Source organism: Podarcis raffonei, chromosome 12, assembly GCF_027172205.1.
Source record: "Podarcis raffonei isolate rPodRaf1 chromosome 12, rPodRaf1.pri, whole genome shotgun sequence".
Classification (NCBI taxonomy): Eukaryota; Metazoa; Chordata; class Lepidosauria; order Squamata; family Lacertidae; genus Podarcis; species Podarcis raffonei.
Genome location: NC_070613.1, coordinates 32,222,946 through 32,367,124, shown reverse-complemented (window position 1 = coordinate 32,367,124; position 144,179 = coordinate 32,222,946). Strand labels below are relative to the sequence as shown.

General features: G+C 41.6%; 1 protein-coding gene across 1 annotated transcript; it reads left to right on the top strand.

The window, feature by feature from the left end:
• Positions 1-53,345: 53,345 nt before the first annotated feature.
• Positions 53,346-124,432, top strand: MEOX2 (mesenchyme homeobox 2). The gene is made up of 3 exons (XM_053410044.1): positions 53,346-54,350; positions 111,402-111,574; positions 122,628-124,432. Exons 1-3 carry the CDS (start codon positions 53,798-53,800, stop codon positions 122,850-122,852), a joined length of 951 nt encoding a protein of 316 aa, XP_053266019.1. The 5' UTR covers positions 53,346-53,797; the 3' UTR covers positions 122,853-124,432.
• Positions 124,433-144,179: the final 19,747 nt, after the last annotated feature.

The window sequence follows — 144,179 nt, the reverse complement described above, 5'->3', positions numbered from 1 at the left end:
AAATTCTCCGTAATAGCAGGAAACAACGCTACCTTTTATAGTTTTTGATCCGTGTTATAAATGTGGTCGTGACAAAGGGATACTCTGGCTTTAACTCGCTGGCAAGAACATTAGCTGTTTTCTAGCACTGGAAAAAAAATATATTTCCAGCTCCTCCTAAGCCAACCAAAGGCCATTCTTTTTTACTTGCAAATAAAAGTTAAAGGAAACAAAAAATAATGTTAGTATATGAAGCCAGAAATGAATTTTCTTGAAGATTTCAGAGGAAATGGGCATACAAGCCTAAAAAAATAATAATACTATGCTCATAACAAGAGACTCTAAACAATGTGTGGGATTTAATTTGAGGAAAGTAAATTTGTTTCTTGAATTGCTGGTGTCCCAGCCATTATCTGTCTCAGAGGTTTCTAAGAACCCATCAGCAGATCATGGGAAATGCATTGCCATATTAAAATCAACGGGTGTTGCTGGGATCAATACATCACAAAGGATGAAGTTTTACTTCCAGCCAAAGCTGAAATCAACAGCGAAGCCTCGAGTAGTGGTAAAATTAGATCAACTGCTTACTTTCATTTGAGGGTGATGAAGATCCAAGGTTGCTCTCATCCGTTCATTTCTCCCATGAATTTCCATCCTCTTCTCAGTATAATGAAATGCTGAGATTTAACATTGACAAGGCTGTGCAAATGGGAAATGTTTTAGGACTGGCATCAGATACGCAATCTGTAATGGGCAAATGCTCCCCGCCCCTACCAATTGTAGTTTACAGCACTGAACCATGTGAGCAATCGCTAGCATGATGGCAGGGGTTGTTGTGATTTGTAGTCCTAAACATCTGGTGGCCAACAGGTTGTGGAAGGCTGGCAGACATCTAGTAGTGTGGGCTCCGAATATTCGGTTGTTTACAGTCGTCATCACTGTTTTTTCGTTGTGTGCAATGCACACAACATCATAAAAATGAAACACCACACCTTATTAATGACAATTTCTTAGATGCAAAAGGGCTGTGCACAAGCTAAAAGGCTCTTCCATTTAACAGTTCCTGCTGTCTCCTCCCATATAAATCTCCTTTACAGGGAGGTTTGTCATTTGTTGTTAACAGATTTCAATATATTCCCCATGGATATTTTTGTGTTTTACCTCCTGGGGTTTCCTACTTCTTGGAGTTTGGGGTTGTTTTTGCTTTTTTGGAGATTTCCTATTTTTGGTTATTTTGGGTTTGGAAATTTCTTACTACTGCTTCTTGTTGGTGGTGCAAGATATGTCCCCCATTAATGGAAAGGTTCTCGTGGGCCAAAAAGGAGCAAAGCTCTTTCCCCCTGCCTTAGTTACATGAGTGCCTTTCTTCTTAGCTTTCAGCTGGCAAGAGGGTTTATGGGAACAAAAGAGAAATCCAAAACAGAACATACGAACAAAATGCAGAGCAAAAACAGTAGGGCTGAAAGGAAGGAACGTTGCAGGCACATTTTTTCCCCCTTTTTGCATGTATCCCTAGGGAACTGCTTCCCATACACATGTTTTTAGGTGTTTCTTGGTGTCAGATCTTCAATCAAGGTCTGCATCGGCTGTGCCTCCCCGTGGCAAGCTCTGATTGCTGTCAAAGACCTTCGAATGATGGGAGACTCACACCTACATCATCATTTCTTCTCTTTGGGCCTTTAACTATTGAAGAAACAAAGGAAATTAAATGATAAAAACTGAATTAAAATAACCCCGAGATTTCCACTGTGAAACTTCCCTCATTTTGCCTAAGTAGTAATGCAGCCCATATGGCATTTCACTCAACCTAGCACAAGAATCCCAGCCTCTTTATAATGCTTGGCAATAGCCTCAACCTGGAGCTGCCTTACGATATGAATTTAGGTTCATTATAGCATCTCTTTCGGGGCAACCCACTCCTTTGAATTAGGCCGGACGGGATCACTCCAAAATTCCCCTGAACCAGAGGAGCACAAAAGGAACATGAAGAGCTGCCTCATACCAAGCCAATTAGCTGAAGGCGTATCCAGACTGGTACCCGCTAGATGCTACTATAATTGATTTGATTAATTGTATTTCTGTGCTGATTTTCATTCAATCGGATCTCATAGCAGCTTACAATCAATTAGCATTACAAATACCGCACGAATCATATAAAATAATTAACAAATCGTCAATAAAGCAATTGCAATTGATAAAACACTATTAACAAAACAGCAACTAAAAAATAAGCTAAGCATCACAATTATAGCAGAAGTCCTATTATATGAGAAACAAATCAATAAGGCATTTAGAATCTATAAAACAATTATTAACAACATTAAGAAAAGAGCAGCTTTAAAAAAATATTCTGAGCACTCTCCATGCCTCCGTCACTGATCATCTTTCACTTTATTCAGTTCATTAAAATAAACATAGAATACACATGATGCCCATTGTTAAGCCAGCTCATGGCAATTGACTGGGGTGATGGGAGCCGAAGTCGAGAGAGCACCACCAACAAAAACAGAAAAAGAAGCAGAAATTGCAGCAGTTTGCTGGTTCGTCTGTGGTGAGGAATGGAAATCAGCAAAGCACGTACAATCAATATTCATTTACATCATTTTTTTTTAAGCTTGCCAACAATATGCAATTACTTTTTTACATTGCTTTGGCATTTCCTTTGCATTTAAATTAAGGTAAGTTATGTAAATAATTATATAACGTATGTTACATTGTGGACAGTGAGACATGCAACATAGCAGTTGGCAGAAACCTAATTGCAGCAGACTGGAAACAGCACTGATTGTGATGAACGCAGGTCAGAATGGAAATTACTGCCTTTTAAAATCCCTATCCTTAATCTAGTTCATTACTGTCTATGCTGACTGGCTGCAGCTCTCCAGGGTCTCAGATAAGAGTTCCCCCCAGCTCTCCCTGAAGATCCCAGGGGCTGAATCCAGGATCTTTTGCATACATTCCATGTGTTTTACTACTTAAGTACTGTACCATTTTTCCACTATAACATTTTTGCCAGGCAGTTTCTCTGGTATAATTATGCTGGTACACAACCACTCTAAAGGGAGGTGTGGGATGGGGTATATTTGGGAAGGAACAGTGCTTAATCAGACTCCAATGCTTGCTCAGAAGTTGACCCCACTCCCAATGCTGGCAGAATTAAAACTCTCCAACTGGAGTCAGTGGATATGGTGACATGACTTTCCTCCCTTGCCTTTTCCCCCTTCGTGACTGTAGCCCTTCCAGATGCAGGATGGGCATCAGGACTGCATTGCTGCCCCTGACATTATGCAGCACCTCAGCCCTAACTCCCACATGTTGCATGTTGAAGTCTGACTAGAGGAAACTTGTCTGCGCATTTGTCAGGGATTGGACTCGAGAGGGTGAGATGGAGGGGCCTTGTTTTCTCTGCTCTTGCTGCAGAGGAATAGCTTTCCTGCAGCCTTGATAGCATTGCTGTTTGCCCCTCGGGTTCCATGTCATCTCAAAATCTCTGTGGGATTGGGTTTCCAATACTGTGTGGAAACACTGTGTGCACCAGAGAGCCATGCAACGTGGGGGACACAGGGAGCCATCTTTGCATACCTTTGGGAAAAGTTAACTCCAGAGCACATCACCAGCATTAAATAAAACCCGAATCAGGGACTTTTCCGCACGTCAACATTTTCAGTTCTGTCGGCAAGAAAATATTAAACATAAAGGCCCTCAAATTTGCAGTAACATGACTTCAGAATGTGTTGTTCACCTATTTTCCATATGTTCTGTCTTCCACTCACACATAAACTGTATAGGCATATTTGCACTTAAAAATAACTTTGTTGCATAGACAAATGTGGTTTCCACATGGATGAAGAAACGATCTCCAACTTCCAAACATTAATGCCACATGTAATGTAGTGCAGAACACACCAATGGGGAGAAAGTCCTTGTGGACTGAGACCTGCTTAACATCTTGTACCCCTTTACTAAACGAGGTCAATATCCTTCCATTTTTATAGAAAGGAAATCCATGCCAAGTGATACTGAGTAATTTGTCCAAGACCACACAGGGATTCAAGAACATACAGAGGCCAGGATGCAATCGCTTCATCTATTTTCAGTACCATCGAGAAAAGAAAGCCTATCGATTCAGACTGTCAGTTAACAGGAAGGATAGGTTATCAAAGCAGAGTACAAATGTGTTGCTTGAATCCTCAAAATTAAAGGCACTATGTAGAGAAAATACAAAGTACTCTATATATTCTTTTAGTGCAGTAACCTAAGAACTCTTTAGTAAATGGATTTCAGCTGGAGTAATGAGCATGGCTCAGCAAAAACAAGCTTCCCTCTGGCATTTTCAGGAGTGCAAAAAAACAAAAAACAAAAACCACACACATGACTCCTTTGGGCCATTTTTGGTCCACTCCTGAAAATGTTGACTTGTTCCTTTACACGGCATTTAGTTGACCTCAGTTCTGCACCACATTGCCAAGCCACTCTGTCTATATACTAGATAGCTGTGGTGGGGAACCTCCAGTTCAATGGCTGAATCAGGTCCACCAGGCCTCCCCATTGGGCCTACAAGGCCATTTCAGCCAAGCTACGCACACCTGTCCTGCAAGGCAGGCAAAGACCTGTCTCAGATGAAAGGGCACTTGCAGACACTGTCAATCAGCTGATTGATGGCCTCTGCAACTCCGATTGTTCAGCTCCAGTTATTGGAGCTTGCAAAGCCAGGTGCAAGATTCTCCACAGGTCCTAGGGATCAGCTGATTTTTGATGCTTTGCAGACTGTGAATTTGTCTGCACATTTTGGCTTCAAATTGTGTGGGCAAAAACCTGTGAGGTGAGAAGATTGATAGGTGGGTGCCCCACGCACCTGCCAAACCTGGTCCACAGGGTGTGGAGGAGATAATGATCTGTCTGTTGCTGTTGTTGCTATTTACTGAATTTGTTAGTTCCTTTATCATGCCCAAGGCAACCCAAAGCCAATAAATAGGATCCAGTTGGCCAGAGCCAGTTCTCAACCCCTACTATATAACATTGTGATATAATCCTATTCACTCTGTGATCCCTGATTAGCTAGGCTGGATTTATCTGGTACTAAGACTGCAATCCTGTGTGCAGTAATTTAGGAGTAAAACTCGTTGAGTTATTTGAGACTAACTTCCAAGTAAACATGCATAGGCACGCTCTGTAACATAATAGATTGTGGTTGTGCTAAAGTAATGAATCATTATGGTGTTTTTTGATAAGGTTCCCCCCGCCTTCTGCAAACTGACAGATGCCAAGAGGGTGCTGAAATAATTAACACTATCACCTTTCGCTTTCTTTTTTTTCACCAGCTCGGGTGTGAGGGTGCTTCCAGATTGTCAACATTTTCAGGTGGGATTCAGTCACAACCCAGCACATTCAGGCTGCATAATTAAAACTAAAATGGAGCTTTTGTGAAACAAATGCATTTTCTAAAGGTTTGTTTTTTGAGATAATATAAGAAATGAACAGAATGCTGTGATTTAACACTTGCTTGATGGAACATTGTCTATTCCCCCAACAAACAAATCAGGATGAATGCTTATTAAATAGCTGACATTATCTGATCTTTCTGCAACCAGCTGCAGCTGGGTCCTTATTAAAAGTTCATCTGGAAAACCCACATCTCTGTCTCTCTGTCTCTCTCTCCCTCTGTCTCTCTCTGTGTGTATGTGTGTATACACAATACCCATGACTTCTGGACAAGGCTGTCCCTGAATTCTTGGGGAGGCTGCAATTAACCCCCTGTCGAGGATTACTGGATTAGATTCCTCACTGGTCTGATAGAGTACAGAAGTTCCTCAGGTGTTTTGCCCATAAAGGTCTTTTGCCAGATGAAACCCCCACTTCGGTATATATAGGCTGTTCAAATTGCTCTCTGTTCTGGATTCTTTCCAAGTGTTGCATTGTGTCTGGAATTGCAGCCTATAGACAGTCCACTGTCTAATGATCTTTCTTTCTTTTTTCTTAAAAAAATGTTCCCATTTTGCTATGACATGGTGCTAACACGACGTGCCGCGGATAGACAAAAATATCAAAGAGTGCCCAGAATCTTTCCTTGTTTAAAAACTTTTGAAGCCCAGTCTAAACTCAGCTGATAGCTGAAAGCTTCCCTCCCTTTCCCCTTGTGTGTGATTGTTGGAGCAGATAGTTAAAAAAAAAAAACCCAACCAAACTATTTATCCTAATCAGCAGTTGGAGAAGAAGAATGTTAAATAAACTATTTGATTCAGATTCCCTTTTTTTCTGGATGTTTACCCGGCTGTTGACAAAAGCCAGAGAATGTTTAATGACTTGGGGGGGGGGGGGGGACGACGACTTTCTGATGCTCTGCATTTGCTTTTCTTAAAGGGAAAACAGCAACGATGACAGGCCTCCTCTTGATACCCAGTTTGATTAACAAAATTTATCATGTTCCTTGTCCTGTGTCCAAGTCTCCCATGTTCAAATGTATAAACATCTCTAACAGAGCGAGATAAGACTCAGATGTCTCTCAGAGAATTTGGCCCCCATCTGCACAATGCATTTAAAGCAGTACCATATAATTTTGAACAGCCATGACTTCCCCCCCAAAAATCTTGGGAACTGTAGTTTGCTAAGTGCCCTGAGAGTGGTTAGGAAACTCACAGAACTCTGTTTCCCAAAGTTCCCTGGGAAGAGGGAACCCTAGGAATGAAAGTGCCCTAGGAATTGTACCTAAGTGAGGGGAATGGAGTATCCTAACAACTCAATTCATTAGTGAAAATGACATAAAGAATCCATTATACTGGAGAAAATTGCTTGCAAAAATGTGTAGTTAAACTGCAGGCAAAAATATGCAGATTAGGAGAAATTCACAGTAAAATGCTGTTGATTGTTGTTCTGCTGTGACTTGAAATGCAGCCGCTAGAAACAACCTTGCTACATTTTAAGCTGCTAATGTGCACATAGACTACGTTACACTCATGCAGGGTTTGTTTTCCCCAGGGGGAACTCACTGGAACTTAGTTCCGATACCGCTCAGGTGGGTTCTGGAACCTTTCTGGTGAGTTCCAGGTGCCACTGCCATTCTATGAGAACCTTTTTCTAGAAGTCCATTTGCCCCTTCTTGGGTTGGGAGTTTTGCAGGTGGGCCCTGGGTCAAGGGTGTAGGAAGGGGGGTGCGGGCCGCCCCAGGTGTCATCCCTGAGGAGTGACGCAGTGGCTGGGGGTCCCGCAATGCTCGAAACGGCAGCATGGGGCTTGCTTCTGCCAGGCAGACTCCATCGCTGTGGCACCCCCTGGGCAGATCACTGTGGCATCCCCCGCCTTGGGTGGAGTGCGGATTGCCGCGGCACCCCCGTGGACAGCTCACCCCACCCCTGCCCTGGGCCTCCCTGTGAGCTGGTAAATGGCAGGTCAGATAGTCTCCCTGCCACCAAATTGGAGGGCATTCACCTGGGCAAGGGACCAACTGCCCAATGGCAGTGCTTGGCCCCGCAATGCTCAGAGCCGGCATAAATGGCAGGCCTGCCTGGTCTTTGGCCTCTTTTTTCACAGTTCCGAGTCTATACTCATGTTAGTCTTAGCGTCAGACCTGCCAGTATAACAAGACCAGCCTGCCCAAGAGATGAATTAGGAGCCATCAGTAAATAAATAGAAACAAGTTAAAAGGATAAAGAGATGAAGGGAAACAATATGTAAGGCTGAATTGCAGGCTTTGGTTTTTCAGATATGATCATGAAATTTCAGATTATTTTCTAATACAGGAAAATGAAGGACTAATTAAGATGGCACAACAAAGCTTTCCAAGTGTTATGCATTAGAATATTCCTTGCATTCTAGTCATAATAAACAATGTACACACAAAGGTGATAAACCTGGAGGGGTTTCTAAAATGAGGCTTTGCCACTTGTTTGATCAGTCATTAAGTTGGGTGTTGCTCCAAAGGTTTCCTAATTTGCCCCTCCAAGTATGATTCAGGATTATTCTTTTGTGGATTATTTAAATCATCCTTGCTTTACTGGAGAATGAAATATGCTTTAATTGAAGCCGTGTGTGTGTGTGGTCTGGACTTGGGTTTGGTAGAACAAAGACTTTTAGAATTGTGCCAAACTTCGTAGCATTTTTGGTGGTCTGATAATATGGGTTGCTTCTATTTTCTAGTCTCATAACAACTGCTTTCCTTTAGCATTTCAAACCTGGCAGTTATTACTGTTTACAATTGAACTGCCGAAGAAACAAGATTGATCAACACATTTGGCACGCATGATGCGCCAGAGTGAATTAATAATGTTAATAACATGAATGGAATTTATTTGTCCGGAAGAGAAAACCCTTTCTGTCTCACTAGTCAGGGGTCCTCAAAATTGCATGTACTTCTCAATCATCACCACAAGCCTCAAAGTCGATTCTGTGGACAGCCTGTTTCCCTTAAATGCTATGTTAGGCTTGATTTCATGTGTCTTTCATAGCTCGTGCCATTTGTGCAGTGGAGCCAACTGCTTGACAGCAGCTCTTCTGAAGAAATTAATACGATAATATGCCTGGGGGTAATGATGCAAGAGGCATGACTTTTCTGGTTCCATATAATGGTTCATTTTCTAGATGTTTACCTACCCTGAAGTAAAGGAAGCACAACGCTCATGTGCCTAATGATCTCTTCAATTCTTGACATTGTTCTCATAACTACTCCAACTAGTGCTTTGAAAAAGTGTTCTGGGAAGATTTTGGTTCATAACAGGGGCTGCATCATACATTACTGACCCCGCTAGAAGTGTTTCTATGTGCCTAGTGTCCCTTGGGTGACCAGACTGTGGTTCTGGCAATGGCAGGGAACATATTTATGCCAGCACTAGTTACTGCTACCACGGATCTGCAGGTCTGTTACAGAGAAGCCATGTAACTTGGGCTGCCTCACATACTAAGCCCAGCACAGATGTTTTGTCCTGCCGTGTGAAGTGCTGTCATTCAGAAAAAACTACTTGGCTGATTCCATATGAGTGCCGCCATAACATACAAATTGTCACCAAGGGCGTTTCCCCAACATCTGTTCTGTTGACTAGATTCCAAATTCCATGTCTTCAGAATACCAGCTAGACGTTGTTGAAAACAGAGTCTCACTAGATTGGCACTTACACTGGTATGATTTAATTGTCTTCAGTGCAATTACTGGGTATCCTTAAGAGGTATATATGCACTCTATAGCATTTTGTTACACACAAACCCAATGTATATATTGCATGTATATATTTCAGAATCAGGTATCATATTTAGCTTTTCTTGGGCGCTACGGTCAAGGTTGTGTTGCTAGTATGAAGCCACACAAATTTATGGGAAAAGTCCATGCAAGACGGCAACTTCTGACACATTAGAAACAACTCATATTTGTTTATCTTTTTGCCTGAGAGTGATCAAAATGAACTCCATATTGTTCTGTTGCCAATAAACATGAAAGAATGAAATAATATACAGGAAGGACATCTTGAGAAGCAGGACCTTTTCCAAAATAGAGATCTTTCATCAAGGCAGTTAGTGTTCCAGGTAGGAGGTTGAGGTGGCAGCTGAGGATACGAATTTGCATTTAAATATGCATATGCAAATTTATTTGCATAGCTGCGACTTTATAAGTAATTAATATAATTTAAACAGAAGTGCAGCATTTCTCAGACTAGTGGAAAAAACTGTAACAAGTTGATCTGTTGGCTCAGTCTGTTGTCGTCATGTGCTAAGCCAACTTTGGATGGGCAACATCAAAGCTTGCTTTTCCTTCTTAAGGTTCTGCATCTTTAAACTGGACAGCCCTGCATACAGAGGACTCCTTCAGATGGAGAACTGGCTTCTGTAAAGTTGGACACATGGTCACCCAGCTGAGGTATTTCTAAGTAATTCCTGACTATCCAAGAGAGTGGTGCAAGGATACCCCATATTGTTTTGGAATTCCGTAAACAGAAAGTGGGATGGTGTCCTGAGACTGGGAAGAAGCATAAGAACTAGTTATTTTCTGGGGGTGAAACACTAGCAATCATATTTTGTTATGCCTGGAAAGGGCAGACAGATAGTGTCCATGTCTTGTTAGGTGTCTCTGCAGTCTTACAAAAGGTCACTTTCCCAGCATCCCTGTTTCTCACTGGCTGAGAAATGCTTTCTCTATTTAAAAATACAGTCCTTCATCTACTCAGTTGTTTATTTCTGCTTTCTTGCAACCAATAATTAATAGATTATTAGGCAAGAAGTAGTTTCCACTCTCAGTCTCTTTAGTTCAGTTTGAAATATTCTGGCATGCTAAGTGAATCCTAGTGATCTGGCAATGGGTCTGGGTTCTCCTTACTTCCTCTAATAAGATTGGTGAGCCAGGAAAATATGATGCATTTTCTTTCCTCCTGCTGGTCTTCAGAGATTTCTCTCTCTTCCACTACAGTCATTCAAATATTGCATTTGTGTGCATTTTTAAGAATGATCTGTACTTCTTAACTTCCTGTCTGACTAAAGGGTCCATCACCTCCTCCCCACTTTATGTGGCCAGAAGGTCATGAAGAGGTTGTTGACTAACACACTTTCTTCCATTAATCCTCTTTATTTCCATTTGAAACCATCTAAGTCCATAGTGGATTTCTTTTATTTTCAGTTGACTAGCTTTATTTTGGACATATCTGTTTCCATTTCCTTCTCTGCCTTTTTTTTTTTTGAATATGCAAAAACAGATGCCCCAATATTTTTATTGAAACTAGATCAGTACCATGAAAACATTATACAAAAGGCAACTTTTTACAAAATAGTAGGTTTTCTCATTCAGGGTGTGTATGTTTAATTAAAGGGGGAAAGGCAATTTCCCAAAGTTACATAGTATACCTAAAAAAAAACACAAGGCCAATATGGCGTAGTGGTAGGAATGTTGGCCAGACCATCTCTACCATTAGGCAGCTGATTTTGGGTGTCACCAAAGTTAAGCAAACGGTCAGTTATTTAATTCATTACCATTGCATTTTTACTGCCAAGGATAGGCGGAGGAGCTGGAGAGACTTGCTATTGTGCCTCAGGCAGCAAAATATCTTGGGTTAGCCCTGAATGTTGGATCAGAGAAACATGGGTTGAAATTCCCACTCAACCATGAATCTTACACAGTGTTCCAAGCCCAGTTACTACCTTTCAGCAAATACCACATCCGAGAGAGAGAGAGAGAGAGAGAGAGAGAGGGGGGGGGGGAGAGGGAGAGAGAATAAAATGGGATAACCATGTGAATGCCATGGTGAGCTCATTGGATGGAGGGTGAGATAATAATATGATTATCCTTGAAAATACACTGCAATATGTTACAGTGTTTGTGTCCCATTAAACAAATGCTTCTGTTCAATGCTCCAGCCAGCCTGAAACAGGAATCCTGTATTCAAACCTCTCAGGGTGGAGGAGACAAGAAGAAGGTGAGAAAGAAGATTTCCTCCGTCCCTCCCTCCCCTGGTACCTTCCTCTACTGCAACAGAGGCCTTGGGCATGAGATTGACTGCCGGGCTGCCAAAATCTTAGCAATTTATTACTATGGAAGGTTGGTGGTGGTGGTTCTAAATAAATGGAAAGGGGAAAGGGGTGCTTTTTCCTTTCCTTCCTCCTGAATGGTGCAGGGAAAGGAGTTTGTTAACCTCACAACATGAATTCAACCTCCCACCCCTAATGAGCCCCATCCAGGATGCTTATTATGGGCTGCTAGTGGCTTTAGTAAGCCAATTTGCTCTCTTGGCCTGCCTTTCATTCTTGTCTCCTTTCTCTTTCTCAACGGATACCCTAACACATAACCCACCCCCAACATTCCTGGGACCAAAGTCAGGATGCTCCTATTTTGGTCCTGAGCTCTTGCACTTGCGTAAGAGCACAAGACCCAAAGACGCTTTTTTCTTGGTCCCACAAGACCAAAAACCGAGCAGCTTTTGTTCTGGTGTGACCCAGATGACTCATGCCAGAGTGAGCATCTTTTGGGCCGGCGTCTCGTGCCAGAACACAGAACCAAAACAGAACATTCTAGGATCCAATCAGAAGCCAGGATTGCCATCTGTGATTCCAGGATGCCCTGCTTAAAACGGAACAGTTGAGGAGTACGCTAACATTCTCTGTTTCAACTGCTGTCGACCATAGACATATGCTAATCTCACAGAATCGGCCCAACTTCTGGTTCCCTTAAATTGCTTTTTTTTTCCTTTCCAGGACAGAAATTAAAACCATCCATGTGAAATAATATCAGAATCTGGGGTTTTAAAACAGCTGTGATTGGACAGCAGCAGTCCCACCAACAAAGCAAGAAGCAAGAACAGGAGTTGTTGTTTTTGTCAATGGTCGGGGTGAAGCAGGACATTCTATCTCCAGACAATGGTGTGAGTTACTTTAATATTTCCTGAACATGTTAGAGACTCAACAGTCATGAACGTTCTGTAAAACCTTGAAGCTCATAAATCCTTAAAAAAAAAAAATCTATAGTTTTATTATAGATACATGTAAAGATGAACATTTAATGCTATGGAGGGGAGGGGAATTGGACCAAATGCACAATGAAATCAAACAAAACAACAAACAAACAAACAAAGATACCCCATCATCCCCGATCATTGGTCATGTGTGGAATGATGGGAGTTGTAGTCCTACAATATCTGGAAAGTGCCTCATTGACTACCCCTGACCAAGGGCATAGGGGTATAGCTGAAAAGGGGGTGGGGGCAGGTAGTGGGAAACTCTCAAATCAGCAAGATATAATGTGCCAGCATTTCAATAAAGCATGAATCGCTCAACAACACTTTATGTCTCCCAGGCTTTTCAACTTATGAAGCTGATTATATAAATTTGACTTACTCTAGAGCTGGGCTGAAGGAGGCGTCCTTTCCCATGTACACATGTGTGTGACTATTTGTGCCGTATGAAAGTGAGGGGATTGTTGGTGACATGTGGAGGAGTAAATTCTAATAATTTTGGTGGCGGGGGCTTACCATTAAGGATGAAGTGGCTGAAGGCTCCCCCCTCAAAACAAAGCTATTGTAATAAACAAACAAACAAAACTTGGTCAATGCGGGAACAATACTCCATCATGAAGTATTTCTGGCATCAGTAGGTAACAGTCGTGAGTCAATCTGCCTGTAAAGAGTTGTGGTATAGCTGGACTTTTCTTTGCCATTCCCAATATATGTAAATGTCACTCTTTATTTATAGTGAGTTTTAAAAAAAAAAGCACCAACACAGTTACAGAAATGTAGTTATTCAAATGCATGCTTTTATTTTTTTAAAAAAAGTTCTTAAGGGTTTGGACTGAAAACATGAAACCAAGACAATGAAAAATGTTCTTGGCCATGAAGTTTATGAGGATATTGACATTGGACGAGGGAGACACCTGGACAGAGATGTATTGTACCACATGGTTTACTCACTGAAGTTATGAGGTGTTAGGGACTATGTGGAGCACATCGATGACACTGTGCTCTGGGCTTCCTCTTCGGACCTTGTGATCTAATTTCTTTGCTTTTCACTACCTTCCAACACGGTTGTCTCTGGCAGGCTACAAATATATAGCTACTGCAGGGGCCCTGAGCTGGGATTTGGGACAGTCTTGTGTGATGGAAAATAGGAAGGAGAGAGCACTGTTCTGAATATGTTTGAGTCGCACGAGAGGTGGAAGAGAAATTTGGTTTATTTAGGGTTTTAAAGTGAGCCTGCCTAATTCACAGTTGCTGAAACAAGTTGTGAAGCAAAGCACTTCACTGAATTTTGCAATGCATAAAAGCACAAATATTAGTAAAAGTAACATAAAAATGTGTTGTGTTAAGGGAAATTGTTTGCAGAAATGTGACTACCAGGCAAATTGTAAACAAATTATATTTCAGAAGAAATTTGCACTAAATTCATGATGAATTTTCATTCAGACTCTATATACAAGCAACAAGGAATTGAGGAAAAACTGGAATTGACAGTTTTGTCCCAGCCTAATTGATGTCTCAACTGAGAGTCAAAGCCTCTCACACAATGATGTCATGTCAGATAGCAGCAATGATAACCAGTTTCGGCCATTTCACCATGTTTCTCGTTATTAGGGATTTTCTTAAAATTACCATTGCGGAAGTCATGAGAATCTCACCTTTATTTGGCTCTCTCTTCTGTAAACAAACAAACAAACAAACAAACAAACAAACAAACCCTTGCTTCTTACCCTTGCAGGAATGTTGTGTATGTGTGAAGGGCGAGCTCCTTTTTAAAATGCAACCACAACACTCTGCAAATTCTTATGTATAAAAAGGCATATCACAGACTGGCATATTATTTTTTCCAGTTCATAAATCAAGGCTATGCTTTTATGTGGCCGGACTTAAAACCTTCTTCATATTTTTGCCTCTAAACAGGCCAGTTTATTTTAATTTTGTGATATAGTTGAATTTAGACCCTGTTGTCATTGGGGAAGGTTTATGAACAATGCAGGTACTTTTGTAAACCAAGAAAATCTTTAATAAAAATATTTTTTTAAAAAGAACTGAACTTAAAATGGCCCTCTTGACTCCATACAAGACAACATCTCTCCCCACCTCTGCCTCTGTGATATGAGGTTTATGTTCCAGAGAATGTGGGTTTGGATAGTTTGCAACAGCTAACCATCTTGACCTTTTATGTTTTTGTATGGCACTTGAAGCCACAAAGCCATTTCACTTGTTGGCTGCCATTTTGTTCTAAATTAACATTGATATTCATTTAGATTGGCATTTAATGGTTTTGCTAATTTCCCCCCAAAAAAGTCAATATTGGTGTGCACAGAGCAATTGAGCCCATCACATATTTGTGGCATATAAGTGGAGGTTCTCAAAGTAATTATTCTGTGTACATACATGTAAGGTACAGGATCACATGTATGTCTGTGTGGACACATGAATAGATCTGGCGGCATGTGACTGTTATCATCTTGAAGCTTGTTTATTGGTTCACATCCCAAATGAGTCAAACCTTGCTGCTCCCACGAGGGCCTGGGAACTTTATTAAGTTCCACTTCCTTTTTCTCTTTCCTCTGGGGCCTTCTATTAAGGTCCATGACTTTGTTGGGCACACTCAAAGTGGGGAGTGTCATTTTAAACTGCATTGGATGACGACGGTTGGGTAACTTGGGATTGTAGCTCAATTCTTTCAATAGTCCCAAATAATTTTCCCTATATATGCAGGTTCGAGCTATGCTCAGGAGTTGACTTGGCTATTACAGCACATGTTTAATCTGACATATTTGTAGGCACCAGTTATTGCGCTTAAGACAGGAGTTTGAAGTTGACTTAATATACATGATATGAAACAGAAACACAACCAGACATGTCAGATAGAATCCCAAGTACAACAAATGGTCTTCTGCACACGAAACAAGGCTTTCCAATTTCTTCTCTCCTCCTGCAACCCATCTGCACTCTCCAAAAAGGGTTGAGGAACCTTCCAGAATGGCATAGACTGTAGAGGACTGCAGCATGAAAGGGGAATTTGGCTAAAACTGAGGGCCCTTGCCACCCTCTGTGCATGTCAACACCTTTGACTTTCTGTACGGCGTCTATTTTTCTTTTATCCTAAAGTGGAATTGCAATGTCAATATTACACCACCCACGGAAACGACATATTCCACCATGTCGTGTCAGCTCTCCAAAGCAGTAATACTTGTGGTCATCAGATGTGTTATCCTAACAGGCTTTAATTCCCAAACTCAGCTTCTGGAAGCTGCTGCCTGAGATTTATGATGCCCTCTCCCCTGATTTCAACAAAGATAATTGGAAAGGCACATGTACCAACTTCCAGTGTGTTTTTGAAATCCCCTGAGCGCCTCCAATTAGAAAACAACTTTTTGACTTAATATCCTTCAATTGTTAAAAACTTGCGTCACTGAGAGATTGCACTGAAATGTGGAGGTCCCAGCACATTGGCGTTTGATTGTGAGGGGATGTGATTGTTCCACATTTAGACTGGAAAGGGTTAGGAACTCCACTTCCCAATGTGCTTAATGAATAAAAAGAAAATTGGACCCTGGAGTCAGAGTCAATGATCTAACTGAGTGAAAAATGTTTGCAGGTTAACAAGGGCAACGGTTCCTTGCTGTAATTCCCACTGGGGATGAATGACAAAAAAGGCCAATAAACCTCAGACAATATTATTTATTAACCTGTTTTCTTCCTAGAAAATAGATGTTACATTAGATCTTGGAAGACTTTCTTTTTTTCTTTTCTTTTTTTCAAAATAAGATCTCTGGCAAAGGGAAGAGCCATTAACACATAAACTCACCCTGTTTGTGAAGCTGCCAAAATTAACCCTTTGCTAGGACTACTTCAGCATCAGATAGCAGTTGCTACCTGTCCGTGTCACAGAGGTGGCTGGAGCCCATTGGGACTGGTAGGGTGGAAGACCAGAAGACCAGCAGTAAATAAAGCTGGGCAAATAACTTCCGTTTTATCTGTAGCCTCCACCCTCCTGAGCTCTGTACGGACCACAGTGAGACTTTGGAAGAGAAAGCAGACAGCCATTGACACACCTGGACAATAGTAAGTAAGAAGACAAGCTGGTGGGGAGCTAGCTGAGTGGAGACTGAGCTTGGTGAGGCAGTGCCCCATTTGTCCTAGAAGAAGAAGAAGAGTTTGGATTTGATATCCCACTTTATCACTACCCGAAGGAGTCTCAAAGCGGCTAACATTCTCCTTTCCCCTCCACCCCCACAACAAACACTCTGTGAGGTGAGTGAGGCTGAGAAACTTCACAGAAGTGTGACTGGCCCAAGGTCACCCAGCAGCTGCATGTGGAAGAGTGGAGACGTGAACCCTGTTCCCCAGATTACGAGTCTATCGCTCTTAACCACTACACCACACTGGTCACCCAGCACCCTCCATTAGGATTTCATCCACATCTGGAAAATTTGTTTTATCATATTATATTTAGACCTTTGTGTGCCCCCGTTCCACAACCTGGTTCACAAGCTTCACTAAATCAAACCATGGTTTAGCATGAATGCAAGAGTGTGCAGGCTCCTTGAAAGTTTTGCTTTTCCCAGTTGTACTGCTGCCATGCTCTGCTGAACTAAGTTGTTGTTGGGCTTAGTGTGTCATCTGTCATGGTTTGGCTCTTCCCAACAAACCATGAGTTGTAAACCATAGGACAAACCTTAGATACAACTCATAGAAGCTGAGTCTTTTTATTTCTTATTGGAATAATAAAGTCTAAGCTGCAATAAATCCATACACCTTACATGGTGAAAAAGAAGTTTCAACACCAACTTTCAATTCTATGGAATTAATAATAGCATTTTCACATAAACGGAATGTATATTCACTGTACACGTACAACATAAAGTGTAACTATTATGTTTAAGGTAATATGTGAACAATTTGAACAGTATCAAGCTATCCCTTTCTCTGTATGCTACTATGTTAACTATCTGAAAATTTATTTCAGAGGATTTACTTTGTGTTTTCTTAATTTATTACTGCGCTTAAAAATATTTTTAAAAAACAAATACAATTTTATATCCATGTTTATAAGCAAAGTATGTGATCTCCCACTTTAGTTAGACTCTTCCCCAGAACTGCCCTCCCCCACCCCCACATGATTAAACGGCATCCCATAAATAGAGCTCAAAGGAGATATAAATCACTAGTAACAAAGTATAAGAGTTGATTTACTGGAAAACAGCAAACTCACCACATTTCATATTTGAATCAGCTCTTAATCGGAAAACTGAATTCAAAAACAACAATATCCCACCCCCCTGCCCCCAGCCATAGAATAGACATGAATCTCACACAAGAGGTTCTTTGTGCTGGATGTCTCTTTGATCTCTATATTTCACATTGTGCAAGTTTGAATATTGAACTGTAACATAAAACATATTTGTTAACTAGTCCTAGCTTTCTTTACAAATCCGTGCCAGAATTCCTATCACCATGGGTTGTGATCTTGTATCATAAATTAAAGGCAGGGCTGGACCTTGTCAAGTTTTGGGTAGAACTCCAAGGAAAATACAGATGCTGTATAAATTAAGCACAAAGACCACCTACTGAGATTTCTGGTTTTGACTTAAGATGCATGCTGTTAAGACAAGTGCCAGTCTAATTTGGGTTTTAAAATCAGCATCCTGATCACAACTGGCTGTTAATAAACGTAGGTAGCTTTTGGCAAACCAACAAAAGTAAGCCAAGATTATTTCACAGAACGTGCCTTTAAGGCAGTTACATCCCACACACCCTAAACCTGTCTTAATTCATGGGAGAAAGTGAACAAATATTGTGCTTTTCAGCTGTTTTTATCTGACTATGCTTCATGTCCACTTGTAGTACACAAATCTGTGATCAGATGCTGACAGGATTGAAATGCTTTGAAATGGATCTGAAATTTTGCTTGTTGTTTGTTTGTTTGTGTATTGCTTTTTTAAATTGATGTTTGTGTTGTTAATCGCTTCAGGATGTTTCATGGGAAGCCATTAGACAAACAAGCAAATAAATAATACTATTTATTCAAGAGATTTGTGTATCCTGCTTTTTGATGGGGGTTACCAAAGAGACTCAAAACACTTCCATAAAAAAGAAAAATACACCTTACACCAGGCATAGGCAAACTCGGCCCTCCAGATGTTTTGGAACTATCATTCACATCATCCCTGACCACTGATCCTGTTAGCTAGGGATGATGGGAGTTGTAGTCCCAAAACATCTAGAGAGCCGAGTTTGCCTATGCCTGCCTTACACCATATGACAATTCAGGTGGTGGGTAGAAAAGAGATGCAAACGTGTTTTCCTTTTTAAGTAATTTAAAATTCTGAAGTCATGAGGATGTTAAGTTCAGGGATGGAGAACCTTTTTGCAGGCCAGGGACCTGTTATTTCATGGGCAAAAATAGCTGTATTCTTTTATTATAAAATTTCATTTCTTATTAGGATTACATGAGGTTTCATGGGCTATATCTATGTTCACTCTGCTTAATGCTTCCTCTGCTAAGCTGTTTGTGTTTACATCTATAAGAGCATAATATTATGGACTAATCACGCAAATGGAAATTAGGCCACATATATGTGCCAAATTCAGTGTGCACTATATAGCGGTTCTACTTTGCTGCTTAGCTGGATAAGTTTTATTTTCAGTGTGAGGAGTATCACCATGCATTGACAAACAAATAAATTTATATGTACAGAAGAATGGAACAATCAGACTAGTTGGTGCATAACCGTCTGTAGGTTTTTAGGAAACCCCCCCAAATTGTTGAGCTTTTTGTTACAAAAATTGCCCAAATAACCATGATTTTTCAATTGATTTGCCTAAGATCCAAAGTGCTGCCTTACCCTATAAGGTACAGGTAAAGGTCCTCTGGACGGTTAAGTCCAGTCAAAGGCAACTATGAAGTGCTCATCTCGCTTTCAGGCCAAGGGAGCTGATGTTTGTCCACAGTCAGCTTTCCAGGTTGTGTGGCCAGCATGACTAAACCACTTCTGGCAAAACGGAACACCGTGATGGAAACCAGAGTGCACGGAAACCTTGTTTACCTTCCCACCACAGTGCTACCTATTTATCTACTTGCACTGGTGTGCTTTCGAACTGCTAGGTTGGCAGGAGCTGGGACAGAGCAACAGGAGCTCACTCTGTTGCAGGTATTCAAACCACTGACCTTCTGATTGGCAAGCCCAAGAGGCTCAGTGGTTTAGACCACAGCGCCACCCACCCTGCATGTTCACTGCATGGAACATGATTGGGTCTGATTTTCATCCTCATAGTTTGGGCCTTTCTGTGATAGTGTTTTGGATATTGCAAGAAAATAAGGGTCAGATTACAAGTGAATCCCTGTGGATTTAAAACTCCTGTAATTTTATCTTTATTTTATTTATTTTTAGTTGTAGCATCAGGAAGCAGGTAGGGCAACACAGATCAGGTCTGTAGGGAAGTGAAGTTTAACCCTTCCTCACTCTGCCACCTTTCAGCTGAATGTGTCCCAAAGTTGGTATTTGCCCTCAAAGCTACTGATGGCTTCAAGGTTACCCATCTCCCCCCTCCCATCTCCTGATTCGAATCCCTCACAGACCCCTTTTAAAGGGGGGGGAAGCATCAAAGGTTAGAATTCAAATAGGTTTTACTGTTGCATTTCATTTGACCCTTATTATTGTGGAAATTCCGAAGTCTGTAAGAATAGTAAAATATTGCATAATTGTTTTAGATTTCTTGGCCATCCCAGATATTATACCTATTGTTGTCATTCAACCGGTCCAGGCTGGGGAGACATTTGCAACTTTTTGCAGAAAAAATCTGACTATTAAGCAGTATATACATATCTGATATAAATAAATAGTTTCCTGTTGCTGAGGAGGCAGTGACAAGAATGTATTTGAATTATATTTTGTAAAAAAAACCTTTTTAAAACCCATTCTATAAAATTTCACAGGTAGTTGTATATTTTATCAATATATTTGCATGTATTTATGTATTTACTATCTTTCGTGTAGTTGGTATTGTACAACTTTCATTAGGTGCAAGGAGCCTATGGGATAGGAAAGGTTAGAAGCAAAATAAAATATTAACAGCGCAGTAGTCCAGGAAATGTAATGTGACAATAAGCAACTGCTGCTTTTTTCCAAGTCCCTACAAAGGATAAATGTACGCATTTGGTTATAAAACAAAGGTGGGAGGATAAGGTCTCAAGACCCTGCCATTATAATGGCAAATAAAGTACTACTTTTTGTTGCACATCAGGGCAGAGATTAAAAAGAACTTTATAAAGTATTTATGAGGTTTTGATTTACCACAATTCTTTTCTCTGGCTCTTTGAATCTCTGCATAGCATCGTAATGCTAGATCATATATTTTAACAATAGAACACCAGATAGACTGTAATGATTTGGCATTCTGCCTTTTGGAATAAAAGCTAAAGCTAGTCAAATAAATCATTCCCCAACAGCAAGGAGCTATGATTGCACTGTAAACTTTGGATAAATCCATTATATTACAGAAAGCAAATTGAAAGAAAGAAAGAAAGAAAGAAAGAAAGAAAGAAAGAAAGAAAGAAAGGTTGAAATTACCAGCACAGCATTATGATGTAAGAGAGCCATCATAATGACTCGTACACTTTGATCAGAAAATTTATTTCCTCTTTTTTCTTATTCTAAGGGCCAAACTATATGAGACATCATCCAGGCATCCAGGCATTTAGCTATTGCATTTTAATAAGTAAATGGTGGGTGCGAGGGTATCAACCTGGTTTGGGATCTTGTGCTTTTAACTGTCCCCCCCCCCACATCAATGTTCTTCAAATGCAAGTAACAGGGGCCTAATCTACATCAGGGCGACAGGAGGCAGAAGGTTGAAATCCTCCTGCCCAATACCTCTGACGGTCGAAATCCAGATTGGGGGCCATATATATAAATATATCAGCTACACAATTACTCATTGCGCAAATATTAGATCCTAAGCTGTCATACTGATAATTAAACCTGAAAGTTCTTGCGCCAGGAAGGTTTCAGGCAACTGCTTTTCCTTGCACTGACCTCTGATGAATGGAGCATAGGGAAAAACTGAGAGTGTATTGATCAGAATGGGAGGGGAGCAGGTGGTTGGCATTAAGAACTTCAATGAAAATATATGCATCTCGGAAACATAGACCTGTGTGTCAGAATCCCCACTGGTAGAGCAGACAGCAAGGACGCCAGTGATAGGTGGAGCCAGACCCAATAGCAGAGTCAACCAATTCAACTCCTACCTCCCTGAGTTCTACAAGAAGAAAACAGAGACTAAGGAGGAGGGAGGAGACAGCCAAGACCACTCTGCTGAGCGGTTATGATTAAGTGGCGGATTGGTTTGGAGGTATCAAGACTGCGGTTACTGGGGCAGTGCCTCATTTGCCATAATGGACTAACCACCACTGCCTAATAGGAGGAGGTCATTTGCAAGATGGTGTTGATCCTCAGGCTTTCTTCTCTCCAAAGCTTTCTTCTCCTAGATTGTTCTCATTTTTAAAATAATATTCCTTAATGGCCCTAACTTATAACTGGGGTTTTTATGATAAGCAGCAATAACAACACATCAACAAATGGGTGAAAGAGCAATAACACAAACCTAACGCGGGTGGCGCTGTGGTAAAACCTCAACACCTAGGACTTGCCGATCGTATGGTCGGTGGTTCGAAACCCCGCGGCGGGGTGAGCTCCCATCGTTCAGTCCCAGCTCCTGCCCACCTAGCAGTTCGAAAGCACCCTTAAGTGCAAGTAGATAAATAGGTACCGCTTTATAGCGGGAAGGTAAACAGCGTTTCCGTGTGCTGCGCTGGTGCAGGCTCGCCAGAGCAGCTTCGTCACGCTGGCCACGTGACCCGGAAGTGTCTTCGGACAGCGCTGGCCCCCGGCCTCTTAAGCGAGATGGGCGCGCAACCCCAGAGTCGGTCACGACTAGCTCGCATAGGCAGGGGTACCGTTACCTTTACCTAAATAAAATAAAATAACACCAGGAATAAATAGAATAAATAGAATAAATCTAACACCAGGAATAGACTAAAAAAGAAGAAAGGCAAACAGATAACGAAGTAGTTAACAGTGTTGGCTCTTCACTGTATTTATGCTTTGTGAATGACAAGGCCTCTATGATGAATGGGGGTATTAATTTCTCTTGAAGCTATTGTTTTAGCTGATAGTATGCCGACTCCGCAAGATGAATGGGCTTTGTTTACATTATGAAGGCTATCTTCACCAGCCAGCAAGCTAGAGATTTCCTTTATTTGTGAGGAGAGAAGTGTATAGATGGAGAAACAGAAGTAAAGTCCTGGACCAATGTGAATATAGGGCATAAGAAGCTCTCTACTGGATCATACTGATTTTCCTTTATTTTTTTAAAAAAATATTTATATTTTTCATTTTACAACAAACAAAAAGCAAAAAACTCTTAAAAATCAAGTTATTACATATATCATATTTTGACTTTTTAAAATTCCATATATATCATATTTTGACTTTTTTAAATTTCGTATTTTGAAACTGACATTCCTTCTTGTCCTTTGAATGTACTTATTTAAACATTGTGTTTCCAGCATTGGCCAACTTAATGGGAAATCTATAACATCCTTCACCCAACTCATATTGATGGGTATCTGCCACTGAAGATGGAGGTTCTCTTTAGCTCTCATGGCTGGTAATCATTGATGGATCTTGCCACCAAGAATTTGTTAACCATTTTTAAAGCTATCTAAGCCACTGGTATTCCATAGGTTAACAACGTAGTGTACAGAATGGTACTTTCTTTGGTTTTGAAATAGCTGCCAATCAACTTCATCCGTTGCCCGGTGGGTGGAGGGAAAATGTTAATAATCATATTATATAATAAATATCAACATCTGAATACTCCACAGAACTTTGTAAAAGTGTGTAGGCTAAAATCACCATAATCTTAACAAACACCAAATGATACATAATAACCTCCATTGCTTGGACTATTATCCACAACTAAAAAGATATATTGTATCAGCAGCAATGCTTGTCTGCAGGGTTTATTATACAAAGGTGGGAGGGAAGGAGAAAATAGTAATAAATAAAATATCTAAAATATGTGCTGATTGTATGTATTTGTTTTATCTTTGTTTTAAATAAAATTTTAAAGAAGAACAAAAAGGTGTCTCATTGATTTGCGCAGTCCTTTGGAGATTATCAAGCAGATAACCTCTATCAGCACTGAGCCTAATGTAGAATGACTGTCATCTGCTTCAACAAAAGTTGATAAAAACAAACAAATATCAACCTCCACTGCCCTTAGTCATATTTTTTTATAATAATAATAATAAATTTTATTTATATCCCGCCCTCCCCAGCCGAAGCCGGGCTCAGGGCGGCTAACAACAATAAAGTTAAAAAGCCTCAAATGCTTTGACCCACAGGACTCCAACACCCATCAGCCCCAGCCAGCATTGTCAGCAATCACAAATGATGGGATTTGCAGTCCAGAAACCTTTTGAAGGCCACAGGTTCCCCCCAGCCCTGCTTCTGCCTTTTCTGCTAGAAAAGCTGCTGTAAAACCCATAATAATTTTAGAGAGGGCTCCTATGCGTGTTTACTCTGGAAGTGAGCCTTTGCAAGTATGTGTGCTGCCACACTAGACATTATGGTGGCTCTGGGAATGGCATTTCCTCACCTGCAGAATCCCTTTTTGTATTACAGTTCCCCCCAAAATGCAGTTACAATAGGCTGTCACCACACCGTGAACCTCCTGACATGCTCATCTTTCTTGGGGAATTGCTAAGGCCAGCTCTAAGTCCGGGGGGGGGGGATAAAACAAAGAGGGACAAATTGAATTTATTTCCCCAAACCCCAGGGGACACAAACTTGACGAAACATGATGGGATATCCTTAGAATACAAGAGATAGCTTAACACTTATGCAGTGTAGCACACAGGAAAAATTCTAGTGAAAAATTCAAGAGAAATTCATTTTCAAGCCAAATGCCAAAGTCTAAAGGATTTTATTTGGAAGGGATGGCAGGAAGGAACATACAGACTAGAAAATAAAATAAAGTCAATCTAACTTAGCTAGTTATATTTTAACTGCTTGAGTGTTTGGTTTCAGAGGAGAGTGTTGGGTTTCAGGGCCTATTCTTGCAAAAGGGAGGTTCTGACCATCTTTGGTCACCTGGCTAGATGGTTCCAAGATACAAGGGATGAAGCTCCAAATTTTGATGGGAATGTGAGACAAGTAAAAGCTGGCCTCTTTATGGAAGATGTTGTTCTGTACAGTGATCTGCTCTGTCTCTGATGTCAGCACTCAATGCGACCAATCAAAAAAGTATTTAGAAGTTGTTTTCACCTCCCTTATCATCTGTTCACTTATGTACTAGCACCTGAAATGGCCACCTGTTCAGGGCATGCAGGTCTGAAAGAGAACAGGTATTCCCAGTGTAGGCATCCCTGAAGCTAATGGGGCAGAACACGAGAACAGCCTTATAGGTTCCACCACCGTTCTCTTTGGTGGTCCATGATTTGAACTTTTTGCCTGGTTTACAACGCAACCCATCAAACAATTGTGTGCTGTCATCACCAGAGCCCCTGTGCCCCTGTGAGGCCTGAAGTAGGCGTCACAGAATAAACTCACATCTTTAAGTTGGTGATGATGTCCAAGTTCATAACAACTCAAATTTGTATATGAATGTCTAGCTCGCAATGCTTGGCTGTATCATGAATTGAGTGCTGTTTTCTCCCAAAGTTATCTTGCAGCTCTGAAAGTGAAGTGTGATTCTCTATATGTGTGTGATCAGCATTCAGCAGACCAGGTAGCCAAAGCTAGGTTGAGTGGCTCGAAATTTTTCATGGTGATAATTTATTGCTTCTTTTTGACAACTTCTTCTTTTTTTTTTTTTAATAATATTTATTGAGTTTTTTTCATAATATCTCCAATCATACAATTTTAAACATCACTTATTGACAACTTCTTCTTGAAGACTTGATAACCTTGTCATAGTCTAAAACTTTCACAAAAATGGCAAGCACTTTCAGAGCCACTGAAAAATAAAACAATTCGTGGGGACTTCGTCCTGAAACTAATGTGTAAAAATGTCTGTGCAAATTGGAATCTACATATGTCTGCTGCTGAGGTTATTATTCATTTTAAGGGGATTCATTATATTTTGATGAATAGTGTACAGTTTCAATAAATAAGAACTAATAAACAGTCACTTCAGAATTCCACATTGCATTACTTAGCATTATGCCGAAGAGAAAAAAAGTCTTATTGTGGCCCATTCTGCAAATCCCACAAGGTGTTTGCCTATAAATGATTTACAATTTACAGAATAAGGTGGCGGGGAAGAGAAAAACGTTCGACTTTTAAAATTATATTAACACTCACTACTTGCAAAAAGTACTTGTACAGTTATCCAAGTCTCTTGTGGGCATTTCAGCTAAAGTCTGATGTAGAAATACACCGGAAAAGAACAGCTAGTTGATTGGGCTACATGCCAGCCTTTGCTGCAACTGCATGGTCTCATAAAACACCTTGGCCTCTTCCGCTAGTCACAGTGATACTCTATTACATATAAATGCACTTTTTCCAGATAATTCATATTTTTAAGCATTAATTTTCCTTAGTCTTACATGTTATAGCAATGTAAAGGCAAACTCCTTGTAAACTAATTTTAAACAGCAATTACTGTGTCAAATGAAAAAGCAGCAATGCTATACTTTCAGTAGGGAGAGTAGAACTCTCACAGCCTCAATTTGTAGTCATCTCAATATTTATGGGATTTCTTGGCAAGCATTCAGAAGAAGCTCATCTGTTTTCTGATGGTCCTTTTCCAGTTTAAAATATTGGTTCGTGTGCACTGATGGTATCACATACATGCACCCCATGGGCTCTCCACCCCATGGACTCCCAGAGCGATACCCAAAGAAGCTGTACTTAAGTCAGTTGATTTCAGTGGGTCTACTCTGAGTATGAATAAAGTTGGAGACCACTTGGCTTGGTTTCACCTGCTTTACTCTGCTGCAGCAGTAGCTGATATGCTTCTTAGAAATTTAATTGGTCCCTCCCTCAAACATATTTATCCAGGGATAAGACGAGGGTGGCACTGTGGGTTAAACCACAGAGCCTAGGACTTGCTGATCAGAGGGTCAGCGGTTCAAATCCCCGCGACGGGATGAGCTCCCGTTGCTCAGTCCCTGTTCCTGCCAACCTAGCAGTTCGAAAGCACGTCAAAGTGCAAGTAGATAAATAGGTACCACTCCAGCGGGAAGGTAAACGGCGTTTCCATGCGCTGCTCTGGTTCGCCAGAAGCGGCTTAGTCATGCTGGCCGCATGGCCCAGAAGCTGTACACTGGCTCCCTTGGGCAATAAATCAGAGTGGACCTAATGGTCAGGGGTCCCTTTACCTTTACCTTTAAGAGAAAGGTTGAGATGTGGAGGGGGGAGAACAGCCATCAAATATTGGCCTGAAATAACCAAGAGATTGACTGAAATACAGAAGACAGATACTAAGCAAAAAAGCTGCTCCATGTGGTGGTCCTGTGACATATATTTCATTAATGACATTTAATGGATTCAGAGGAAATTTAACCCTTTCCTCTCTTTCTATAGTCCTACTGGAGGGACTCTTCTGAAGCTGCTAGCTGCTTTGGTTTGGGTAGAAATGCACATCAGTCTTGATGGGGTAACTCCTCCTAATGAAGGGGCCCTCAGAGTCCCTTCTAACTCTACAACTCTGATTCTATGAAAATAGCACCTTCGGAGATTTTCATCAGGACTGCAGCAAGGGAGAAGAGAGATTTTCTCTCAAATCAAATTGCAAACTTTCCCTCTGTTGTCGCCCCCCCCTCTGTCGTTTCCTAGTTTTGAAAAAGCAAATGAAACTTGGAGCCTTACCATTTTGCTAGATATCTACAACTCTCTTGTTCACCATCCCACTCCCAGAAGGAGACCAATCCCACACCAGAGCCATCTGTGTTCAGCAGCTTTCAGTAACCATAGCCAGCCCCACTTTTTCTCCAACATTCAAAGTTCCGCTCTGCCCTTCCTCTCCAAAAGTGGAAATTCAAAAACAGCCAAGCAGTACTGATATCCCTGCACACTTTTCTCATTTGATTCAGTCTTTCCTTTTTATTTTTTTATTTGTTTGCTTATTAGTCTGCCATTCTTGCAAGGAAAAGTGTTAAGGACATTTAAAAAGTCTTACATTCCTTGTGGACTCTTTTGGTATCCACCCTCATCCAATCTACTCTCCTGCCCCCATGACCTTATACTTGTTGGATGCACGGTGGAAAAGCCATTACCTGCATGTGGAGGGAAAAACATTTAATAAAGCACAAAACCCACACAGTTTTAGTTAGGCTCTGTGTCCATATGTCAGTCCCCCCCCACTGGCCATTTAGCATTAAAGCAAAAAAGAAAAAGTGTCACTTGAAAGAATGTGGACTATACTGCCTGTGTTGATTTTTCCTAGTCTCTTCCATCGACCAGCAGGAACTGTCACATTCTCCAGGCAGACTGCCCATGGAAAAAAATCCCCTGAAAGCTATTCTGCTTCTTCCTCTTATCCTATTAATTGTGGATATGAGCAGCAGAACTCTTTCTCATCTAAGGAGGACAAAAGAGCCTTCAGAGAAGTTCAGGGAGCCCAAAGTGAAGTTTGAAGTAGTTGAGAGCTACTGAAATTTGTTTATTTATTTGCCTGTAGGGTTTTGCTGTCAAGCAGGGTCAATTAAAATGATCAATAAATACAATTCTCACCGTGGTTTTGCAAATTAAAAGCTTAGAGTTGCATCTGACCGAGTTAAACTTAAATGCACTGAAGTTAATAGACCTAAGTTAGTGCACTGAAGTTAATAGACCTAAGTTAGTCACGTGCACAGATTTCAGTGGGTCTAATTGGATACAAAATTTAGTCTACAGTGCAGGGCAAGCATGAGAGCAATAGCTGAATATATTTAATGGAACGGGAATGAACTAAATCAATAAAGGCTCTCCCTATCATTTTGGAAATAACTTCCCCCTTTTTGGTGTCTTAGACTCACGGTCATTTCAAAAGGTTGTTCCCCATAGGCAGAGCCAGAGTGGGGCAGAGTAAACCCCACCCCAACAACTAGTTCCTCTCTTCCACTTCTCCCATGCTGAATCTCTGACAGCTTAAAATAAAGTCATTTTTCACATGCCCCTTTCCCAAATTAACTTTGCCTCTTCTGTGTACAGTGGTACCTCGGGGTACATACGCTTCAGGTTACATACACATCAGGTTACAGAGTCCGCTAACCCAGAAATAGTACCTCGGGTTAAGAACTTTGCTTCAGGATGAGAACAGAAATTGTGCTCCGGCGGCACGGCAGCAGCAGGAGGCCCCATTAGCTAAAGTGGTGCTTCAGGTTAACAACAGTTTCAGGTTAAGAACGGACCTCCGGAACGAATTAAGTACTTAACCCGAGGTACCACTGCACCTGGAATATTTTTTCTGGTTCTGTTTTTTTCTGACTTCAGAAGGATCGTGCCCCAAATCAGGGTGCTGCATATGTTGATTAAAGGAAAGGAAGAGTGGCGAGTCTTCCAGGCCGCATCCTGTTCTAGGTCCTTTTTTAATACTACAAATAAGGCTCTTCCAACCTTCTCCAGGGATGCTATTGGAGTTCACCCTGAGTATGGGTATGGAATCTAAGGTCCAGCATATCCTACTTACTTACTTATTCAAACCTTTATTAGGCATTATACAAATAAAACGATAAAAGAGAAAGAAACATATAAAAGCCTTGAGATATAAACAGAAAGGCAGCAGTTGGCTACATACATATATATATATATACATATAAAATCAGTGGTTTTCCTTGTTAACCTGCTCCTTGGAGGACTGCTACCAAAAACTCGGCTACCCCCGCCGTTACCCTTTGGTCAACGTCGGATAGGCAGAATCCCACACATTCACCTTGTTGGGGCTCCAGACCACCCAGAAGAGGGGACAGCACGCGTTGACGGAGCGTACTGTACAATGGGCACTGAAAGAGAATGTGCTCTACCGTGTCCGGGACATTCATAGAACATCTGCAGAATCTCTTATTTCTAGGGATGTTTTGATATCTTCCCCTGACAAATGCTGAGGGAAAAACATTCAAACGGGCCAGCATAAAAGCCCTACGTTGGGCTGGAATTATTAATTTGGTGACGTAATTGGCTCTGCTATCTAAGATATTTAAATCATAGAATATGGGCGAACAAATTTTGTTTACAGCTGCCATAATATTTTGCCTCTCGACATCCTTTAGTCTAGTTAGGATATTATGGAAAATGTATTGCTCATTAGAATTGTACAGGGGCTCCAGCTCGATGCCTAAAGATTCAATCTTTTTTTCGAGGTACTGATACCATCTTGATTTGTAGGAGTCTTTGAGCAAATCAGCGAGCAGACTTGATGGAGGGCAGCGAAAATGGCAGCGTAACCAGTACTTTATTGAGGTGGACCAGGCCCAATATTCCATTGTGTGTATGCCTATTTCTGCACACATTGTTTCATATTTGATCACAGCTGGGAGTCCAAGAATACGTCTCAGAAAGCTGGAGTGAATCTTTTTTAGATCACTATTATATGCTTGGACCCATAGCGGGATTCCATAGAGTATCTGGGATTGCACTTTTGTTTGGAATATCTGATTGGCCGCAGGAATAAATTGATTGCCTTTCTGATAATAAAAACGGGCAACAGCTGATGAGGTGCACTTTGCCTGTTTTATGGCATTTGTGCAATGATTTGCCCACCCTAAATTGCTCTGGAATAAGATTCCCAGATACCTATAGATTTTCACTTGTTGAATTTCCTGCCCTCTTATTTTCCATTTCTCTAATTTCCAACCATTCGAGAAGACCAAAATTTTTGTCTTCTCGTAATTTATAGAGAGCTTGTTACATTCGCAGTAAAGGATCAGAGAAGATATAAGGCGTTTCAGACCCAAGCTCGTTAATGATAGTAGAACAGCATCGTCTGCGTATAATAATAGAGAAACTGGTTTCTGATTAAGTTTAGGGGCATGTGATTCTATTTTTTGAAGGTGATCTGGCAAATCTGATAAAAATAAATTAAATAGGAAGGGGGCAAGAATACACCCTTGTTTTACCCCTTTCGAGTTTGGGATGTCTGATGAAAGGTGACCTTTGGTGTTAAGTTTGACTTGACAGATATTGGAAGAGTATAAATTTTTTATTAGGATCAATAAGCGCTGATCAATTTTTAATTCTGCGAGTTTCCTCCACAGCTTTGGGCGGTCAATTGAGTCAAATGCACCACGAAAATCTACAAAAGCAGCATATATCTTAGATTGCCTTTGAGATCTGTATTTTTCAACCAAATGCATAAGTATAAGGCAATGGTCTAATGTAGAGCAACCTTTGGAGAAACCTATTTGTTCTTTCCCTGGTAAATTTAGATTTTTCATCCAGGTAAGGAGTTTAGATAAAAGGTGCTTAGCGTAGATTTTCCCTATCACTGATAATAGGCTTATCGGTCTATAATTCCTTGGTTCTTTTGGGTCGCCATTTTTAAAGATTGGGATAATTATTGATCTTAACCATATCTCAGGTATGATCCCATATTTATCTATGAGAGTAAACAATTGAGCTAAGGGTTCTGCCCACCAATCTATATAGGTCTTAAATAATTCTATTGGTAGACCGTCTGGCCCAGGAGATTTCCCCGATTTGAAATTTTTAACTATCTCTCTAATTTCCTCTTCTTCTACCCTTGGCCACTCCTGGAGTTTATTGATTTTATTTTTAGTGGTTTCATTTCCTTTAAGTTCACTGTGTAGATTGTTAAATACCGATGTAAAATATTGGGACCATTTGGATTCTGCAATTGGTGGTAGAGTTAGTTGATTTTCGGGTTTCAATCCTCCGTACACTAGGTTCCAGAACGCTTTGTTATTTTTACTCTGAATTGAGTCGAGTAATTGTAGCCATTTTTGGGTTGCATATTTCTGTTTCTTTTCGGCCAGAATGTAATGATATTTTCTTTTTTCATCAAGATAAGAGGGCTCTAGTTTAGTGCGATTATTTTTAAATGTTTGGCGCAGTTTTCTTTTTAGCTGGAAACATTCATCGTCAAACCAAGGGCTAGCGCTATGTTTAAGTACCCAAACTTTAGGTGGAGTACTAAGTTCTACGAACATTTGGAAGATCTCATTATAAATTTTCGGAATATCGCTGTAGGAATTAGTGGTCTTTAAGTTGGATAATACTTGTTTTCTCAGGTTGGCTGTAAGTTTTTGCCCCACTACTGCACTCATTTCCTGGGACCATTTTAATTGGGTCATTTGTTTGTATTGAGAGGGTTCTATAATATTGTGCTTAGTTATCTTGGTTTCATCCTTTAAGTTAATAGACAACAATAATGGCTGATGGTCGCTTTCAGTACGCGTTCCAATTTTGAGGTCCATGATCGAATTTATAATATTATAAGGGACAAGAATATAGTCGATGACACTGCATCCTCGGGGGGAGAAGTATGTAAACTCCCCGCTTCTATCGCCTTTTGTTGAACCGTTCACAATCTGCAAATTAAAGTTGTTACATAATTCAAGTAGGCGTAAGCCTTCGTTGTTTACAACCCTATCTCTGGAGAATCGTCCTATTTTCAAGGCATGTGCGATATCATTATCAGTATTCCAATTTAGTTTGCTACATAGTTGTTCATTGTTGGTTCCCACTCTGGCATTAAAATCACCTGCTATTATCAATGAGGCATTTGGGTATTTATCGGTCAAATTTCCATTTTTCACACCGCTGGCTCCCAAGATCGGTTTTAGACAAAGTTAGCCTAAGGAAGTCGTCATGATAGCCAAATTCAATGGCTGATGCACATTTCTTGAACCATTTATAAGACAGGTTGGTAAAATCCAAGACTATTTTCACTTACTGTGTGGCTCCAGCATTTGGAGCCAATTACAATTTACCGGAATTGGACAGTTTAAAGTGGAGTAATACTGCTTTAAATGTCTAGTGCAGATGGGGCCTATGACACCTAGAACTATTGAGGGTGATCTCAAATGTATATCCTCAATTATCCTTCAGAGTGGAAACAGGAATATTACCCATGGTGCTTGGAATGTTTCCTCATCTTTTCAATTATTGGATTAAAATTAAATCAGAGGAGATTACCCAAAAGTTGTTTGTAGGGGATGAGTTCCATAGGCCCTTTAGAAGGGATGCATGGCTTCAGAAAACTGAATGATTGATTTGATCTTACAGCTTTTCTCAAGCTTATCTCTCTCAGAACAGTGGCAGCTAAAGTGGCCTTTAAAAATAGACTAAAAGGCATTTTGGCACAGGCTGACTTATCCTTGATCTCCGAGGTTAAAGCAACCTCTTGATATTGTATGATTCAATTCAATCTCGATTACGGAAGCCGTTAAAAAGGAACTCATGAAGTTCTCTATTAGGAGGATTGTCTCTTCTAAAAAAATCTGCAGTTTTGGAAGACCATTTCAAGTATATTTCATTCAGGTTAAGGCTTTATATATGTGGGGAGGGTGTAGCTGATGATTTACCTCAGTATTTGGCATTTTGCCTAACATTTGAGGTAAAAAGATACCTGCAGCAGACTTTCTTCAGCTATCTTCTTTAATCCTTTTCTTTTCATTTTTATTACCCTCTTTTTCCACCTTATTTCCCCTTCTTATCATTAACAGTCCTTCATTTAGTTTTGATTTTATTTGCTGTTGTTATAACTGTGCTTGGTCTGTTTCGTGGTATGCAGTGTTATTCCAGTTCTAGGCCTAACGGCGTTGCTTCTGTGTGACTCTGTGTAGTCTGTTTTAATCACTCTGAGTTATTTTATTTATGTATCACAGAGCCTTTTTTATTCCATATTTTTATTGCTTTGTGTGTGCGCCAAGTATTTTTTTATTCATCCGTTATTATCATTATTATTAATTATTGCTTTCTGTCTCTGCGTGCTTGCCACAATTAGTGTCGCTGTCTGTGTGTCCAAATGAATATCTATTTATCATTATTATTGGTGTCTTTAGGGTGCCTGTTTTCCACATGTGCACAAATTGCCTGCTACTAGACTGCAGTGTTCAAGCAGCAAAGCGGAACATAACAAGAACACACACAGCTCAGTTGGTTAGAGCCTGGTGCTGATAGCGCCAAGGTTGCAGGTTCGATTCCCGTATAAGACAGTTGCACCGTCCTGCATTGCAGGGGGTTGGTTGATGATCCTCAGGGTCCCTTCCAACTCTATGATTTAACACAATTACACCCCGGTTCAGGGATGCAGGTGGCGCTGTGGTCTAAACCACGGAGTCTAGGACTTGCCAATCGGAAGGTCGGCGGTTCGAATCCCCACAACGGGGTGAGCTCCAGTTGTTCAGTCCCTGCTCCTGCCAACCTAGCAGTTCGAAAGCACGACAAAGTGCAAGTAGATAAATAGGTACCACTCTGGCAGGAAGGTAAACGGCGTTTCCGTGAGCTGCTCTGGTTTCGCCAGGAGCGGCTTAGTCATGCTGGCCACATGACTCGGAAGCTCTCGGAGGAGAAATGTTGGCTCCCTCAGCCAGTAAAGCAAGATGAGCACCGCAACCCCAGAGTCGTCTGCGACTGGACTTAATCATCAGGGGTCCCTTTACCTTTTGCCTTTTACACCCCGGTTCATCTCACATTGTTTCTGACAACGAGGAATATTTTCAATTCCGGCAGCAAACCAGAAGCAGCTGCTTGGGAGGGCTGGCCCACCACGCACCTGGCGTTCCAGTAGTGGTGTCATTGCCAGTTACTGGGAAGGATGGAGTGGCAGGAAATGGATGCTGTGAGGTTGCACTGGTGGACCCAATATAGTGTTATCACTGCCGCAGTTGCAAGGTGCTGACCTCCCTTCTTCCTCACCCCTCCCTCCCTCCAACATACAGCATTGATGGCACTGTTGGTGTTGCCTTCCCACTCCAATGGACAAGTCATAAGCTGGGGCCATGAAATAGGTGGCAGCAGGTTTTTATAATTTGGCAGGTTTCTGACTGAGAGGCAACTCTCTCTGCTCTTCTTTAGGAGAAATTGCCCACAAAGCCCTGGGGAACATCGATTTTTACCACCAACAAGCCAAACTTTAAAGGTTTACCTTATGGGAAGCTACTTGTCAGGGACTGGACTGAGCAGGAAGAATGGGAATTGAGCCCTCAGTCTGATCAGCTCCTCTCAGAAGAGAGGAGGAGTCAGTAGCAGAGCATATGTCCGCCCTGCCCAGGGCAGGCATGCTCCCAAGGTGTGGTGGGTGCCCTCCCAGCTGCAGGATAGCCGCTTGGGTGTCCGGAGCAGCACGCACACCCTGCAGCCATGGGCGGAGTGAGCTGCCCATGGTGGACATTTGGCGCACTGCCCGCCCGCAACTCCCAAGCCTCCCCCAAGCTGTCAAAATGAAGGGGGAAGGGGGGAATGCTGCTGGCAAAGCGGTGCAGCTCCCCCTCCTCACCCCGAGGGCTTGAGGTAGGTTTGGGAGTCATGGGTGTGCGGTGCGCTGAATGTCACCCCCCTCAGTGAGGTCACTTGGGGCGGTCCGTCTCCACCACGCTCCCCTTCCTGTGCCTGGGAGGAGTGGGAAGTTTCACCCTCCCCGTCTCCAGAAGTTTCAGGAGGAGAAGGAGACAGGGGTGATGTACAGCTGAATGAGGAAATCCCTAGTTATGAGATAGTGCAGGATGAGAAGGGGGACGTTAGAGAGCAGTCAGCAGAGACCTCCCTGGAGAGTATGGGAGACCCTCCTAGTCCAAGGGTTAGAAGGTCCCTCTGCATTCAGGAACAGAGAATGCAGAGGGATGTGACTCCTGTGCCTTCCCGTAGGTTTCCAGGATGTTGTGGGAGACGGAAGAGGAGGGACTCAGAGTAGCCAACGTCTCCCATGCGTGGAGACATGGATCTTCTGTTTTGCAACCAGATGCCTGAATAAAAAGCCATAAAATACGAACTGTTTGTTCTTCTTGACTCTGAGGCTACCGGGGGAGGAGAGGATACTCCACGCCTGACACTACTATAGCTATACATCTGAAATTTGGCAGGATTCATCCCCTCAGAAAGGGAAAGCATTCCTGCAAATTTCACGCACTTCTGCCAATGAAAAACTTTAAAAATGCAGAACTGCCCAGCATGAACACCCTGGACCTATTTCTCTGTAATTTGGCAGCCTTTATTCACTCTGGAGGGACTGCTATGTGTACAAATTTTACCTACTGTCAAAAGAGGGAAAAATTATAGCTGGCTTTGTTTTCCCAATAGTGAATGGGGTGGAAATGAAGCCTCATTTTTTCCAAAGCATACTTAGCTCCGGAGCTGAGTTGGGCAGCCTCCAATGCATTTTGGACTGGGGTGGGCTGTTTTTTGAAGTGCTGAAACCAGGTCCAAACCTAATCTTGTGGTTGGTGCACATTCTGAACAAAAAGCATAAATCTGTAATTACTAGGATAGAGTGAAGCCCAATTATTTGGGGGTTTTTGATCCAGCAACCAACCTGTATTAATAAGATAAAACAGGGAACAGGAATAAAAGTTAGCACAATATAGAGCAGGACAAATTTGAAAAGTAGCCAGCGAAAAGTGAGCTTTTAAGTATGAGAGTAAAAACAAAATCCGTATGTTTGTAAGTCTCACCTCTGTCATATAAATCAAGAAAAGGGATCTGGCAGTCCTGCAAACATTATTTTGATAAATTACATTAAGTCTGCAATATTCTCCCTAACAAAAGCTAAATGGTCCTTATACTGCAAGATTACACTGGAGTGGGGGCACAGGAGATAAGAAAGTTAAAATAAAAAATCCTTGAAGAAAGAAAGGATAACGGTTAATATGTTCTTCTAAGAAATTGATTTAGAAACCTGGGAACTCTCCAATATTTTAGCTGTTTTCAAAAAGGCATAATTCGATAACTCTGGTTGTTAATGATAAAATATACAATAAGTGCGTGTAAAATGTTTGTTTGCTTATTTATTTATTTTCATTTTGCTACACCGTCATCTCATCCTTCCTCCAAGGAAATTAAAACAGCCTTTTAAATATCAGAGCCATCCAGGCAGGTAGATTAAACTGAGAGATAATGGCATGCATGACACACGGCCAAAGACACTCAGTAGGCTGAAAAGAAGATTTGAAACTGAATTTCCACAAATTCTTATCACATCTACAGCCCCATGCCATACCACAAACTGTTCTGTTTCTTAATTATCAATTGCTTTTTTTGCATTCTATTAACAGGACATTATCACAATCTCTTCTACAAAACCTCAGCTGTTCATATACTGAAATAATCCCATACAACAATCGCATCTGGTTGCGACCAGGGAGGGCCTACACAATAGCTGCACAAAGGCTCCAGAACTCCATCTCAAGGAAAGCCTGCCTTACCTGTCATTAATGGGGTTTTTTTTGCCACATGTTAAAAAAACTGTTGTTATTGTAATTTTAAAGAAAGTTTTTTAAACATTAGTACCTCGGCTCTGCAGGAAGCTGTTTTAACTGGGCACTCTAGGCTCTGTTAATTTACTCTGCTGTTTTTAATTTTTGTAATCTGATTTACCATGGTACTTAAAGATGGGGCGCAATTCAATTCAAACTCCCATTTAAAGGTGAATCTATGAAGTCCACGCTTTCTGGAACAATATGAGAACTGAAACACAGCCCTCTCTCAATTTTGACTGGAACTCCTTGGGGCAGGGACCTGCTTTTGACAGGTTCAGGCCTCTCTCTCATGAGAGTATCCCACATATGGACACTCAGATGAACCCTGGTGAGAACAGGATGGTGTTTCTGCATCCCTAGGGTGCAATAAAAGTTTGAGTGGTTAAATAAATAAATAAATAAATAAATAAATAAATAAACTTCCACACATAGTCTCTAGTCTTCACGTTGCCATGAAATCATGGCAGCAGAGACTTGCATGATGGTTAAAAGCTCCCTGTCACTGGGTAGTTGCTGGGTTGAAGGATAGCATGCCTACTTTCAGCCTAAAGGACTGAGCAAATGTAAGTCTTCAAGTAAGGGCCAGGCTGTCCATGAGACAGACTGAGACAGCTGCCTCAGGCAGTGGAATCCATAGGCATGGCTCCCTGTCACCACTGGCGAAGCAAGGAGAAGAGGCTGTGGAGGCTTCCGAGTTCAGGTGAGATCTTGCAAGATTCCACAGGGCTCTTGTCTCACCAGAACTTGGAAGCCACGGCCGTGTGGCCCCAGTAAACAACTTGGGTGGAGACAGCAGGGGAGTGAGGTGGGAATGCAGAGCAGCACCTCTCCATTGCGCTTCAGGTGGCAAAACAGGCTGAACTGTCCCTACCTCAAGCACTTGTTTCCCCAGGTTGAACTGTATTATCCATAGATCTCCTAAACTGCAATGAGGACTCCCCCTAGTGGCTTAAGGGATTGCAGGAAGAGGTGGAAGTGATCGATTCACCCCTAAGCCGATCCCCAGCATACTAACCCTGAAAAGATGTCAGTAATTTTCATGGATATAAAACCCAATGGTTTATTTTAACAGCCGTGGAGGAGAACAGAAGATAAGCTCAAGGGGTTAATGAGGGAAGGAAGGGAGATCAAAGCATATAGCCTGTCTTGTTATGTGGCTCACAACAAAGAACACCAAATACTTATTTAATTTTTATTTTTATTTTACAAAAACAAGCTAAAAGCATCAACACAACAGCAAATGCACCAACAGCATGATGCCTAATACAGCAGGTCAAAGGGGTCCAAATTGTCAGAAAGTTGCAGAAAGCTAGAATGCCCCTCAACTGGAAGGGTGGTCCAGGTGTCTGAAGTGGGTGTCTGCAGCAGATATTAATATATTGGAAAGTTTATATGGCCTGGTCCAAAACACTGTAGAATATTAAAGGTCAAGCTCTAAGTTGTGCCTGGAAACTAAAGGAATGGTGTGGCTCTGGAAATGGTTCTTATCCTGGTGTGATGGCCTGGGAATCTGATTCAGAGGCTGAACCGGAGGAATCCTAGCCTGCATAGGAGTCCCCGCCTCCAGGGCCGGCTGAGCCGGGGCAGGGCCTTGAATCTGAAGTGCCTGCACCTGTGCCGCATCCTCAGGAGCAGACACCAGATGCATCCACTCTGGCTCCGGAGGTGATTGAGGACTCATTGCCTACAGGTGCACCTCTCCCAGCCCTGTCAGGGGAAGGTGAGCCTCCCCCTGGGTCCAGTAACCCTCCAGCCTCTCCTGAGCTGCAGAGGCTCAGGGCAGAGAGGCGGAGGGAACTGGGTTCTCTCAGGAGGAGTGCTCGCCTTAAGGCCAGGAGAGGCGAGTCACCTGTGGGCCGGGACCGCCCCTGGCCTCAGAGGAGATAAAGGCAGTCAGCCCAGTCCCAGGTTGCGGGAGCAACGTCATTGGAAACCTGTTTCTGCCAGCACCCAGACCTGTTCTTCCAGAGTTCCCAACCTTGCCCGGCTCCTCGCTTTGGACCCCACTTCACCCTTGGTGGACAGTCTCCAGACCCTCGACCCAGGACCGGACTCTGACCATGCCTCACAGTAACCTCCCCCCCCCCCGGGACCAGCACACCTGGCTGAATTATGTTGTAATACATTTTGTGTCATACATGGCAGGATTTTGAGACCATAATAGTCAGGGTACCTGTGATTCAGATGAGGGTACTGACAGAACAGTTAAAAGTGTGGAAAAACTGCACCAGGGAAGCAGCAAAACTTCAAGAGCGACGACAACAGTCCTGAAACAACACCACTATCCAGAAAGCTAGAAAAGTCCAATTGAGGCAAAGCAGAGACTTTTACAAACAGCCTACACTGCAGAAAGACAAGTGTACTGGAAATTCAGTGAACTGGGCCATTTCAGGCAAGACCATGCACTTGTTTAAATCAATTTTACAAGCATGACAAAAGCTACATAGAAAAGTCATATGGTCTGTAAAGCCTGCCAGGATAGCATCTTCTGCATTACAACTAGGGTGGAATTAAACTGCCTAAATGTGAACTCCCTAATATTATCCAGCAGCCTGTTTGGCAAATACGAAAGAGTGGTTGAAAAAATCTGCTGTATGTAAAATTCAGTAAGGTGACATTACTTTGTCTTTTAAAAACACACTATAAGATACGATTAGAATAAGGATGTAAAGCTGTTCATGTAAAATGTAAGTGTGCCATTTTCTTGGTCTGAGAATACAAACAGATTATTAAGACCAAACTTTTCCACCTTAACCTTGATGGGAAAACAGAAAACTGGTTAGACTGAGGGCCTAGTTGAGGAATGGAATAATATTATCACATGATCAGTTTCAACAGCAAACTGGATGGCTAAGATCCATGACATTTCAATATTTTCAAAGTAGACATGTTGTAAGAGCATTATTAAGAGCTGATTCCCATTAATGGAGTCATCCCCTTTTGAAAAGATTTTGATTCAGGGGGACACTAAATGTCCTTGAGGGAAAATGTATTATCTATTGACTGTATTATCTATTGACTGGAAGATGAGCCCCTCAGGTCGGAAGGCGTCCGACATGCTACTGGGGAAGAGCAGAGGGCAAGTACAAGTAGATCCAGAGCTGATGAAGCGGCTGGGCCAAAGCCGAAAGGACGCTCAGTTGCAGATATGCCTGGAAGCGAAAGGAAAGTCCAATGCTATAAAGAAAAATATTGCATAGGAACCTGGAATGTAAGAACCATGAACCTGGGTAAGTTGGAGGTGGTCAAAAATGAGATGGCAAGAATAAATATTGACATCCTGGGCATCAGTGAACTAAAATGGACGTGAATGGGTGAATTCAGTTCGGATGACCATCATATCTACTACTGTGGGCAAGAAACCCGTAAAAGAAATGGAGTGGCCCTCATAGTCAACAAAAAAGGCAGTGGAGGACAGAGGTGCCTGGCGTTCTCTGGTCCATGGGGTCACGAAGAGTCGGACACGACTAAACGACTAAACAACAACATTGACTGTATTGTATCCTATGTGCAGCTGGCTTTTATCCTTCAGTGGCAAACCAAAGTGAAGACTTGTTCACTCTTATCCACTACATAAGCTTCGCCCTCCACTAGGGCCCCGATTGGCTACAAAATTCAAAAATTTGGTGGGCCACAAAATTCAAAATTCTGGTGGGCAATCCTAGCATCCCCTGCAGCCGTTCAGATTCTTCTGAAGGAAGAATCTGCCCAGCTAAGCTGCTGAAGAATCCCACAAGGTTACACAATTAAACTTATCCCAACCACTTCTGAAGTCTCAGGTTCGGATAATGGTATCGTTAAAATGTTCACTGTTGATCTGAAGCCTCCAGATTTTTACTGACACTTAGCACAAGGAGGGAAGAATGTTTTCACCTGTGGAATTCATCAATACCCGGGAAGTAAACGTGGAAAATATTCAAAATATTTTAAATGCAATTAAATTGAGGCTTTGACGCAGTCTTCTTAGACTGAAGATGTTTTGGAGCTGGCCGAATAAGAATCATTAGCTGGCTAAGTAACCATCCAGGGAATCAGGAAGCTGTGATCGCTTTACCCTTCCCTTCCTTCCCTTCCCACCCATGACCTCAGAGCAAGATTTTCCCCACAAATTTGCTTGGTATAATAGGTCTCGACTCTGGCATTCCAGCCTCCCTCTGTATGTGCACTTAGCTTGTGCTAATGCTAGTGGGATACAAGCTGCATTGTGCTATGTTAACAGATACTTAGAAATCTGCTAGACTGAATTCTTGAGGGCAGCAGAATTCTTTGCAATGCACAAAGCGGATCTGAGAAGGCGCAGTTTGTCCTGAGAAAGGATAAGTTTTCAAGGCATGTGGTGCAGAAAAGAAGGTGGTGAAGAATTTTCAATTCCAGTCCACACATTCCGGATAAGAGAGTCTGAGCTAATACCCTTGTGTATTATGGTGTACGCATGTAGCTGCGGAAGTAGTGTTAGGATGGAATTTATGGACACTAAATTGTTTGCCAGGAAATGTTTACTAGCTATACCCAATAAATGCCTGGAAGCATGTCCCTGGATTTTAATGTGATACAGTTTTATTTTCTTATATTTGGAATGAAGTGTTGCAAGAATCGATAGAGGAAACTTTTACTTTAATGTAAAACAAACAAGCTATGCCTGCTTGTGTTTATGAGACCTAGTTGGAAATGCTTGGTTAACTATAAATGTTTTGCCCACATCTCTGGACCCATGCCATTTCTGACATATCAGCGGTGAAATGTATGTCCTATTTTTAGAGCCAAATATTCTCATCATCAAGTCAAGGTATATTTTAAACAAAGAATCTGGTTACCACAGCTGCAGTGTGATGTTTAATGAAAGAACTGGGCATGCATTTGAAAATGCTAAATATAAAAAGCATCTGAAATGGTCAAGACCTATGTGAAGTAATATATATATATATGCTTCTTATGATAAGTTGGGATATTGCACCCAAATATATCTACAATTTTTCATTTCACAGAGATCTGTGACTATGATAGCATAAGATTCAATGTTGCATTTGATTACTGTTGTACCATCACAGATAGACAAATTGTGTCCTTCCAATACAATTTTTTGGAGTCAGTGAATTACTTGATACGCCTGGATAACAAATCTATTATTTTACCATATACTGTAACTTTTACAAATGCCATACACTGTTCATCTTTTCCCCTTCATACAACAAAGCTGCACAAAGCTATAAGAACAGGATTCAGCAGAGTTTACTTAAATGTTTAGGGACTGTGCATGAGATGAAATTATATGTGTGTCATACCAATAATATATGTCTTCCATTACTAAAAACATGACCACAACACAATCTGTTTATATGCAAATATTTGTTTTTACCTGCAGTATATTTTTCCTATGAGATGTTCCATAGTTTGATACACACTTAACATGTTAGAATTTAATAGCAGGATAAATATGTCTCACATCTTATAGTCCTAATGTTTTTCTAGCATTTTTTAAAGTGAGATATCAGCAGTGATCCTTCAAATATAGTGTAATTAAACATAATTAGTATGCTTTAAATTTACCTATTCATTGTTGAATATTATTTCCGAACAGTTCTTGCAGTTAGTAGAGCACTAAATATGTTTTGCTGGTTTAAAAAACAGACACGTCTAGCATTTCTACATAGGTTATACAGGAAAACTAAATTACTAGTATATTAAAATGTAATTATAGTCTAATTTTTAAAGCTGTGTATGGTGACATATTTAGCTAAACAATGTCACAGCAAATATCACAATACAATGGAATTCTTTATGACTGAAGTATAAATCAGTTTTCAATAACAGATTATAAATTTAATAAAGCAGTTTCTATTGGAAATACTTGGGGAGGGGGGTTTCATAGACATATTCTATTGCTTGTGAAGAGTAAGAATATTCAAATGTCTTCTCTCTTTAAAAAAACATCCATCAACAGCTTATTCCATTATATGTTTGGCAGAAATATTGGTGTTTGGTGACTGGAGCAACGCTAAAGACCCAAGGCCACACACACTATTGCATCATCACAATTGTTCCCTTTTGGTTTGATGTGTGCCATTTGCCACCAGTTTGCTTAAAGGACCTGCAAAATCTGCGTTGCTAGCTCAAGAATGGCACATGTTGCAACTTATTTCCATTTGGTCTGTGCTTTCCCAAAAATGCCATTTTGAAGCAGTTATAGAGGAATGGAAAGATTTTTCGCTTGCTTTGTTTTCATTTCTCATATGGAAGTATTTCGCTATCTATGACATGAAATATAAAAATCTACAGATGTATAGACACAACAGCAAGTAAACACCCAAGAACACTCAGAACAGTAACACCCAACAGCACTACCCTCCAGCAACCCAAGCAATGCTTCGAAGCACTGTATATCATGTTTGTAAAGTTTTTCTCTTTTGTAACATGCCTAGAAGCCCAGTCAAGACCAGAACTCAAGGTACACAAAGGGAAGAGGTTTCTGTTGCCCTGTATATGGGTAATAAAGTCATCTACTTCAGTAACAGTTATGAGTAATACTGGTATTCTACTTATATGCAGCGGGAAATTTTAAAAATGCCCTTATTTTCCCTTAACCTGTTTGGAAATGAAGAAAAGGGTTCTATGTCTTAAAGTTTTTGTGTGTTATCATGTTATCATGGACACAAACTGGCCAGATGTCCACTCCTTCCCCCAAACCAGAACGTGTGGGAGGTGAGGCCATTGTTGCCGTTGCATTCAAACTTGGCAAGGGTGGAGCATGAAGATATTGGCATGTAGACATAAACATGCACATGCTTTCCAATGTGACATGAGTCCAGAAAAGGTGTGCCCATCCCTCACCAATACATTTGCAATTGTCTCAGTGCCTGCCCACCAAGCATCTGGTTGCTTAGGAGATGTGTGTGCATATTGACAAAGGAAAACAAGTTGTTGTTGTTGTTAAAAAGACTACTCCGCACTGTTTTCTTTTGGAAACTGAGTGTTAATTTAGGATGTGTTGCCATAAACAGTATCAAAAGGCTGATCACAACAGAAAGGGTAGAGCTGGAAAGGAATAGTTAAAAGCAGTCACTAGACAAGAGTGTATACACAGCCACCAAGATGGCAGAAGAGCAGGGATTTGAGAGCCAGAAGCAAGGAACAATTTTCTTTAGGGATTGCCTAGATCACACAGCTAAAATCTTGGAACTTGGAAAGGTAGTGACTTAGGAACGTCAAGCTGGAAAGGTGTGGCTATCAGGAGCTCATTGCAGCTCAGGAAAAGATTGTGCTCTCCCTTATCTAGGCAGCAAGAAATTGTCATAAGGGACGCGGGTGGCGCTGTGGTCTAAACCACTGAACCCTAGAGCTTGCCAATCAGAAGGTCAGCGGTTCAAATCCCCGCTACAGGGTGAGCTCCCGTTGCTCGGTCCCTGCTCCTGCCCACCTAGCAGTTCAAAAGCACGTTAAAGTGCAAGTAGATAAATAGGTACCACTCCGGCAGGAAGGTAAACGGTGTTTCCGTGTGCTGCTCTGGTTCGCCAGAAGCAGCTTAGTCATGCTGGCCACATGACCCAGAAGCTGTACGCCGGCTCCCTCGGCCAGTAAAGCGAGATGAGTGCCGCAACCCCAGAGTCGGCCACGCCTGGACCTAATGGTCAGGGGTCCCTTTACCTTTACTTTATCCCTTGCCTTGCTGTCCTTACTCATCTTACAGCTGCAGATCTCCTCGTTTTGGGCAGACATCTTAGTGACAATACGCCAAGGGGTATCTGCAGGCAGGACTGGGGGCGGGGGAACTCTGTCTGAAATGCTAACCAGCTGCCTGACAGTGTAGATAATTCTAAACTAGATGAATCAATACTCTGGTCCAGTATAAGGCAGCTTCCCATGTCCCTAACATGGTCCTAGTTAATCCACTGATAAGTAGCTTGCCTCTTTATTCCCAGCTTGGGCACAATCTATCTTCCTGCCAGCACTCTGAAGGCCAGCCTGTATATGAACCTCCAACTTCTTGCGTTGTTTCCTTGCAAGGTGTGCACCCCTGGAACAAACACTGACACAGCCATGGCGGACATTTCTGGGAACTAAAAATCCAACTGCTCATTCCATGGCCAAAACTGATTATTCCTCATGCCAGATACCGTGCCCAGGACTTCCTTGGCAGTCTTCATACTTCCTTCCTCCCTGCTGCCTTCCAGACCTTGAATGTGACCTGTGAAATACAACCCTCAGTAAGGGGTTAGGAATGCTATACCCAGATGGTATCACCCTCCCTTAAACATACAAACACACCAATTGTGGAAGGCAAGAGAGCAAAAGCTTTATGATAACTCGTGTACTGGGGCTTTTAAATCATCTTCTAGTAGCTCCCTCTGTGCCACACACTTCAGAATTGTCCCCCAATATAGTGCAAGGAGCTGTGGCAATATGCCTGCCTAGAGGGACTCTTTGGACCATACAGCATTCAATGCTGTGAATGAAATGAAATACTGAAAGCTCCTATCAAATATGGAACAAATTCAACTTCAGAATGATTAAAAAAAAATCAAGACAATTAACACAATAAAGAAAGTACAACTGAATTATTCTTACCAAAGTTGTAATATAATTTGGCTCAAATATCAGTTTTAGAATTGAACATTGATTTGAGGAGATGGGATGAGATCCTAGAATCAATGTATAGTTTTCTAAAAATGAAGAGGATCTTAAATATTCTGCTTTAGGGCCTGCTGCAGCAGATTGCAATATGTATTTTGAAGGAAGACTCGTTTTGGCATTGCTGAAGTTGCTAGGAATTTTTCTTTTGATTTTAATGAAAGCTGGAATGGGATAAAAGTATTCATACAAAAAAAATTCAAAACCTCATAACCCAGAAATATACCCTTTTATTTATAATACCCACTTAGTACCGTTTTACTGATTCACTTCATGCAAAGAAATGTATTACAGAGAAGTGTCCAAAAACTTTACAGTTCAAACCTAGGTAAGTATCAGATAATATCAAGTTGGAAAATAAAACACATCTGCTTTAGGCTGTGTTCTCAAGCATGCTTATGTGAAAGTTTTGAGCTAAATGGGTATTTGTAAATGTGCTTAGAAGAGTCTCAAGTTGGATCTGCAACAAAATGTTGCAGTGTATTCCCCACTTCTAAAAGGAGTGTTCTTATTCAGAATACTAGTCCATCATTCCCCCAAAAGGAGGGCATTCTAACCCACCCCCACCGTTGTTCTGTTTTCTCCCTCAGCCATAACTTAACTTTCTGTGGCGACTAAGCATGCTCAGTCTTTATTGGAGCATCTGTCTCATTAGGATTTGTGTGTGTGTGTATACTACTGGAAATTTCAGAGTTCCCCCAAGCACACTGATACTTCCCTCTTTTTCCTCCATTCATGCTACAACCCTGTAAACTTGACATTTATATAATCATATTAATTATTTTTCATAACTTGCATTCCAAAAGTACTGTATAAATCCCATCCATTACTATAGGTCTTGTATCAATTTATACCTGTGGGGATCAGGCGGTGCCTGTTGAAATCATGGTTGCAACCCACAATGCACCGCCGCCTCATTATATATCCATTAATTTCACAAAAGTTGCAAGTGTATGGTACATTGTTGCTTCCTGTGAGAATTTAAACAAAACCAATGGACAGCGTGACAGATTTTTCATTACAGCCAGTGTTTCAAGATATTTGTCAGTAGGTTTTTTTCTTTCTTCCAGAGGTATATTTCTAAATAATAAGCCATCTTCAAACTGGAATGTGTGAAATTAGATGACTAGCCTATTTCAGAAATAAAGTGTATGAACAAGATGTTCAAAAGAATAATAAATGAGAATTGTATGTATCATTCAGGCCCATAATATTTCAATTGCATGTGATGATTCCTGGGTTTTGCTGGGAACTGGGAATAAGAAACTTGTAGCCATATCCTATGAATGCTTGTAAAAGGTTATGGCTGCACAAACATTGGCATTAGCTAGTTGCATCCTATGCAAAGAATATGCCAAATAAGTCAAGTCTGTGTTCTTTAGGGTTTGGCTATGGGCCTTCGTATGTAAGACTCATGCATATGGATCAATAGGCATACATGGTGTGGGTTTTTCAGTATAAGGGAGTCCATTGCCTTGTCAGTGTGGACAAGATAGTGCTGTTTCAGCTTATCCAACTTCTCCCTTTAAATACCGTGACTCTTTCTTGTCCACACCTCACTCATGTAAGAACTTTAACAGTTCCACTGCAGTGCCCTCTGTTTTTTTCAATAGCACAAGATATTGTGTGTTGGTGCATACATCACCACACTGACACTGTTGTCTTGGCACATTATGGCAGCTAACCTCACACTTGATATTATCGTCCTTCTGCCTTCCACAGTAGATCATAGGATCAGGGTGAAAGTCAGTGAAACTAAGCAAGCTTACCTAAATTGAGCTCTAATGAATCAACAAAACTCACTCCTGTGTACATGTGTTTAGCATCAGGAGGTTATATGGAAGTAAATATGTCCAGGTAATTTTTTGGAGTCAGTGAATGTAGACAGAAGACCAAAAAAGTACATGTTTCACAATTCAACATAATAAAGGTTTAATTAATGAATGAAGGCAAATAGCTTTGTGGTACTGAGTACATTTCATGAAACCTACTAGCAGCATTATTTTTTAAAAGTCACAGTTTTGGATTTAAAGTTTTAAACGGCAGCCACTAACTAGCCATTGCAAATTAAACACATTCATAGTTAAACATGGAGACCACAATAAATTAATGCTATTTCAGATGATAATCCTTTGTGACAATAAAGCAAACAGCTATATTAAACAGAACCAAGTCCTGCAACTTAATATAAGAAGCTATGAATATAAGAAGCAATGTATGAATTTCCATACATTTTGGGAAATATTGTTTTTTGAAATCAGTTTATTTATTAGATAAATTTTTATTAATCTCAGGTTTAGAAAATTTAGCAGACTGTTTTTTCTTATAGTTTGCATGATCCATGATTATGTATTTGGAGTAATAATAAAAAAGCTGACACTAGTTTGTTTATTTTCTTGCTGAGCCAGATCAAATAAGCATTCCAGAAAGGCAAACCGTGACTTGCTGTAATCAGTAATGTTGGAAGTAGAATTTTTTTAAAACAAATCAATATTTTAAAAATCTAACATTTAATTAACCTAATTTGAAAAGCTGTACAAGTAACCATATTATTCAGGTAACAATCCCTTGATATGTATGCATACATCCACTTTTGTTTAATGAAACATTTACACTGAAAATTATTGTTTGTGTCTGCATGGCTTGCTTGATGCACTAGCAAATACGTTCCATTTAAACAATAATGTTTTGATTGTAAGAAAAAATGAAGAGATGGCAGAAGAGGGGTAGGGCAGTTGATGCGATGGCTAGGAAACCAAAATAAAAGAAATCAGCTTCTGATTATGTGCATTATGTTTAAATCTGTGCAGTATTCAACTGTTGGTCTTTTTATTATTTCCTTCCCTGATATCTACTGACTTTTACACACACAAGCCACACACATAGAAAAATTTGGTCCAGTCTATTGCTTTTTCTCTTGACATACAATTTGCGAAACCCTTTTTAGGTTTGCCTTAAGAACGAATTAGGAAGAAAGCATGACAGGCATCCTTCCGAACGATAGAATTAAGGAGCCATATTTCATATTGCCTTTGATCTGGAACATTAACTGTTCCAGCCGCTTGGAGCATTTTATGGCTCAAACTGAGCAGTCACCCTTTCGATTCTTCTTGTCCCACATCCACAGCGACTGATTGACAGCGACAGGTTGGGAAGAAATTTCAGGGCACATTAAGATCTGACACTTTAGGGGAGAGAACTTAGTCCCATCAGTGGCCACATTAAGGGAAGTCGCACCTATTAGAGATGAAAGCTAGGACCATGTTTATAGCTCACCTGAAATACCAAGGGACTTTAGATTCCCCCTGATACTTGTTTTCCTAAATAATGGAAGCTTAACATGACTCTGGTCATACTGAATTTTAGCAAGTGACTTCAGTATTTCAGGTTAACTTGGTTTCGTCCTACTACATAATTTGATTCATCTGGTACCACATTATACCTATAGATCCATCTATTTTAGATTAAATAGATGGTTGGTAAATGTTCCATGATGGGACCAGGGTTTCTTCCCCAGAAACAGCAGCTCCAAGTACCAAAAAAGGGGCTGGCGGCTGGCGGAGAGTCCAGCCATTGTGTTTCCTTTGCCTTGGTCTATATTAGAGCACATATTGAAACGATAAACACAAGGCACAACATATTTCATCAAGATTGTTGAGTACATAGATTTTCCTCTTTTTTTCCCCCTTCCTGGAGGAAGGGGTGGGGAAGGGCAGCTCTGGCCTTGCCCAGCCACTTATGGCCACCGCTGGCCCTTCCAGGAGGACTTCTGAGAAATGCCACTTGACAAAAAAAAACCCCGCTTCAAGATAGTTATAAATATAAGAAGAAAACAGATCTCAAAAAGGGGGGAAAGCGTCTTACCGGCCACAGAGCGCTGCAGGTTTCCAGCTCAGTCTAAAACTGTGAGGCAAACTGCAGCAGCTGCGGAACAAAACTTCTAGTTGTTGGTGTTGTGTTTTTTTTAAAAAAGAGAAAGTCTGCAAAACTAATTTCCCACAAATAGGTCTCAATTTCCGTTTAAGCAACTACCTCTTGCAAATCTCATACAACCCTTTTTTCCCCCACTGGCAGATGAAAATGACTTGTGTGAGAGAAAGAGGGGGAAAGGGAGAGAGCGCGCGCGCGCGTTTTCACACGCCCGAGAATTTACAAAGGGGGACTAAATGTTTGGGATTTCACAAGCGCAAACACAGAAGGGGGAAAGGCGGGAAACCCTTTTTTAAAAAAAAATCGTTTGCTTATCAGCGGTCAGCTCAACTGTCTCTGCCGTTTGCTGTTTCGAAGCGCCCTCGGAGGCTCTCCTGACACCTGAGACAATACAAACAGCCTCGCCAAAGGGAACAGAACAAACTGTCTCGTGTGTTTGTGTGTAAAATGGGGAAGGGCGGGATGCCTTGTTTTGAAAGCACAAGAACCTGCGACCTCTTTTGCGCACCCCGTGAATATTTTTGTTTACTACTCAGATGAGAAATCAGCTCTGTGGAGCGGGAGGAGGGGAGAGACTCGGCGCTTTGTCACAAGCTTTGACATAAGAGGTCGTGAGGGGTCTGCCTCCCAAAGCCGTGATTTGTTTCCCAGTCGAACTCGAGCGCCGAAATGACCATCGGTTCCTCATGTCGATCCTGTCAAGTTAACTCAGCCTCCATGGCACCTTATCATTAAAAAGAGATTTCCCCGCCCCACTCGCACCTCTAGGTGAGATTCTGGCTATTGTTATTGCTGTTATTATTAACAAGCAACGTCGGGCACGACGGCTCGAATTCTGTCAGGTAGGGGGAAAGCAAGGGAAGCGGCCAATCAGATCGCGCCTCAGGGACGCCGGAGAGGCGCGCGACAACTGCACGCCCCCCTAGCTGGGCAGGCGAGGGAATCCCGTCAGGCGCTTGAGGCGGGAAGGCGCTCGAGCGCCTTTTGCGCCTCGTCGCTCCCGCGCTCTGCCTCACGCGACGCAGCGCCTCGGACTCCAAACGCGCCTCCGCCTCGAAGGCGGCCCCCTCCCCCCAAGCGTCCCGTTTTCATGTACACTTCAAGCAAACACTCTTTTCTGTTTACTCCACCCGCGTTTATTTATTCCTCCTCATATTTATTTCTAGCCCTTCGAAGCAGCCCCAAATCAAGCTGAAGTATTTAAGTGCTCAGATCCTGAAACTTCCCTTCTGCTTAAGGCTCATCTGCCAACAGTTTCTTCCTTCTTTTCTTTGTAAAGAGCTCTAGGGAAAGGCAGTTCCACCTTTGTGAGGTGATCACCATACTGTTTGGACCTATCTGATGTCAATAGATCTTACCTGGATCCCGTGGGTGGGTTAGCTATTTTAGAGACTGACCTAAATTTACAAGGGGAAAGCGGGGTGTTGTCAAGTATCTGAAGGATTCATATCTTGTCATTGGTCCCTAGCCTACACAGTTTGACAGCCAGCGAACTGATTCAGGTGGTCACAGTTATCTCTTAGTATCAGGCAAATCTAAGAATACTTTCGCAGGCGGAGAATTTGCGTCAGAGAAACCTGCTCACAGCTTTGTGCCACTAAATTCGTAATCTCCAGTCACAGAGCTGACGCCCATCAAGATGGTGATCAAGTAATGGGCAGGTGTGGGTAACCGTAGCGTAAAATGAATTCTCCACACCTGCAATTGCTCAATAAAGCAAGTGATCACCAGCTGTTTGCCATATTGAAATGTATTCACTATGTTGAAAGAGGCCTGAGGCTTGGCCCAAACATAGAGTCTTTTCGCTTTGTTGAAAATGCCCCAATTGAAGAAGTGAAAGAGGGAGATGACACAAACTTTTTTTTATAAAAAAAAGTTACATTGGGCTCTCCTGTAAACTTTGATTCTAATCCATCTGATAAGTTTTCCCTTCACTCAGTCAATGCATTTCTTGAGAGGCAAGCAAGTTCAAAAAGCATGCTGATTTGAAGGAAAGTCTTGTTCTCAAGAATCTACTTTTCAGATATACAGAATAAGCCCAAGTTATCCACGTCCCAGAGAAACAATTAAAAGCTCCAGAATGATACTGGGATGGTGCCTCTTCTCAGCGATAGTCAGATACAACCCACTTTATTGATATATACACATTCAGGCTCATAAGGGCTGAGGAAAGAATGAAACTTCATTCACTTCCAAATAGAGAGCCCCTATTTAACATTAGCATCACTTCAGAGCAGGCTTACATTTTGTGCATCCTTTGTGACAAATGCTGTTTGGGCGAAAGAGTGGCGCAAACAGAGCACAAACTTACTTCATATAAATCCATCCTTGGTACATGTTCTACAGCCATTGTGTGTGCACCCATCTATCAGAGGGGAGGGAGAAGTCTAATATTTAGCCAGGGGAGAACCTCACCATTTGTTTAGCACAGATCACATACCTTATTTCAGTATTCCTTATAACCCCCAGATTACGTTGCTTTCCCCATATTGCAAATTAACTAGTGTGGGGATGGGGAAACAGCCAACATACTGCACCAGAGAGATTAATTTTAAAATCCTGTTGAGAGGATGACATAGACAGAGTTTTATTAGCCAACGAAGCATATAATGGTAGATGTTAACATTGTATGTTCATGTGGCATCCCCCCTCCTGTTTTTTTAAGACACTGGATATATATGTGAGGTTATGTAGCACAAAACTTCCATCCAAGCTCATCATTATAAGAATTTTGTAACATTAAGAATTTGGTGCCTGAGTTTGCTTGTTTGCCTCTTCCCTCCTCACCCCCTTTTCCTTTCGCCATGTTTTCTTAGATTCTAAACCCAAAGGCAGATATTGTGTTATTTCTATGGATTTGTCTGCCATTGTTTATTTATTAGATTTATATACCGCCCTTTATCCAAAGATCTCAGCTTGGTTCAAAAGATAAGAAAAGCACAAATAAAACCCTTGACAAGGTGAAATGGGTACTCTGTAGCGGATAATGCTGCCTGTTGCAGATTTCTAAGTGTCCTCTCAGCAGGGCTAGGATCAGGACCATAGGCCAGCTGTTCAGGCCCCAGCACTGGTCTGCTGAAGTGCCACCAGCTACGGAGTCCCCCGTGGGGAACTTTGGGACGCCTTGTGTGGGTGTGAAAGTGGGCGCACATGAGACTGAGGGCGCACTCCTTGTAGGAAGCGCCCCTCCAACTTCCTCCAGCGAATCTCGCCTTCTACTGTTCAAAGGGAGAGCGCAGGCCAAGGAGGGAGGCTGGCTCCATGGGGAAGGGCAGGTGAGCGGCTGAGAGCGGGCAAGCCAGTGGGGAAGAAGAGGCCGCGCGTCCTGGTCTCCTGTTAAGAGGGAGCAGGTTCAGCAAGGCTGCCCGGAGAGACGTCTTGCTGCCCGCCAGCCCCACTCCCAGCAAGCCCTAATCTCTCCCCCAGAGAGAAGATGTGGACCAAAAGAGTCATGGCAGGCGGCTGCTTGCGCAAAGGCCCAATCTCATTTTGCACTGGGCGGCTGTCCGGAGGGAGATCCTGGCTCTCTCCTCTTGGCTTCCGCATCCTGGCCTGCCAGACTGGGTCCATGGGCGTAGCCAGGATTTATGTTAGCGGGGAGCAGTATTTTTATTGATTTACTTGATATAGGGGTGGAGGCAGTTGGCCCTCTCCTTGTCTACGCCAATGGCTGGGTCCCACCCTCCCCATAGCTGTCAACTTTTTCCTTTTTTTAAAGGGACAATCCCTTATTCCGAATAGGATTCCTCGCAAGAAAAGGGAAAAGTTGACAGCTATGACCCTCCCTTCGATGGCTGTGCCCCCCAGATAAAGGGAGTAGTAACCTCCTCCTCGTGGCACCTGCCCCTCTCCCTCCGGGCCAAAGGGGCGGAAGGAGGGACCCTGGCCGGAGCAGCTGCCCCATTGGCCCCCTCTGCCTCGGAGGAGCGGCGACGCTGGGCGGAAGCGGGTCCCCCCTGTCCCTGCCCGGGGCTCCCTCTCAGCCGCAGCTCGCCCTGCCTCCCGATCGCGCCTCGGAGGCCGAGCCGGGGTCAGGGCGAGGGGAGCCGCGGGCGGGCGGCCGCTGGGCTGGCTGGCGCGCGGAGGCAGCTCGCATGTGGTCAGTGCCGCCGCGCCGCCGCTAAGCCAGCCCCCGGCTCACGTTACACACTCCTGTATTTATAACCTCGGCGAGCCGCTTCCCCCTCGGAGCACTTGCGCGGGACCACCTCCTTTCTGCCGCCGGCGGACAGCGCGCCGATCGGGAGCATCCGATCGAGGCCCCGCTCGGGCGCACCAGCCCTGGATTATTGGCGAGCGCGCAGCGGCGGCATCTGGTGGCTTGGGGGGTGGCTGGCCGGGAGGAGAGCGCAGCGCCCCGGCGCCTCTTGAACCGCGGGCTCCCCTTGGCAGCGGGGCCGCCTTGCGCGCCGCCATGGATCACACGCTCTTCGGCTGCCTGCGCAGCCCGCACCATGCCCCGGGCCAGGGCTTGCACCCCTTCTCGCAGTCGGCGCTCGCCCTGCACGGCCGCTCCGACCACATGTCCTACCCGGAGCTCTCGCCCTCGGCCTCCTCTTGCATCATCGCGGGATACCCCAGCGAGGAGGGCATGTTCGGCAGCCAGCATCACCGCGGGCACCACCATCACCACCACCACCATCACCATCACCAGGCGCAGCAGCAGCAGCAGCAGCAACACCAGCCATTGCAGACGAACTGGCACATTCCGCAGATGGCTTCGCCGCCGCCGCCTCCCCCTCCGCCGCCGCCCTCCGCCTCGGCCAGGCACAGCCTGTGCCTGCAGCCCGACTCGGGTGGACCCCCGGAGCTGGGCAGTAGCCCCCCAGGACTGTGCTCGAACTCATCCAGCCTGGGGACCAGCACCCCGACGGGGGCGGCGTGCGCTCCGGGAGATTATGGCAGGCAGGCGCTGTCCCCGGTGGAAACCGAGAAGCGCGCGGGCAAGCGGAAAAGCGACAGCTCAGGTAAATGCGCCCCTCGTGTCTTTTCTTGGGTGGGTAGGTGGGTGGGATGCGGGGGGTGGGAAGGGGAAACCCACCCCCGGGTGGATCGGGCTGTTGGCGAAGAAAGTGGCCCCATCTGTGCGCTCCTTTGGTGAGGTTAAGTCACCTTTTGGGGAGACGCGGAGAGCGCATCGCATCGCCTTCTAGACCTTTCATCGCGGGCGGGGAGATGCAGGGACCATCAGGTGGTGGACCATAAAATCGTTGGCCGGCGGGGCGGGGTGGAGAGACTTGCTTCGGAATCTGGCATCTCTAACAACAGGGTTTCCATTCAGTCCTCCTTTCCCCAGATTTTTGTTTCCCTCCTGTTCAGAGTCGCAGGCTGCTGCGCGCTTTTGGAAGAAGCGCCACGAGCAGTCATGGAGCCCGTTTCTCTTTAGGGCTGCCTAATATATAACTGAACCATGCAAGTTCTATCCCTGGAAGAAGTTTTTAGTTATTCTTTTGGTTGGTTTTATGGATTAAGAGGGTTACACACAAAATGTAAACAGTTTTATGTCTAAAACGAGATTCCTGCCTCTGAAAAGCACATAAACTGATAAATTTGACGTACATATTTCAGATGTTTACAGTACTACTTGTATAATAGATACAGTGTAAATTATATCATACACATAGTGCAACTTCTTCAGGTAGAGACTACAAACTGAATAGTATGTATACTATTTAAATACCCACAATAAATGCCATTTTTTATACCGTACGTAGTCTTGCATACAGAGCATAAAGCATTATTTGGGAAGAAATAGAAGTGAATTTCAATTTTGATCAATAACAATGTAAAGTAAAAAGTGTAGAATTTCTGCAATTACATTTCAGTTCTTAAGACATTTACTTGAAAGTAAATTCAATATATTTAAATTTAGTGGTATTCTGAGATCAGATGCATTTACATGGACGTTCCATTCACTTCAGAGTTTATTTTATATGTCCTATAGTTTTAAAGCTAATTTTGACATGCACATTTATCTGGATTGCATATTTTCTACAACAAATTCTGCGATTCTGTAAAATGTTTTAATATGCTACAAAATTCCAAATGGGAAGCTAGAAATGAAAGATGTCAGTCCCATAGTAAAACAGCTAAAGGTAAGATGTGCTTGTGCACGCACGCACACACATGCACACACACACACACACACACACACACACAGAGAGAGAGAGAGAGAGAGAGAGAGAGAGAGAGAGAGAGGAAGATAAATGAAGCAATGCTTAGAAAGAGAAAGTAATAGGCGTGTTCAGACAGTATGAAAGGTTCACAAGAAAAGCCTTGACCTTGCCTAGTGTCATTTATAATTGCTAGAATAAGTAGTAGAAACGTCATATTTGAAATTGTCTACATTTTGTAGTTTTCTATCCTTTTTGAGCAATTTTCTGCGCCAATTATTTTACAGTGTTGTAGTTTCTTATTATTTCTATCTTGCAGTTTATGGGAAAAAAGGTCTTGTTGATCTGAGAACACTGAATTATCTGCAAACAGAAACTGTATATTTATATAAAGAGTGATTAATTACATTTTTTCACATGTTTAAGTTGGTAATTTATTATTATTATTTCAAGGAGAAATAATTTTTAATTGGCAGAAGAATAAGAAGGAAAACTTCTTACAATGCAAAATGTTAAGAAAACAGCTCATCACAACTGAAGGAAAATATTAATATTTCGCTTTTATTGAAATCCAAAAACTCATATATTTGAAGTTGAGTTGCAGTGAGTAATATTCTGTAATACAAGTAACCCAAAGTAAAACACAATCCAAAATGTATTCATATGAACAGGAATACTGTTTAGGATTACAGCCTTAGATCCATGTCATATCAAACATTACCTAGAAAAAGAAATTTAGTGAAGCTGACTTCCCAGTAATCTGTATAAGATTGCTGGCATAAATTTGTCTAAATTATTGAAATTCTTCACTATTATAGACTTCATTATGCAAATGTTGTCTTCAAGGATGGCTTCTGTATATTTCAGAACAGTATTTGTAACAAAACGTGCTTAACAATGGATGGCAAATACCAATTTTAAATTAGTCCAGTTACAAGTTTTTTTGGCAGAATTTTATTCAGTATATGTAAATTACATATTTTTGTTTTCTGCTTCAAATCGGTGCATGTGTCTGACATAATTGAAATAATGATTTTTGTGGGGGTCACTTTCCCATATGAATAGAGATTATATTTCAAATTGCTATTTCATTTTTCTTGAAACTTGAACGCCTATGGATTAATACCTATACATATGTCTATCACGTTTGTACATTAGAAATTTTTTATGTACAAATAACTAGGGCAATGCCTAAGGTGTAGATTCTAAACAGGCATGAATTAGACCATTGCATTTGTTAGAACCTCTATATCCCAAAGAACTCAATAGAGTCTTTCCCAAAATGTATCTGCGTGTATTTACAGTGGTGCTGACAATGAACAATTGTAAGTAATTTTCTTCATCTGGCATCACTGTTGTACAAATTTTTCTTCCATTAGAAACCCTATCAGTAGCAAAAGCAACGCGTTTGTGTTTTGGTACACTGGTAGTTATAACTTGCAACAGTAGGTACCTTTGCAGAGGAATGAACAGACTTACATTTTGCCCTTGTCTTGTATTGACTTTCAACAGGTTAAAAAGACCTCTGTATTTGACTGATTGCAGTAGCATCACAGGAAACTGTCATCTGTTTCCAACATGATCTGTACATGATATCATGATGGGAAATTCAGTCATCAAAACTAGCAGACAACTGCTGACAGTTCCTCCATGTGTCCGCAGTAGCTCCCTTTTGATAGTATCTTTCGCTGATGTAATATAACCTAGCATGAGAAAAACAACAATCTTTAATCAGTTTAACTTCTTTCCTTTTAAATGATCTATGTCATCCATCACTGCACCTCTTTCATATCAAAACCTCTGAATTCAACACTGTAGTGCTGAGCATTTGTGTAATAATTGTGGGTATATGTTGCAAACAAATTTAAATTTAAATGCGGGGGTTAATTCACCTTTGTTAATGAGGATAATAATGGCCAGGTAGAAACCTTTATTCATTTTATTTAACATTTATTTATTTGATCTGTCATGCAAAATTAATCCTAGCTTTCTGTCTACACTTATCTTTATTTCACTGTTGGTTAAAATGTAGTTTATAGTTAGAGATGAATACAAGCAATTCACTATTACAAAGGACTTGCACTTTATAATCAAGCCGGGCCTGTTTAATTCAGTGGTTCTTGCCTTGCAAGTAACAAGATGGAGTTTGAAATGTAAATCATTTTATTATTTATTTTGGATTGCTTCTTGACCCACCTGATAAGCTGCCCTTAGAGATTCTTAAATATCTTAAATATCAGATATTATCAGGGAGACTTGAATGGAAAAATGTAATAAGAAAGCAATTTTATAAGAATATGGAAATATTTTTTTTAAAGGAAATATTATTTGATAGCATTTTGAATAATAGCAGTTACATATTTAAGGAAGTGCATGTTGAAAAAACATTTTAAAAATAAATAAATAAAAGTCTCCAAGTCTGTTCTTAGAATTCATTTAATACAGGCAACAAAATTAGGCATTTGCAAACTGTTGAGTACTGTGCCAACTAAGAATTTGAGGAAGGGTGGGCAATATGCAATATGGAAGCAGAAATTAATCTTCAGTAATATTAAATATATTAATCCCAAAAGTAAACAAATGATAACAAGGAAGGTTTATAAAATATTCTCTGCATATTGTAAGTTTTGCTGATCACTTCCATATACCTTGATGCTAGACTTCCCTACATTATTAACTGATGAATAAACACATTTCCTTACTTATTTTCCATTGGCATCAGTAGGATTTGTCCCCTATTATACCTATTTGGGAAAGCTTCTTAATTATTTAAAATAATGACGAAACTATTTTTTCCATGTTCACGAACTGTTTTGCAACCCTGAGATTCAAACTTAAACTACCACATGCTATCCTAACATCACACAGAATTAGGTATCCTTAAATCCATTGGAATCAATGACGGATAATTCTGTAATAATCTGTTTAGAACCTGGTACATACTACTGTTGCACAATTTCAATTAAGTGACCTGGAGTCTTGCATAAACTCCAAACGTTGTGCAGCGGTAGCATCTGATGGATTACTTCCAAAATATTTGCAATAATTTCCAAGAAATGCCTTTAAAAATACATGCACCAGCGTACTTATTAAAAATATCGCTTATGAGAAAATGATTTGATAAATGCCTGCTAATAGTGTGATTTTTTTGTTGCTTTTAATGATTACTCTCCAAAGCATTTTGGTTTATATACACACGCATGCATACACATAGCATAACGGATTCATCCGAATTCTCAAACTTTTCAGCATGCTTCTACAGTACAAGCACAATATATTTGCTAGGTGTGTTTTTCTTTCAGACAGAGCTAATCTGTTCATTATGCTTGGTTTTTTATTATTATCAACATATCATTCACCTTGAACAAAAACACTGAATCCTACCGGCCAGGAACCAAAGATGCGATATAGGTGCATCTTATGAGCTAGAATCCAAAGAATAGCACAACTCGTTCTGCGTTCTCATAGGGGACATTGGGCTTGTGTTTCTCAAACATCACCTCCCCATGCCAAATGGCAAACCACTTTTGAAATTAAGGGGGCTTTTAAAAGCACATTTTATATGGCACAATGGGTGGTCTGGTGCTCAAAGAAGAAGAAGAAATTAAAATCCCCACATGTCCCAGCCTTTGGCATACCTAAATTAGTTCTTTTAACCCCAGCCAAGGCCATATGTGTGCCCAGTGGTATTTCCCCCCCACTCCCCACCCCCTTTTGAGCAGCAGACTACAACGCCATATTATTACAAGCTGCTTTTGAAAGTTTCCCTGAATTCAAAAGTAGCTTTTCCTGTAGTCTTCGGGGTTGCTTTCCAAAATACATGAGCCCAAAGTAAACTAGTTATCACAAAGAAAGAGAGAGGGAACAATGCTTTACTGCATTTTGCTGTAGGATTCTAAACAGATATGACTGTATTGTAGATATGTCTTGATTCGGGCCAAAACTTTGGCTTAATTAGATTAATCAAACATTTCGCTGATAACATAGTAACTTTAAAACAATTCCTACAAATACAGGACCAAATACAAATCCTACCATTAGGCAGGCTCCTCAGACAACTGATATTTGGTATCATGAAATGGTAGCAAATTGACTATTATGTGATTTATTGTGTTGTTATTGCCGGGGAGGCTGAAAGGGTGCTTATGGGAGCTTCTGCCTCAAGTACGAAAATAACTTGGTCAACCTTGATGGGGATGGAGAACTTGCTGTCCCACCTGTGGCAGCTAAATGTATCGGGCCAGCCCTGGTAACCCAAAGCAGCACATTGTATGTGCGGGTATTCTGCTAGGCATATGGAACTCTGAAACATGCAAGAAAGGGATTTCCTATTTAGAATAGTATGAAACATCTATCAGAGTGTGCGCCTCTGTGATAAGTTCAGAGCTCCTGAATGTGGAAACTGCATGTCTCCTTGAACTTTATATGTATATTGAATGGAGCTCTAGATTAGGATGGACGCATTTAGGGTTGGAGTTTCCTTTTGTGAGTCAAAACACAAATAACACAAGTACCTGTTTTTAAGGCAAAGAATATAACTTTGAATATGCTTATAATTATAGTGCGAGGCTAATAATTATTCTTAATATGAAAATATGAAATGCTATACAGTGGTACTTTGGGTTAAGAACTTAATTCGTTCCGGATGTCCGTTCTTAACCTGAAACTGTTCTTAACCTGAGTTACCACTTTAGCTAATGGGGCCTCCCGCTGCCATCGTGCCGCTGCCACGCGATTTCTGTTCTCATCCTGAAGCAAAGTTCTGAACCCGAGCTACTATTTCTGGGTTTGCGGAGTCTGTAACTTGAAGTGTCTGTAACCTGAGGTACTACTGTATTAGTTTAAGTTTCTAAACAAGACATTTTTATTTACAGTATATATTTTCTAATGCCTTTCATGGATATTATAATTACGCATTAGAAGATAAGATCATTTTAGTACAAAGTGGTTTTTGAATCAATGTGCAATTCTGTAGTCACTTATTTTGGAGTAACCTCCATTGAACACAGTGCGTTCACACTTGGAACTATGCTGTGTGAATGATAAAACCCACTACTTCCCAAAGAACAACTTGAGACATACTCTAGAACAGTTTTCCTCAACCTGGTACCCTCCAGATTTTGTTAGCTGACAACTCCCATCAGCTCCAAGTAGCACAGCCCCGTAATCAGGGATGATGGGAATTGTGGAACCTCGGGAGAGCACTGGGTTGAATTAGGCTGTTTGCATGTATACATAGGATTTTTTTAAATATTTAGTTTGAACATCTAACCGCCATGTCCCTTGTCTTATAATGTGGTGTAAGAAACTATGATTTTAAAAAACACACAATTCAAATGCATATGTGGGTACTAAAAACAAGCTGTGTGCTTTTCTGAATTTTCCCTATGATATATCAAAACAGCTTTAAAATAATTGAAGTGCATTAAAATACTTTTGGAATTTTAATTTTAAAAACTTGGAGGTTGTGTTCTGAATGCACTTACTAGAGAATAGCCCTCACTGCATTCCATTGGACTATACTGCTTCCAGATGACTTGTTTATTCAGCATTCTTTGTGATTTCTTTACTAGGAGGTTAGACGATGTTGCACCAAAACAAGTGTTATCCCACACTCTCCAATGCATTTCCCCAACACTTTCCTTATCTCAGAAGGTCTGATCTTTCAGGGGAAAGTATATGTTGTGTAAGACTTCCCGATCCACTATAATTGGGTAAGCTAAATTTGCCAGTATGAAACTGAATCTCACCTGCAAACAATGACAGTCTGGAAGGATCCTTACTTCTCAGAAAACTTGCTTAAAGATTGTGCTGCATAATCTCATTTGCTTGGAAGAATAGTACATGGATTTCAACTGAACTTAATTTTACAAATTAGGTCAGGTGATAATACACGGCCTGTGCAAACGGTATGAGATTACTTAGTTCAGTATGAGACCATATAAGACAAAGGCAAGTTAAGTTTTGCTTATGTGTTGACACTTCAAATTACCTTCTGTTTTTATGCATTATACAATTTGAATGCTTATCTAGTTTGTGTTTGTCTTGTAGTAAAATGCCTGTAACTGCCAATAAGTCCCCATCTTTAATCTGAACTGGCTAGTAACACACCCAAGCAAAGTTGCATTCAGACAACTGCACATTTAATACATAATTGAAGAAAAATGTGTTCCTTTACAGTGGTACAGTATAATTTTATATATACGGCTCGCCCAGAATAATTTTGCGTCTATCGTTTACAAATTAAATTCCTTTTGTTTTATCCTTACTTCTGTTTATCCGTTGTCATGTTGTCAAGTGAAAATAGAACCATAGCAAATTGAGCATTCTTTAATATTTTTAGCGTCAGGACAAATTGCAGTGTTTTTTAAAAATATATATAGAAAATTCGGGGGGGGGAATCTGCTATATTGGCCAATTTCTAAACATTACAAATAGTTTCCACTGCATTTTGAACATAATGAAAACAATGAATTTTATTTTACCTTGTACTCTTTCCCTCCAACCATCATATAAAAGCCAGGTTGAACAGTCAACCATAGTAAGCAGCAGCTGCTTATATGCAACTCTATCTGCTTGCTTTGTGCTCAGAAGAAAATCTTACGTGGATTGCTGGAAATAATGTTAGCAACCGCAAATAGGTGGTTGTTTTGAGCAAACCTACTGGCATATGTGAGGTTTGCGCAGAGATCAGAAATTATCCTCAATAGCAGTTGGTGATATAAGGGGAAGAAGACGGGCAACAGCCACTCTTCCCCACTGGGTATGCAAGGACCAGTTTTCTGTACTAGATGAAATACCATATTTGGGATTTATTATTCATATGGTTCCAAAAAATAAGTCTGATGAAGCTCTTTATTTTTAATATATTTTAATGCAGTAAACTGACATAGCCATACAAAAGCGAGTAAAGTAGGAAAGAGTTTATCTGACTTTCAGTACTGAACCTAGTTGTCGGACTTAGGGGTTCTGTTTGGGTGCAGGGTACACGGGTGCAGAAAATGCAGGATGGCCCTTTCCTTCTGCTATTAAACCCAATATTTATAAAGAAGTTTATTTTAGATGAACATCCTGTTGGGATTGCAGCTTTAGTGAACCTGGGATATGCCTTCAGTTTCAGCAACAGGTGGAGAATAGCGGTAGGAGTTGAGGTGAGCCAGGAGAATAAGGGTGGAGAGTTTATTTATTTTCTTTACTGCAGAATATTATTTTAAAACGTGCTAGTAATTATGCAGAGGCAGTAGTACAAAGGCTTTAACTCCAAAGCTTAATGTTTGTATATTCCTAATGAGCGTGTAACCCATGGTTGTTTACAGTAGAAGGGGCCTATGCCTCCTATCATTCAGTCTGCCAGCATTAAAGCAGCTTTTACAGAAGTTGCAGAACCCCTTTAAAACAGTAGAAGAACAGCAAGGAAACCAGGATATTTGAATTAGTTTCAGTAGCTATCCTTTCCCATTGGGATCTACTCCACTGCAGCTCATGCTGTTTTTTAATGGACAAAATTAATAATTTGCAATGTTTTTGTTTTTTTTAATGGTCTCATTGAAATAACTAAAATTTGGTTGGCATCCATCTGTCTTGGGAGACAGTGAGGGATTGCACCTTTGGGGGTGAAGTCAAACTGTTGGAAGGTTACCGTGTCTGCTGTGGCTGTAGATACCAGTACAGGAGAAACATGTTTTATTGTAGCTGGGGGCAGATGAAGGTGCCCAGTTGTGATACTGCAGATGTACCATGGTGCTTTTTCTCTCTGCACTGCTCTCAGCAGACATTCCTCCTCTGGTCATTACTATGGAGGCAATACCCAGCTGACTTGTCTCCAGGCGCCGTGGTTGTCTGCAAGAGATTCTCACATGGCAGGGTTGCCAACCTTCATGTCACGTTTGCAGACATCTTCGTAACATGTCTGCCAGCAGGCCTGGTGCTTGAAGCAAGCTTCCAAAGAACATACTTGGATTCAACTAATACCACCCAGGGAAACTACCCTGGAAGCCAAATAAGCATTAAAAGAAAAAGATTTTGCTAATAAGAAACTTCTTTCTGGTGTGACTGAGGAAAAACTAATGAATACACATGCAAGGTTGTATCTAAGTAAGTCATAATCAGAGTAGAATCAAGGGGCATGACTAACTTACGTACACTGAAAATGAATATGAATGAAAATACTATGCACCACCAAATGCCGGAGGTGTTCTTTGCGAGTTATATTTGTACAGTCCTTTTCTTGATTCCTCAAGAGGTTGTACATACAGCCACCAATAACCCCCCCGCTCTCCAGGTAGATAGTAAATCGGTGGGTCTATAATAATTTTCAGCATTGACAAGAGAACTACAATTTGCACGAGAAATTGAGCCTACCACATTACAGTGGTACCTCGGGTTAAGTACTTAATTCATTTCGGAGGTCCGTACTTAACCTGAAATTGTACTTAATCTGAAGCACCACTTTAGCTGATGGGGCCTCCTGCTGCCACTGCGCCACCGGAGCACGATTTTTGTTCTCATCCTGAAGCAAAATTCTTAACCTGCAGCACTATTTCTGGGTTAGCGGAGTTTGTAACCTGAAGCGTATGTAACCTGAAGCGTATGTAACCTGAGGTACCACTGTACTCCCTTAAAAGGAGAAAAATTGTGCTGTGTAGCTCATCATCAACAATGTATTTAAAAATCTCCAAAATTTGTCATGGAATTGAAATCTAGTAGCTTTCTCTGTGTGTAGACAGGTGGAAACAATGTAGTTATACATCAAGACTTCCATAAAGAAACTTCTTGTTATTCCCAGTTTGAGTGAGTATTACAGCAATGTGCATGTGTTAAAATCTAGTAAATAAATGGATATGCACGGTACAGCGGATGTTTCTTCCTCTAAGAAAGACTTTCAAAATAGGCTAAAGTGGTCATGGCATAGAAAGGAATATATGGATAGTTTTTAAAACATCTCTGCTGGAAGCAGGGAGTGAGACCATTCTTTTCATTTCTGTTCTCAAAAATACAGGAGATTTTGCCAGGCTCCTCACCTGGTTATGGGCTAGCTCTTGAACCAGTGGATCTACTGCCAGTTCTTCCTTGACCCCATAATGACCTGTTCTGTTGAGTGGGTTGGTGGTTTCTACTGACTTTGCAGATGGTAGCTTCCTGACTGCCTGTGCTTTCAGCAAGTGCAGCGAGGACTTTCATGGCAGCAGAACCCTCCTGCAGTAGCATGGTTTGGGGATCGTTCCCTAAGGCTGCAATCCTGAGTCCAGTTACCTGGGAGAATGGAATAGGAATTACTTCTGAGTAGACATGGTTAGCATTGTGCTGTAATTCTGTTCTCTGCTTGTCTTCAGTTTGAAATTATCAAAGCTGTCCTTCATGGTTTCCATGCTGTGCTTTCTGGAAAAAAGACACTAGAGGATTTTGATTTATAATTGCTCTTTGCTATTGATCTCCTGTAACCAGGGAAACTATAAACACTTTCCTATCTCATGTAAGCAACACATTAAATTAGAAACAACTTTTTAAAAAAAATATCCTTGATTTCGGCTTTGTGCATCTTAAATAATAAACATAACCTCTCAGTTAAATAGACCTTTGTGTTCTGATCTCGAAGGAGTTCTGATAGACTTATCTCAAACGCCTTTGTCTTTTTAATGGACAGAGCAATCCAAAAGAGTAGGGAGCCAACACATTCCAAACTCCATTCAGGAGCAGGGCAACTGGCTCCTGGGCCAACCTGAGCCTGGAGAGGGGAAACAAGCCTTTAAACTAATTTGACTTATGCCATCCTTTTTGCAGTGCAGCTTCCACTGGATTGCTAGGTCATGTGACCAAGCTGAATAGGGTTTGGGATGGGAGTAAGTCTCCCCCTGTTCTATCCTATACGAGACCCCTTTTTGGAGACTTAGCTCAGCCACCTTCAGCTTACCTGGTTGAGCTCTAGCTGAGCTGACACTTAACAAGATGAAGAGGGCCGGCTCAAGACATTTCGCTGCCTGAGGCAAAGGACAAGATGGCATCCTCCCCCAAGGCCCATACAGAAGACAGCTGGACTGGCAATTGAATCTTAATCCAATACCAGTGAAAGGAAAATATAGCCCACTTGAGAGCAGCAGGATAGCATAGGGGGTACAGGCCACATGGCTGTCACAACTTTTTCCCACATGGCAGCTGCCTCACTCTGCCTCATCATAGGGCCAGCCCTGTGGATGAAGGAATTCGGCCTGTATAGCTTTGGCTGAGCCCAGGCTCATCCCAGCTCAGCCAGAAATCTCTCTACAGTGGTACCTCGGGTTACATGAGCTTCAGGTTACAGACGCTTCAGGTTACAGACTCCACTAACCCAGAAATAGTACCTCAGGTTAAAAACTTTGCTTCAGGATGAGAACAGAAATTGTGCTCTGGCAGCACGGCGGCAGCGGGAAGCCCCATTAGCTAAAGTGGTGCTTCAGGTTAAGTACAGTTTCAGGTTAAGAACAGACCTCCAGAACGAATTAAGTACTTAACGTGAGGTACCACTGTATTCCAAACTCCACACACCCCAGAGGATATTGGGTTTGAATGGCTTCCTAAAATACTAAGAAAAAGTACAGGAACCCTTTGAAGAGATGGATGATTAAAGATTAGAAGGTAGTGGAATTAAGCATAGTAACTCAGCCAAACTGTATTTTTCATAGGTATTAAGAGTCCTGCGGGGGGCGCTGTGGGTAAAACCTCAATGCCTAGGACTTGCTGATCGTAAGGTCGGCGGTTCAAATCCCCGTGGCAGGGTGAGCTCCCGTCGTTCGGTCCCAGCTCCTGCCCACCTAGCAGTTCGAAAGCACCCCTAAGTGCAAGTAGATAAATAGGTACCGCTTTATAGCGGGAAGGTAAACGGCATTTCCGTGTGCGGCACTGGTGCTGGCTCGCCAGTTGCAGCTTCGTCACGCTGGCCACGTGACCCGGAAGTGTCTTTGGACGGCACCGGCTCCCGGCCTCTTGAGCGAGATGAGCGCGCAACCCTAGAGTCGGTCACGACTGGCCCGTACGGGCAGGGGTACCTTTACCTTTACCTTAAGAGTCCTGCTGCTCATTCATTCAGATGGTAATTCAGAGTGTGTACTAAGGTGGATTTAATCACAGCAATAAAGCTGGTTTTCCTAGACCATCATTGAATCAAGCTGATAATGGAACCTGTTAAATTTTATTCTGCATATTCTCTATGGTGAGTCACTGCAGCACAGCATGATCGCCGCAACAATACTAGCAGTTTGGATACCAAATGCTAAGATTTCCCCGTATAAGATTTCTGTATAAACATACAACAGAAAGCTGGGTTGGGGATATATATGAAAGAAAGATGTTCATGTTAATTGAAGCATGTTAAGTCTATTAATACGATGCTTCTAACTTTTTAAAAAGACTGCCGTGTGTGCAAATGAAGAACACTGAAAATTCTGGGATCATAGCAATAATAGGACAAAATTTAAATACTAGGATGATTGATCAATGTATTATGATTGTATATTTTTCTTGGGCAAGCAAATGTTTGGCTCTGTAGTTAAGAGTCTTTGCTTTCAGACATTGGGCAGGCTTTGAAGTCAATTTATCCAGGACTAGAGGAATTAGAGTCTTTTGTGTGCATTTTCTGAAAAAGATTACTATGCTCCTGCGAGAAATTGTAAGGCTGCTATCCTGAAAGCAGTGGAACTTACTTCTGAGTAAAGATGCAAAAGATTCATTGATAAAAGAGCATACTTTCATAAATGGGCTGCCAGATCATGTAAGTGTCCCATTTGCACAAACAAAAGGAAATAAATTTGCTGGTGCATTATATTTTAAAATAAATGCCAGGTCAATAAATGCTGAACACAACTCATCTGTTTGAAAACTAATCTATTTCCCTAAACATATTTACTTGTGAGTAAGTTCTACTGAGATCAATAAATGGCTACCCTACAGCATGACATTCCCTTTATCTCTCAGGTGAATGGTGAATCCTGGGTTCCTACATTGTCACAACTTCAGATGTTGTTTGGGGAAAAACACTAAGATAATGTGGAAGTTGTCGTTGTGAGTGTGCTGTGTAAAATGTAAATATGTTATCCTTTCATATCTTATTATTTTTGAATTTATTAATACTTTATTAAAACTTTAATAGAAGCTGCGGGGTTTACGTAGCCCTAAGTAAATTGGTTTTAATTTGGAGTATTTGAACAGGTGGACTAATTAGCAAGTGGATGCAAATTGCAATGATCCCATATAACACCATATTTTCATGTATTTTAATCTTGTTTTAATTATGATTCACACCCCCACCACTAGTCAAGCACAGCATTTGCTAACAAAAAACAAAAATATTTTCTCAGTTATTGAACTATTGCAATAAAAACAAAGAGTACTTTGTCAGTGAACACTCTCTTCGTGCTGCCAGTTGAAATTCCTGAAACTGCCTTCAAAGGCAGACCCGGGTAGAGGCATTACAGTAATTTAACTAGAAAAAAGGGGAGTGATGAGATCTCAAGGGTGCACAAAAATAAAGATTTTATTGGTCCAACATGTTTTGAAATATGTACCACTGTTATCTAGTGAGTTCTGTAATCAAATCATTTGGTACTGAGCACCCCAAAGGGGGGAAAAGTCATCTGCTTTTTAAGTGCTCCTGAAGAAAGTGTATATCAAAACATGTTGGGCCAACAAAAACCTTTGTTTTTGTGTACCGTTGAGATCTCCTCTCCTCCCCCCTGTCCCTCTTTTCCTATTATTGGTGCCTTCCTTCTTCTGGTTTCCCTTTACAGTAATATTACCTGGAAGAGACTAGGACATGAATAATCAGACACTCCCTCAGTCATTCACGGTTAAATTACTGTAATGCGTTCTGCCTTGGGCTGCCTTGGAAGACAATCGAGAAACTTCAGTTGGTTCAAAGTTTGAACATCAGGATATTTACTGGAGGCAGCAGAGTGCATCATATTTATTATCTACAGTTTCTGTATTCAGATCAATTTTCCGTTTTTAATCATTAAGGCCGTAAATGGCATAGTACCTTAAAAACGGCCCTCCTCATATGATCCAGCTTGTGTACTTTAATCTGCCTCTAGCTAGGGAAGGGGGAGGAATTCTATTCAGTTCTCACTTAAAGGTACCGTATTTTTCGCTCCATTGGACGCACCGGACCATAGGACGCACCGGACCATAGGAGGGGGAGAACAGGGAAAATTTTTTTTCTTGTTCTCCTGCTCTAAAACAAGGTGCGTTCAAGGTACATTCACCAGAGCTTGTGGGGCTGGTGGTGGGGGGAAGCGCTGCTTTCCCCCACCTCCAGCCTCAAAGATCCCTGAAGCCTTTGGAGCACAGCGCCCCGCTGCCCTGCAAGGCTTTGTGTGCAGCCGTCCCCAAGCTAGAACAGCGAGACGGAGCCCTCCGTCTCGCTGTTCTGGCTTGGGAACAGCCTTGCTAGCTTCTCCAGGACAGCGGGGTGAAGGCACCCCACTGCCCTGGAGAGGCTGTGTGTGCAGCCATCCCCAAGCTAGAACAGCGAGATGGAGCGCTCTGCAGTGCTCTGTCTTCCTGTTCTGGCTTTGGGCTTAGCGGCGCAGCCTGCATTCGCTCTATAGGACGCACACACATTTCCCCTTAATTTTTGGAGGGGAAAATGTGCGTCCTAAGGAACGAAAAATACGGTAATCCTATCGAACCTGCACTCGAAATAAGCAAATCAAAACACAGCCAACCTTCAAAATTTGAACTTCTACGAATTTTTCAATGGAGATCTCCAGCCAAGTAATGTGTACATATACACTTATGTAAAGTGTGTGCATAAAATGCATGTACAGTATTAGTGAAGATAGCATTCAAAATGTGTTAGGGGAACTTTCCTGGCAAAATGTGTACATTAGGCAAAGTTACATGCAAAATAAATAAATAAATCTGTTTATTAGGAGAAATTTACACCAGAATGCTGATGAATTTTTAAAAGAAAAATAGCAAATTTCTGTGGAAATGTGTGTAACTGAATTTAATACTGGAAAATTGGAGAACTGAAATTGACATATCCAACCATCCCTAGCACTAGTGGATGGCTTAGGTGGGGTGCCACTGATCACCACACCTCTGTTTGGTCATACCACTGCAGCTTACCCAGAAGCAGAGGTAAAGCAAGGTCATGGAGGTGCAAAGGCACTACTAGTTAAGCTAATCCTCTGCTCCTGACCATGTGTTTCCAGTATATCAACCTTCCTGCTGCCTTGACTCCCTACTTTACCTCCTGGTAAGCAGCAGCAATGTAACTGACTGGTGATGAGGCGAAAGTGGCATCCCATCAAACCATTTGCTGCTGCCTCTGGGGCCCTTCTCCCGGCACCCTTGCTGTTTGATACATGGTGAATAGGTATAAGAGAGAGTCTTCTTTATTGTGGTGCCCAGAATGTAGAACAGCCTTCCCAAAATGATTTCTCAGATTTTATGGTTGAAGGGGTATGAAAACAATACCCAGCAAGTCCCCCCCCCAGCTATTTGATAGCTATTGCTATCATTGCAGTTATTTTTATTCTTATTTTACAAGTTTATTGGATTCTTAGCCACCTTGATTATTTGGGTACAAAGAATAGGGAAAATATATGACAGCATAGCATTTTGGAAGGGGGCAGTAAATTCAGGCATTTCTGTTCTGTTTTCCTACTCTCTCTCCTGTGTTGGCATGGCTTATCTGAAAGATTCTTCACTTTTGGCTGGTCTATAGAAGATGCATACAAGCCACAGAAGTTTGACTTGACACTGTATAAACATACTTAAGATTCGGTTTGTTCTCCTTAGTTTGACATAAGTAATTATGGGGCTATCCCAACAGTAAATTTTATTAACATAACTTATAAGCATGAATGTCCCCGTTTCTCATGAGAGCTAGTGCAGTAGTCCAATGGGGACTGTGTTAGCCAGAGAAATATATCAAAGTCATAAGCGGACAATGGACTTGCTTGGTAGCCTCAGGTCAGTTTTTGGCTCAGCCTCAATCCTCCATCTGTAAAGAAGAAATGACATTCTCAGTTAACTGGGGGAATTGCATGCAGATTCCCATGCACAGGGCTGCACAGAGTTGTTGAAACACATAAATTGAAGCCCACTACAAAATGAGACATTATGTTATGCTCCACTGCCTAATTTCTCCCCCATATGAACCTGTTTGGACCCAAAGTTCAGCTATAGAAGCCGTGCTTGATATTACTGTAAGATCAGTCACATTAGAAGCATGGGAAGAAGCTGCTTCATACAGAGTCAGACCATTGGTCCATCTAGCTCAGTATAGTGGTACCTCGGGTTAAGTACTTAATTCGTTCCGGAGGTCCGTTCTTAACTTGAAACTGTTCTTAACCTGAAGCACCACTTTAGCTAATGGGGCCTCCTGCTGCCGCCACACAATTTCTCTTCTCATCCTGAAGCAAAGTTCTTAACCTGAAGCACTATTTCTGGGTTAGCGGATTTTGTAACCTGAAGCGTATGTAACCTGAAGCGTATGTAACCCGAGGTACCACTGTATTGTCTATGTTGACTGGCAGCAGTTATAGAGGATTTCAGACTGGGGCCTGGTCCCTGCCCTACTATCTGTAGTTCCTGGAATTAAACCAGAGATCTTTTGCATGCAAAGGAAGGACATGCACTCTGACTGACATCTCCTCTTCTATTTGATCTGGAAGTCACTGTCTTCCTTTTTGCCTTATTGCTTAATTGTGACTATCCACTCACTCACAGTTTGAGAATTGCTTTCTTAGAAAGCATGCTGGAAATAAACTGCAGAAAGGTCAGCATAGTTTTTCATTAAAATAGCAATAATTAAAATAGGACTGCAAGGAACTGCCTGCCAACCTGAGTATAGTTAGACTGCTCAAACCCCACTGGTATAAATGGCATCCTCTAAAGCTGATTATAGTTTTAGCTTGATGATGCCTCATTAATTTTCATTGCGTTGCACAATACAGAGGAAAAAGTCAGCATGTCTCCCAAGCTTTAGCAGACTACCGTAGACTTCAGGTGACGTCCACTAAGAATGTAGCCTGGGAATAATTTCTTCATTAGAAATAGAAGGACAAGAATGTTCTGCATAAAATGAAGCTTCAATATAAATAGAGATAAAATATCCTGTATTAGAAGCAATTGTTTCTGTATCTTCTACTATTAAACTGTCAGGCCCTATTTAAGAAGTAGGGCGATGATTTGGATATCCCTTCAGCTTTATATATCAACATTGCAAGCCATTTTGTTGCAGTACGCTGTTTCAAAATCTGCATTTGCAGTCTTGAGGTGGTAAAAAAGGAATCACTTATTCCCAACTATTGTTTTGTGAATAATTTGTATGAAAATAGTGTGCATCATAGAGGTACCACTAGATAAGAATCCTGCCAGGATTTGTGCATGCATGTGCATATGTGCTAAGTACCTTTAAAGTTGGTGTGTGTGTGTGTGTGTGTGTGTGTGTGAGAGAGAGAGAGAGAGAGAGAGAGAGAGAGAGAGAGAGAGAGAGAGATATGAAAAGGATCTCATTTCCTCCCTGTGGTTTTGTGAGTGGACTTGAATGAGCAGACTGGTGTTCTGCACAGTTGGCACCATAAGACACAGAAACTAAATACAAAGCTGACTTGACAGGGGTGGATGTGAGGGTATGTGACACAAAGGCAGAAGGCTTTGCTTGTCCAGCATTTCCTAGCAAGTTCCACTAGTAGTACTAGCAATGAGCACAGAACATGGAAGAACAAGGTCAACATTGCTTCAGCATTCCTTCCTGAAAGCATTGCGATTGGGGAATCCTGGCAAAAAAAACCCATTCACTCTGATTAGAAACTATACTTACCACTCAAAATTTCCTTCTCTCCACTCTGGTGTTTTTCTTGCATGGCATGCTTTGGGAGATATTTTAGTTTTGCAGCTGCACTGTAGCCACTGTTTTCATAAATATCACAATTTCTGAAATTCCCTCAATCACAAAATCAGAGGTCCCCACTTCAGTTCAGGGTGCTGCTTCATCTCAGACAAACCCTGAATCTGTCCAAAGCTGTCTGCTGTAGTTTGGGATTCATCTGAATCGTATGCACAGCCGTGTTGTCTGCTGCGAGGCAGAGGTGAATTTGTGGTGTCTGCCCACCCCTGGGCAGAAGAGATTTGTGTCCCCACAAAGAGAAACTATCTAAATGATGAGAGAGAAAGGAACAACCCCATACATATCATAACCCCTCACTCATGCAACACCATTCAGGACAGTCTTTCCCTCCCTACACTTTTGTTTTAACTGCTTCTTCTACCCCGCCCTCCCAAAATGGGGAGGGAAGAAGCAGAAGCAGCAAAGTTCCCATCTGGATCCCAGGAAATGCCTCCTCTTCCACTAATAGCTTTTCTGAATAGGGATGATCTGGGCTGACTTCTCCCTGCGTACAGCCGTTGACGGAAAGGCATGTGCGCACTTGGAGGAGTTCCTGCACACTCAGCCCATAGCAGTGGTGTCACTCATTGATGGGAATTTAGAGCAGCCCAGTTAGCCTAGCTCATTTCATAGAAATTTGTGGGCAATTCCCCAACAACACTTTTTGGGACGCGGGTGGCGCTGTGGTCTAAACCACTGAGCCTAGGGCTTGCTGATCAGAAGGTCAGTGGTTTGAATCCCTGCAGTGGGGTGAGCTCCCGTTGCTCAGTCCCTGCTCCTGCCAACCTAGCAATTCAAAAGCATGTCAAAAGTGCAAGTAGATAAATAGGTACTGCTGTGGTGGGAAGGTAAACGGTGTTTCCGTGCGCTGCTCTGATTTCACTAGATGCGGCTTAGTCATGCTGGCCACATGACCCGGAAAAACTGTCTATGGACAAACGTCCGCTCCCTGGGCCTATAGAGCGAGATGAGCACCACAACCCCAGAGTCGTTTGTGACTGGACTTAACTGTCAGGGGTCCTTTACCTTGTTTTACACCACTTTTTTGTTATAAAACCCAAAACGTTAAGAGTCCAGTCCCCATGCCGCTGTTGCAAACACCACCCATCAAGTTTGCCACCCCTGGGCAATTGCCCCGTTAATACATTTCGGCTGCAGGAGTGGCTAAAATTATTCAGCCTGAGGGCCAACCCATCTACCCATGGCCAACCCCCTGGGGCTGCATACGAGTGGTAGATGTGACTAAAATGGTGTGCATAGATGTGCACACACAAGACAACCCTCCTACCTTCTCAGCTAATATTTTTCTAAACCACTTTGAGGGTTGTTGTTTTTTAAATAATCAAGCGGTTTATATATGGTATGAAATAAATGAATAAAATAAATAGATAATCTGTACAGATCAGCTGAGGAGGCGAGTTAGTGCTCCTCTCTGCTCATCAGACGATCAATATGATGATTAAGGAAATGGTGATTTGCATTCCGATCAGATTCCTGGGCTCTGCCTATCTCAGCACTGCCTCAACTTCATTATTGTTTTCTTTTTGTCACCACTGCCGAAATTGGTAGTGTCTAGGATATTTGCAGATAAGACCTATGTGCCTAATAACCAGATCCTGTACATTTTTATATTCAGAAGTAAATCCTGTAGTTTAATGGTTTTGATTGGGCTAGAAATCCATTAATTTCAATATAATTTAGGCACACCTAATTTTATCTGGATTGCCCAGAAGTCAGTCCAGAGTTACACATGATTGTACTTCAATGATTTCAATGGGACTTAACTGGCCAATTTGTTTAGGATCAGGATATTAAGAGTCTCAGCTCTGAAGACTGTAGCTGAAATGAGAATTAGATCATATGAGTTATACATTGGCTAGTCTATTGCTAGTCCCTAGAGGACTTTTTTCCATCTCACAAAAACCCGCCACACTGTTTGGCACAAACTAAAGACTCAGCTCAAGAGGCTTCTGTTCCAGGACAGAAATAGCAGGCAGAAATGAGTGTCAGAATTGAGATGCATTTCCACAGTTCTTTGGAGACATTTTTACAACTTTTTGTCTGAGCTACACCTGGCTCTAGCCAGGAATAAATCACCTAATTTTTATGAATGCTAAATTAATCTTACTTATAAAAAGCCAAACTTCAGGGTACTTTTGTGAAGTAAAATAATAATCTTACGGGGATCAGCCCACGATAGTAAATCAAGGCATTATCCAAAGACAATAAAAGGATTTCACAGATGTTTAAGGTCTGCACTGATTTCTTGTAGGCACCTTGTCCGTATGAAAGGGACTTAAGCAAGGGAGGCACTCAAGTATAGCCTTATTCAGACCAGACACATCTTGGGTGATAGTTGATTTACTGCCAGGTCACTTATGAATCTTATCAACCATCTCATCTCTTGCCTGTTATCTTAATTCTGTATGCTATAAAAAGATTGCTTCCAGTGGAGATGATTTCACACAAGGGCTGTTCTACCCTGACTAAGCAAGGGCAGCTGCTGCTAGGGATAGAAAAAGACAATTGCATTAAAACATAAGCCGTAGTTATTTCTGCTGGAAATCAGCCCTGAGTGCTCACTGGAAGGACAGATCGTGAAGCTGAGGCTCCAGTACTTTGGCCACCTCATGAGAAGAGAAGACTCCCTGGAGAAGACACTGATGTTGGGAAAGATGGAGGGCACAAGGAGAAAGGGGCGACAGAGGACGAGATGGTTGGATAGTGTTTTCGAGGTTACCAGCATGAGTTTGACCAAACTGCGGGAGGTAGTGGAGGACAGAGGTGCCTGGCGTGCTCTGGTCCATGGGGTCACGAAGAGTCGGACACGACTAAACGACTAAACAACAACAACAGTTCTTTCTGCTGCTGTTGAGGATGGGTTTGTGCTGGGTGAAGGCAGCTCATCCTCCTTTCTCTTCTTCAGAAGGAGGAAGCAAGGGCAAGGTAAATCCTCTTTGTCCCCCTGCTGTTAGTTCAAGGGAGCTAATTCCTTTCTTTGGGATTACAAAAAGAAAAGAAAATAACAGGATTGGTGGACTCGCACAAACACAACATCCACACAAATGTATGCTTCATTGTTAAGAAGAAGGAATAAGAGGCGATGGGGGAGAGGCACAGAAAACATCAGACTCTGTTCTAGACAGACTGTCCCATAGATGGTCTATTTCAGACTCAGTCCACTCCTTTGATTGGCCTGGTCAATCTGAAAGCCCTGACTAGATAGAGGAGTTTAATAAGCAAAGCCAAAAGTATATCTCTAGATTGACTCACTAACTGGATCTCCTCTGCTTCTCATCTCCAGCTAAAGTTCTCGCTCCTGTCTCTAACATTTGTATGTGTGGGGGGGGGGAGGTGAGGGGGATGCAGCATTCCTTCAAAAAAAGCAAAAAACAAACGAAAACCCCACCCTGTTTTCATTGATGAAATATTTGGTATTGAGTGTGTGACTTCCTCTGGTTTTTTAGCCAATTTCCTAACATTTTTCTCCCAACTGCACACTAAAAAGACCTTGCCTTAAATTTGAGGATAGCTTGATATGTAATAGCAATAGCTTATAGTATGTTTGAAGTTCTCAAACTTAATGGCAATGAACTGTGCAAATAAACATGAGATCAATGAACCACACGACACATGACAAACTGCTCTGCCATGTATATTGTATACCACGTTGCTCAGGAGATACTTCTAAACGCATGATGATGTTCAGATCACGTAATAAGCTGCATATGATTTGCTCACAGTGTTTTAATTTTTTAAAAGTTACATTGTACTTTTTTTTTGAGACATTCAAACACCCCGCCTCCCAAGAGCTTCATATGCTCCCCTGGTTGAGAAATACTGCTCTCAAATCTGCACCCTGCTAAAAAAATAGGACTTTGGGGCTTTGTTGTAGTCTTCTGCGCCAGAGTCATATTGAAATTAGCCATTCCTCATCCACTTTGCCATCACTGTTTAAAAATATTCAGGCAGCTAAGCAGACAACAGCAACAACGAAGCCCTGCCACATACTCACAGCTTTAAAGCAAATGAGCAAATAAGTAAAGGCACATCATGAAAAATCCAATGCATAATGCACTAGGAAGTTTGTGAGATATTGTCACAAATGACATTTGTTCAAGCCCACTGATTTTAACAGGTTACCCAACCCTCTCATAAATAATGCTCTCAGACTCCTACTTTTCAAACATGGTAGACAGAAACACCATTTTAAAAAGGCTCATGGGGACAGAGATTTGTTTATAAAGAGGAACTGCACTGTGATTTTTACAGGTGCGGTTCTTTGTTGCTCAGGTGTGTAACTTTTGTTACTGTTACTTTGCCTTCATGCTAAGATTTGTTGTCAGAATAGTTAGCTTCTCGAAAACCAGGATGTTATCTTTAAACACATAGATGATAAAACCAATCTGCCAGTCCCTTGCCTTGAAATCAGTGTGCAGTGGTTTATAATATTTATTTATGCAATTATTTATTTTAATAACTTTCTAACCTGGAGAGTCAATTCCAAAGTTCTTAAGCCACCACTGAAACTTTCTTACTGGTGCACCCGAGGTTAGGGCCTTAGACACTGACCTTAAAGTTTGGAAGGGCTTATATGGGTAGATGGTGCTTCAGATAACTTGGTCTGAAATCCTGTCGGGATTTATAAGTCAAAACCAGCATCTTAAATTGTGCCTGGAAATGAAGAAGGAGCCAGTCTCTTCACATTCATAAGACAATCTGCTACTAATGACTTCTGCATACTTAACACTATGGTATCTTTTCATTTTCATATATTTTATGGCTTCCCATTTCCCCATATTTTAAAAGATCATCACATGTACTTCCAAAGTATCAGAGCTCCAGATGACCCTTATTTTAAATGCTGCAACTATATTATCCCTTATTTTTCACATTTCGATCTAGCAGACTTTTCCCTGGCCTCGTAGCTATGGCATTTTTCTTGTGTGTTGATTTTCAGTCTACCCAGCCTCCTACTTTCTTATTCTGTTATTTGCCAAGTAAGGTGGGTTTAGACTTTTTATACCAGTCTATACACCTCTTAAATACTTATTTTGGAAGGCTTGTAATTGTCTGTGCCTATGTACTTATTGAACTTGCTGTCTACTAATAGGCAAGAACTAGTAAATGTAAAGAAATATCTGAAAGGACACGCTGTTGAACTAATATTTTTATTCACCTCGGCGTATTAAATAATTGAGAAGCTAGAAGGAGCTGGCAGAAAAAAATGAAGACGCATTGGAAAATGAGCAAGTAGCCTAAATATTCAGGTTCTTATGGATGGAAAAGATCTCTGCCAGGTTACAAACATTTCAGTTCCGCCATTTGCGCAGCTCCTTATTTTAAGATCCAGAAACCAGTTAAGCAGAAGTATTAGAATTGCAACTCACTAGTTATGCTTTTGTTCCATTCTGCAACTGAAGTAGTAGTTAGAACTGATAACTAGGGTCACAGAACAAACCTATGAGTTGGACTTTGCCTTGCACTAGTGCATTAGCTGCTATTGGGAAACTTGCTAGTATAGGCTGCTAGCAGTCTCTGGCACTCTATCCTAAGGGCTGCCAATGTTGTCACGACACTGCTACATTGAATTTTTATAGTAAGGGAATAAGATAGAAATGGAGGGCTTTTAATATGAAAGTATAGTCAAGCTAAGTATGCTGCAAATAGAAGATATTTGTTGAGACACAAAAGCTTGCCAAGTGGGGTGGAGCCATGCAGCTCAAAGCTAAACAGAGCATTTTTCATAAGCATTCCTTCCAGGTTAGTCTTCTGCAACTCAATAATGTAATGACAGAATCACTCCAAAACCCTGCTGGGAAGCCCCATCCCATCCCCTTTCTTAGCAAAAGTGCTGAAAATGGAAGTGGTGTCCTGGCCCCATCCTGACCTAGCTCAGTTAAGAAGTGGTTCTCATGTAGCATGAGTAATTTCTGAAAGTCTACCCAATGAGAAATACACATGAAAAATGTTTTGTCTGTCTTGGAGTGTTCCTAATCCATGAGCTGGGATAGATGGTAGGAATTGTTCTAATTTAGTTAACCCTATCTATAGATGTGATGCAGGATTTCCAGCAGACCTGGTGTAGGCGACCAGTTTTGCAGCTGTTTGGTTGAGAAGGCATACTTCAAAACAAAATTAATCTAAATCAAAGATTATTTCACTCTGTATTTCTTCTAGGGGGGAAAAGCTGCCAGTACTACATGCCCTTGAGTACCCCCAGGGGGGAAAAAGCACTTATTTCACTTACTGGTTTTCATTGCCTGGTCCAATCAGCATCTTCATATTTAGTAAAAACTAGCAGTTTTGGGCCAGGTGCAGTGAAGCCTTGGATAGTGTGGAAAAGCCAGGGGAAGCTGTAATAAACACAGTACAAACCATTTTGGGATTAAGCAAGTTTATTGTGTATCTTGTATCAATCAGCCTGTCTGCTGCTTGATTATTTAGCATCATTACCTAGAGTTAAGGATCGTCCTATGACGTACATCAGATTGGGGTGACCCTTCCAAAATAACCATTTTGGAAGGGTCATGGCCCATCAGCCTCCATCTGGGCATCTGGACAGAGGCACCTTGCCCAGGATCAGTTAAGAGGATACCCTGATTCTTTGGAGGGGTGAAGTGGCTCCCAACACATACATCCCCCATCCCCCCTTGACTAAGGATCCAACTCAGTGCCTTAACTGCCATCAAGTTGTGAGAGCTATGAAGCAGGCAAAGACCCCAGACAGGCCTAGTTTGTCTGGAGGCAAATTCCTCTCTGGCCCTGAATACAGCAACCAAATACTTCCATAGCAAAGTCTTACGTGACGCCTGCCTGCTTATCCACGGGCAGCCCCTACAACATAACCTGTGGGGTAGAATCCAGTGCCAGCTGTGGCTGGTCCTGGGCATGGCTGACTTTTATAGCCTGGGAGCAGAACAGAGGGAAGAAGTTTCCTCTGGTCCACTCCTTAAACTACTCCCCCTAGCTCGCTTACGATTGGCTGCAGCCACAGCCAATGAAGTGGAAGAGGAAGCAATAGCCTCCCCTGCACTGGACCCGCAGCCACTGCTCCCCTTCAGCTGGTGGTAAGTGGTCCTTGCCAAATAGAGGAGACCTGGCAGTTGCTTCTGCAACTTCTTTGGCTTTTTCCAAGTGATAGAACTATTGGAATATTCATACTGTTCTCCTTGGAGTGCTGTAATAATAAGGTCCTAAGTAAAACGTTCTTTAAAGTGTAGATTTTCTTCACTCTGCCCTTTATACGCATAGAATGTGCTGTCCCCTTTTAATAGGCCTTTGCCCATTTAGCGCCTCAAAACTGCTGACAGCTCTGGTCTTTGCTTTCTGTGGTCTAAATTTGATCAGCTATGTTGTACAATTTATCTTGGCTCTCAAAGAGGTTTCATATTAATTTTCACGCTTTATTGCTCCTATGTAATATTCTCCACTGTCTGGTTCTCTAGCTATAGGAACTACTGATACACATGCCATATTCGAAAGGGTCTATAGCCAACAATTAAGGATCTCTCTGTGTGTGTGTGCCTTAAGAAAAATCTGAGCATCTAGTTGTTTCGCTTATTGCCTGAAATGATCCCAATATGTTTGCTTTTTTTGCCACATCACATGTTGTTTGCTATTTAATTAATAATAATAATAATAATAATAATAATAATAATAATTCCATACATCTCTCAAGCAATTCACAAAATGCAATAAAAACAGCCTTTAAAAAATTGAAAAGAATGCAGAAAATAGCAGATTACAAAAATAATAGTGAAGAGATGCCCGTGGCAGAGACCTAGTCATCCAGCTGGGAAGAGGTTTTTTGCTTCAAATGCACAGGTTCTGAAATGCTAACTTGATTTTTCAGCATATAGGATACTGCCTTTTTATAGAGTTCTGAAAAACTGAAAAATTTACTATATGAATGCGAAGAGTGGGAAAGGCTGAATTTCAGAGATATAGAGCATCAACTTTTACTGCAAGTTGCTATTAGTGTGGTTAGAATCCAGACTGTGCAGGATGGTGTGTTTGTGTGTGTGATGTCCGCATAACCAATAAATCTGTCATCACCTACTGGCCTCCATTTCCTTTGAAATAAACAAATCACTACGAGACTCTTTGAAGCAGCAGACTTCCAGGAAACACAAAAGTCACTTTTGCTTCTTCCATTGAGATAAAATAGTCAGTAAGTGGAAATGAGCTGCAGCTGAAGGAGTCCGAGGGTTCCTCGCACCTGCTGGAAAGTACAGTAGGTTTCCACACAGCAGGAATTCAAACAAACCTCAGATCATTGCATTTGGCGAAAGTGAACTTGCCTAGCCAAAGGAATGAATTGTAGAGCTTTCAAAACGACTAAAATAAAGCCAATTCCATAGGACCATAGGAAATGTGAAAATGGAAAGGAATCCAAAAGGAAACCCAGCTAGGTCTGTCACTTCCATTGAGCTGGCTGCTCTTTTCTTTATACTGTATTCAAGCCTTCACATATATTTCAGTATCAGACTTATTGAAACAGTGCACAATTTTCTTTGCATAATGAAAATAATGTGTTGGCAGTTCTCTAGGTACCTTCACATGCCCATTGGTGCTCTGCATGTTTGGGAAATTATTTTGACCATTCATTTTGGGTTCTCCCTTTCTATATGCTTTGTGAAGTTAAATACTTAACTTAGCCACTTTTTCACTGGTTAATATCGCATTACGCAAATGTTTCCAGTAGAGTCCGTTTTGGTCACCTTGTGCTATCTTCATTACAGAATGAAAATGGATTGCAAGTGATACAGTTTCCAAAATTAGTGTTCTGAATGAAAAGCAATCACCTGTTTAGTAATATTCAACCCTTATTTGCAATTGATTTACACTGAAGTATGGAACACGGTGCTGAATACGGAATTTAGCATCCCGGGAAACTACAAATACATGGGGGGAAGTCAGGTTGCAGTGTTTAACTGTTTGATCAGATGGATTAATTGGTTAAAAACTTTCATGAGTACCCCTGATGGATCAGACCTGTTTTTTTAAAAAGTTATTATTTTTAAATATATGTGCATATAAAAACTGGAGATGGTAAGCTGTGGCTTACCGACTCACTCAGAAGGGAGCACCTCTCCTAAGAAGACAACTATAACACACATATAACACACTACCACTGACTTTTGTAAAGTCAGCAATAGGCAAGAGAAGATTTCCTTTTTAAAAAGGAAAAAGAATACTTTATACATAACTGAGGCATACTTGGGTTTAAAAATATAACGCTGTCACATCTAGCTTGGCCCATTAGAACACTTTGAAAGACTTGGAATAATTTTTCTAATTAATGTTATAATGGTATTTTTGCCTTCTTTCTTTCTTGGTTTAACTTTATACATTTTACATTTCTAAGTAAGGCACTAAAGCATTTTGTCAGGGAACTGCCATCTGAGACTAAGGAGGTGAAAGGGCTCATGGAGGGTGAGAGAGACCATTCAGCGGAGGAGGGGACCAGCAGGGGGAGAAGTGGAGTTCCAAGGGAAAGTGAGTCGGAGGGAGGGCTCAGAGACACTTCAAGCGGGAGCAGCGGGGAGATTTCAGGACCTCCTGTAGGGACACCCACTCCTCGGCGGAAACTGTCACGCCGAGAGTCCAGAAGACGCGTTTCCGTTAAGGAGCTTTTATGCTGGAAGAAGTTCCGTAAACGCCCACTGTCCGATTCAACGAGCGATTGATGGAGTCATGCTTAAGGAGCTCCAGCACAGACAGAGGTTTGGGGACTTAGCCAAACTCTGAGGGATTAGGATTTTACGCACAAGCAGCTCATCATCCCATCACAGCAATCGGACAGTCCCTGAAAGCAGCTTGTGCAGAGAGGCATCATGAGTAACCCAGCCGGAGCCGGAGGAGCAGCAGGAGCTGGAGAGGGTCCAAGCCTGGAAGAAAGGTACAGAGTGTTGGAACTCCAGCTAGCAATGCAAACGGCGAGGCTAGAAGAAAGGAGGGCGCAGGATGCAGAAAAGGCAAAAGGCGCTACACTAGCAAGAAAGATGCCAGGAATGGTGCAGAAGTTTGGGGGGGACCCCAGGAACTACCAAGCCTTTAGGACAGAGATGCAGTATGCTCTTGAACTGCAGTTTAATGACTTTCCCGACGAGGCATCGAGAGTGGCGTTTGTGATTGGCCATCTCGAAGGAGGGGCGAGAGATTGGGTCAGACCCCTGATGGCAGGGAATAGTGACATGCTGAAGGACGCGAGGAAGTTTTTTCGCGCCATGGATTTGATGTTTTCCAGCGAGATTGAACAGGGGCTGGTGCGCAGACAATTGATGGCGTGCAAACAGGGGAGCCGATCGGTTCGTGAGTACTGGACTGAGTTTACAATGTTGATACATAGATTGGGGTGGGACCTTTCGGCGGAACCCATTCAAATGCTCTTTGAAGAGGGGCTTTCTTCGGCGGTGAAAGATGAACTTTCCCGGGCGCCCAGGGCGGAGTCTATGGACCAGCTGACCAAATCAGCGCTGACCATTGGAGCACGCCAGGAGGCAAGAGCCTTGGAGAAGCGGGAGGGGAAAGGAGAGCGTTGGAGGGATTTCCGCATTCCAGAGATTCCAGAACCAAGTTTCCCGCCAGGAGAGCCGATGGAAGTTGGAACAGCGCGCGCGCGCGCAGTTTCAAATCCCAGTGAAGGGAGGAAGAAGGAGGGAAAGAGCGCCAAGAAATGTTATCTCTGCCAGCAGCCAGGTCACTTTGCCAGAGTCTGCCCGCAAAGAAAGGAATGGCAAGGGATGGCTGGAGCTGTTGGGGGGAAGGAGGAGGAAATCCAGGAGCCAGTAAAAGCCAACGCCTGTCTGCCTCTGTCAGGGCACTGCAGACAGGCCAAGGAGCAGTAAAAGTGCCCACTCCGGAACCTCCAAGACCAGCCCTAGTAATAGAGGTGTTGCTAGAGCTGGCAAACGGATACCCACTAAAGACTAAGGCGCTGCTGGACTCAGGCAGCTCCTGTAATTTTATGAGCAAGGAGTTCGCAGCTGAACACCAGATACAGACACTCCCTTTAAGCAACCCCCTGCAGGTCACCACGATCGATGGGAGGGAGCTGCTGGGAGGAGAAGTCAGCCTACAAACCGTCCCAATGGTTATGAGGGTGGCCAGGCACACTGAGAGGATAGCGTTCAATGTAGCCACCCTGGGAGGGGCTCCAGTCATTTTGGGAATGAGCTGGCTAGCGTTGCATGACCCGCTAGTGGGCTGGCATCAGAGAGTGGTCTCCTTTGGGTCAGCACATTGTCTGGAACACTGCAGAGAGGGAAAGGTGCCAGAAGGGGCAAAAGCCTCTCTAGCAGGGACGGAAGTGGCGGACAAAGGGAAGGTGCCCAAACAATACGCTGACCTGAGCAAGGTCTTCAGTGAAAGGGAAGCAGATAAATTACCACCGCACAGAGACTTTGACTGCCAAATTAATCTGGTCCCTGGGGCCCAGCTCCCCGTGGGCAAGCTGTACGCCATGTCAGACAGGGAAATGCAGGAGTTAAGGGAGTTTATTGATAAAAACCTGAAGAGGGGCTTCATCAGAGAGTCCAGAGCGGTGGGGGGGAGCCCAGTGTTTTTTGTGGACAAAAAACACACGGATAAACCGAGATTGGTCGTGGACTACCGGGCCCTAAATGCCGTGTCAGAACCAGTGACTTTCCCCATGCCCAGAATTGATGACATTTTGACCAGGGTGAGGAAGGGAAAGATATTCACGAAACTGGACCTGAGAGGAGCATACAACCTGATACGAATAAAGAAGGGGGATGAATGGAAAACCACCATGTTCACCCCTTTGGGGGCGTTTGAATATCTCGTTATGCCATTCGGATTACAATCAGGCTCCGCCTGTTTTCAATCGCTCATGAACCACGTACTGGGACCTTTGCTCTACAAGAATTGCGTGGCCTTCCTCGATGACGTGCTGATATATTCAGAGAATGAGGAGCAGCATGTAAAGGATGTCAGGGAAGTGCTGAGCCAGCTGCAAGCAAACCAGTTGTGGGTGAAATTGGAGAAGTGTCAGTTCCACACCAAGGAGGTGGAATTCCTGGGGTACCGCTTATCAGACAAGGGATTAGCCATGGATCCAGGGAAGGTCCAGGCGGTGCTGGAATGGAAGACACCGAAAACGAAAAAAGATGTGCAAAGGTTCTTAGGGTTTGGGAACTTTTACCGTAAATTCATCAAGAACTTTGCCCACTTAACGGCTCCCATCACGGACTGTCTAAGCAGCAAGAAGAAATTCGTTTGGACGGCGGAGGCAGAGCATGCTTTTGAGGAATTGAAAAGGGCATTCGCTTCGGAAGAACAGCTCCTGCATGTGGATTTACAAAAACCCATGAGAGTGGAAACTGATGCCTCAGACCGGGCGGTGGGGGCGGTGCTGCTTCAGCCAGGGAGCAATAAGTCGGAATGGAGACCGTGTGCCTTCTTTTCGCGTAAGCTGAACAAATCCGAGAGGAACTACACGGTATATGACCGAGAACTACTCGCCATTCACGAAGCGTTCCGGAGATGGAGACACTTACTAATTGGCGCACAACATAAGGTGCAAGTGTGTACGGACCACAAGAATTTGGAGTATTGGAGAACGGCACGGGTGCTCAACCAACGACAAGTGAGATGGGCCCAGGAGTTCTCCAAATTCCATTTTGAAATTTGCTATGTGCCAGGTCCAGAAAACATCAGAGCGGACGCTCTCTCTCGCAAACCTGAATATTTGGAGGGGGAGGGAGCGCCGGAAGAGAGACATATTATCCCAGAGGACCACTGGGTGTGTGGTGCGGCCTGGGTGGGGCAAAGAGAACTGGTAGAGGGAACGGTAAATGATGAGTACGCCCAGGACAAGCTCAGAGGTCTAAGGAGAGAGGGAGAAGACCCCGGGGGTTTTGAAGAAAGAAACGGGGCATTGTATTACAGAGGGGCGCTATATATACCCGAAGGGGAATTGAGGGGGAGAGTACTCAAACAGCTGCACGACAATCCCACAGCGGGGCATTTTGGGCAACACAAGACCATGTGGTTGGTGACCAGGGAGTTTTGGTGGCCCAAGGTGAGGGAGGATGTACGGGAGTATGTGAGAAGGTGTGACCAATGCCAAAGAGCCAAAGGAGAAAGGCGGGCACCAGCGGGGTTATTAGAACCGTTACCCACACCAGAACGACCGTGGGAGGCGGTGTCGATAGATTTTATGACTGATCTGCCCAAATCCCAGGGGAAAACCGCCATACTAGTCGTAGTAGACCTGTTAACTAAGATGGGTCACTTTGTAGCTTGCTCACATGCAGTCACGGTGGAAGAAACAGCGAAATTGTTTGTAGAACATATTTTCAGACTGCATGGCGCCCCCTTGAGGGTGGTTTCCGACAGAGGGAAACAGTTCACGTCCAGATTCTGGAGGAAACTTATGAGCTTATTGCACGTAGAGGTCAACTTTTCGACTGCCAGGCACCCTGAGACCAATGGGCAGGCGGAGAGAGCAAACGGTATTCTCCAACAATACCTGAGGTGTTATGTCAATGACAGAGAGAACGATTGGGTCGAAAAGTTGGCACTAGCGGAATTTGCTTACAATAATGCTGAGAATGTGTCCACCGGGATGAGCCCCTTTTTGGCTAATTATGGGTGCCACCCCAGGGCGTTTCCAGGGGAAGGAGGGGAAAGATGGAGTGTTCCGGCCGCGGAACTTTTTGTAGAAGAAATGGAAGCGATCCATCGTCAACTCCAACTCAACTTAGAAAGGGCCAAGGAAGAATATAAGAGGCAGGCAGACAAGAGCAGAAGGGAAGGTGAAACAATTAGGGTGGGGAGTCGGGTCTGGCTATCAACCCAAGGGTTGCCGTTCAAGGGGGGTTGCAAGAAATTGAGACCCAAAAGATTGGGACCATTTGAGGTCATCCAACAGGTCAACCCAGTGGCGTTCAGACTCCGGTTACCGAACCACATGAAACTGCACCCAGTATTCCACAGGTCATTACTGTCACCATACAGGGGGGAAGGTGAAGGGGTATCCACACGGGGGCCAGCCATAGAAGAAAGGGAAAGCCGCAACCATGTGGCGGAAATCATCGACTCCAGGTGGAAGGGTAATCAGGTGGAGTATTTGGTCGCGTGGGAAGGGGAACCGGAGTCGGAAAACACCTGGGTGAAGGCAGAGGAGGTCCGTGACGAGATCTTGATCGAAACGTTCCACCAAAGGTTCCCCAGGAAACCTCAGCCAGTAGCGAGGTTTCAGAGGGAGTACTTTGGCACCACCGACGATGAGGAGGAACTGGAGGGATTCAGGGAATCGGAGTTGGAAGGAGGAACAGACTCCGATGAGGAGGAGTACTTGGAAACCGGAGACAGCAAAAGGTGGAGGGAAGTGTTCGAAACTTCGGAAGATGAGGGAGGTTCCTTCAGGGGTTTTGCTCCCTCGCCTCCCGCAGAGGAGGGGAGGGAAGGGGGTGAAGGGGGCCCTGGAGGGGAGGTGGATGTCAGGGAACTGCCATCTGAGACTAAGGAGGTGAAAGGGCTCATGGAGGGTGAGAGAGACCATTCAGCGGAGGAGGGGACCAGCAGGGGGAGAAGTGGAGTTCCAAGGGAAAGTGAGTCGGAGGGAGGGCTCAGAGACACTTCAAGCGGGAGCAGCGGGGAGATTTCAGGACCTCCTGTAGGGACACCCACTCCTCGGCGGAAACTGTCACGCCGAGAGTCCAGAAGACGCGTTTCCGTTAAGGAGCTTTTATGCTGGAAGAAGTTCCGTAAACGCCCACTGTCCGATTCAACGAGCGATTGATGGAGTCATGCTTAAGGAGCTCCAGCACAGACAGAGGTTTGGGGACTTAGCCAAACTCTGAGGGATTAGGATTTTACGCACAAGCAGCTCATCATCCCATCACACATTTGATACTGTGAAGCTAAACACTTCATAAACTTCACCTGGTGTTATAACGTAGGTAAATGCAGAATATGTTCATTTTTTATTTATTTTTCGGTAGCTATCAGTGCAATGCAATCTGTGAAAGACGTTGTGGAATGCTTCATGTACATGATTTCATTGCTCTGGCATTTGCTCAATATGTAGCATGTCCATTTGCAAGTTTCTTTGTTCTTTTCTGTTTATTTTTATTTCCACCGAGCATTGCCGTGTTTGCTATAGGCATTTTGAAATACAAATCAAATGATTTAAACATATATTTCCAGACCTCTTTAAAATGGCTTGAAAATAAATGTAGAAAAAAAGGAACAAAGAAATCTAAATAAGCACAGGTGCACTTCTCAGGAAGTATGAAAGCGATCCTTTAAAGATTTTGAATCATGTCCTTGGGTGATTTATTTGTGTAACTGCTAAACCACCTTACTGCAGGAAGGAAGAAAAAAATTAAGGACTATTAAACACTTAACATCATATTTTATGAACTGCATGGGGCATTGGACACACAACCACAACAAAGGGAAAGTCACAATTTCAACCAAATGTATAAATGGTGTCTTTTTACGGTTGACGTGCTTAGCCATGCATCTTTTAAGCTGTAAACTGGGCAGCTGCGAAAAATGTCTTTCTTAATCAAACTTTTTGTTTGCTTGTTGGGGTATTTTGTTTCTGAGATAACATTGTATCTGGATTTTATTTTCAAAACCAGCATCTTTAAAGATTTTTTAAAATTATAATTCAAAATATATATACCCACCAAAGGAGTTGCTTAAAGCGGCTAACAAATAGAAATGCAAACGTAAAAACAACGCAATTAAACACACATTATTAAACACAAATGACCGGAAACAGCAGCAAAAAAGAAAAAAGAAAAAAAGCATGAGAATAATAAGAATAATAAAAAAACTTGTTTTAAAAAAGGAAAGTTTTCTGTTTTCAGTAGAACACAAATAAAGAGGAAGATGGCCTAACCTCTTGGGGTAGGGAGTTTCACAAATGGGGTGCCAACACAGGAAAGGCCCTCTCATGAATTACTCACAACCTGATCTCAGAAGGGAGCAGACGGGCCATAGAACATTTAGATGGTGGCCAGTGGGGGGGGGGAGCCTAGCTTAGTTGACCCATGTCTTGAGGTGGCCCTTAACCCAGGCATGACCCTGAAAATCTCAAGCCAACGGCAGGAGTATCAATCAGGAAGCATACCCAATAGCTAAGCCAGAGGTTTTCAACCCTTTTGAGCCCACAGCTCCCTTGACCAACTGCATTCTTCCTGCGGCACCCCTGCAGGGTTCAGGAGCACAGTTATGTCAGAGCTGGCAGCCTCTCACCCCTTTCCGAACACCCTCCCTTGTGAAGTGTTGCCTTCAGCCTCCTCTCCTCTCCCCTCTCCTTAGGAATCCTCCAGGCAGCTACCGCTGCCACCTCTGGTCTCAGAGCTGCTTCCACCCTGCCCCAAAGAAAGGTGCCTCGGGCTGGCTGGCTGGCTGAGCTCCCTCACTCACTTGCTTACTCCGAGGCACCTCAGTTCCTGGCAACCAGCACCCCCTGGCCAGCTCCAGAGGCATTATATGCCTGGGGAGCTTAGTCTCAAGGCTGATGTAACAAACAGCCACACAAACGTTTGGAAGGCCGAGATGCGAGAGGGCATCAGAGGAGAGGGAGAGAAGGAAAGAGGGACAGAGGCCAGTGTTGCTCACGGCACACTGGTTGAAAACCACATGCCTAAACCAAAGGTTACCTACATCTGTAATCAATAAAGTGGTGGCCATTTTCAACCCCAGAACATTGTTGTGTCATTTTGTTCACTGGTTATTGCCTTCCCCCCTTCCCCACCACCTGGGCATCCTGCGTTTGGGTCTGCAAACTTGTTTAAAAAGGAAAGTTTTCGATTTCCAGAAGGATTCAAATACAGTGGTACCTCGGGTTACAGGCGCTTCAGGTTACAGACTCCGCTAACCCAGAAATAGTACCTCGGGTTAAGAACTTTGCTTCAGGATGAGAACAGAAATCGTGCTCCAGCAGCGCAGTGGCAGCGGGAGGCCCCATTAGCTAAACTGGTACTTCAGGTTAAGAACAGTTTCAGGTTAAGAACAGACCTCCAGAACAAATTAAGTTCTTAACCCGAGGTTCCACTGTAAGTAAAAACACTCCTGTCTACAGTTCACACCTGGACAAGTGTGGTGTTTTAAATTGAGTGCAATCCCAATCAGAACAGGCTGGACTGGTAGCCTCCTGACCAACAATCCTGTCTTAATTTAATTTTTGTTAAAAATTAAGCCCTCATTGATGAATAGTTATCTCATCACAAAATGGTCCATCTCTCAACCTCGTGTCAGCAAGGTGGTCCAGAAGGATACCATGGTTGATGGGAATTTACTGAATGGTCCCGTAGAACCATTAGAGGCACACTCCCACACCTAGCTCCTGGATAGGAGGCTATGGTTATGTGGATAAGAATGAAAGATTGCACAGCTATGTAATTCATTCCTGAGTATATGTTGTTGCTAGAAGTGTGGATGTGCTTGTAAAAGTCACCTCTTTCTGATCTAGAAGCCAAACTATCTCTAATCCCAGACACGCAAAGGCCAATTGTGATTATTCACAGGCAAAAGAAACACGCTTCTTTGTTATTGCACCTTCATACGACCTGAGGCCAAGTCTTGGTTCTAGAACTAATCGGAAAAATTTCTCCATTTTTCAATGAATACAGAGAGCAGATCTGAGAGTTGGCGATATTGCCTGGCAGACCTCTGTTGTTCTTATTATCAGCAGGAACTTTCTCAGCATTTGTGACTTCATTCCCAGATGTGTGTTTAAGTAATGAAGCCAACCCATAGTAAATCCTAATTACAGGTGCTGGGCATATGTGCAGAGAGACATGGCATTCAATAACTTAGAAAAAACGAGACTTCTTTTGTGTCATGGATATAAAGTAGACTGTAGTTGCCACAGAACTTCAGAAAACTTCAAGAGTAGGCATCCAGCATCAAGAATCAAGGCCTTTCCTTCTATGTTTAACTCTTGCTTTTTCCTCTTGATTTCTGCTAGTGGAAGAATCTGAGAGCATGTTTGCTTTCGATATAAAAGCCACAAAGAAACAAGAAGCTGAATTATCTCCAGCACTTCAGCAGTTGGATAACTTGGGGAAAGGAGTTTGTAGAGATTCAGTTAGCAGGATTTCATAATGAATAGATTTGAGAGGAAGGACTTGTCATTTCCATAGATGTCTGTTCATCCTTCAGCTCATTGGAATGATGAGATCAATATGTGCCTACTAAGAAGTAGGATAAGGAGAAATACAGATGGTCTTCATACTTCAGAGCTATAAAGTCTCTTCCTTTCTGATCAGGATTCTGCCAAGGAGTAATTGGATCTTGGCCATGAAAGATGACAATCAGTAAAGATATTTTTAAATCTTAATTAGGAAACAGATTTGAATGACATTTTCAAATTCAGCCTTATTTCTATACCCTTTAATCAAAGGAAAGGAAATGGTTTCCTTAGAAACATATTCCTGCACTATTTCAGAGTGCCTCGTCTGTAGCTGAAAACTGTTTCTCTATGGATGTGTTCACACAAGCATGTTCATCACTCAAGGGCTGCACACATTAAACCATAACAGAACATATTCACAAATCTAGGGCTCATGTGCTCCTGTCTTCCACCATGGCCATGAGATTGGAAGCTTCTACTTCCATTTTCAATAAATCATGGTTTCTTGTTATTCCTTTTCTCCAAACCATTATGTCTTGCTATCTCTAAACCAGTAATTATTGGAAAGACTAAATATAATCAATTGAAATTGGCTATGATTGTTAACCACAGTTTGAAGTTGTTCTATTTCAGGAAACCATAGTTGACACCAACCACAGTTTATCTGTGTTCAGGCATAATGAGGAACCATGACCAATTGAAACAGAAGCAAAAGCTTCCTCATGATCATGTCAGAGGAGGAGAAGGAAAGCATGCATGAGCTGGTCTTGCGCACATAACATTAAATTAGTGTTACATACAAACTTGACTTCTGACTGCACCGCCAAGTGACAACTTGCGTGTGAAGCAGCCATAATACTCCAAACACCAGAAAGCTTTCATGTCACCTAGATAATCTCAAAGGGTGTCTTTCCAATGCAGGCAATTCATCTGCTGAGCTACATCTAAAGAATGATTTCTACATTGAAATAAATTATGTGTATGCCCCCTAAATCTTTTATTGTTTTCTAAAGCATATAGGCTAAGAATTCAGAATATGCCAAAATACACGCAACAGAAAAAAATTAACAAAATATTGCAATTAAAGATAAAAATATTTACAAATGGTTTGAATTACAGACCAACAATTAATAAAAGCCATACCCTTTCAAAGTGTTTTGTGTTTTGTTTAACCTTTCCTCATACTTATGTAATTCATCAGTTTCACCAACTAGCAATTGTCCAAGAATTTCACCACTCAGAAATGAAAAGTAGACCTAGGCCATTGCAATTATTTCTTTTCCAGAAATTATGAGATTTCTGTTACTTAAACGCCCCAACATAGTACGGATTGGATTGAAAATAATATAGAAAAGCAGAAACAATAAATTTCATATATAATTTGTTTCTCAAAAAACTTCTGCTCTAATATGGTCACACCTTCAGCATTTATTGTGTGTCTTTGTATATGCAGAACCACACATCTGCACAGAGCTGCCAGTGTATTGAAAAGACTCGAGGAGTCTTATGTCTGCAGATTCTTATAAAAAAAACCCTTATAGTATGTCTTCAGATTCTTACGTGGCAAAGATATGGGTCATCATGGGTCCTTTGCGTTGACTTGTTTTTGCTACTTCCAAAGATTTAAAGAAATGTTACCTAATATTTATTTGAGGGAACAAATACAGTACAGTTCTGTTTGTCACATCTCGGCTTCTACAAAAAGTAGAATAAAATGTTGGCTTTTTCGTTGACAAACCACGAGTAGTAAAGCAGGAAGAAATCTTGTCAATAGCTCATGGTTCATGAGAACTGAATCAGTCTATGTGTGCTTATATCCCTATGAGGCAGCAGGCACCCTTACCTACTAGAGAGACAAACCAGAATCCTGGGTTTCAATATAATGCTAATCCAAACCTTGGCTTGGCTACAGGAATACCACACCAGCAGAGGAAGAACAAAGCAGCTGGGCACTCACCAATTCATGGTTAGCCATAGCTTAGTTAAGCGATAAATGCAAACTGGGCCACTGCTTTTGCATTTTGTTGTGCTTCCTTGCAAGTTTTAAAAATCAGCAACACTTATAATTTTCTCCTTTAATCCACAGAGAAGCACAAAGATGTTTTAACTATCTTAAATCGTATTTGGTAGAGAGTAAGGGTAATGAACCTATCATCCTGCACATGTACTCCATTTCCTATCACCTTGACCAGCACTGGCCAGTGATTAAGGATGATGGGAGTTGTAGCCCATCAACATCTGAACAGCCACAGGTTCTGCTTCTCTGCTATAGAGAACTCAAAGATTTTATCTCACTCACACTTGAAAGTTAGGTAATGAGCCTTAATAGATTAAGATTTCTTTTTTTTTACAAGAAGCCTTTAACCTTTTCTATTTATTATGAGTCATTCAAATGCTATCCGTCTAGTTCCCAGATTCCCATTACATCAGTTTACTGTGAGAACATCTCTGAACTGCATCACCATCCATTTTTTTCCTGGATTTCATAAAAGTTTTGGGCAATGGGTTGCATTAGGAAGCCAGGTGTCCAACTTTACAGGAGATAGTCCTGGATGTACATCTTGCACAACATGTTTGCATTAAGTTTATGTTTCTAGTTCTGGATCTGACAATGTAACATATAGAAAAGCACTGAAGTCAGGTGGAGTGAAGTAAAAGATAGTTTGTGGTGTTTATCTGTGATAACATATTCACACATGCCACTCACCAGTTGTCAGATGTAGAACATATGTGCACAATCCCAGAATGTTGAGTGAACTGATGACAGGACTTCAGGTGGTATATATATATATATATATATATATATATATATATATATATATATGTATATGCATGCATGGCTGGCCCTAAGTGAAGGCAAAACTATTAACTTTTAACTCCAATCCCTTACCAGTGATTTTCTGTTTTAACGTTTCCCAATCTTAATATTTCCTTTTTCAACAGTTCTGAAGGAACAAAAATCTGGGGTTATTTTTCTTCCACAAATGACAATTTTCAGATGGGGGTGGGGGTGGGGAATGTAACATTTCTTTTAAAAAAAACAGATTAGGAAGGGCCAAAGGGATGTTTTGCCTTACCATTCCACTCATAAATGGTGGAATACTAGGAATATAAGTAATCTGTTTATTCATAGCCTTGTTTACATCTGCAAAAGGAGTCGTTGCTACATATCTTCGTTTCTCCAGAGGCCTATAAATAATGTACAAAGCCAAGTACAGTCACTCAGCATTGTGGAAGTAGTATTAAAATTCAAACAAATCTTTAAACAAACTTTAGAGTTAGTTGGGTGGCAGCAGGGTGTGGGAGCGAGAGAAGGAAAAGGAATTCTCCATAGGTCTTGCTAATTTATGCACAACACCATGCATTCCAAAGAAAAAATCAGGCTTTCGAACTTAGGCGGCTGAATGAAAAAAAAGAAGACTTGCACTGAAAGTTCACTATTGCCTGAAAATATCATTTACATTTAATCTCAAGGTCGTAGGTTTGAGCCCCATGTTGGGAGAAAGACTCCTGCATTGCAGAGGGTTGAACTAAATGACCCTCGTGGTCCCTTCCAACTGTGATTCCATAGAGTTGCCCAACATAGCACAGTGGTAGAACACTTGCTTTGCATGCTAAGTAGGGGTGGCAAACCTCAGAGCCAGGGTCCAAAGGTGGTCCTCCAGGATTTTCTATCCTACCTTCATGACTATGCCCCCTTCCCAGGCCACACCCTCTTTCCCAAGGGCATATTGGCCCAAGGGGAGGATACAATGACATATGATGTAGCAAGCTTGCTGAAGCAAAGCAGGTTCTATCATAGAATCATAGACTTGGAAGGGACTCCAAGGTTCATCTCCTCCAACTCCCTGCAATGCAGGAATCACAGCCAAAGAATCACTGACAATTGCGTGGCAAGTTCCCGCCCCCCCCCAAGGTGGAAATAATGGTGCATGACACAATTATTAAGGTTAAAGGGCTAAAAAAAAGGCCACAACTTTATTGGTTACAGGTGATGAGTGGTATTGGCTTAGGCATTGGTCCTAACCGACTATATTCAACTTCAGCCTGTCCGCTTGAAGTCTGGGAAGGGTTAACCACCAGTAGAGGGAGTCCTGCTGATGTACATCAACTAGGAACTCCCCCGGGGTCACCAATAGGGGGTGTGCCTTAGGCTTCAGACAGGGCAACGCCCCCCAGAATCCTTTATCCTACTACCCTTCAATATGTGGGGCAGCAAAAAGGGAGATCCCTGGCCACGTCCTGCCTTAAATAGGGCAGGCCACGCCCCCAGAACCAGCTGATTGGCTGGCCAGGTGTTGACGTGGCCAGGAATCCCCCTAATCATGTGGGGGCTGGGCTGAAGGGCGGAAGTGGCTATGGCCGTCCAGCCCAAGAACATTTCTCAGTCTTTTCCATGCAGAGGACTTATTACTTCCTTGTTCTTCCTCTTGCTTCAAAACATAGCCAAGAAAAAGGTGGTCTATAGATATAATAAACACACACAGAGACACAAATAATATTTACATTTATCTATAGAGAGATAATCTTTTTAATTTGTGAGCTTGGGGTGGGGTTTGATGCTTCATTCCAAAGCTCCCTTTATGCCTTTGCATTGCTTTTCATGGTCTTTAGAGGGCTGTGTATATGAGTAGGGGTGTGTTTTGGTCACTTTGGAACAGGCCAACTACCCAATGGAGGGGGACATAGTGGAGCAGAATTAGTGGGACAGAGCAGAGAAAATATAGTGGAAGTGCTTTGGATCTGAGATTGCCAGATGGATCATTCAGAGTGAAGGTGCACAGTTGAGGACAGCATTGTTGTGAATAATAATAGTAATAATAATAATACCTTGCCCATCTGGCTGGGTTTCCCCAGCCACTCTGGATGGCTTACAGCATATCTAAAAACATAAAAACATCAAGCATCAAAAACCCTAATATAGGGCTGCCTTCAGGTGTCTTCTAAAAGTTGTGTCATTCTTTTTACGGAATCTCTGCTAAGCTCAGAAGACATAGGCGCATGAGACAAAGCCATGTAAAAAAACTGAGCAGAGGAGCTTTTGCTCTTTAGTGGAAATCTGAGTTAGCTGATCTCCTGTGAATCTTAGATCCACAGGTGACAACAGCTGGACACAAATCCACACCAAGTTGTTCCTGTTATTTTGTCAGTCTAAATTTTGGGGTTGCAAATCACAATTTTCATTGTACAGCTCACTGATCTTGCAATTCATAAATTTATTACATATTTGTGTAATGTTGGGTAATGCTCCCATCAACTAAAATTCTACCCAGTGTCCCAAGAAAAATGAAATAGAGCAGTGGTTAGGCTTGCTGCTTCTGGCCATTTGCATTGTGGGCAGAGACTGTAGCCTTCAGATCAGAGTCCTGAAGCATTAGGCTGGACTGAAGAACAGCCTTTCTCAGGGAAATGTCTTCTTGGGGCCATGTAATGTGGCTGGGCCTTGAACACTCTGGACAGAATTTGCTATAGGCTCTAGGCATGTGAATCTGTGAGGCAGGCTAAGCAAACCTCTTGACGAATATAATGAACTGGTCAGCAGCTCTGATGACTTATTTACATGATAAGTCATCCTGGAATAACCCTTTTTAACTTACTCAGCTCTAATTTGTTGACATATTTTACTAGCTAATCAAAAGCTGGAGTGAGTTTAAAGAGAGTAAGATGTGGGTTGAATGACCCTAATGTGGGTTGATTGGTGCTGTGCCAAATCATGATTTATGGTTCTGATGAGTGATTCAGATGAGCTATTTGCCACATGAAAGGTACAATCTAGGCTGAAAGAGAAAGCAACACATCAAGTGCAGAAGCAGTTGTGTAAATCTGTTCTGAAACAGTACCAGCCCTGGATGGCCCTCAGATTAACATGACAAAACTTTCAATTAACCAAACAGCCAACTGCACAATTGAAATTCAGTGTCTCCATAGGATTCCTGCACTTTGGCAGCTAAGTTAACCCAGAGTTGCTTGTGTTAACCAGAATGCGTGAGATACACCTATAGTTCACACGGGTCTTTACAGTACTGTACAGACATTAAATATGAATTAAGTTACTTGGGAGATAGGTCTTTATATTTTAAAAAAGTCTGCACATGGTTTGTCAGGAGGACAATCCCATAGCTAATTCATATTAAAATTTGAGATTCATGATAGTTTGTTTATGATTCACTGTTGCCACATTGGCAGGAGCACCCAGAGGTAGTTCAAATCCACCCAATGGGGTGAGCTCCTGTTGCTCTGTTCCAGCTCCTGCCAACCTAGCAGTTCAAAAACACACCAGTGCAAGTAGATAAATAGGTACCACGGCAGCAGGAAGGTAAGCAGTGTTTCCGTGCGCTCTGTTTCCGTCACGGTGTCCTGTTGCGCCAGAAGTGGTTTAGTCATGCTGGCCACATGACCCGGAAAGCTGTCTGTGGACAAACACCAGCTCCCTCAGCCTGAAAGCGAGATGAGCGCCACAACCCCAGAGTCGCCTTTGGCTAGACTTAACCATCCAGGAGTCTTTTACCTTTACCAGAGGGATGTGCAATGCTGAACTCTTTAAGGAAAAACAAGTTAAGAAATCTTCCAATACGAGACAAATGGACAAATCTGTAGCATGATTGATCTGGTACAAGTCTGCAATTAACAAAAATTGATGTTAGTTACTACTTTTGGAGTATACATTTTGTAAATTATACTTGATTTAGCATTTAAGAATTAGTATATTGCTTTTTGTTAAATTTCAGAGCATGTTAACCGTAGATGAGTGTGTTTGTTTGTTTTTTACTTTACTGTACTTGCCAGAGAAGGATTTGTTTTTAATGCCTTTGCAGTATAGATTACAATTGACTATACTAGGAAAAGAAAGGATGCACATGATATAAAAACAAATGCAAATCTGGATTTAATAACTACCAAAAAGTTTTTCCTATGGGAAAGCTGTAAATGAGAATGTCAACAGAATGAACTTTCTCTTCTGATTAAGATAGGGGTACATCATCGGCTGCTAATGATCAGCTACTAATATTTTCAGGATCTCTCTACTGTGCCCCAAAATGGATGTATATCTCCTTCTCTGCCTCATGGTACACGATGGGATGAGGGAAAGGGAAGAGAAAAGCACCACATACTGAACAGGGTAGAGTTTTATTCCCATGCTAATTTTCTTTCAAATTTTATTCTCTTGCTCATTATGCTGCTTTAAATGAGCATTTTATATTTGACTTCCTTTAGTAATGTTTTATTTTGAAATGTTTAAGATATTTTAGTTTCCTTTTAATTATGTTGCTTTGAATGTAAACGTTATATTTGGCTTTCTTCATTATTGTTTTATTCTGGATTGTTTTATTTGATGCTCTAATATCGGTTGTATACTGCTTTGAGTGTTTTTTTCTTAAACATATAGAAATTAAATGAATAATAACAACAACAATAATAAGAGTTTGGCTTCTATCCAAAACATCCCCAATTCTCAGGGCAGTTCTGATCATTATTCTTTTTTTCCCTTCTTCCATACAATCTTTCTGTTTTTAATGAGATTCCACTTACAATTTGGGAAATGACTGCATGATTCGAGGCATGCATTTTACAAATATACGTGTTCTTCAAACATGATGCCTACATATGGACATTTGGGGCTCTTGGTGGGGTATAGGCATGTCTGGAAGGCATTCATGGGGTGTATGCTATCGTGTTCCTCCATTGAGCCTAGAAACAAGTTTGTGAGGTTATCATTCAATCTGAGCCAAATAAGAGGTAATTTGCTATAAGGAAGGTATCAAGACATTACTTTCTGCGTCAACATGTATAGGACTGCACTGCTGAAATCCCAGTCTATTCATTAGATTTATCTGTCTCATAGTTGCAGGTAGTCTTTTTTTGTGGGGGGAGACCCCAAAAACAAATGTGTGACTCTTTGACATGAACATGGGCAATAAAATCTTTTTTTCAGATGTTTTAACTCTTAATATTTTACAACCCTTTTTTATTTTGCCTTCTCCTAAAAGACAGGTAATTCCATTTAATTGCAGGTGGGAAAGCACTTTCCACTGTTCCTTTTCTTTTATGGTGAGTGTTGCACTTCGGGATGATGCTGTAAAAGTAAACTGTGAATGAAATAGTAGAATACACATACACTGGCAGCCCTGTGGAGTCTGAAAAAAGGAAGAAAAACAGATAACGTCTGGTTATTTACTAACCTGCATTTATGAGCACAGCTGGCCCTTTTAGGTTTCATTTTAATGCTTTCTGAGGGGTAGTAAGATATATAAAATATGTGGCTAGAGCACATGTAGCGGACATAGGTGCACATATATGATAAACCAGAGAAGGCAGACTCTTTTCTACAGTAATTCTTCCTAGCACTATTACAAAGGTTAGCTTGGATTCAACAGACAAAATCAGAAATCCTGCTTGGCAGGGGGTTGGACTCGATGGCCCTTGTGGTCTCTTCCAACTCTATGATTCAAGAAAGAAAGAAAGAAAGAAAGAAAGAAAGAGGATTTAGAAAGCAAACAGACAACTTGAGTCTAGACCATGAAATGGGAAATGATTTGTGAATGCATGGTTAAGCTAGATACTCTGTATGCTACTAATGTGTAATATGAGCTTTTGAAAACACACACCAGGCAAAACTGCTTACAATAGAGACGGAGAAAGCAATGCGATGCGGAAATGTTGGATAATAGTCAGACCATTCATGCTTAATTGCTGCTACAATAGTCTCCTCTGCATTGTTGCTTCTTTCAGACTTTGGGCTTCCATAAGAACAGCCCTGTAGCTGCCCTTCCGAGTTGGAGCAGCCACATTTCTTGGTGAAGCATTTGTGCATGTTCATAGTACCAGCCCATCTCCTTCACTTTCCTGGTGGAGAGGATGTGAGGGTCAGGCCAGGGGAAGAAAGACAGGGACCTTCCCTCTCACTCCTACATGCAAATAGGTTGCTATATAAAGGGCTTTATAAAGGTCAAGTTAACAGAAATTTTAGTACAAACACCAAGAATTAAATGCCTGACATATTTTTTTGTTTCAAAAGAAAAAGGATGTTAAGGATACAGTGAACAAGAGAATATCAAGAGGTTCTTTTTCTTTTCTTTTTTTAAATAATTTTTATTAACAGGCCAATCAAATCACATTATTTCCAAATCACATTAATTCCAAATTATACAGCCAGATTTTTAAATTTTGTTGGGGGTGCCCATAAATCAAGCTCCGAACGGGGGTCCAAGCATCACTTATATTGCTGCTTTAATTAGACAATTCTATCCAGTTCTGTCCAGATAGTCTCTTTATTACTTTCTTCCTCTTCTTGTTGTTATCATTCCTTTCTTTGCAATCTCTGATCATCTTCACAAGTGGGTTGGAAACAAACATCCTCTGTGTGGGTTTTACACTTCCAAAAATCATATCACATAGGGACAGACACCATTCCACGCTTCTGTAAAGAATTTATCCTCGGTCTGTCCTTTAATTTTCCCAGGCTTGTCAAATATATCACAGAGAGCTCTGCCAGGATTAGATCATATTCCAATCATCATTCACATTCCGATAATCCTGGTCCTCCTCCCCCCGTCTTTCTTAAACAAGCCTGTTTTAGCGAGACGCCATTTAAAGCTGCGTCATAAAATTTTCCTCCGTACTCCGATGTTTACCGATCCTCTCTTTTAATCAATAATTCACTCCACACAGTTCTTAGATTCCTGCTTGTGATTAATAACATGCAACGATCTTCTTTCTGGGGTGGAGGGTTATTAATACTCACATAAGACAAAGAAAATAAAAGTTTTTTCCTCCACCCCCCTCCGTTTCACTCCAAACATACCAGTCTCTTAATGGTGGTTCATCACTTGATTTATTTGTCCCGTCCGTCACTCCGGTCACAGAGATCCATTAATCAGCAGTCTTATCTCCTGGACTTCGCTTGATGTATGTGCTTTAGCTTCTTTCCAATTATATGTTTCCAATTATATTTTCGAGCTAAAGTGAACCCGGGCGCTGGTTGGAGACAGCGTCAGGAAGAGCCGACTTCACCGAGGGCTCGTGCCAAGTGTCCGGCATCCCCTTCTTTCGATTCCGGGGGTGCATTATGGACACCGCTGGCAAGGCACTCCCCCCCATCTCCTTGGGGGGTCGGGAAGGCTGCATACTTCCCATAGCAGCCTCTTAATTACCTTGTGTGGGTCGGAGAGATGTTATTGTCGGCTACCTTCCAATGCGCCACCTGCTGCCACCCCTCAAGAGGTTCTTTTTCATGCCATATAGACATTACTGAAATATAGACCATGGGTGTAGCATGTTTGTGAAAGCCACTTGATTTTTCAAGCGCTTTTGACAGATTTGGTTGGAAATTTCAACAAACATTGCAAAAAACTACATCAGCTGATGCAGAATACCATAACCATTCATGTTTCTGAAAGCATTCTTGTTGGAAAGTCCTGTTCCCTCACTGTTCTCTGTGTGTGAAGTCCAATGTAATGTATTGGCACATCCTTCCCAGAGATCCCCAGAAATATCAGGCTCAAAAGCTTGAGTTTGCCTATAGCTCCAGTCCTTTCTTGCCTACAGTCTGCCCTTATCTATGTACTGAACCTCTTTGCTGGATTAGGTATTTCAGTTTTACATTCCACCAGAAAAACAAACATGTCTATACTACAAGTTTAAGGGAGGAGGAGGAGTAGCATGAGGCATAACTGCTGAAGACTTGAGTAAAATCCCTTCTCCAAAACTACTAGTTGCACTGGGAAGAAATGGTGTCAATAGTGGAATTTCCTTCCAATGCAAATAACAGTCTGAAAGGAAGGATTTTCCTTAGGACTTTGGAAAGAGAGGAAAGTGTTACATCCCCTGTCCCAGGCCTGCGGCGATCCTGTTAATTATCACCCACCCCCCAAAGCAGGTGCCACGTGCTTTTTTATTTTCCAATGTGCAGGTTAAATGCAAAGTGGCATTTTACATCATGTTTACTTTGGCCCTCAGAGACAATTTTAAAAGGTGTGCATCCTGTAAGCTCCTTACTGCTTTTGGTGGTAGACCCAGTTTCTTTCTTCTTAACTCTAATTTTCCTCTCTTTTTTTCATTCTGTGAACCTATTCAAAGCCCATATCTGTCAAAGATCAGATGGAATAAAGGGTCCCAATTTTAAGGGCATTTTAATAAAAAGGCAGACAGATGTACCCTAACTGCTCTCTAAACCAGTAGAACCACAGAGTGGCACAGCAAAGAAGTGATCTGTGAGATTGTACTCCTCGTAAACCAGAGCAGAGAGTTGCATGTGCAGAGGAACTCAGCAGCAAGGCAGATTTAGCTGCCAGCTAGTCTTAAGGGTTGTGGGTGGCACTGTAGGTTAAACCACAGAGCCTAGGACTTGCCGATCAGAAGGTCAGCGGTTCGAATCCCTGGGATAGGGTGAGCTCCCGTTGCTTGGTCCCTGCTCCTGCCAACCTAGCAGTTCGAAAGCACATCAAAGTGCAAGTAGATAAATAGGTACCACTCCGGTGGGAAGGTAAACGGCATTTCCATGCGCTGCTCTGGTTCGCCAGAAGCAGCTTAGTCATGCTGGCCACATGACCCAGAAGCTGTACGCCGGCTCCCTCGGCCAGTAAAGCGAGATGAGCACCGCAACCCCAGAGTCGCTCACGACTGAACCTAATGGTCAGGGGTTCCTTTACCTTTACCTAGTCTTAAGCAGAAGCAAGTATATAAACAAAAGGAAGTGCTTCTTCACATAGCACCATGGCTATACTATGGAATCTGCTACCATAGGATGTTGTGATGGCTGCCATCTTGAATGGTTTTAAAAAGGAGATTAGATAGTCATTGAGGATATGTCTCTCAATGGCCACTAATAATGAATGCTCTGTATTACTTCAGTAACCAGAGGCAGCATGCCTGCAAATACCTCTTGCTGTGGAGCTCAAGTGGGGAGTGTCTTTGAGTTCATGTTCTGCTTGTTTTAAGAGAATGCTTTTCAACATTAGTAGTAACTGATTTTCATCTTTCATATTTTGATAGATGAAATCACTGCTGAAATATTTTATGTTAAGTGGTTTATAAATTATTAAAACAAAATAAAGGGAACCCACAGATAGCGGGGGATGGGGGAATAGTATAGGCAATGAAGCTTGTGACACCCTCTTTCATAGCTTCCCTCCCATTCCTTGCAGTTGCCACTGGGATTGGCGTTTTCTGTGTGGAATGATGTGGACAGAAACCATTAGATTTATGGATACTTCCTTAGAGATGATGCAATTTTTTTTCAATGAGCCAGTTTGATTGCTCTCCCCATAACCTTTCTATGACCCCAGTTCAAATGCAAGGACTCCAGTTCAAATGGATGAGTTCTGAATAAATTAACAGGTCACAAATGGAAAATTCATTTGGAAATCAGTCATATGCATTCCCATTTGTTTTCACAACTAAAACAAAAGGGTTTAATTCATTCATAGCCTCCTTCCATTTATTTACTGCTTAACATGCTGTTGGTCATAAGCAAGTGTTTAAGAGGAGCAGAATACTATATGATTTTGAGAAAACCCACCAGCCTAGATTGTGAATGTGGCTGCTGCCATTACTGGTGACTCCAAGAACCATCATGCTGATCATTGGAGCCTTAGAGCTCACAACGAAGCAACTTTATGTCTCCTTTCTTGGGTGTTTCATCTTTCAAAGAATTGGGACTGAGCTGTGCAATATTCAGTCCCATCTTGGCTGTCGTATAGCATTGATGCTTTTGAGCACAACTGATTTGCCGATACAAAACTGCCATTGTCCTTTGCAAAATGCAACCTCAAGAGCTGCCTTTCTACAGAACAAAAAGGAAAAAGTGAAAAAGTAATAAAGCCATAAAGAAACTCAACCTGCCTTAAACTTTGTGAGCTTTTCAATTTTATTGCTAAGTATGGAAAACTTAAAGCCTACATTCCTTGGCTTACATGCAAGCTATTTATTATTTTTGGTCAGATGGGAGCTTGTGCATTTGTGGATGGGGAAGAAATGGAAACTTGAAAGCCAGCAAAGTCTGAGTTAACATGCACACTCATATTTGTGGAGAGGAGGGCTCTTCATAACAGTCTGAGAAAGTTAATTTTAAGAAAATAAAAGACCTTTCTTATGAATGTAGACAAAGAAAGTTTAGAACAACTCTGAAAAGGGTGTGTGCATTCTCACTCCATATCCAAATATATACTGACAAACCAGTGGTTGTAGAGGACACCACCTGGCATGTTCCGACAGATTAGTCTAACGTGGGTTTAGTGTTGGTGAACCAAATTAGAATGAGTGTGTGTGACAAATGATTCAGAGGCTACTTTATCACCAATTGTAATGTGAGGAAGCAAGGACGGCACAGACCAATCTCGACAACTGGTCCTCCAACCATCAGGCACAGTTTTGTGAACAGAGAAGTACAACCTATTGAACTGATAGGACTGATGTCTTCGTTACATAACTTTTCTCTCAGGCATATGGCTCATTAAACAAACTCTCTCTCTCTCTCTCTCTCTCTCTCTCTCTCTCTCTGTGTGTGTGTGTGTGTGTGGTATTGTTTTTATTTGTCACTATGCTATGTATTTTTGACTCTGGAAGTTGTGCCATTGATATCTGCATTGAAATGGCAGAAGGGTTATTGTGAATGGTGGCGACCAAGTACAGTGGTACCTCGGGTTAAGAACTTAATTCGTTCTGGAGGTCCATTCTTAACCTGAAACTGTTCTTAACTTGAGGTACCACTTTAGCTAATGGGGCCTCCTACTGCTGCCACACGATTTCTGTTCTCATCCTGAAGCAAGGTTCTTAACCTGAGGTACTATTTCTGGGTTAATGGAGTCTGTAACCTGAAGCGTCTGTAACCTGAAGCATCTGTAACCCGAGGTACCACTGTACTCTGGTTTAATCTTCTCACAATCATTACCATAATCTATTTTCTATATACTTTACTTTTTCATATATATTTAAAAGGTTGAATATTTCCCTAGCAATTGAAGGACCTGGTGCTCCTTATATTAAAAGAAGCTGTATGTCCCTCTGCAAATAATTGCAACCTTTCTCCCTTACTATACTTGTTAAATTTAAGATCCTCTCTGGGTGTTGAAAGAGAAAACAATGCTTGGAAGCAAGTGTGCATGTTTTTCCATACTTCCTGTTTGTCTTCTTGAGTTAGCTTAATCACAAAAATTCCCAAAAGTTTTACAGAACTAAAAGCTATCAAACTAAGCATCACCTGATCACTCATCTGCATTTTATGAAATATATAGCAGCGAGTGTGGAGAACAATACAAGCTTTACATAATGCTTTCCTTTAACCTCAGGTGTTATATACCATATGTTAATACTTAAAGTATTATGTGGGAAAAGGGAGTGCATTATGGGGCCCTTTCAGACCCCCCCCCTTTGCAGCTACACCTACCATTTGGCATAGGATACAGGCAGCAGAGGAAAACTCGAGGGGGGGTTGCCTCAGTTGCAGCAGCTGCAAAACAGATGGGAAGCTGACGTGAAATCTGCCAGAAATCTCCTCTAGGTTTTCCACCCATTTTCCACCAAAGAGAAAACAAATCTAGGTGATATTATGAATACAGATCCCAAGCTCAAGATGGGATGGAATCTCTTAATCTTGGCTGTTAGAAAAGTGGAAAATAAATTCCTGCAAAAAATAAAACAAAATACTGCTTTGGGAATCAAAACAATCAAACTTCACAGAGACAACATACCTAAAGAGTATCCAGAGCAAGTTGATTTTAATAGAAAACAACAGAGAAAGAGTTGCACATAACATAACACAAGGCCATGAAACAAAGGTCAGGAACCAGTCAAATGTATCCAGGAGTTTAAAAATCATACATCTGCTAAATGCACATTTTCCCCATAGCTTGTAATTGCATAGCATTCTTTGCTGTTCATTCAGTACAAAAATTTATTTATCCAAGTGAAATTCTGCCATTATTATTATTGCTGTCAGGTATGTGAACCATATTGTACTAATGGGGCTTGTGAGTCTCTCTGGGTTTAGCCAGAGGTAGCTTAGGCTGCTCATATAGCAGAGATGGGGAAGGCACCTGTGGCCCTCTGGATGTTGCTGAACTCAGATCCCACCCCCCAACTCCGCTCCCCAGGATACCTGGCCATGCAGAAATCGCATAGCCGGCGTAATGATATTGCTAAACACCACATTAGCATTAAGATTTTATTTTATTATGTCACAAAGCCAGCTTTAGCATTGTCCTAACTCAGGAATGGTGCTGGAAAGCCGAACACATCTCTTCTTCTTTGCAACTCTTCCTGAAAATTAGAGTGCTTTTCACAGGAGCCAAAGATGTTTGTGAAAAGTGACGTGGAAAAGATGGCATTTTGGGAAGTTAATTGAAGAAATAGAGATGGTGGGGGCACCATGCAAGTCTTCTTCTTTAGGCATGTAGGTATAAGGGATGCAAATGTGGAAGCCGCTTAGAAGTTTCGCGTTGTGAGGGTGGGGAAGCAAAGAGTCTTGGATACCGTATATCATGTTTTGAAGTCCACTCTTTTTAGAGCGTTCTCTCGAAGAATCTCAAGCAGACATCTTGCACATCCCCGTAAGTACTGTAGGTCTATGAAGTTCTGCGTAACGCAATAGAAGTAGTTAAGTGGGACTGCAACTTGAGAGAAAGCCAGATAATTGTGGAAACGCAGTCACTAAAAGTTTTATAATTCTGTTACATAAGCCTTGTTACCAGGACTTTGTGGTTAATGTCTAACATTTCTATGTACCTTTCCAATTTTAGAATTTATTTTGTTTGTATTAGCCTTATATATACCCTTCTTCTCTTGCCGTATTGAATTTTACAACGTGTTAAAGTAGGCAGAAAATTTTAAATTAAAGTAAATATAGTTAAAAAAGTTAACAGCCCCAAACATTCACAAGAATAACTCATTTCAATAAGGTCATAGATTAGTCAGTGTTTAATACACTGGGCATAGAAAATAATGTTTTTGGTATGGTCAGCAGCCGTTAGAGATAACCAGTTTTATTCAGGAATTTACTGGCTGGTCTTTGGCAAATTATTATCTCACCCTAATCAGTGCGCCCAATGTAACAATAGTGGTATATCTCAGAGGATAATGCAGTAGCTTCCACATTTAAAGTGAACGATAATTTGTTCTACAGTGATAATCTTTCTTCACCACAGAACTTTGTGAGAGCAACTAGCAGCAAGAAAATATGTGTTAATATATTTTACGTGTGCTAGATATTGCGAAAGAATTTCCTCTTCTTGTTTTATCGAGACTAGATAGTGATAGATATATTTAAAAGATGTAGCTGTAACTGTGTGGTCGATGCGACGATTATTTGTTTTTTCATGAAACAGAGACCAGTTTGAATTCTACCATTAGTCAGTGTTTAGCAATAATTTATGCAAGATATTTTCCTCTACTCCAGGCATTTCATTGTGTCCCAACATAGCCCCATAAAGCAAATGAGAGACTAGGAAGCCAACAAACGATGAGGCTGGGCAAAACAGCCTCACCACAGTTCAGCCCGGAGGGCTTTGCCAAAAGCAGATGCCATATGACACACGTACATTCAGTGATATGCAATAAAACTGCAACCCAGACTTTACCCATATGCCAGTCTGCCAAGGAAAGCTACTGCTGCTGATAGAAGCACTGCTGCCAAAATGGTTTTACGGCATAGTTTCTATCCAGTAATGGCAAGAATGTCTGAATAGCTAATCTTCCCCTGTTGCTTAGGTCTCGTGCAGGAACTTTCTGGCTAACAAAATGTGACCAGCTATGCAACTCAGTTTAATAGTCTTGCTTGCAATATGCAAAGCGTTTTTCAGTGACAACCAAACCACTCAAACTGTAGTAACTGTCCAACCAACAGTTTATTTATCCTTGAGAAAATGCTTCAGACTTGCAAAGCTATCACCAGCCACGTAGCCTTCCCGAACAAGCAGTTCGTGCAAGATGCTGAAATGTGTGCAATGCTGTGCGGGTTCTTTTTTTTTGGGGGGGGGGGAGTAGGTGGCAGAGCTGGCCAGGATGGATTTGATTTAAATCACGAGTCAGACTTGATTTAAATCATTTTACAGAAAGACTCATTCTTGCTGGTGTAATCTTGATATTTACAACCAGAGGAAGGTTTCATTTTTGGAATAATAAATTTTCAGAGTAGTTTTTACAGTTATATAAAAAATTACTGATTTGGTTATCCTACTAGAAATACATAGATAATTATTAAATAATTGTGAGGTTTAGTAAGTTAACTGTTTATATTTTCTGCTGTACTTTATTGGTAGGAGAAAAACAATCATTTCCTTAATAACAATTTAAGCAATTTATTTAACTAAAACAATAACATTATAGCACATGTATCCATGTTTGTTAACTGATGTGGTTAAACATATATTTTTTAATAAACTCAGACTGAGTTTTAGCACACATGAAAAACTTGAAACAAATCCTTATTTCCTGATGAATAGCCTTTGGACTATCATGTAACTTAAATAGAAAACTATCTTTAGAAAGATTTTTCTGCCAAAAGCATTTTATTTTAAAAATCCAATTTAAATTTTAAAAAATCCAATGTAAATAAAACAATCCATTTTTGTTTTAAAAAACCCATTGATTTTTATCCACGCTGGAGCGGGCAGACTGAACACAGTCCAGGCAAGTGTAACTGAGTGGACAATCCTTTGGGCAGGGCAGGGCAAGTAAAAGCCTGGGCAAGCAGATAAAATGGCAGGCTGCACGAACTAAAGAGTCAGAGCAGAATCTAGGAATGTGACATACTGTGAGAGCATGGGTGGGGAACATGAGTCCCTCCAGCTGCTGTTGGACTCCAGTTCCCATAAACCCCAGCCAACATAGATTGGAGCTCCAGCAATACCAGCCACAGATTTTCCCACTCTTGCGCTAGAGCATACGGAGCAGAACTGCTGACCCATCCAGTCCAGCATCCTGGTTACCCAGCTATTTCTAGCGCATGAGCCTTTTACCATTGATGCTCACCTGCAACTGTGTTTCAGAGATGTGCTACCTCTGAACTTGCGAGGTTCCATAAACTCCTGCAATGATTAGTATCCATTGGGGACTGCATCCTCCATTCGTTTTTTCTAATCCCCTTTCAAAATGATCAAGCCTTGTGGCCATCATTGCATCTCGTGGGAGCCAATGCCAGAAATCAATTGCATGTCATGTGGTGGTATGAATAAGTGCTTATTCTTGTCTGTCCTGACAATTAAGTTTCACTGGATGACATCAAGATTTAGTCGTCCCCCCCCCACAACAAACCCCAAATATTATGGTATTTCCTTGTAGGGAAGGGGCTCCAGCTCCAGATAATTTTGGTTCCCTTTTCTGCATGCTTTCCAGCTCTACAATATCCTTTTTGAGATAGAGACAATCTGAACCAGTAAGTTCAGGTCAGACAGAAGACTATAGCCCATCACATTCCCTAGCTGACCGTATCAGGAGGTTGAATTTACCAGTAGGTCTCTCATCTGGTATAACAGTCACAAGGCTTGGAAATGCATCACTCATATGTAGATCCATTTATGGCAGGGATGGCCAATGTGCTGCCCTCCATCAGACACTGGGTTACAGTTCCTATTGCCCTTACCACTAGCCATCTTGGCTGGGGCTGATGGGACAATTTCTGGAGAGCACCATGTTGCCTATACCAACACACACACACAAATAAAAATAAAATAAAGTAAAATCTGGGGGCACCTGTTATTAAGTAAATAAGTGTGCCATTTCAAATAGTAAGATTCTGGATGGCAATGGTGTTTGTCAAGCTTTGCCTGAGATTTGGAAAAAATACGACAGGACAATTAATCAAATGCCTGCTTCCCTGATTAAAACAAAACAAAACAAAACACCCATAAATAATTCTCAAACCAGAAATGCAACCCAGGATAAAGTGCAGATTGCAATAGCTGTTCCTGAGAGACGTCCTCAAATAATGGCTGGTGCAGGCTTACCTGTTTCCTAACTTCAACAGGCTTTGTTGCATCCTGCAACAAAGAATTGCCTAATGGAGCACAAGGGACTGTCTTTACAAAGACACTAGAACACAAGGAACTTTTAGGAATGAAGAGGAAGATGGGGCTGTGATTGTTCCTGTCATTCTTCCCTCAGGCCAACAGAGTTGTCTGTCAGCTCCTAAGCACATCTTTGTGCTGGCTTTTAGAGGCAGGCAGGGTGGAGCTGTCCAGCTCTGCCTTCCTTGGTTCCCATAGGATCTCATAGCAGTTGTTGCAGCTACAGGACAGAAAAGGATCATGATGCCCAAAGCAAACCTGCACACTCAGGGCTTGTAGGCAGCCATTCGAGGAGGCTGATCTGCACTGTTGGAACTGCCTTGCCTTGGTGCACTGCCAAAGCCTACTGGCATTTCCTGGAAGTATATGGTAAGCTTTCTATTTGTACGTGCCATTAGGGAGGAGGGTGAGGTGCAGAGTTCCTTTGAATTTCATTCTTTGGCCTTCATAATAAGCATTTTACATGCCGTATTGGTAGAGTTTGTTATATTTGTCTTTTTTATATCCTGTTTGCCTTTCAACATTTCTTTTAATTTTAAGATGTATATCAGCAGACAGGCCTATGAATTTTCTTTCATAGAAGTTTCCAGTGACTTTGGCAGTAGGGACAATGATTACTGGAAGTTCTCAATGAAAACTAAACCCTTTTCACTCTACCCTCCATAGGAGCTGGTTATAATCCAAACCATTCTTGTCTGCTTATAAGATCTGCTGTAGTTATGGTGTTCTTTGGCCAACAAGGCCATCTCAGGCATGCCAGTGACTCATCCTTCAGCGAAAGTCATAAAGAGACTGCTTATGAGCTTGTCTGCTTGGAAGTTGATGCAGGTTTCTATTTAAATCAGCAGCTGAAGTGTGAATTTATCTGTGACATTTTTAAGATGGTTGATGAAGCCAAAAGTTGACTAGTGATTCTCATGCTGAACGCTAGCTAATTTTGGATTTACAGCATGCAGCATGCCAAGATTAGAAACAAATGGATATAAAATTTGGGCGGGCAGGGTAATCTGATACATGGGTCATAGTTTGCTTTAGGGCCACTTTGCACATGATTCTTATGTGTAGGAAAATATATGTGGAAAAATAAATGTGTATGTATTTTTCACATGTCATAGAGGACATGGTTTTTCCTACAAGGCAGTGATGTCCATGTAGGAAAATCCCAATTCATTCAAGCAGTGGCAGTCAGCTAATAATAGTCAAATAGCAATGAGCTAGCTTTCAAATGTTAATATGGGAAAGGCCTTCAGGGAGGTGCCGTTCTTATGACATTGCTTCATTGAGAAAGTTATTTTATAGTAGAAGATATCTTGCCTGGTGTAAAAAGAGAATATAAAATGGGCAGACAACTCATTGATCCAAAGTGATCACAATCCCAATGTATTTTAGGTTATAGAGCCCTTCTTTGGAGGAATGCTTAGGAAAAACTATTAGAACAATCTTATATTTAAATGTTGCAAGTTTAAACTTCTTTCAAACATATTCCAAATGACCTTTACATAAAACAGCAGGATGCTAATCATTGCATCCAGTCATATTGCATATGGCAAAGAACGCGAACAACAAAAAAAACCTCTTCCCCATTTTAAACAGGGTGTGTTTGAATGGTGGTTGCATGATGGTTATTTGAGATATGTTTGTAAAGACATCTGTGTAGGTGATTCAAGGTATTTGCCTCTAGCAGCCAGAGCTGTACCTGCAGTACATAAGAAGGACATGGGGAGTCAACCATGCACCACTTGTGATTTCAGTAGGCTGTAGCATTGCAAGCACCCATGAATTTGACAGAATACCTCCTGCATGATGTTTCCTGCCTATACCAATACTTTCTGAATCCTATCTGTACAATACCATCTTGAATGATGACGCATAAACGTATCATGGCTCCTGATTTGATCTTTCATTTATTTCAGATTCTCAAGAGGGAAATTACAAATCAGAAGTCAACAGTAAGCCAAGGAAGGAAAGAACTGCTTTCACCAAAGAACAAATCAGAGAGTTAGAAGCAGAGTTTGCTCACCACAACTACCTCACCAGGCTGCGGAGATATGAGATAGCAGTAAACCTGGATCTTACTGAAAGACAGGTATGAATGGAAAATAAATTAATGGAGCTCTAAGTGCAGGCAATTACCTCAGACCAGATCTATCTCATTTAGAAGTAGACATGATAATGTGTGGAATAGAATAAAATCCTAACATGACATTTATGTTATGCATATACATACTGGATAACATCAATGTTATCTTTGAAACAGATACTTATAAAATCAGTTAGCACATTGTAACAGCCATGGAAAATTAATGAGCTCAGTTCCGTGTCTGCCAGAATAGAACAAATGCATTTTCAGATTGTCCTTTTAACATTCATCCTGTCTTCTGTGGGTTGTTGGTTTTTTAAAAGTTTTATAAGCATTTACAACACGAATGCATTTATCTTCTTCTCCAGTCCCATTTTTTTAAATAAATCCCTATCCTTCCATACGCACACTCTATTAATTCTAGCAATTCAAACAAAACTGGTGATAATGTTGACCTGTGACACAGGGTAGGGTGCTGTCATGCATGTTCAGGACATGCAGTTCTATACATGTCTGAAACCTGCTTCTGAAATGTGAATGACTGCTGGGCAGGATTATGCAACTGCTAGGAAAATCTTTACTCTCTCCTTTAAGTGACCCTGATTCTATACTGGCTGCTGCCAGTCCAGTACGTCTACCACAGAAATGGCCACATTCATCAAAGTACACAGGAAGTTATTATTGAGAAAGTAAAATAACAGGCAAATTTACTCAAGGCTTGTCCCAGAAAGGATGGAGGAGGTGAGAGAGATGGCGAGGAGGTGGGGAAGAGAGGAGATGCTAACCAGCCAAGAGTGGCTACATGGTTATGCTTCAGTGTTCAGAACAAATGGAATCTGAAGTCGTAGAAGCTGGAAATCTGGAGACATGGGGAAAGAGGGAAGAAATCGTGGGGGATGGGTGGTGCTTAAGTGAAATAGTACCCCCGTTTGTCCTTATGCTCTGTCCAAAGCCTGTCAAAGGGAGGGAGAAGGGGAGATGTAAGGGAATGCTTGACTTTAGGTTGAGTGTGGTTTTTGACATGAATGGGAAGGTTACAAAAAAGTGCAGTGCTGCGAGTAACTAATTCATAGATGGCAAGGTGGTGCCTTTATTGAGTCAAGACGTGGAGGTGATTTGGCTGCAGCATGTCCAAATGTTTTCAGGCCAGCATCTAGAGGATAGGTCCACTTTCTATTGTGTGCTCACAGGCTCTGCAAATGCACACTGTTCTGGTGTGTCAGTTCACATTCAGCTAACCCCCCCCCCCACTTTTCCTGATAATATATAAGGTAAAGGTAAATGACCCCTGGATGGTTAAGTCCAGTCAAAGGCAACTATGGGGTGTGGCACTCATCTTTCTTTTCAGGCCTAGGGAGTCAGTGTTTGTCCACAGACACTTTCTGGGTCATGTGGCCAGCATGACTAAATCGCTTCTGGCGCATGAAGGACCATGACGAGTGTCAGAGCGCACAGAAACGCCGTTTACCTTCCTGCCTCAGTGGTACCTGTTTATCTACTTGCACTGGTGTGCTTTTGAACTGCTAGGTTGGCAGAAGCTGGGACAGAGCAAAGGGAGCTCACCCCATTGTGTGGAACTGAACTGCCAACTTTTTGATCGGCAAGCCCAAGAGGCTCGGTTGTTTAGACCACAGTGCCACCTACGTCCCACACCAAACAACACTGATGCAGCTTGGGGAAATTAAGTTGCATGTGCACGAAGCCTTTGCTTTTGTAATGGCACTTAATACAGCACATTCTTGGTGTTTTTCATGTCTCTTCTTTAAAAGAGCAGAGCATGATGAGATGATTTCTGTTTCCCAGAGGCAATTCTTCAAAGGTTTCAATTCAATATGCTGCAGAGGAGTAATTGATCATATTTTTGCTGCATAGCTTGAGATATGACAGAACCAAAGGAGCTCTCAAAAGAGGGGTGGGGGGAAGCCTCCAGAACTGCCAAGACAAAGATGCTTCTTAAATTGTCTTTGCTATATAGCTGTGGCAGCCTCCAGGGAAATCTGGAATGCAAAGAGCTGGGCTTCTTCTGCTTCTGCTTCTTCATTTGCTTTTTAAAGGTGGATAGCAGTTGTACTAAATTAGCTTAAAGTGTTGCACATTTGTCTTTGTTTTCCTTTTTCTATAAACTCCCTTCAAAACCACTTACTTGCGTGGTAGTCAAGGGAAGGGCTGTTGCTAGGTAGGTAGAGCACATGCTCTGCACATAGATCCCAGCAGGATCACTCCTTGCCATCTCCAGGGCCTGAAACCCCAGAGTGCTGCTACAAGTCAATGTAGATTAACACTCTTCAAACTTCCCTAGATGTTGCTGGACTACAATTACCATTATCCATAACCTTTGGCTAAATTGGCCAGGGATGATGGGACTTGTAGTCTAACCATATATGGGAGCACACAGTTCACAGAATCAGAGAGTTGGGAGGGACTCCAAGGATCATCTCTTCCAACCTCTGCAATGCAGGAATCCTACCCACAGCCAATCCCTGTGTGGGTTTGAACCACCAACCTTCTGGTTAGCAGCCAGATGCACTGACCCATTGTACCACAGGGAAGAAACTAATATAGGCCATACGGAGCTAGGTGGACCAGTTCTGTGTCAATATAATAAGGCAATTTCCAATGCTCCTACTTCAGTAGTGCTATACATCAGCTACTAAGAGCTAAAGAGAAGAGATGGATCTTCACAGTATGAAAAGGGTGGCAAATGTCCCAAACTCACAAAGTCTTTTATGAAAGAAGTTTAATAAAAAAATTAGCAAGGTTCTAGGCCTTCATGGTAGCTAATATTATTTACTTATTTGTTTTAATATATACACACATACACACACCATTTTATTGTAATAAAACCTCTAAATATTGAGATGATCAATACAAAAGTTAAAACAAGGAAACAGGTTTAAAAGGTAATTGAAATTAACAGTAGACCAAAAAGAGATTAAAGCACATCAACATCCACATGTCTGGATAAACAAATGTTTTAAGCAGGTGCTGAAAAGGATACAGTGAAAGCACTTGCCTGGTGTCAATAGACATATAGAGTGTTCCATTGAGTAGGTGTCAGCGATCTTTATATAATACCAATAAGTAACATATTGAACTAGACTGTGCAACAAATTGGCAGCCAGTGCAGAACTCTTAGCAGGCTGACATGGTCTCACTCCTGATAGCAATCCGTGCTGCAGCATTCTGCATTAACTGCAATTCTGGTGCAAGAGAAGCTCCACCTAAGAGTGTTTTGCAGAAATCCAATATATACTTATTTAACTTGCCTACAGAAAATCCTACCTTCTCAGATTATATTGTTGTGGTGGTTTATTTATGTATTAACTGTGATTATCACTTGGCTTTAAAGCAAAGGGATTTTTAGGGCCCAATCGGGAGTGATGAAGGACACCTGAAAACACAGATTCTTGCTTTTGGGGTTTATTTAAAGACCAAAACTTCCTAGAGGGCAATTCAGATAATAGCCATCGTGCTGGACGAGGGGAAAATGAAGACGGAGAAAGGTGACAAAAAGAGGCATACATTTCTGTATGACTACTTTTTAACATAGTCTGCCAAAGAATAAAAAGTTATCAGATTCCCATGAGACATGTCATGTACTTATCTATCAGAAAATATCCTAGAATAAGCACTAAAACTTAATAAAACAAATCACATTCTTTTAAAACTCTTTATGTAAAAAAAAAAGATTAAAAATAGTAATATCACTTTCCAAGAATGAATAGGAACCCTTCCCATTATGCTATTTTCTCAGTCAAAACTTGGGCTAATGCTAGCTGGGTGAGGGGGAAGCATTTTAACCAAAGCTGCATGGGGGAAAAACACAACCCACCCCTATGCAGAGGTTGGAATCCAAATCATTGCCCCCCTTTGCCCCCTGAAGCTTTCTGATTGTTTTTTTAAGCTGTAGATCCTTTTCATAGATCTTCTGTGTCACATCTGCTTTGCCCTTGACAGAATATTAAGAATCAATGTTCCATTGGAGTTAATGAGAAAAAAAGAAAATGGACTTTACACTTCCCTGTTTGATAAATAGATTCTTCAGCTTGTGGGTGGGCGATCCACTTTCTCCTGACAACAATGTCCCAGTTTTCAAGTTACATAGTTCTCACTTTTTTCTTTCAATAGGCAGGTTTTACCTGTTCTGATAAATTGCGTGACTGTCCATTGGTAAATGAGCGGAGACTCCACCTGCTTCTTCAATATAGGAGGTTTTTTATAATGTGTTGCTGGGAGGGTCAGGAAACCACCACATTTGAAGGAAAGATCACAAGAATTATGGGGTATGGGTTTTTATGTTTTATTTGGTTTCTGAAACGGTGTCCGTTTCCTGCAGCTCTGGCCTTGGAATGTGAGATCTGGTCCCAGTGGAAATGTCTGCTAGCGCTGCCTATAAGAGAGGCTGTCAAATACAGTTTAAGCTACATATTCACATACACAAACACATTATTTCTCTGGATTTAAAAGAAAGTCGTTATTCCAAGGAAAAGAAAACTATTGTGTGTGTGTGTGTGTGTGTGTGTGTGTGTGTGTGTAAATATACATATATGTCAGACTTGATTTTAAAGCGGTGAGGCAAATTCTCCACCGACTGACAGGCCGTGCAACTTTATTAATTTTTAGGGGAGCCACCTGCATTGAAGTGAGCTTAGGTTTTGAGTCTTGAGTAGAAAAAAGCTTTGATTCAAACTGTTACCTTTTTACTGTTGTCCTGTATACATTGAAACAATGCCTCTTGTTTCTAGTACCCATATCATATTCTTTCCCCACTCCTCCAAGTTTGGTAGCCCTCTCTCTCCTCCAAATAAAACAGATACAGCTAAGAGACTTTTCCTCCGGTGCCTGCTCCCAAAGAGATGTTCAATGTGCGGTCATATATTCCTCAACCTATTTAAGCAACTGCTAAATCATCAGTCTGGGAGACCTAAATACTAACCAAGTTGTTGACTAAGGGGAAGGAAGCTGTGCTTTCACACCACGCCAGTGAGCAGATGTGCCTAGCAGATCAGTCCATAACTGGTGATTTAGAAATAGTTCCTCATGCTGCAATAGCTCCTCTCTAGATCAGCCACCTTTTCCACTGTGCATGGTAGAGTATATGTGTGCTTGAAAGAAACAATAAGAACCTGCTCATTAAAATAAAATTAAACGGTTGAAAGAGGAGACTTCATTTCATCAGATGTTTAGGTTTATCCAGGTCCAACTCATGCTTTTCTGTCAAATGCACAAACCTCTTATGTAGAAATATGATGATTTTAAAGTCACTTTCTCGTCCTTCTATGGCAATGCATTTAGTCCAGTACACTATTATTAATTAAATTTATGTACTGCCCTTCACCCAAGGATCACAAGGCGGTTTATAATATAAAAATACAAAAGTACATAACATAATACCAAACAAAAACAATACCCCCACAGTTTGAAAGGCCATATATAGTTTAATTGTTTAAGACCTGGGAGAAGAGGAATGTTTTTCCTGGTTCAATCAGGCACCAGTTCAATCAGATCCATAGGTCATACATCTCTCTTCACAAAACAGTGTCTGTCAGTTGGAAGTCCAGTTGTCAAGATTGCTGTGTGCCTTGCTTGTTTCGTACCATTACAAAGTGGTGCTCTGAATCATTTGCTGCACAGACTGATTCTAAGTTAGTTCACCACCACTAAACCCAGGTTAGAATAGTCTGTTGGAACATGCCAGATGGTGACCTATATGACCTGCCTGGGGTTTGATGCTTTGGAGGTATGAAGCAGCCAAGACTGCTAAAACAGCATTAATATGTTAAGAATATGTACTTAGTTCCATTAAAAACAACGGGATTGATTTCCAAGAAAATGTGTTAGGCTTGGAACATTTTCAGTCAACATTTCATCTGTATGCTGCCTTTCCATAGTTCAAACCTTGCTCAAGGCAGCTTACAATATTTAAAAAAATTACATAATGACAAACATAACTAGAGTGGTCATAAACAATAAATGAAGCATCAGAAAGCTGAACAGTTTCCACGTAAATCACAATAGTATCTAAAATAAAGATAAAATAATTAATATCAATAAGAGCAACAACCCACCCCAAATCGCTAAACAATACCCCAGCACCATTACAGGAAGCTGAACTGGAAGTAAAGTATCTAGACAGATGAATGGTCTTAATTAAGAAGTATCTCAAGCAAGTGCTAGCATTAGGGTGTGGTCCTACTGCAGGTTTGTTTGTTTGGCACAGCCATTATCCATATTAATCCTGCAGTTCCATTTGGAATAACAACAAATTACATGAAGTTTGCAGGTGTAAGATGTGCAGATTCAGGGCACAGCACTTTGGCCTGGAAATGTTTGGGAAGTGTCAATCAGTTTAACTTCATGGCTTAAACTAAGTCATACTTGTAATAGACCCATTGAGATTAATGGACTTAATTACGGTAAGTCCATTGGTTGCAGTGGGCCTGTTCTATGACTAATACTGGATACCACCCATAACCTTTTGCATGTTTAAATTGTAGGGTTTATTATTATTATTTAAAAATGTAAAATTGCCTTAAGCAAAAACGTTCTTAGAAATACCATTTTATATAAATAAATATTTGGGAGTTAGATTTGTATTAGAAAAGATCCCAATTTCAAATTAATAAGCAGCTATTTGCCCCAAACACTTTACAAAAATTGAATACAAAAATTTATATAAAAATAAAGTCTGTTTAATTTTTCAGAAACTGTTAGTATTTCTTTCTCATATTCCAACTTTTACTTCTACTACTATTATTATTACTACTACTGCTTCTCCTCAATATATATTTTGACTTTCAAGCAAGCTGCTTAACTGTTTCAGATATGCAGGAACTTTTAGCAATAGGATAAAGTGTGGGCTTCTAAGAATTTAAGAGAATTGATTTTCAGAATTCACACATCCTTCCTATTGCTAAAATGTAACAGGATCATGTATCAGTTCCATTATTGACTTGTCACGAAATCCAAAGGAAGTTCAGATTTCATCTCTCTGAATTTGATCTGTGGAGGAAATAGCACATGAAACATCCTTTACAGGTTGTTATATTTAGCACATGTGATATATGCAGTTCAATACTATTTCTGTTTCAGAGTATAATGGTGTAAGTTGTTCTTTATTATAAAGTAAAAGACAAGAACTTGACAGTCTAATGGTGCTAAATGAAATACATAGGAAACTGGGATTTTAAACGAATGATTTAAGCCATCTGTAACAAAGACTGCATTTTAAAAGCTGTTAAACTAGAATTTTAAAAATGATACATTAAAACCCAAAGGAAAAGATGGATTTTCCATCATTTATAAACTTTGATTCTCTTCATCTGATCATTATGCATTTTTTTAAAAAATACAGAATGCATTTATCTACTTGCACTTTGACGTGCTTTCAAACTGCTAGGTTGGCAGGAGCTGGGACCGAGCTCCCCCCATCACGGGGATTCGAACCGCCAACCTTCTGATCAGCAAGTCCTAGGCTCTGTGGTTTAACCCATAGTGCCACCCGCTGGAATTATGCAAATTGCCTGATCCGGTTGGGGTTGTAAGTGTCTGGGGGCGCTTCTGAATCCATCACTGCCACTGGAGGGCTTTAGGAGTGTCCTTTACCAGCTCCAGATAGTATTGCTGCAGTGATTCATGTGTTAGTTACCTCAAGACTGCAATGTGCTCTACGTGGAACTATCCTTATGGTTGGTGTGGATGTTGCAACTTGTGGAAAATGCAGTGGTTCATCTGCTAACTTGAGTAGTTTACAGCAAATGTATGAAACCACTGCTCAAAGTACAGTACTGGTTACCAATTTGCTACCAAGACCAAGTTACCAAACATATAAACAACCTGGGACCTGGTTGCCCAGTTCTTAAGATCTCAGAATGAGATGTGCTGGAACCCGTGAGTGTCAATCTAGTGACAACCAAGAAGGCCTTTTCTATTGCAGACTAGCTTGCAGAATTATCTCCATAACCAGAAATAAGGCACAGCAGCAATTATGCTGAGTTTTTGGTGCCTCCAAAAAATACATATTTTCACTCATCCCTCTGCTGGGTATAGCTATCAATCCACAGTCCAGTTGCTATTGCTTTTACTTTATTTGTTTGCTTTTATTGCACTGGCATATGTTGTAATCTGTTCTAGTTTGTTTGTTTTTTAAAAAAGGAAGAACAGTATAAAATGTTAACTAAAACTACGACAGCCAACTTTTCATGAACCTCGGTGGAGGGGATATCCTTAAAGTTTTCTGGCAAACATACTGCTGGGCAGCTTCCTAAATATAAGAGAACCTCCCCTTTTGTACTCCTTCATATCTGTTTGTGGGGTACAGTTTGGCTTTGGATAATTTAAATGATGATTTTGCTTTAGACCTCTTTTCTATTGACCCCCAACAACCCACTAGAGTTGTTTATTGCCTATTCTTCTTTCCTTTCCCTCCACCTGTGGTATGGTGCAGGGTGTCAGTAAAGAAACAGAGTGTTTTACTGTTGCTTGGATGTATTCACCAAAGGGATTTTTATTATTATTATTATTATTTTGCCATCCAGTAGTTATTGCCTTCAACCTATTGATGCTAGTGAAAGTCACCCTAAAAGGGGGGGGGGAGACTAATTGACATATCTTATTCACAGCTTAAAGCTAATGGAAATAAAAGTGAAATAAAAGTGAAGAGAAGGGCTTGGGGAGAAAGGGCTTGTCTCATCTTACACAGACCACTTCTTAATTTTGCCAGAAGGCATCTAAATTTAGAGGAAGGCTCAGATGGTTTAACTTATGCTTTCTTCCAAGCCTTACATGTATGTGCTAGCCAATGTAGATTCCCTTAGATTGACTTAGACTCCCTCAGGCTTACTCACTTCCTCAGACTCACAGGCACTTGCCAATTTACACCTCTTTTTACATATGACCTTTGCAATTTGGGCCTATTATGTTTCAAGCAGTTTTATCTATTTTTCCATTCTCGTTGCCATTCCTCTGCAATCTAAAATAAAAATACAATTACTCAAACACACTTGTACGCTTATAGGCAGAAACAAAGATTGCTAATAAGTATGACCTGCAAAGTCCCCACCCCCAGTAGAATAATGCCATACAGTTTCTTTCCTATGAATTTGTCTAGACTTCTATCCTATTTCCATATTCTCAGTGTACCTTTGTTACATTTTATCCCCTACCCTGCAAGAGTACATTTAACTTTCCTATCTTTAGCCACCCTTTGGTTGCCAGACACTACAAATCAGACCAGATATAGCAGTGCCACAAATTGCAGCCAAGAGTGAAAGGCATTTAACATATTAAGATCATCTTTTCTTATTTTTCCCCAAGGTTCATTGCATTATTCTTAGTTTCCTTGTGCTAGTTCTATTTTCACATGCTAGACTATATTATTTTTCTTCCTTGAACTTGAATTTTATGTGTGACCCCCCACCCCACTGAACTGAGCACATTTGCCTTCATCGGCCTTCATAAACTATTCCTTTCCAACTACTGCTGAACATATTTAAGGCTGCAATTCACAAACCAGCTAACCCGATGGGCTTGAGTTAAATAGGCATTAGCTCAAGTGCCCTGTCTATGTACACTTGCTCTGGTTTCACTACACAAAATGTGGTTGATTGCCTACTAAATTTTACTAAAATTATATTTGAATTTGTGGTACTTTCCCCATAGATTAGATATGTCCCCCAACTCCAGAGAATAAAATATGCAAGATCTAATTTTAAACACAGATGAATGTGGTTTTTTTGAGATGCAATGCATCCCTGGTCCAGCTTCTCCTTCGCTTTCAGTTATAGTTCAGTGTTGCACTGACCAACTAATATTTAAAAGGGATGGGGAATCTGTAGCCCTCTGGGTGTTACTGGACTACAGTTCCCATCTGCCTCAGCCATTATGACTAATGGTCAGGGATGATGGGAGTTAAGAGTCCCCCACAGGTTCCCCATCCCAGCTGTATATTATTCTATTACCCCCATCCATAGATAAATTTAATCACTCTCTCTTTTTTACATTCTGTGCATGCATGTTTAGGCATAAATAATATTTATGAGAAAAAGCTGTTGATATTTTACAGAAAATAAGAACTCATCGGATTTACAGCAGAATGATAGTCCCAAGCATAGTATAGCTTAATACAGTGTTTGGCATTAGCAATACATTGCTATTTTACTAGAGGAAATTCATTGCGAAAAGTGTCATATATAATTTTCCACAAAGGACTGCATGAAGAGTACAAACATTATGAGCCCTTTGACATTGTTTTTGTGAAAGCTTTTGACAGATGGCGTAACAATATTTCCTAACATCAGAGCAACTAGCAATAAATACTTTCCTCCTTATATTAGGTTTATTTTACTAGCCTGCTTCTTTGGCTCTGATGTGCTGTCTAGAAGAAAGGATGTGCTGCTCAAGGTTGAGAAGCCTCTAACTAATTCAAAACCGCCTTCTTCTAATTCCAGACACTTACATTTAGTTTAAATAGCAACATGAAAACAACACAAGGCATCAGTTTGAATTTAGCATAAAATTACATAGCAAAAAAAAAAGTTTATAAACAATATCTGCAGTAGAATTTGACTTGATTTCCTTTTCTTATTATTTGTGAAATAGTACAACTATAATTATATGAAAAATGAAAAATATGCCATGGCTCCGTTTACTGGTGTCGTATAACGTTTCATGCTGTGGCTAATCCTTGGTGTTTCTTTTTAAAACCCTGAAACAAAAAATCTGAACTGTCTCCAAGGAGACAGGAACCTCCCCAAAACTTTCCACACTAGACTTTTCTATGCAGCAGTCCTTGTAGAAATTAAACACTTTTTGATATTCCAGGACTGCAGTAAGCAAAATGTGTATTAAATAAGATGAAGAATGGTCTATTTCAGCTGTGCAAATGAATGTCTGTGCACCAGTTATATCAACGGTAAGCCAACATATCACTTACTGAATGAAGCTGTGGCACAAAGGAACTTCAGCCGCCCTCTTAGAAATTATAAGCATGCCATTATCAGTCCTGTGACTATTTTATTGATGTCCTACATTGCCGTTTTGTTTTGTTTTTGATTCAAAGGTAAAAGTTTGGTTCCAGAACAGGCGAATGAAATGGAAGCGGGTAAAAGGAGGGCAGCAGGGAGCCGCTGCCCGAGAGAAGGAACTGGTGAACGTCAAAAAGGGCACGCTCCTTCCCTCAGAGCTTTCTGGCATTGGCGCAGCCAGCCTCCAGCACACAGGGGACTCACTAGCAAACGACGACAGCCACGACAGCGACCACAGCTCTGAGCATGCGCACTTATGATAAGACACGAAGGAGTTGCAGCTCTGTTCTCAGGAAAGACACGCTAACGCAGGAAGCCTTACACGGACGTAATTGACGGATGCAAGCGACTCTCTCGCAATTAACAGAACCTTGAACTTACGGTGTCTGCTACTCTTGAATTAATTTTTTTTTATTACATGAATTCAGTAAGTGCCACACCTTAAAGTTGCCTTGTGAACAGAAGCAGAAAGACAAGCTTGCTTTTGAACATTCCAAATTGGACTGTCATTTTAATGACAATGGGCAGGTATTTTTTGCTTTAGCTTGCACTGAAAAAAAATGCCATTGCTCTCAACAAAATAAATATTCTAATAAATAAATAACACAGTGCCAACAGAAACATGGTCTAGTGGGCAAGAAATGTATTTTAACTCTGTATATATCTACTTTACGGCATTTTTACTTTTCACTCATTTTTAGCAACGCATTCATATTAGCTGATGGCAATAGTCACTCATGAGAATTAAATGGCTTCTTTTTGTCTCTGTTTTGTTTTGTGTCCCAGAGATAGCTACATGCAGACCATTGTGTTCAGAAAAGAGTCTGCTATGGAATGTCCTTATACCACAGACAAAACAAATCTTATGTTGCATTTACTATCAACTGCTGCTAATAGGAAATTATTAAACCTTGCTCTTCAAATTTTCTTATCTTATACCAGCAAAAGTTTTTTTTAAAAAATAGGATCATGCCTGTCCAGAAAAAGAACCATTGATTCATATTTTTTATAGAATTCATTACCACAAATGTTTTACAAGCGTTGACATCTTGGCTCATTTCAGCTGCTGGCCACAGTTGCATCTACTCCTGAGCAGCACCTGATAAAGTCAGTAGAACTGTGGATAGTAGCCTGTGCTATAAATTGGAATTTTTTTTTATTTACAGTAATGTAATAATATTCAGGTATTATAAAGACAGAGTTAACTGCCTCCATTAATGGTCACAATTTATTAAATAGCTCTGTGTAGAAAATGCAAAGGTCAAGGCATTCCCTCCCCCTCCCAGGCTTTTGTGTACATACAGTGGAATAATACAATCAAATTTTACACAAAACAGTGATTGTACTTGTAAAGGAAATGTTTAATAAATGATCCTTTTGGAAATAATTCTTGCTCTCCTTTGGAGTTTTCATAGGTAACTCAAAATGTCAGAACTGTAAAATGCTCTAAAAATGTACCCTATGTTTGCTTTAGATAGTGCAAACCAGGTTTTCCATATTGGATGAGGCTTCTACCTTGATACATTGGGGAAATCCTTTCCTGTAGCAGGAAAAAGCAACCCCTAGCTACAGAAGTCTCCAGCCAAGAACAACAAGAAACATGCTAAACCGTTTTCCCAGATCTAAGGCAAATATTAAATGGATATTTTTTGTGGCATCTTGTGGAAAAGAAGAAGAAATTATGTTCAAAAATGTGATGTAGGCCAAGCAAACATATATTTCAATTTAAAATATTTAAGATACGTAAGTACCTAAGGCATATAAGAAAAGGTGATGATATTAACAGGCAAATACATTATGCAAAATAACATGCTAAAAATAAAAGCAATTTATCACAATACTCCTCACTCTTTTGCCAATTGTCATGCTTTTGCTACCACTGAACAGTCATTGTCCCTACACCCAAATAAAGACTCAATATATAGGGTGAACATTATTAATAAAACTTGACTGCTACTGAAATAAACTCCTTACAGTGACAATAGTCTAGCAACCCCACCATGCTTCCAAGCTTGAAATTGGCCACTGTCTGGTCCTTGCTCATCGAAGCTAAGTGCTTCAAGGAGGCAACAGGCAACAGGCATCATCATCATCATCAACCACAAACCGTCCTGCCTTTGTAATCCTCCATTCATCACAATGGTACCTTGGGTGATCACCAATATCTTTCTTTTATTGTCCGCCCTATCTATCTAACCAATGGTGATATTGTCTGAGGCTCTCCACTGCACCTGTATTCTGTCAAGTCAGAAACTTTTCTATGCTGCATGAGTTGCAGCATAACCTCTTTGACAATCAAAAGCACCAATCCAGAAAGAATTTCTAATACCCCAAAGACATTTCCTGTACTCAGGATGAAAACCTTGTTGCAGAAACTATATTGGACTTGCGGTAAAGGAACGAGCCTGTTTTATATGGGCTCAAAAGTCATTTTCTGGGTGAAATCCTTCATTCTTTTTCTCTAGGAAATATATGTATATGTATATATGTATGCAAGGGACGCAGGTGGCGCTGTGGGTAAAAGCCTCAGCGCCTAGGGCTTGCCGATCAAAAGGTCGGTGGTTCGAATCCCTGCGGCGGGGTGCGCTCCCGTTGTTCGGTCCCAGCGCCTGCCAACCTAGCAGTTCGAAAGCACTCCTGGGTGCAAGTAGATAAATAGGGACCGCTTACTAGCGGGAAGGTAAACGGCGTTTCCGTGTGCGGCTCTGGCTCGCCAGAGCAGCGATGTCACGCTGGCCACGTGACCCGGAAGTGTCTCCAGACAGCGCTGGCCCCCGGCCTCTTGAGTGAGATGGGCGCACAACCCTAGAGTCTGTCAAGACTGGCCCGTATGGGCAGGGGTACCTTTACCTTTACCATATATATATATATATATATATATATATATATATATATATATATAATGTATGCATGTATATATGCATGTATGTAGCAGCAAGGGGAAAGAGCTGATCTATATCAGGGCCATGGCAAGGTGAGGAGGTGGGCTTTAAAAATTTGCCCTTGACATATACCTGTTCTAGGGAGGTCCCCTGGGCACCAATGGAAGATGCCATCCTGATGCAAATAGCAGTTGAAGCATGCAGGACAGGGGAGGGTCCAGACTGCAACCACAGCAGCAGCAACCCATCCCACTACATCAGGGTCCACCCCCCCCTGAATTCTCATGAACTGTCACTTTCTAAAATCAAACACCCCACAATTGCACAGTGCTGTGTGAATAACACCACATCTGTTTTTGTCAAAAAAACCTATCGAGTCTCTAATTTTGGTTCAGAGCAGATCAGGTCCTTCCCACAGAACCTGATGTTCTCCACATTGGTAATTTAAGGGAGATATAAGATCTCATGTTGGGTGTGCAAGTGGGAGCCGGCAGCCACATATATCCCATTATAAAGCGGTCTGTACCCAGTTGTACTGGGATCTGGTGAAGTGGGCATGCCTGAAACTCCAGATATCTCAAAGCATCCATGCAGGATTTCACCACATCGCTAAGTGGAAATGAAACCAGCATGGTTTTTCAAATCTTGAACTCATGCAGTGTTTCTGGGGAAGGCGGACAACACAAGCTAAGAACCACGCATTAGTCCCAGCATTCATGTTGAATTTCCTGGCTTTTGTCCTGCAATCTCTCTTGGGTCAATACATATTTTGGTCTAACGCAAATAATGCACATATACAATTTAGGATCACCATGCAATATTGGCAGTAAAGCTTAACTACTTCTCTGCTGTAACTGAATGTATTACTTAAGGAAATATACTGGATGGATTCTGTACATAATTGGTAAATGTACCAAGTTTATTTTATATACACATCCCGATGAACATTTCAAGGCATTGCTGAGCATAGAGGTACAACGAAGTCCCTGATGCAGCTACTAATTTCAGAAGCCCTAACAGGGCTATTTCCAATGGAGAGAGAGAAAGGAGGCGGGGGAAGTGTGAGCCAAGACACAGTCACTACACAAAGGCACAAGCCTTCCATCTGGACGACCTTTCCCCTTTGTTGTTCCTTCAATCCTCTTGCACCTCCCAAGGGAACCACTAAGTTTATAGGCAGGCAAATTCCACGTGCTCCATGGAAATCTCTGGGAGAACCACAAAAAGAAATCTATCCCCTTGAGTGAGAAGTCTCCTTATTTACAGGAAGTTTTCCATCTGGAGACAGAATTACTGTCAAATAAGTATTTACAAAACTGCTTTGCTCTCAATCCCTCCCTCTCCCCCCTCCCCCCCCCAACCCCTTCTAATACAGCTATCAAAGCCTGGAACATTTACAAGTGTTTCTAATCTGCTTTGCTGGCTGATTTACGGAGATGTGAGATAGACATACTTTATGTAAATAAAGCTAATAAACATTAAAGCTTGTTGTAAATGACTGAATACAAGATAACGGCGCATTTGGAATACTGAGTTGTGTCTAAGGTTAAGAATGAGGCTTGGCCTGCAGCATGTGGCCTGGAGGAAGACTGCAGTAGGTGGTGGAGAATGGTGAAAATTGGATGAGCCAGGTTGTGTGAGAGTTGCACCCCAGGCCTTTCCTTAATGGTCCCCTGAGTGCAATGGCGGACAGCAGGTTTCACTCTTTAGTAGATCCTATCCACTGTATTGCCCTTTCTAATATTTTCCAGAACTGTAATTAGATTTTACTGGTCGTGGAAATGAGAGACCTTGTGGAACACCCTCCCATCAGATGTCAAAGAGATAAACAACTACCTGACATTCAGAAGACATCTTAAGGCAGCCCTGTTCAGGGAAGTTTTTAATATGTAACGCTGTACTGTTTTTAACACTTGATTGGGAGCCGCCCAGAGTGGCTGGGGAAGCTCAGCCAGATGGGCAGGGTATAAATAATAAATTATTATTATTATTATTATTGGAATAGATGTTACTCCAAATGATATGTTGAACTGCTAATATAGGACTTTTTTTTTAAAGGAATTCTAGTGTCTGTTCTTCGATTGTCACTTTCATTTACATTAGAGTTAAGCCACTCTCAACCAGGTGTCTGTTCATGCACAAATGGAGCAACACTACAGAGCAGGCTGCACAAACCAGCATAGGGATCTGTTATCTCTCTGATCGAGACAGCATGCTTTCCCTTCTCCAGCTATAGGAATTACTGAATTAGTTGCAGTTCAAGCTGGCCCTACACCAGGCAGAGGATGGTGGGGGACAGTCTCCCTGGCACTCCTCTTGAGCCTCCTCAAGAGCACAGAGTTGTATGTGCCAGTTCAGTTGGCTTTTCTATGTGGAATGGAAGAGGGGGTGCCATTGTCCAAGCAACACATCTTAGGCAAGTTCTGTTCCCATGCCCATTCGAATTACTTACTACTTACTTACTTACTGATTAAGTTTGTCCCAGTCACTGCTGCAGAGTGTTCAGGCAGAGGTGAAGCTAACTGTGTGAAACATCACTCTAGTTGTTCAGTAAGTTTGTTACCCAGTAAATTTTCCATTGTGTCAAACAGTTTTGTAACCATTTGATATGAAGACCCTGTAACAATGACGTAGGCACTTCTTGTGTTGTGCTTTCTGCATGTTCCCCACTAATGTAGATTTATGGAATCGGTGGTTGAGGGGGTGCACAGAAAATGCACAGAAATCCAATACGCAAACAATATACCAAAGCCACACCATCAAGCAACCTTTAGTTTTCGGACTGGTGGACACCAGAATCTACTTCCCTTGTGCTCTCCTAGTCTCAGCACAACTGAAATTTAGAAGAGAATGTTATTTTGGGGGGAAGGAAAGCAAACTCCCTCCAACTGCTCCTTTTCTGGCCCATGGATGAGGTGAGTTTGGCCTCCTCCTTGCAATGATATTCTTCCTGGGAAGCAGGAATGGTTCATGGTTCCCTGACCAATAGTTCTTCCCTTTAGTCCCAGAGCAACTACGGTTTGAGACGGGTGTTCTTTTAGCAATACAACCAGTCACTATATTTCCCTGTTTAGAGAAGGACCATAACTCAGTGCTAGAGGATCTGCTTTGAATGCAGAATATTCCAGATTCAATTCACAGCATCTCCATATAGGAGGTGCCTGTTCTGAAACTCTGGAGACCCACTGCTAGCTGGTGTAGATAATACAGTGGTACCTTGGGTTACATACACTTCAGGTTACAGACTCTGCTAACCCAGAAATAGTACCTCGGGATAAGAACTTTGCTTCAGGATGAGAACAGAAATCGTGCTCCAGTGGCGTGACAGCAGTGGGAGACCCCATTAGCTAAAGTGGTGCTTCAGGTTCAGAACAGTTTTAGGTTAAGAATGGACCTCCAGAACGAATTAAGTTCTTAACCCGAGGTACCACTGTACTGCAATTGATAGACAAATGATGTGACTTGCTCTGCTACAATATAGAGGGAGGGGAATCCCTAAATGTCCTACCTGAAATATTGTAATGGACTCCTTTGGAGGGCTGGTGTATAATATATATGAAGTTATTTGAACAGAATTTGGAAGTTTTATCATTATTAAGAGCACTAGTAAGTTTTACCTGCCATCTGGAGGCCGGTACTCAACATTTCATTTTTGACCAGTACTAACATGGACTAGCTGAGAAATAATTTGTTATAAACATTGTTTCCTTCAATATCTACAAACATGTAACCTTCATTGGGCATTTTACCACAACTGTATTACTACAGAAAACTGGTTGAACTATTTAGTACAGTATAGCCTATTTGTGTTTACTTATAGATTTTTCTTTTAAAAAAAATAATCTTCTGAGCTTTTATGACTTTATTTGCATGTGCAGCTGACAAAACAGTTGAAATATGTGGTTGCCAAGATACATTTTATCTTTCAAATTACCTTCATAAAAACTTTCACAGGAGTATATACATTCCAGTGAGGAAAGGAGCCAAACCTAAATATGACCCAACAGGAACAGAATACGATATTTCTGTGATTCTTATGAATGCTTACACATAAGCAATTTAGAGAGGAAATGTTTGCATGACCTTTTAATTCATAAAGCATTCCAGCTGGAAGTCAAAACATTACACTACTCCTATTGCTCTATGCTAAAATAGTTGCCTAAGCATTTGGTTGTACCATGCACATAAGACTCCCAGAAGCAATTTCTGGAATAATTTTGCCATTCAGAAAATTGACTTCCATGTGCTTGGAATCTAGTACAAATGGGACATACAAATTTATGCTGATTTGCTCTGATCTGGCAATTCCTTTGGAGAACAGCAGCAACAATACAGACATACAGGCTGTGCACACATGGCATTTTAATGTGCTTTCAATGCATTCTCTGTGCTGGTCAAAAATGCATTGACCACAATGCATTCTCCAAATCGTGAAAAGATCTCAATTTTTAAAAAAAGTGTTAATGTGTTTCTTCACTTTGCCATTTTAATGCAGAAATAAAATTTAAAGCTGCGAAAATTTGCATGGCCCTCTTGTGTGAACTTTTGCAAGCGCTTTTGAAAAGCACCTTTCCAGGGATGGGGTGAGGAGTTTTACACCTGCTAGTGACATTCATGGTGACATTGCTGCTGAGTATAGACTGCAGGCACACCCCACCACTTTGCTCCCCAACCCTGCAGAGTCCGGCTCCACTTTTCTTTCAGGTAGCCTCAGGGGGCAGTTGTGTGTTTCATGTCTGAACTTTTACTTCTATGCATATTTATTCAGAAATAAGTTCATTCAGTTCAATGGGATCTATAAAGGATTTGCAGCTCTGAATATATTTCCCTGGAAATAAGTTCTAGAGATTTCAAATGGTCATACTTCCAAGTAAGGCTGTTACCCACGCAATTAAAACCATTGTTCTAAGCAAACACTGTTCTACATTTTACTCAAATGTAAGACACATTGTGTTCAATGAAACCAGTGCTCTGATTAAGAGGGGGCAGAGGGGACCTGTCTCCTAAACTTTGGCTAAGAATCCTTAGGCCAGGGGTCAGCAAACTTTTTCAGCAGAGGGCCGGTCCACTGTCCCTCAGACCTTGTGGGGGGCCAGACTATATTTTGAAAAAAATAATGAATGAATTCCTATGCCCCACAAATAACCCAGAGATGCATTTTAAATTAAAAGCACACATTCTACTCATGTAAAAACACGCTGATTCCCGGACCGCCTGCGGACCAGATTTAGAAGGCGATTGGGCTGGATCTGGCCCCCGGGCCTTAATTTGCCTACCCATGCCTTAGGCAATAGCCTGTTTTTCAAAGGCTAAAGGGTGTGTGCAATTTGTATTGTGCCATTCCATAATCTGAGCACTGAAAGGGATGTACTCTCAGTTTAGCTTTAGGCAGTCACCTGGCTGGCATAGAATCATCATAAGGGAGATAGTTACCATAATGTCTAAAACAACATTAGTCAACAAACCTGCTATCTTATCATTTCCATTGTATTGCATTAGGTAAGAAAGAGTAAATCATTTCACATTAGGATAATATTAGGTTAGGTTTTAACATATGTTCCCATATAGTTAGGAAGCGGGGGGGGGGGGGAGTCAAACTCTCTTTCCACCCTGATGTCTGTCTTGAATTTCTCTCAGTTTTTGCAGACAGTTTGGCTGGTTTCCAACATACAGCGTTGGCTGTCTGGTATGAAAAATGCCATCTGTAGTATATGGAAGTCCTGTTATTAAACAAAAAAGTGGGCTGCTAATTATTCTCTGGGCAGGTGCTGTTAAAGTGAAGTCATGTGTCAGGCATGGTATAACCTTGGAATTGCCTAAAATTGCCATATTCAGTTGGGAAAGTACAGCAGAACATAAAATGGAATTAAAGAGAGGGTAGAATGGGGAGCTTTTTAAAAGGGCTGCAATGACAGGCTGCTGTACAGAATGGAGAAGAGTAGTATGCATTTAAAAAATGTTAATAAACTTTGAGGATGTGGGTTGGCTTGTAAGTGTAAGTTTCTCAACACGGAAGGAAGCTTTTCTGGTTCATTTTTACATCCTTGATTTCGGTTCCTTTAACTTCCAGCTGGAGCTTTCCAAGGAATCTGAAAAACCTTAAAATAAAATTTCTGCATCCCAGAGCCCTGCCCCTCCAGGTGGAAGGTGAACCTCAAATAGTTATTCTTGAATAGTGATGTGAAGCATGGAGAAAGCATAACACAAGTTCCTTTCAACAGTCTAAAACTCACCTTTCTGTTGTCTAAAACTGCCTTTAATAATAATAATAAAATCCAAAATATCACATACATCAAAGGCAATAATAAATAAGAATTAACTGCTAAAAACTTTCAAATAGTCTTCAGGTCCTGCTTGCAAGTTTCTGAAGTTGGCCACTGTGAGAATAAGGTGCTGGACTAGATAGGCCACATCACAAGCTGCTTTTGGCAATCTCCTCCACTTATTTACAATGGCTTATTAACTGTAATTCTATGCTGCTATTCAGCTCCTTTTGTTCGATGCACTTAAGAAAATTTTGACTATTATCTTTGGACAAGGGACACGGGTGGCACTGTGGGTTAAACCACAGAGCCTAGGACTTGCCGATCAGAAGGTCGGCGGTTCAAATCCTCCAACGGGGTGAGCTCCTGTTGCTCTGTCCCAGCTCCTGGCCAACCTAGCAGTTTGAAAGCACGTCAAAGTGCAAGTAGATAAATAGGTACCACTCCAGCGGGAAGGTAAACGGTGTTTCTGTGTGCTGCTCTGGTTCGCCAGAAGTGGCTTAGTCATGCTGGCCACATGACCCAGAAGCTGGACAAACATTGGCTCCCTCGGCCAATAAAGCGAGATGAGCGCTGCAACCCCAGAGTTGGTCACGACTGGACCTAATGGTCAGGGGTCCCTTTACCTCTATCTTTGGACAAGATGTGGGTTTAATATGGCTGGTTTTATTAATGTTGTGATTTTTGTATTCTGTTTTGTTATTGTCGGAAAATGCAATTTCATGCATTTTTGTGCAAGCAGCCTTGAGTGGGTCTTACTCCTATGCGTGGCCTATAAAGATTTAAAATAATAAATAACAAAATACTAAACCCACCTCATGAGGGTGCTGTTATGCTAAAAGGCCCAAGCAAGCAAGCTGAAGGAAGGGCAGGGTTAACATAATAATATATTAACTAAAACAAATAAGCCTACCCAACAGGGGTGTTGTGGGAAGAAATTTGGAAGAAAGGCGGAACATAAGTCTAACAAAGAAATACATTTGAACCAGAGTTTAGCAGGCTGGAACCCATTTACTATTCATTGCACTTTTATTCCACCGTTCCTTTGAGAAGCACAGTGGCAAACATGGTTCCCTCTATCCTGAGTTTATTCTCAAAACAATCAATCATGTGAGGTAGGTAGGCTGGAAGTCAGTGGGTTTCACAAGCTGTCCCAGTCAGGCTAACCACTAACTTATTTTGAATCTCAGTGCTCAGCTGTGCAACACAGAAAGGGCAGGATACTAACCTCTGAACATGTGCAGGGTGCGTATGTTTTCCACACACTTATTATATTATCTTTTCGCAAATTTAACTCAGCCTACTGTGTACAGTATAAGGCACAGTTCAGGGTTCTGGTTTGTTTTGTTGCCTAGCCCTACCTTCCCACATCTGGTTAATTTCAAATTGCTACCATCCCTCAGTGAATTTTTATTTTTTATTTTTATGTGATGCCGGATGGGCCCTGGTGTTCTTAATATACTCAGCATCTGAATGTTTCAGTGACTTGTGATAATGAGATGTACACAAAAGGACTGGGCATGCAGCACAACTGAGATTGTTTCCTTTTTGGCAATGCCAGATTCCTGTTCAAAGTTACTATGGAATTTTTTCAAAGATGAGCAAAACATGAATAAAAAAGGCCAACATGTGTGGTGAGACAACCTGGCTAAAGCGGGAGCCAAGATCTCACTAAAATTAAATGCAGACGGCGTGAGGATAAACTTAGCAAATTACCTCAATGGTATTGAATCAAACAAACCAAGAATAGTCTAGAGAAATGCTGGGACCAGGATTTACATATATCTATGGAATGAGTCCTGCGAACTCACTTTTCTGAGGCCACCCACAAGGGCACAACTATTAGTAATTCTACTTATGTGCACTTTTTAGTGCAACTAAGGATGCATCAGATTATTTTCTCCTAGTTGTATAACAATTAAAATGTGGGCAACCCCTTGCCCCAGCATCTGTCAACAGATGACTCCTTTCTACGTTACGACTTACAGGCATATACCATCAATAGATGTCACTTGAAGTTGATTGCTGAGTACAAGTGAAGTCTCTACTCAGCTATACAGCCCACTGGGTTACCTCAGGCAGTCTAGTCTACCTCACAGGGTTGTGAGCATAAAGAGAGGCAAACCATATAGGCTGCCATGAGGTCTTTGAAAGAATGGCTAAATGAGAAAAAATACACGTCCTTCACAGCATATATTATTTGCTAAACAAAAATAAAAAAAGGAGGGGGAACCAAAACCAAGTTCTGTGCTGTATTAACTGTGCTACAGGACTCGGGGGGGGGGGATGAATTCTGTCAACTAAATGAACTATGTAAATCACTTGGCTTTATTTAAATTGACTGATTTTGCATAATCTTTTCTGCTACTGCAGCTTTGGAAAATAGCAAGGAATGAAATGATGCCTCCTGGAAATCTGTCTGCATATAATTTGTTTATGTTAAAGATGCAAATTTATAAATATAATTTAAGAAATTTCAACAGCAATGCAGCTTACCGTAGTGAAGATCGTGACCAGGTGACCTGTGTGCCTCTGCAGGTGGTAACTGTTGATGGGCCCTTGTTTGCTCTCCCTTCTTGTGGTTCTTTAAGATGGACTTGGACCAGACCTTCAAACACGAGGATGCCTTCAAATATAGGACTTTCCTCTGCAAAGTGGGACCTATGGTCACCCTAGCAAGTTGCTTTTCTGCAAGCAGTTTATTTTTTTATTTTTATTTTTTATTAAAGATTTTCTTAATTTACAAAAGTGTGTACAATGTCTCTCTCTCATATATTCCCCCCCATGTACCATTTTTACAAATCAATTTCATTTGTTGAGACATTAGGAAGAAAAGGGGGAAAGAGGTGGAGGGGGGAAAGATGGGTGGGACCAGGTGGCAATGTTTCTATTTTACTTACTATATGTAGGGTTTGGTGTCAGTGTTGCTTGTGCCGGTTCTCTACTGTTCACTCGTGTTCCTTTGGTGGTGAGAGATGTGGGGGTTGGCCTAGGGTGTGGTTATTCATTTGTGGTTGGCTGTGGTGGTCTTTGTTTTCATGTGTGAGTGGGGTGGGTGGGTGTTTTGGATCAGGTTAGCCATATCGATTTGTATGCTGTTGGTGGATTTTTGTCGTTGTCTTGTTGGGCTGTGTATGTGATACTGGGGTGAAGGTGTCTTCTTCTATTTGTCCCTGTGTCAGTTTCAGTTTATTGCAAGCAGTTTACATGTGGCTGGGGTAACATCTAATTGATTCTCTCACACAGGGAAGGATCAGTCAAATGTGCCAATTCCCAAACGCAGACTGGATTGGGAAAACCTTCAAAGAGAGGATTACCATCTGGGCTCATGTACACCCTGAGTGAGATACATGCTGAGGAGTCCCTCATATTCCTTGTAAAGTGTAGATGGGTATTGAATGTTGTGTACATTATCAGATTAACATTTGTACAGAGTGATTGTGAAAGTGCATCATACACCCACTTCCAGGTGTGGCTGGCTTATCAAGTATTCCCAGGGGAGAAAACCTTAGATGTGGATGCTACCGCTGCCTCCTGACTGAGATTCAGGGTAGCATTTTGTATCCACTGGGCCATGGACTTGTGCCAACCTGATTTATTTCTGTCTACCCTTAGCAAAGGAGTTGGCTTAGCTTCTTCCGCTGGTAGGAACTGTCTAATCTTTGCTTCCTCTGAGAGCAATGGGAACCCTCCAGATGCAAGACTCCTAGGGCCTCTTCAGACATTATCTTTTCCATGTGTACACCTAAGTAAGTGCAGTGTGAGCCCAGAATTGGCTGCAACTTTTTGTTGTGTGCCAGAGTTTATGGACATGTACTGTGTGAAACTATTGCTCACCAAACACTTGGTTAGGTGGGAGGGCCTCTGCAAATAAATGTGCAAAAGCATAGCTATTCATATTTCCAGACTTCCTCCCTACAATCCCTTGAAGTATGTGAATTTGCTGCTTGTGATACATGCATGAAAAGAACAGGCTCTACGGCTGACCTACACCCATAAAACAGAGCAGACTCTAAAGTAAGTATTTTACAATTTATACACTGCTTCTCTAGATAAATATATTCAAGGCAGCGCACAGCATAAATTTCATCAAAATAAAACCACCTCACTACTCCTGGAATCTTGGATCTAATTGACATGTTTTTTGGGGGCTGCTTCTTCAATTTACAGGACCCTCTCATTGCCACTTCGTGCTCCTTTGCTGGAACGGGTGAAAGAGAAATTGAGTAAATAAATCAAAGAATCATAGAATGATAGAATTTTACAGTTAGAAGGGACTAGGATCATCTAGTCCAACCCCCTGCAATGCAGGAATCTCAACTAAGCATCCACAAAAGATGACCATCCAACCCCTGATTTAAAGCCTCTAATGTCTACCAATGTCTACCAACAATGCGGGATTGCACACCAGCATTGTTTAGGGGGTGGAGGTTTTCTCAGCGTTATACCGTATTTTTCACTCTATAAGACGCACTTTTCCCCTCCTAAAAAGTAAGGGGAAATGTATGTGCATCTTATGGATCGAATGCAGGCTGTGCAGCTATTGCTGAAGCCAGAAGTACAAGAGGGATCGGTGCGCACCGATGCCTCTTGCTCTTCAGGCTTCAGGGATAGCCACGCAAAGCCTCTTGAGCGCAGCCGGAGCACTCCTGCCTCTTTGCTTAAGAGGCTTTGCATTGCTTTCTTGTTTCTTGTTTTCCTCCTCTAAAAACTAGGTGCGTCTTATGGTCGGGTGCATCTTATGGAGTGAAAATATGGTAACTTCTGGTAGATGTAATGTCTAATGTCCACCACCATCCAAGGAAGTCTGTTGCACTGTTGAGCAGCTCCTACTTGTCAGGAAGCTATTCCTGATGTTTAGTCGGAATCTCCTTTCTTGTAAATTGAAACCATTGTTTGGGTCCTACCCTCCAGAGCATGAGAAAATGAGCCCAGGACACCCCTATGGCACCCCACTTGTCACTTTTTTCCAGGATTACGAGGAAGCATTAGTGATTCACCAAGCTTCATACGCTATCAAAAAAAGACATGAAAGTCATCTGGCATAACTTGTTTTTGAGAAACCCATGCTGGGTATTAGTAATCACAGCATCCTTTCCTAAGTCCTCACAGACCAACCTTTTAATTATCTGTTCTGCGACCTTTCTTGGTATCGATATCAAGCTGACTGCTCAGTAATTACCTGGGACTTTTCTTCCCCTACCTTTTTGAAGATTGGGACAACATTTGCCTGCCTCCAGTATGCAGCAACCTCACCTGTTTTCCAAAAAGTCTGAAAGATTATAGACAGAGGCTCTGTGATTACATCTGCAAGCTCCTTTAGTACACTTGGAGGCAGCTCATCAGGCCCTGGAGATTTGAATTCACTTAAAGTAGCTAGGTTTTCCATTACCACGTCTTTTCCTATCTTGGGCTGCAGGGAGTGAGCTCCTTGCAACATATATTCTGTTATTAACAGGTTGGGCACTGCTATGCTTTTGGGTGAAGACACAGGAAAAGTAGGAGTTGAGCAGTAAACTAATCAAAATGACGAGACTATTATCTTTGCAATTCTCAGCTGCAGGATCTTCTGTGTACCTTGAAGTTGCTGCACTCGAGGTTTATGGGCTCACACTATATTGCTCATCCAACTAAACAATGTATGTGGGTGGAATAAGAGCTATGTGAACTAGCTTATGGAAGTGTACCAATTCAACTGTGTTTGCTAAGGACTCCAGACATTATATGATCAGTGTGTTCTTAACAGCCCTGCCTTGCCAGGTCTTAAGTTTTACATCTCCTATGTGAGATGCTCTGTTGCTCCAGGATATTAGATCAATATTGACTCAGGGGAAGACGTGTCAGCTTTTGAATCCCCAAACCAACATGCACTAATACTACGAGCTTTTCCTCCTGGCCTCATGCCAGTTTATTTCTGACACTTCCTGACCTTCCTCTCCCTGTGGGATTACACAATATTGTTGATGCTCAAAAGATTAAGACACAGAAGTCCAAATACAGACATGCACTGACAACTTGGCCAATCTTGATTAACTGAGCAGTAACTTCCCGTAATTTATTTGGTACAATAGGTTTGCTCATGAATAAAAAATATTAATCTCAATACCTTGGGGCACAAACTACTCACTATTGTGCTGCTCCCATGAGGTTTGCCAGAAAGTTTCCAAATGAGTTGTGTCTTTGGGGAAAGGTGTGCTATAGATCTCTATACCAATGATCAATCTCTTAAGCTCTCTCTTAAGGAATCACTTCGTTTCAGGAGTGATTTAAAACTGTTAATCAAGAAAACTACTTTATGAATCTATTTTATGGTAAAGCCACTGCATCTTTGTGAGATTAAGGAGGGGCACCAGTCATTAAAGCCACAGTGTGGTGATGGGAAAGGAGCTAGATCACCTCTAGCATGTATGAGTTTTCATCCACTCTAACATACTCACTTTCTTCTTGTGATGAAGAAAAAAAGGGTTTCAAAACTATACGGAATTCCTCCAATTTTGAGCTGAAATTAGCAGGACATGTCGCATTTGTAATGTGCTTTGGACCAATTTACAGAAACAGCACCATTCTGCATCTGAATATATTCACCTCTTGGAAAAAAAGTGCTTTTGATGAGTGTATGGAAAAAGATAAGTGCTTTTGGCTTACTTTTCAAAGTTGACAACAGGCTACTAACAGCTTACATGTCTGTGGAGCACCTGGAAAAATGATTTATGGCAACTGGGGTGCATGGTCCCTCAAGTGGCCTCAATTAGACTTCAAAGTTACTGTGAAATCTTACCGGTTGTACTGAGCAACAATTCTGCCCTCTGGTAGAGAGCCTAGCTGATGCTGAAGTCTGACTCCAGTTTCTTGGTTCACAGGCCAAGGCTACTTTCCAATGTGTGTACAAAAAGAGACAATATGAGATCAACTTATTTGTATATAAACCACACAAATTCTTAGGCTTAATTTTGTGCAGTGTTTGGCCTAATTTTATTCACATGTGGGGGAGGGGAGGAAAGGCAAGTGGAAGAACTAAAATGGTGGTGTATTGGGAAGGGATGAAACTGATAGGAGTGGCGGAAGGAGAAGGGGGAAGCTCTCCGCAAGCAAGTAATTTAGACCTCAGGCAAGAGCAATCTGTCCTTCCCTGGTAGCCCACTGAACAGGAAGAGGGAAAGGAAAAGAAAAGGTACTGGGCCCTGCGCACACTGAAATATCCAGTCCTGCCCACCAACAGCATGCAACCCCTGAGCAAATGCAACCCTTAAGAGAGAGAAAGTTATGCTCCCCTGCAATGCAGGATGTCCCAATGTGAGCAAATGGGGGAATCAGTGTAAACATGGAATTCTAAGCATGGAACTATATACTATCCAGGACAGGCAAAAACAGCTTGATGGTGACAATTATCAGTGAATGAACAATCCAGGGGGAAAGGGTGACAAAGCATTTGTTGCCTCACACTAATCTCTTTAAAGTGTAATTTCAGAAGCTGCACTTTAGAAAAAGAAAAGCCATTCATTTTTTAAAAAATCACAATTCAGTGTATTGCAACCCATAAATTTACCAGAAGGTGCTCCAGATATGATCACATCAACACGAAAGGACAAACTCGCATAGAACCTTCTCCCAGCCATTTGAGGGAATGTGATTATGATTGCTGTTTGTATGTTACATTTTTAGGAGGGGTACTGCTGTTTTATTGTTAAACTTGATGGACTTTTTTTTTTTACTGTGTATGTATATTGCCTAGAGATGTTTTCTATTAAGCAACAAATCAAATCAAATTAATAATAAAAAATAAATAGATGGCACCAACCATTTCCTTCAGGATTTTTACATGCTTCCTGTGCTAAAGAAGATGAACAGACCAACAGCCTTTATTCATAATGCAAAGAATAATACAAATGGCTTGCCATAAAGCTGATTTTCTATCAGAGACACAGAATAGATTCTATCTCTGTGTATCATTATCCTTTAATATAAAGCAAAATATTACATTTATATTAAAGCCCGCCATTGTCATCAATGAGCCTTGGATAAAATCCTAAATCTCCAGACTTTCCGGAACTGATAAATAAAAGCATACACAGAAAAATCCATCCACATCTTGATCCCAGCTGCTGTCAAAACAGTTGGCTGCTCTGGAAGGGTTCCTCCGAACCAAACACAATTGAGTAAATTCCACAGTTATTATATTATTTTCTCAAAGTATAACACTCTCCCTCAATGGATTGGAAACATTCATGAGAGTATGTGGAATCCTGTTAATTACTTTTGGAATGACCATAGAGGAGATAATTAGGACTTTCCACAACAGCTAGGGCTCCAATCCAGAACATTCTTACTAGGAATTAACTATAACTGGACTATGGTTTGAGCTTACACTTTCCTACAATCCCTTTCCCCTCCAGATATTACAATGCTGTATTCAGTACAGTCATACCTCGGGTTACAGACGCTTCAGGTTGTGCGATTTCGGGTTGCGCCCTGCGCCGAACCCAGAAGTACCGGAAAGGGTTACTTCCAGGTTTCAGCGCTTGTGCATGCGCAGAAGCGCTGAATCAGGCTTTGTGCATGTGCAGAAGTGCGGAATCGTGACCTGTGCATGCGCAGGCACAGCACTGCGGGTTGCAAACATGATTCCCACACAGATCACATTCGCAACTCGAGTGTCCACTGTATTCCCACTTATCGCTTGTTTACAATTCAGTTGTGATAAAAAGAAGGAAAGAGGAGAAAAGTGGGGGGGAAGGAGAAAGAGAAAGAGGAAATGAAAGTGAAGAGGGGAAATGATATACAGCAGTTTGCTTATTCCATGTGTAGCTCAAGGGAGCTGTGACAAATTGTCTGAAATATGACCCCTTTTTGAATCTTAATGCAGAATATAGCTGCTAATACTAGGTCATGGATCCAGTTTTGCAATATTATCTATTTGATTCCTTACCCCACTCTTCACCATAATGTCCCAGGGTGGATTACAATGATACAATCTTATAATGAAAAGGAAGTAAAACAGGTAAAGCAGTTTATACAATTATAAAAACGAGCAGAGGAAATACAAACAAAAGCAGTACAGCATAGCTTAAACAAAATAGTATTTGTCTTGTCATTGTGATTCTGGTGAACCATTCCCTGTGTTCATCTATTAAGTCCCAGTACTTCTGAGTCTGTGTGCAGCCCACCAGGGTATGCACATCCACCATTATGAATGTTTTACCTAGGATTGCTTCCCACTATGCTAGGATGTGTTGCCTCAGTTCTGCCACCTGATTTCTTGCTGGATTTATTATTATTTATTAAATTTATTGGTCTTTAAAAAAAAAATCAAGGTAACTCAAAGTGACTTACAATATATAACGAAACATGCAAATAGAAAAGAAACATAAAAGAAAAAACAAAGAAAATTTAAAAGACAATACCGTTTTTTAAAGGCAGGGTTGAAACATTCCACCCACTTGAAATCACAGATAAATAAGAGCCAAAGGCCTGGCAAAAAAAGGAATGTTTTTGCCTGGCACCTAAAGCTAATGTAATTATGATGCGAGGCAAGTCTCCCGAGGGACATCATTCCACAAGCGGGGAGTCACCACTGAAAAGGCCCCTTCTTGTGTTGCCCCCCTCTGGACCTCCCAAAGAGGGGTACATGAAGAAGGGCCTCAAATGGTGACTAAAAGATCCAGGTTGGTTTGTATGGAGAGAGGCGGTTCCTGAGATATTGGCGTCCTGAGCTGAACTTTAAATTGGGAAAGCCAATCAAAGCATAGAATTGTAGAGTTGGAAGGGACCCCGAGGATCATCTACTCCAACTGCCTGCAAAGCAGGAATATCAGCTAAAGCACACATGACTGATGCCATCCAATCTGTGCTTAAAAACCACCAAGGAAGGTCCACCACCTCCCGGGGGAGACTGTTCCACTGTCAAGCAGCTCCAGACTAAACATACCCACTTCCCTCCACCATTCCTCATGAGGCTTGGTTTCCAGACCCTTGATCATCTTGGTCACCCTCCTTTGCACATCTTCTAGCTTGTCAATATAGACCAAATCCAATACATTCTGCAGGCAAAGCAGATGCTTTACCACTGAGCATCCTTCCCTCCACAAAATGTATGATGTAGCCATACAAACTGTGGAGGCCTAACCATGGACGCGGGTGATGCTGTGGTCTAATCCACTGAGCCTCTTGGGCTTGCCCATCAGAAGGTCGGCGGTTTCAATCCCCGTGATGGGGTGAGCTCCCATTGCTCGGTCCCTGCTCTTGCCAACCTAGCAGTTTGAAAGCATGTCAAAGTGCAAGTAGATAAATAGGTACTGCTCCAGCGGGAAGGTAAACGGCGTTTCCGTGCGTTGCTCTGGTTCGCCAGAAGCGTCTTAGTCATGTTGGCCACATGACCCAGAACCTGTATGCTGGCTCCCTTGGCCAGTAAAGCGAGATGAGCGCCGCAACCCCAGAGTCGTTCGCGACTGGACCTAATGGTCAGGGGTCCCTTTATCTTTACATTTAACCACGGAGGGTTCTTGCAAGGCTCCCCATCATTTCCTCTCTCTCACCCACCCACCCAGCCTTACCACTGGAGGTTCAGGTGGCCTCAGTGCCTAAAAGTGCCTTTTACCAGCTATGCCCGTTATGTAAACTAATAGTATTCTAGGCCATGGTGATTCAGGCCCTGGTAACCTCAGTTATTTCAATGTCCTTACACTCCAAATGTCCTAATTTACCAGGGCTGATCCCTATTTTCTCATACTGTAGTAAAATACTCTATTTTGCCTGTGGTAATATTAGAAATGTCTTTTTTTAAAAAACAACAACAGCAGTAACAATAAACATTGGTGTACACTAGAATTTTTTCAGGCCTCACACCTTCCTTTAGCTCCTTAAAGCTCTGAGGGGAGATGAATGCATTGTGTGTCTAGAGTGTTTGAGTATATGCACCTGGACAGAAACTGCCAGTGCATTATCTTCTCTTCAGTGGTGTCACATCAGTACAGGAGTTTGGGGAAGGTGTCCAGGGCTCCGAGTGCAGCAGGCCTGGCTTACCACATTTTGGAGGCAGTGAAATAATACACGTTACCATCTAAAGAGGCCTCCCCTAAGACCGTTAAGTCCAGAATCTAAAAATTACCGAAGTACACAACTGTTTCCCTTCAGTCCCTCACAACCATCTATCTAAACAATAATGCATTACCAAATGTGTTTGAGCTGCACCCATTGTGAAATTAAACATTTTAAAAAGCATTTAGCAGTTTCCTAACAAGTCCTGCTTCTGTAGCCAGGGTTCTTGACTACTCCAGAGCTCCCTATGTATATACAGTAATTCATTCTGGAGCTCTCTATAGAGTTGTTGTTAATGCCTAGATACATTTTTCTTTTGTTTAAAGCATTTCTACCTTACTCTTTAACTCAAAAGTAGCAACAGCCCTTGTTCTCAAGCTAACCATCTAAAAGACATGCCATGCAAGTATATCAGGTTTGTTCCAGAGTTTCCTCCAATATCTATTATTTAAACACATGCCTTGGTTCTCAGCAAGATAATCCATCAGTTTCTGTTTATGAAATACTCTTCATAAATATCTGTCTATAGTACATAGCACTAGCTCATTACAAATAAATAAATAAATAAATATTGGGAGCCACAGCCGCAGATTAAAGAGATGGAATCAGGTACTGGTTTGTGGCTGATAAGTAGTAAAAACACATGATGAAATAATGCTTATCTAATAAAGAACTTTGACTCTTTTGCAATCACAGTTACCACCAATTAAATGAATCAAAATAAGCTGTTGCACAATTACCCTCATCAGGCTAGGAATATAGTTTGATAAATAGCACTACAGTGGTACCTTGGGTTAAGTACTTCATTTGTTCCGGAGGTCTGTTCTTAACCTGAAAAATGTTCTTAACCTGAAGTACCACTTTAGCTAATGGGGGCCTCCCACTGCCACTGCGCTGCCGGAGCATGATTTCTGTTATCATCCTGAAGCAAAGTTCTTAACCCGAGGTACTATTTCTGGGTTTGCGGAGTCTGTAACCTGAAGCGTATGTAACCTGAAGCGTATGTAACCTGAGGTACCACTGTATTGCCACATTTTAGACTACTTTAATAAATAGCTTAACTAACAATGCATCAAAAGACTTTTAAAAATATGGTTATTATTTATTATTTTAAGCTATTTCCCATATTCATGTATAATTTCAAATCATTCAAACAAACTATCCGCAGCTCACGTCTGGATACAATTTCACTTTGCAGTGAATTGCTGCCAAGGCAAACGGTATTGCCCAACCCATTCTAAACCTACCCTAACTCCCTTTATGAGTTTATTATTTAATGCTGCTGCAGAGCTCCAAAGAGACCCAAACAGGAAGCGTCTGGGTGTTTTCTGCTCATAGAGTGGGTGGGACAGAGTTCTTCAGAGAAAATAAGAATATGAGCTGCCTGCAGATCACATTGGGCCAGTTC

What these genes read in the sequence shown, in the direction of transcription:
- MEOX2 (XM_053410044.1), top strand. Translation starts at nt 53,798, where the DNA reads ATGGATCACACGCTCTTCGGCTGCCTGCGCAGCCCGCACCATGCCCCG. An exon ending in GCGGAAAAGCGACAGCTCAG is followed by an intron (nt 54,351 to 111,401) that starts GTAAATGCGCCC and finishes CATTTATTTCAG; the next exon opens with ATTCTCAAGAGGGAAATTAC. An exon ending in TGGATCTTACTGAAAGACAG is followed by an intron (nt 111,575 to 122,627) that starts GTATGAATGGAA and finishes TTTGATTCAAAG; the next exon opens with GTAAAAGTTTGGTTCCAGAA.